General features: G+C 40.7%; 1 protein-coding gene and 1 pseudogene across 4 annotated transcripts; both read left to right on the forward strand.

Annotated features, from left to right (window-relative positions):
* Positions 1-1862: 1862 nt before the first annotated feature.
* On the forward strand, positions 1863-4242 carry LOC118527484 (polyadenylate-binding protein 1 pseudogene; annotated as a pseudogene).
* A 19480-nt stretch (positions 4243-23722) lies between these two features.
* On the forward strand, positions 23723-116575 carry WAPL (WAPL cohesin release factor). Of its 4 annotated transcripts, none has more exons than XM_036079319.2 (19): positions 23724-24145; positions 26875-27395; positions 50056-51099; positions 53251-53351; positions 87908-88003; positions 89091-89243; positions 89491-89627; positions 90354-90465; positions 93888-94115; positions 97224-97335; positions 97696-97793; positions 98775-98851; positions 102144-102319; positions 102655-102770; positions 103148-103312; positions 106169-106376; positions 109459-109547; positions 113839-113934; positions 114228-116575. In XM_036079319.2, the coding sequence occupies exons 2-19, from the start codon at positions 26897-26899 to the stop codon at positions 114291-114293; spliced, it is 3573 nt and encodes a 1190-aa protein (XP_035935212.1). In that variant the 5' UTR covers positions 23724-24145; positions 26875-26896; the 3' UTR covers positions 114294-116575. The 4 variants fall into 4 exon arrangements, with proteins under 4 accessions (XP_035935213.1, XP_035935212.1, XP_035935211.1 ...); XM_036079318.2 differs by having other exon boundaries at positions 23725-24145; positions 53233-53351; XM_078077488.1 differs by lacking the exon at positions 23724-24145 and adding an exon at positions 24556-24575 and having other exon boundaries at positions 53233-53351.
* Positions 116576-144179: the final 27604 nt, after the last annotated feature.

Genomic DNA, 144179 nt, shown 5'->3' on the forward strand with positions numbered 1-144179 from the left:
CCCGGGGAAGCCTTTGCTTGCAGAGCCCAGAGCAGTCTCCTTCATGACTTCTGTGGCGGTTTTTAAAATATGCCCACTGGGGCGCCTGGGTGGCTCAGTCGTTAAGCGTCTGCCTTCGGCTCAGGTCATGATCCCAAGGTCCTGGGTTTGAGCCCCACATCAGGCTCCCTGCTCAGCAGGGAGCCTGCTTCTCCCTCTCCCATTCCCCCTGCTTGTGTTCCCTCTCTCACTGCGTCTCTCTCTGTCAAATAAATAAACAAAATCTTTTAAAAAATAAAATAAAATAAAATAAAATAAAATAAAATAAAATATGCCCACAAATTCTTGGAGATTCTCTCCATCAGGGGTGGTGTCTAATTCCCCTTCTTTGAATATGGGTTGTCCCTAGTAATTTGTTTCGAACCAGCAGAATACAGAAGTGATGTGCCCTGACTTCTGACTGGGTCATAAATGCAGATCAGCTTCTGCCTGCCTCTCTCCTCTTGGGACATTAATTCATGAAATCCAGGCTGCCATGCTGGGAAGAAACCCAGACAACACGGGGAGGCCACGTACAGGTGAGCCCTAGCTGAGGTCCCAGCCATGAGAAAGACCCAGGCCCCAGCCATGGTTTGATTACAACTACATGAAAGATGCCATTGAGAACTGCCTGGCTGAGGCCAGTCAATGGGAAACGAGAGAGAGAATAATAATAAAATGGTTGCCATCGTTCTAAGTCACTAGGTTTTGAGATAATGTGTGACACAGCAGTAGAAAATTGATGAAGTCCCTTCTGCATAGAAGTGACAGAGCCATCAATATTGATTCTCTTTGGGGTGTCCAATGTATTCTGGGAGACTCCTCTCCTTTAATTTTCTTTAAAATTCTCCAAATTTGGGGTGCCTGGCTCACTCAGTTGGTGGAGGATGCAACTCTTGATCTCAGGGTCATGAGTTCAAGCCCCACGTTGGGTGTGGAGCCTACTTAAAAAAATAATAATAAAATAAAATAAAAATCTCCAAATTTCACAAATAAATAAATAGCTCTGAATTTCCAATTTTTATTGCATCATGAGCTTGTCCTGGATTTTGTTCCTGGATACTTGAAAAGTTGATAACGTCTTGGAATTAAATGTACCTGAATTTTTGTTCAGAACAGGTTCATGTTCTAGAATCTGCTCTTTTCACTTGATAATATATTGTTGACAACTTTCCAAATGAGTAAATATAGATATCCCGGATGCGTTTTAAACAATGGCTTCATAATATTAAGCCGCGGTTTTTATGAGTTCTCCCAAGCTGAATATGCCACCAAATAACACCCACCCACAGTAGGATAGTTTGTTAGTTCATTCGTTCTCTCACTCACTCATTCAAAACCCCATGAAATGCCCCTTCTCCCCGGCGGTTAGTGCTCAGAGCGTGGAGTGTGTGCTCCGGCCTCGGAACACACATTCATTATTAAAGAAATCTAAAAAAAAAAAAAATCTAAAAAAATCTTTTAAAAAACCCCAAAAAATTTACAAAAAATCCGCGTCTCCCCCGCCGGAGACTTTTTTTTTTTTTTTTTTTCTTCCTCTTTTATAAAATAACCCGATGAAGGAGCCGAGACCGACCCGCCCGCGGCCCCGCAGCAGCTCCAAGGAGGAACCAAGAGACCGAGGCCTTCCCGCGGCCCTGACCCGACAGCGCCACCCTCGCTTCCCAGCCGGCAGCCAACAGGCAGCAGCTGGCGGCAGCCCATCGACCCCGTTCTGCGGCCGTTGGGTAGTTCTCGATTCCGGGTGATTTTTGTCCCTCTGCGCTTGCCCCCGCTCCCCTCCCCCGGCTCCGGCCCCCGGCCCAGCACTCGCTCTCCTCCGCCCTGCGGGCAGCCGTGCCGAGATGAACCCCAGCGCCCGCAGCTACCCCATGGCCTCGCTCTACGTGGGGGACCTACACCCCGACGTGACCGAGGCGATGCTCTACGAGAAGTGCAGCCCGGCCGGGCCCATCCTCTCCCTCCGGGTCTGCAGGGACATGCTCAGCCGCCGCTCCTTGGGCTACGCGCATGTGAACTTCCAGCGGCCGGCGGACGCCGAGCGCGCTTTGGCCACCATGAATTTTGATGTTATAAAGGGCAAAGCCAGTACGCATCGTGTGGTCTCAGCGTGATCCATCACTTCGCAAAAGTGGAGTGGGCAACATATTCATTAAAAATTTGGGCAAATCCATTGATAATAAAGCACAGTATGGTACATTTTCTGCTTTTGGTAACATCCTTTCATGTAAGGTGGTTTGTGATGAAAATGGTTCCAAAGGTTATGGATTTGTACATTTTGAGACACAGGAAGCAGCTGAAAGAGCTATTGAAAAGATGAATGGGATGCTTCTAAATGATCGCAAAGTATTTGTTGGACGATTTAAGTCTCCTAAAGAACGAGAAGCAGAACTCGGAGCTAGGGCAAAAGAGTTCACCAATGTTTACATCAAGAATTTTGGAGAAGATACGGATGATGAGCGCCTTAAGGATCTCTTTGGCAAGTTTGGACCTGCCTTAAGTATGAAAGTAATGACTGATGAAAGTGGAAAATCCAAAGGTTTTGGATTTGTAAGCTTCGAAAGGCATGAAGATGCCCAGAAAGCTGTGGATGAGATGAATGGAAAGGAGCTCAATGGAAAACAAATTTACGTTGGTCGAGCTCAGAAAAAAGTGGAACGGCAGACGGAACTTAAGCGCAAATTTGAACAGATGAAGCAAGATAGGATCACCAGATACCAGGGTGTTAACCTTTATGTGAAAAATCTTGATGATGGTATTGATGATGAATGTCTCCAGAAAGAGTTTTCTCCTTTTGGTACAATCACTGGTGCCAAGGTTATGATGGAGGGTGGTTGCAGCAAAGGGTTTGGTTTTGTATGTTTCTCCTCCCCAGAAGAAGCCACAAAAGCAGTTACAGAAATGAATGGTAGAATTGTGGCCACCACGCCATTGTATGTAGCTTTAGCTCAGCGCAAAGAAGAGCGCCAGGCTCACCTCACTAACCAGTATATGCAGAGAATGGCAAGTGTAAGAGCTGTGCCCAGTCCTGTAATCAACCCCTACCAGCCAGCACCTTCAGATTACTTCATGGCAGCTATCCGACAGACTCAGAACCGTGCTGCATGCTATCCTCCTAGCCAAATTGCTCAACTAAGACCAAGTCCTCACTGGACTGCTCAGGGTGCCAGACCTCACCCATTCCAAAATATGCCCGGTGCTATCCGCCCAGCCGCTCCTAGACCACCATTTAGTACCATGAGACCAGCTTCTTCACAGGTTCCACGAGTCATGTTGACACAGCGTGTTGCTAACACATCAACACAGACGATGGGGCCACGTCCTGCGGCGGCACCTGCTCTCCGCACCGTTCCACAGTATAAGTACGCTGCGGGAGTTCGCAATCCTCAACAGGATCTTAATGCACAGCCACGAGTTACCGTGCAGCGGCCTGCTGTTCATGTACAAGGTCAGGAGCCTTTGACTGCTTTCACGTTGGCATCTGCCCCTCCTCAAGAGCAAAAGCAAATGTTGGGTGAACGGCTCTTTCCTCTAATTCAAGCCATGCACCCTACTCTTGCTGGTAAAATCACTGGCATGTTGTTGGAGATTGATAATTCAGAACTTCTTCATATGCTTGAGTCCCCAGAGTCTCTCCGTTCTCAAGCTGATGAAGCTGTAGCTGTACTACAAGCCCACCGAGCTAAAGAGGCTGCCCAGAAAGCAGCTAACAGTGCCACTGGTATTCCAACTGTTTAAAATTGATCAGGGACCCCGAAAAGAAACTCGTGCTTCACCGAAGAAAAATATCTAAACATCAAAAAACTTAAACATTATGGAAAAAAAATTGCAAAATATAAAATAAATAAAAAAAAGAAAGGAAACTTTGAACCTTATGTACCGAGCAAATGCCAGGTCTAGCAAACATAATGCTAGTCCTAGATTACTTATTGATTTAAAAACAACAAAAAACCCCACAAAAAAATAGTAAAATATAAAAACAAATTAATGTTTTATAGACCCTGGGAAAAAGAATTTTCAGCAAAGTACAAAAATTTAAAGTATTCCTTTCTTTAATTTTGTAATTCTTTACTGTGGAATAGCTCAAAATGTCACTTATGTTTTAAATAACAGAATTGATAACTGAGCAAGGAAACGTAATTTGGATTATAAAATTCTTGCTTTAATAAAAATTCCTTAAACAGTGAAAAACAAAAAAACAAAACAAACAAAAAAAACCCATGAAATGTTCACTACATGCCTAGTAGTGGTTTTGAGAATATCAAGAACTTTGTAGAACTCTAAACCTAATTTTCTAGAGATAATTTTTGCTTAAGTTAGGGGAAATGGTCATCTTCCCTGGACAGGGTTGAAGATAATTGTTACAGGCAGCCTTTAAGATGGTTCCCAAAGCTCCTCCCCTCCTGCTGTTCATACTATTGTGTGCTCTGGATCTGGTGACTTGCTTCTAACAAATAGGTGAAAAGTGATGGGATGATTAAGTTACAAAAGACTGTGACCTCCATCTTGCCCTATGACCTTCTATTTTTGCAGGCTTTAATGAAGCTGGTTGACATGTTAGAGAGGTCCAAATGGCAAGGAACTGATCCACAGTTAATAAGGAACTGAATCCTGTCAACAGCCACGTGAATGAGCTTGAACATGGATCCCTCCTGAGTCAACCTTCGGATAAGACCACAACTTTGACTGATACCTTGATTGCCGTCTTGGGAGAGACCCTGACATAGAAGATGCAGGTACACTGTGCCCCGACCCTGACTCACAGACACTGTGAGATAATAAGTATGTGTTGTTTCAATATCCTAAGTTGTAGAGTAATTTGTTATGCACCAATAGATAATGAACTGTCATTATTTAGGGACGAGAACTTGCAGGTTATGGCATGTGGTGACAAAATAAATGATTTAACTATTGTTTAGGGTTGCCTGGAATGAAACACACATTGAGGCAAGGCTCTGGGGGTCCTAGTGGCTGCCATCCGAAAACATCATAGAGGAAACAAGGAATTCAGGGACTATGGGTGAGGCCATTGCTTTGAACTCTGGGTACTTTGAGGAAGGAGATTGAGAAGCACAAGGTCCTAGTTTCTTATTCCTCTTCCACTTCTGTTTATTTTTACTCTTCTCTTTTCATCTCTTCCCTTATGTTCCTGGAAAGTTCAATCCTAAAGGCACTAGGCAGGACAGAGCAAGGAAGGCATTTGTCCCTGGAGTGGAAGGAGCACTGGAGGCACAGAGTGGGGTATTGGTGACTGACTTAGGTTCGGAGAGCGTTTGTATAGGGGAGTATGGCCTGGCCCAGTAAGTCAGAACCTGGGCTGCCCCAGGAGGGCATTACGTAGGACGTTGGCCTCGGGTAGGTGTCAGAGCCCGAGGAGGGTGAGGACAGCACTGCAGAGGGGTAGCTCAGTGAGGGCGTCACAACCTGAGCAGGGTAATGAAATTGTATTAGTTATCGGGCGCCTGGGTGGCTCAGTTGGTTGGGCGACTGCCTTCAGCTCAGGTCATGATCCTGGAGTCCCGGGATCGAGTCCCGCATCGGGCTCCCTGCTCAGTGGGGAGTCTGCTTCTCCCTCTCCCGCTCCCCCCTCTCGTGCTCACTCTCTCTCTCAAATAAATAAATAAAATCTTTAAAAAAAAAAAAAAAAAAAGAGAAATTCTATTAGTTATCTCTTGCTGCATTAGAAATTACCCCCAAACCTCGTGGGGTATAACAATAATCTTTTACTATCTCACCGTTTCTGTGAGTTGAGAATTCAGAGCATAGCAGGCTTGTCTCTGTTCTGTGATGTCTCAGGCCTAGCCTGGCGGACTTGATGGCTGAGGGCTGAAATAATCTGAAGTCTTGGCCGAAGCTGTAGTGGCTCACTTCATGCCTGAGAAGTCAGTGCTAACAAGTTGATTTCTTTCTCTGTGGGCCTAGCCACACATGACTCTGTCCATAGGACTGTTGAGTGTCCTTATAACATGGCAACTGGCTTCCCTGAGAGCCAGTGATCCCGGAGAGTGAGCCAGGAAGAAGTTATCTTTTCCTAATGAACTAGCTTAGAAAGTCCTATGGCATCATTTCTATCCTATTTGATTCATTAGAAGTGAGTCACTAAATCCAACCCATCATCAAGGAGAGGGGAATTAGGTGACACCTTTTGAAGGGAAGAGTATCAAGGAATTTGCAGATATATATATATTTTTTCAAAGATTTTATTTATTTATTTGACAGAGAAAGACACAGTGAGAGAGGGAACACAAGCAGGGGGAGTGGGAGAGGGAGAAGCAGGCTTCCCGTGGAGCAGGGAGCCCAATGCGGGGCCCGATCCCAGGACCCTGGGATCATGACCTGAGCCAAAGGCAGACGCTTAACGACTGAGTCACCCAGGCGCCCCTGCAGATATATTTTTAAACCACTACAGAAGACATGGAGGGGCAGCCTGGTTGGGGATGGGGGTGTCTCAGACCCCGAGCAGGGTGAGGAGGGCATATACATAGAGGGGAAGTGTGGCATGGGCTGGCAGAGCCTGAGCAGGATGAAGAAGGCATTCATGTGGGAGAGAAAGACTGGCTGGGGAGTTAGAGCCCAAGTGTGTTTGAGGAAAGCTTCTGTGCTTGTGTGGGGGTGGGAGTAGTGCTGGAAGATGGTTTGCATACAGGGGATTGATCACATAAGTAAATATATTAAGGACAATTAGAGCCAGAAGAGTAAGTTACAAATATGGAAAGAGAGAAAAATAACATAAATCCTGTGATGTTGGATTGGGAACTGTAGGTATGAGTGTGAACTTGTGGCTTTCAAGATGGAAAGGTGGTTAAATAAACAGGGTGTGTGTTTGTGTGTGCATTTCCTATCGTTGTCCAGGGGACCTGGAAGAGCAGAATCCTAATAGCAATGAGCACACATAGCACCGAGGAATACCATTTCTCCTAAAAGGAACCAATGTTCTTTAGAGAAATGGCAGATTCCAGACTTAGAGCAGGGAACAAACAAGATGAGCCCAGAACACCTTTTTAAACCAGAAAGCAAGGACTTGCTCAGGAATGTTTGGAACATTAGCCAGCATGAGGGAGCTCCCACTGACCAAATCTGGGACAATCTGAGCCAGCCAAAATAAAAAAAAATGACATTAATAAAATATATCCCGGGGTGCCTGGGTGGCTCAGTCGTTAAGCGTCTGCCTTTGGCTCAGGTCATGATCCCAGGGTCCTAGGGATGGAGCCCCGCATCGGGCACCCTGCTCAGTGGGAAGCCTGCTTCTGCTTCTCCCACTCCCCCTGCTTGTGTTCCTGCTCTCACTGTCTCTCTCTCTGTCAAATAAATGAATAAAATCTTTTAAAAAAGAAAAAAAAGAAAATATATCCCATTGAAATAAAATAGGAAAGCATGAGTCTGTACTAGTATTAATAAATGAGTAAATTGATGAGGAATGGGGTATTTACAGGGTTTCAAAATATCCACTGAATACTTAATAATTTCAAAGGGAAAACAGTGCTTTACAGTGGAGAAACAGGCACCATGAAGCAGTCAAAATGAACATCACCGGTAATGTGACAAATCAAAATCATATACCACCTGATTGGATGCAAATAGAAATGCACGGTATAACTTCTGTGATAACCTGCATCTCGTCATGAGGAAACAGCAGACAAACCAAAATTGGGGGCTACAGAATAACTGGACTGTGATCTTCCAAAGTATCAAGGATATGAAAGTTAAGGAAACACTGAAGAATTGTTCCAGAGTGAAGGGCATTAAAAAGACATGAAAACTAAAAGCAAATCGCCAGTGTGAAATGGATCGTAATGTTCTAAAGGACATTTGGCAAAACTTGAATGAGATCTGAGGATTAGATGGTAGTAATGCTAATTTCCTGATTCTGATGTAGGTTGATTCTTTGTAGGAAATACACACTTACTGTTCTATCAGAGAAGTAAGCCCTAATATCTGAAGGCACCCCAAATATAATAGGAATTAACTCTCTCCTTAGCATAATGCTGCTAATTATGTACCATCCATGGGAGAATTGGAATAAATAGTCCCTCAAATCATTTTCTTCTCTTCTGTCATTCACTTGAGGAACCCCAATTGAGAAGGCCTGCACTTTATTTTTTTTTTTTAAAGATTTTATTTGTTTGACAGAGAGAGAGAGCACACAAGTAGACAGAGCGGCGGCAGAGGGAGAGAGAAAAGCAGGCTCCCCGCCCAGCAGAGAGCCCAATGTGGGACTTGATCCCAGGACCCTGGGATCATGACCTAAGTCAAAGGCAGACGCTCAACCGCTCAAGTAAATGAGCCACCCAGGTGCCCCCTACACTTTAGTATTATAGGATGATCATGTCAGCAACTTACTCTCAAATGGTTCTGGGGTGGGGAGAAGAAGGAAGTCTGAGGTTGTTTCAAGGTTAAAAAGAAAGAAAGAGAAAGAAGGAAATGCTATAAATTCTTTTTTTTTTTTTTTTTAAGATTTTATTTATTTATTTGACAGAGAGAGACACAGCGAGAGAGGGAATACAAGCAGGGGGAGTGGAAGAGGGAGAAGCAGGCCTCCCGCCGAGCAGGGAGCCCGATGCGGGGCTCGATCCCAGGACCCTGGGATCATGACCTGAGCCGAAGGCAGACGCTTAACGACTGAGCCACCCAGGCGCCCCAGGAAATGCTATAAATTCTTAATCTAAGACACAGCCCAGGGACTTTCTATAATTATGCTAAAAGAATCGCTAACCTCTTGTAGCCACAGGGCTGAGGGAGCCAAAAACCAGACCCAAAGTTTGAGCAGTACTTTAATAAATTATGGTATCAGTTGGATTCATATCTTTTAAAGATTTTATTTACTTATTTGCCAGAGAGAGAGAGTACAAGCAGGGGGAGGGGCAGAGGGAGAGGGAGAAGCAGGCTCCCCGCTGAGCAGGGAGCCCAGTGAGGGACTCAATCCCAGGACCCCGGGACCACGACCCAAGCAGAAGGCAGGCGCCCAACCGACTGAGCCACCCAGGCGCCCTAGCCTCACCACTTCTTTAAAAAGATTTATTTATTTATTCATTCATTCATTCATTCATTCATTCATTGATTTGAGAAAGAGCACAAGAGAGTGCATGCACACACAGGCAAGCATAAGAGTTGGGGAAGGGGCAGAGGGAGGGAATCTTCAAGCAGAGACTGCAGAGTGTGAGCCCAATGCTGGGCTTGATCTCACTACCCATGAGGTCATGACCCGAGCCGAAACCAAGAGTTGGTCACTTAACCAACCAACTGAGCACGTGGGCACCACAGCCTCACCGTTTCTTAGGTGAAAGTTAAGGCAGTGATAAGGGAAGAACAGGCTTCTCACAAGTGCAGTGAGGTTTACAGTACTCCTAACCACACTCAGCCTCATGTGTCTGAGGAGTCAGCTTGTGCTTGAAGACCCCTTAGAGACTCTGGAGCCAGTCTCCTGCAAAAGGAAGCCAATCCCACTGGTGGTGGCTCTGGGCCCACTACTGGAACTGTGGCTCTCAACCTTAGCTGCCCACTGAAATCACCGAGGGAATCTTCAGGCTCACTGGATCTCTGGATTGCATGCCCAGAAATTTTGATGTAATTGGTCTGGGGTCCAATTTAATTTGGGCCTTAGCAGCTCCCGAAGAGATTCTAACTTGCAGCCAAGACTGAAAACTACATACTGAATTAGAGATAAAACCCAGGATGCCCAAAGGTCAGATTACAACATAAAACCCAGGAGCAGCCTCATATGCAAAAGGAATTGCAAGATTTAGTTAATTCACACCAGCAACATACATTATTTGGAATTCTTCTGCATGGGAGATTTGTTTCTTCTTTCCCATTTATTTATTTTTTCAATCACTTATATCAGTATGATTCATGGATATTTACTTTATATTTGGGGTTATAACCCGATACCACTCTTATTGCTCAGATTGCTCCAGTTTTAGCCATTAGGAGCTCTTTCAGTCGGCTTCTGTGTCTTTGACACCCCCAGCATTGAGGGGGTTTGTTTTTCAGTACTTCCTTAACTTACCAGCACTACGAGATGCTCCAGGCTTATTGTCACCAGCTAGACCCCAAGACCTGACCTTTACTGCCCACCTGCTTGTATTCACTGACCCGTGTCTCACATCTTCCCTCAAACTCTTCTTTCTAGCTTACCTCTTAACTCAGGCAAATGGAAAGCGAAACTGCCCCTCCAGCCACAGCAACTGCCTTGACAAGACCCCTAGACAACCCAGACCAATTTGAACTTAACCCCTGACTCACACTTGTGCAGATGGACCATGGAATGACCTGTAGAATGACCGACAACTACCTTTACGTCATTATAATACTAAACTCTCCACCCAAGGAGGAGCACAAGCCTCATTTGCATAACATACACCGTGTATAGAAGCATGTTTCCTTAAGACGCATGCACAACCTTATGTCTGTCTCTACATGAGATGACAAGGCTTCCCTATCTAAATATTCATCCTAACCCTAAATAAAAGGAATCCACTCACCCTTGCTCGGGAAGTCACGGCCTTGGAAGTCATTCTCTGTGATCTTCGGTTTTTTTTTTTTGAAGATTTTATTTATTTATTTGACAGAGAGAGACACAGCGAGAGAGGGAACACAAGCAGGGGGAGTGGGAGAGGGAGAAGCAGGCTTCCTGCGGAGCAGGGAGCCGGATGTGGGGCTCGATCCCAGGACCCTGGGATCATGACCTGAGCCGAAGGCAGATGCTTAACGACTGAGCCACCCAGGCACCCCATGTGATCTTATTTGCTGCAAATAAAAGGGTTTTTTGGTGTAACAACTCAACCTGGTGCAGTTTCTGACTCACCACGAGGCAAGCTCATGTTGGTTGGGTTACATTATCTTGCACATTTCTTGTCCCAGTCTTAGAATCACCCATTTCTCCAAGGGTCCCTCGTTCCTTTTATTGCAGAATGGTATTTGAAACCAAGATCTGAGAGCTAGGTGTAATTTTTATATCCTACTACACTACAAAAAAAAAAAAAAAGACCCAAATAAAAAAATCTGTTAGAGGGGCACCTGGGTGGCTAAGTCAGTTAAGCGGCAGCCTTAGGCTGGGGTCATGATCCCAGGGTCCTGGGATCGAGCCCTACATCGGGCTCCCTGCTCAGCAGGGAATCTGCTTCTCCCTCTCCCTCTGAGAAAACACAACAAGCCTTGAGAGCAGCTCAGGAAGTACTGCTTGAGAGCAGACGCCATGGCTGACATGCTCTTGGTACCCCTAACCAACCTGCTGCCTGGCCAACAGCAGTCCTCCATCAGCACCTGCTGGTGGTTCTACTGCACTGAGCTCAGAGCAGGCCACAGAATATTTGCAGAGCCCTCAGTTCGGAATGCTTGAAATAGTTCTCCAGCCCTGCTGCTTGTTCTAGGCAAAGGAATCCTGCAAAGTTTCTGATGCTTAAGAATTTACTCTGTGTGCCAGGGAGCCTGGCTGGTTCAGTTGGAAGAGCATGAGACTCTTGATCTCGGGGTGGTGAGTTCGAGCTCTACATTGGGTGTAGGGATTATTAAAAATAAATAAACTTTTTTAAAAAAGAATTTATTCTGTGTGCCTTCTGCGGGGTGTGGGGGGGATTTTTATACCATTCTTGGTAGCACTTAAACAGCATTTGAGAGATTATTTTGGAGGTGAAGTCGTCAAATGGGTCCTAAAGTCACCTATGCAACCTGATAAACTCTGGGAGTGAGCTGGACTAAAAGGATGGAGAGGGTACAGAAAAGAGCTAAGTCAAGGCCCTCAGTCATGGGGACTGAGACAAACCCAACCAAGACAAAATCTGGAGCAGCAGGCTCCAGGTCAGAAGGTTCAACCAGTTGCTGTAGCAGTTGGGAGGTGATGACCTCTGGCTGCGGTGGAGGGTGGAAGGTGTGGGGAAAGAACTTTAAGTTCTTCATAGGAGGCACTCCTGTAAGCAGCTGACCACTAACAAAAACACTAATGCTGCATAGCCCAGATACCTGCTGGGGAATAACAAGTAAGCCAGCTTGGCAGGAGAAAGGAGAATAAGCAGGTAACTGGAGCCTGGGAAGCTTCTGGAACAGGACTCTTGAACCTGGGCCTGGACAAATTTCATAGCCTGGAGCCTGAAACCGGGTGCAAAACTGGGAGATCGCGTGCATTTTTCAGGGCACAGAATTAACAGAGCATATCTTTTTCTCAAAGGTTGACCCTACTGTGGAGTCTCTGCAAAGTCAGGAGACCCACTGCAGCTTCTGGGCAGAGTGAGATAAAACTGAGAAGCTGCCTGGGATCAGACCTTGCAGTTTATCAAAAGAGCCCGAAGTGGCGTGGCCCCTAACTCACAGCTGCCTCCTAAAACCCTTTTGGGAGGGGGAGAGGGACTGGTATGAATTGCCCTCATTTTACCAAAACTGACACATAATTCCCTTTCCACAATCCCAGGGGTCCTCCGGGAGGTATCTCTGTGATTCCAGAGGAGAGGATGCACAGCCTGAGGTGAGTATGGGAGACTGCCTGCAAACATTCACTCTGTAGGGAAGACCCGGGACCCTGGACCATGGGCCGCGGGAAGCCACGGCCTGGGGAAGACAACGGCGCACAGCTAATTATAAGTGCGATTACTACTTCATCGTAGAGTGCTGTTAGGGGTAGCCAAGGAATCTGGGGGCGGGGAAGGGGTCCCGGGCTCAGAAGCCTCAGGTTTGTTGTGTATATCCGCTTCAGCGAGACGGAGAAAGCAAAGCAGAAGTGAGCGCGGGAGACGTGAGCGCAGCAAAGACGTGCAGGAAATCGTGCATCTGGCAGCAAAGGCCCGGGTAGCGCGATGCGTGACTGGGTGGGCACCGCAGCTCGGGACGCGCCACCAGGCGGCCTTGGGCGCCCAGAGCCCGCTCCTGACCGCGGGTTCGCGCCCACACTTACTTCCTGGAGCTTCACAGGCCGCACCCCGATGGACTCAGCGGGCGGGAGGCGTGGAGGCGCCAGGTGTCCACACCATTGGGGCAGGCGCAGTGCCGGCTAAGCCCTTTTGGACTCAGAAATCTCAGATAAAGAGATCAAAGCCCAGGCGGGGGTGGACGGGCCAATCCTGCCGCCGCTAGCGGGTCCCCAACGGCTCGAGAGCTAAGCGCGGGACAGCAGAGCCGGTGCGCTCAGGGGAAGGCAGCCCCCACGTACTCTTGGGCCGGGGCAGCTCCTGGACCGTCCTTTGCTCATCACCCCACATCCGCTCCCCGGGCCGCTGCCGGACAGCCCCGCTTGGCCCCCGGGCCATCGATCAGTCTTGGAAGTGCGGGCGAGGTCATCCGCACAACAAAGGCGGCCCAAGCGGCGCCTTCTGTCTTGTAAATATCAGGTCCCGCCCCCAGACAAAGTGGAGCCCCGGGTAGAAGCTGCCGGAGGCACCCGCCCCCGCTCTGCTCCCCACCCCAACTCCCGAGCTCTTTCATTTGAAATGTTAATGTTTCGAAGCTTCCTTCTAGGCCGGGATCTGTCTCATTGAAAGGCGGCTGAAACCTCTGGGATTAATAAACAAACCGGCATTTGGCTTGGGTGGGAACAGGGTAAACATTGGTCGGTCTAAAAGAGAGAGGCAGGTGTGCGTAGACAAACGCGGGTAAATTATTACACAGCCCCGGCTACTGGCTTTAAAAAGACTGCTTTGTGCACCAATTCCAGGATTTGGAGAAGTTTTCCCAACGAAGAGACCCTTATTTGCACCCTCCAGGCTGAGGGCCCCGGCTGCGCTGCCTTCCGCCCCCGCCTGGCACTGAGAAATCCAGGTCGCAGGTGGAGAGCCAGCGGGGCCGCGCTCGGGCGGAGCCAAGCCCAGGCCCCGCCCAGGTCCTCCTACGCTGTCGTCCTGCTGCGCTGGAGCCCCGCCCTCAGTTCCACCGCCAAGCGGCCGCTAGGGTTCCGGGTGTCCTCGGGTAGCCCTGACCACCGCGAGGTTGGGTGTCTCTGGCGGGTAGGCCTGAGTGTAACACGCTCGGCTACCGCGCCTGCGGAGGACCCAGAGGGGTGTCATAGCGGGTGCTTTTCAGAAGTCTTGGCGTGAGTTTCCCTGTCCACATTCGATAGTTCGTCAGGGCTATTGCCAAAATATTATCAAGTCGGATTCCTTGCCCAGCCCAGCTGCTAGCGATGATAATAGTACCCGAGGTCACTTCGGGAGCGCTGACACTCTGCCATGCACCACTGTTCCAAGCCCTTCACATGGAGTAAGCTGTGATGATACAAGCCATCGACTTGCTCCTTTCTAGAACGGGGACATCATGTACTCGCCACCCGTCCTCGCAGGGTGAGAGCAAATTGGAGCATGTGCCCCCACGGGATTTGGGGTCCCAATTGTGCAGGTCTGACTCCACGTGCCCCGGGAACCGTGGGTGCTGGGGAGGGGCTATGGAGGTGACTGAGGCAGAATTGTTGGCCTGGAACACAGCCAGGTCCCCACAATTCCCCAACTTCAGTATTCTTTAATCCACTAAATCCTCCCAGGCACAGCCTGGTCTTCCAAAAGCTTTTGCCTCAAGCTGGGAAAACCCAATAAAGGAATGATCATTTTTCAACCACGGGAGCCAGCAACACTCATACATAATGAAGCAAGTCACACAAAGGAAAGAATTCTTTCCCATTCTCCTGGGAGAGGCCCCTCAGCCCAGGGAATCTTAAGAGCTGCCCAATTGCCCAAACTATGGGCAGCCTGGGTGGGTATACAGAGGGGTGGGGGTTCACTGAGGAGCCCTCCTACCCACCCAAAGCCTGGAGTTGTCACCTGAAGAAATGCCAGCCCAGGTTATTCCTAAGCATTTCTTACAAATTCCAATTCCTGCATTTTCTCTGCCCTGAGTGCCAGTTGTGGATCCCCTGGGCCAGATGAGTGACACAGAGAAGGGAGGAGGAACAGCTTATAGTAGAGGACCACCCCTCTGGATAACACCTGGATGCTGTCAGAGGACCCAATGGACAGGGTGGGAAGAGATTGTACATCACCTGGTTAAGACAAGGTGCTTTGGCCTTGGATTGGTAAATAAGCCTGACGTTGTAAACACCCATCTGCCCCTCTACCCTCAGTGCTCAGAGATACATGATCTCCCAGGTTTGTTACACCTTCCCGCAGGTACTAGACCATTCTGACTCCAACCCGATCTCTTCCTCTAAACACCTCTGAGGTCTCAAACAGATCCTTACTCCTCCAGGCGGGCCTAGACCTTGGGCAGGAAAGGACAGCAAAAGAATAGGGTTCCTCTACCTGGTGTGATGTTAAAGACCCAGGGTAGCATATGCTTCATGCCTGTGACCTGTGGATAAAAACAGTTACCTGTTAAGTACCTGAGTGATCTTGGGCAAGTCATTTATGTTTGTTCAGTATTCCTTAAGTTTCCATTGGCAAAGTGATCAGAAGTAGAACATTCCTGGGATGCCTGGGTGGCACAGTTGTTTAAGCATCCGACTCTGGATCTCAGGGTTGTGAATTCAAGCCCTGTGTTGGACCCCGGTGTGGAGCTTACTTAAAAAACAATAATAATAAAATAAAGTAAAATAAAATAAAATGAAAGAAATAGAACATTCCTGGAAAGGAGACATGGGGAAATCTGCATTGTAAACTCAGCACCCGGAAGCCTTCTCACACGTTCTCCTGAGGCTCCACTGTATGACGGTAGAGAGGGAACTCTCCCTGCCACGCTGTCATCTGGCCTGGAAGTGAAATATCTGAAATTGAATCACCCTGGCATCCTGGCTTGGGTGAGCGGCAGTCAGAGGCAGATTGGCTTTCAGAGCAGGTGACAGCCCAGTGGCCTGTCTCCTATCACTGGAGGCAGGCAGTCAGCTAACACCACCTCACTGCTGGGATGGATCTTGCTCCCAGCATGGTATCCCACCACCTCTTGCCTGGGAGATGAGCCCAAGCAGATCTTCACTGACATTAAATAGCCTTGTTCTGCTCCCACTGTTTCCATCTCAAGGATATCAATCCCTAGCCTGCCTGTGGCTATCAGACTTCTTTTTCAACATTTCCATATCCATTTTCCAAACTTACTTAGAAAGAGGCACAAAGCTCCAGTATGACCAAACCTCCATATGCCCGGTTTTCTGTATCTACTTTTATTTATTTATTTATTTGTTTATTTAAGATTTTATTTATTTATTTGACAGAGAGAGAGAGACACAGTGAGAGAGGGAACACAAGCAGGGGGAGTGGGAGAGGGAGAAGCAGGCCTCCCGTGGAGCAGGGAGCCTGATGCGGGGCTCAATTCCAGGACCCTGGGATCCTGACCCGAGCCAAAGGCAGACGCTTAACGACTGAGCCACCCAGGCAGCCCTTACTTATTTTTTTAAAAGATTTTATTTATTTGAGAGAGAGAGAGAGAGAGTGCAGGCACGAGCTGGGGGGAGGGGCAGAGGCAGAGGGAGAAGCAGGCTCCTGGCTGAGCCGGGAGCCTGATATGGGGCTCCATCCCAGGACCCTGGAATCATGACCTGAGCTGAAGGCAGATGCTTGGCCAACTGAGCCACCCAGGAGCCCCTGTATCTACTTTTAATTTATAATTTATAGAAACAAGGAATAGAGGATGATTGACTACATGGGAGGGTGTATGACTTGCTGGGTTCCACAAGTGGAGAGGGAGAAGGACTTTCCAAGTCGAGGGGGCTACATGAGTCAGGCAGTGGAGGCCTAAGACCATTGGCTTGTCTGGTATAGCTGGAGAAGAAGTGAATTGGAAACAGGGGCGAGGTAAAGTGGCAGCGACTACAAACACCAAAGCCAATCCCAGTGGATGTGAACTTATACTGGTAGACAGTGGGGAGTCACGGAACTCGTTTTAAAAGAGGAAAGTGGTTTGTTAAATTTATGTTTTAAGTCATTTTGGTAGCTGTGCAAGGGTGAATTCATTTTTTTTTTTTAAAGATTTTATTTATTTATTCATGAGAGACAGAGAGAGAGAGAGGCAGAGGGAGAAGCAGGCTCCCAAGGAGCAGAGAGCCCGATGCGGGACTCGATCCCAGGACCCCGGGATCATGACCTGAGCCGAAGGCAGACGGTCAACCATCTGAGCCACCCAGGCGCCCTGAATTCATTTTTAAAAATAGATTTTTTTTTAAATCATAGTTTTAGGTTCACAGAAAAATTGAGCATGTAATAGAGAGAATTCTCATATACTTCCCTTCCCTTCCCAAGTTTATTATTATTGTCTTGAATTAGTGTGGTATATTTGCTACAGTCAATGAACCAGTATGATGCATTAACTAAAGTCCATAGTTTACGTTAGGCTTCACTCTTTGTACACTTCTATGGGTTTTGACAAATGTATAATATCATGTACCCACAATTATGGCATCAGACAGAATCATTTCTTTCTTTCTTTTTTTTTTTTAAAGATTTTATTTTATTTATTTGACACAGAGAGAGAGACAGCTAGAGAGGGAACACAAGCAGGGGGAGTGGGAGAGGGAGAAGCAGGCTCCTGGCCAAGCAGGGAGCCTGATGCGGGGCTCGATCCCAGGATCCTGGGATCATGACCTGAGCTGAAGGCAGATGCTTAACGACTGAGCCACCCAGGCGCCCCCAGACAGAATCATTTCATCTCCCTAAAAATTCCCCTGCACTTCACTATTCATTGTTCCCCCCTTGTTCCCTGTTAAGGTCCTTGGCAACCACCAACTGCTACAGTGTTGCCTTTTCCAGAACATCATATGGTACATGGACTTTTCAAACTGGCTCCTTTCTGTTAGTGTGGGATTCAATCCCAGGACCCTGGGATCATGACCTGAGCCAAAGGCAGATGCTTAACCAATTGAGCCACGCAAGCGTCCCTCAGTAAGCCTTTAAAAAATCTTTTCCTTTGATAAATATTTGCTGAAATTCTGTATCAGTATTGTCTGATAGAAATATAATCAAGGTCACAAACTTGCTTTTTCTAGTAGCCACTTTAAAAAAGGCAAAAAGAAACAGATAAAATTAATTTTAATAACATATTCTACTTAATATATTCAAAACATTATCATTTCAGCATTTAATCAGTGTAAAATTGAGATACTTTTATTCTTTTATTGTGTGTGTACTAAGCCTTTTAATACGAAATTCAGTGTGCATTTTATATTTTCAGCACATCTCCACTTGGACTAGCCACATTTCCAGCGCTCAGTGAACACACGGAGGACAGAGCAGTACTGTGCTGGGTGCTGAGGATACAGCAGGGAACAAAATGGACAAGGTTTCTGTCCTCACATAGTTGACAGTCTAGTATGGGAAACCCGTAACAAAGAAGTAAACAAATCATTTTAGAGAGTGGTTAGTTAGTCTGTGGTATTATAGACTGGGAAGCTGAGTTAGTTTGCCTGGGTAGTCAGGAAAGCTTTTCTGAGGCTGAGAACCAAAGGAGGAGGCATTAACCATCAATTATCTATTGCCACAATAATGCAGTATAACAAACCACTCCAAAAGGCCGAGGCTTAACATAATAACTATTTATTATTGCTCATGAGTCTAAAGTCATCTGGGCAGTTGGTCTGGCCCGAGGTGGGCTCACACATGCATCTATGGGCAGCTGCAGGTCAGGTAGGTGGGTATGCTAATCCTGGCTTGGCTTGCATGGTTTGGGGTCTGGTGGCTAGTGACTGGTGTAGGATGACCTCAGCTCTTTTCCATGTGGCTTCTCATCCTCCAGCAGGCTAGCCCAGGCCTGTTCTCCTGGTGGAGGCAGGGATCCAAGAGAGAATGTGGAAGCATTCAAGTTTTCATAAGACTCAAGCTCAGAACTGTATCACTTCTGCCACGTTCTTTGGGCCAACCCAAGTTATAAAGCCAGCCCAGATTCTGCGAGGAGCTGCAAAAGTCACATTACAAAAGGTGTGCATACAGGGAGGGATGGAAAATTCAGGCGATTTTGTGATTGATCTTCCATATTACTTAAAAAGCTTTCAATTCCACCAGGAAGCTATAAAAAAAATTCTAAATTTCTACGTGCCCCATAAAATATCCTCAAAATATAAAAATGAAAATAGAACTACAGGAGGAAATTGACACAATGACTTAGAGTGGGAGGCTTCAGCGTACCTTTTGCTATTATTGATAGGTCAAGTACACACAAAAAATTATTGAAGATATAGAAGAGTTGAACACATTTCTGAGGTATTTAGTCAACAGATGTTTACAGCATACTTTCTGTGTGTGAGGCCCTATTCTAGGTGTGCTGGGCATCTGGCAGTGAACAAGTCAACAGTCCCTCCCTTGGAGAGTTTATACTCTAGTGGAAGGAAACAAATAATAAACAAATAGGTAAAACAAACATGAAGACAACCATGAAGAAAAACAACAGGGAAAGGGGATATGGAGTGCTTGGCTGTTAGGGTGAGGGATTTAACTAAAATAGCACAGTCAGGGTAGGCGCTGCCGAGGAGACACCTGAGTGGAAGCCTAAGAGGTGAGTGAGTGAGTCAGGTGCTTATCTCCAGGACTAGTGGAGGGAACAGAGGCCCTAAAGCAGGAGCTGGTTTGGCAGGTTCTAGCAGTAGACCAGGCAGGCTTGGTAAGGTGGGAAGGGATAGGAATATCGGGGGCCCAATCACCCATGGCTTTATAGGCCACAAGATGGATTTTGGATTTTAGTCTTGGTGATGGGAAGCCCCAGGAGGGTTTTTGTTGGGGGGAGGAAGGATACCGGCGAGCATTAGGGGTGAGGACCCCAGGGGGAAAGATGGCTGCTTGGAGATGATGGTCAGGTAGCCAGACTTTTAGAGGTTGCTGGGTACCAGTCCTTGTTAGGCAACATGTCCCCAGGGAATTCTCCTTGCTTTGCCTTTCAACTACCTAGACAGCAGGTTATTCCCCAAAGGATGTCACAATCTCCAGAGAACATATTCCAATTATGCTGGAAAACAATGTAATTGTGATTAAAGTAGTATTCATCTTCTCCATTCTCAGAGTGAAAACCTATCCAAAGCAAGAACAAAAGGTAACTCCAGAAAGCACTCCTCCCCCCCCTTGGGAAAACCCAGTCAACTATTTATGGTGCTACAGGTTATGTGAAGTTATTGTCAGTTTCAAGTCTCTCTCAAGATACAATCTTACATGGAAGAGGGAAATAAATGGGGAGCAGTTAAACAAGTATTTGTTGAGCACCTACTATGTGCTACACACTCTTCTATGTGCTAAGGTTTTAGCAGGAAACAATGATCCCTCCCCTCATAGGGAAGATAAATATATAACATAAACACAAAAATATGTGATATATTAGATGAGATAAATGCCCTGAAGAAAAATTAAGTAGAAATAATGTGCATTTTTGGACTAGGGTGTTACAATTTATTTTTTATTTTTATCTTTTTAAAGACTTTTATTTATTTGAGAGCACAAGCAGGCAGAGGCGCAGAGGGAGAGGGAGAAGTATGCTCCTCACTGAGCAGGGAGTCCGGCGTGGGGGGCTCAATCCCAGGACTCCAAGATCATGACCAGAGCCCAAGGCAGCCACTTAGCCGACTGAGCCACCCAGGCGCCCTGATTATTACAATTTAAATAAAATAGGCTTGGGGGGGGGGGGTTGGAATAGACTAATTGAAAAGAGAAGGGTTGGGGAGTGTCAGGGAGGTAAGGGCAGGGCTTGGCTCTCATCTTGTAGGGGCCCTGTAACACAACCACTACAGTGTGCAAGTTTACGATTTATAATTTTACTCCCCATCCTAAGACAAGGAAAAATTTCCTGTAACCAATGTGGTAATTTCTGACTTCTAATTCTCTGAATTCTGTAAATTGGGATACATTTTACTACCCATTATCAGAAAAAGATTACACAGCTCCATTTAGCAACTCCAGTTGTGACAAGTCCCATGCCTGGGCTAGAACAAAGACCCAGTGATGGCAGGGCAGATTCTTCGATTAGTTTTCTTGGCAGGATTTTCTTTTTGCAGCTGAAGCGAAGTATTAGTCCACCCGAGGGGAGCTGCCTGAAGGCCCAGTCTGGACTTCCTCCAGGAGGGGGCCCTAGAATAGGCAGTCTTTAGTGTGAGGCTCAGGAGAGCAGAGAGCCCTGGCACAGCTCTGTTCGGGATTCATATACTAGCTTCCACAGATTAAACACACATGCACTATTTTCTCCTTTTCAAATCATGTACCATTTTCTATTAGATTCAACAGTGTCTATAAGTAATAATGGGTATCCAGTGTTTAAGAAAATGGGGATGTCTGGGTGGCTCATTTGGTTGAGCATCTGCTTTCAGCTCAGGTCATGATCCTGGGGTCCTGGGATTGAGTCCTGCATGGGGCTCCTTGCTCAGTGGGGAGCCTGTTTCTCCCTCGGCCTGCTGCTCTCCCTGCTTGTGTGCTCTCTCTCTCGCTGACCAATCTTAAAAAAAAAAAAAGAAAATGTTTGATTTCCTCATAAGTTACCATAACTTGAGCAAATGCCAACCCCTCAATTTCCTCACCTGTAAAACAGGGATAACAAGCAGGGATGCAAATGAAGAGCCTGGCATCATACCTGATGTATAATAGGTTCTTAATGTTCTCTCCCTCCCTTCCCCCATCTTAACAAAAAAGATTAGAGTTTAGGTATACTTATAGGTATCCTTTAAAAAATAGGGCTTGTCAACCTTTAATGTGTGGGCCAGTTACCTGGGGAATCTTGTTAAAAGTGCAGATTCTGATTCAGTGGAGTTGGGGACAGGCATTCTGTATTCCCAATAAGCTTCCAGATTATGCCATGCTGCGGACCTGGAATCACTCTTTGAGTAGCAAGAATTAACACTACACAAATTCCAATAACACAGCTACTGCACAAAAAGCCCCTAAACGGGCTGTGGATTGTCTCTTTCTATAAAAAATTAACTCTTCTATTTGAGCCTCATGTGGAGTCACTGACCCAGCCAAGTTACCAGGCCAGGTCATAAAGAATACATCCTTTGGTCCAGGAGGGTTCACAGCACCACTTCTGCAGGAAGATCCTGCAGTTGTCTCTCCTCCACTTTTGGCTTTTTGATCTTAGCCTTTGCCTCTGATGATAATTACCCCTTAATTAGCACCCACCACTCTGTCATCTAAATAATTATGGTAAGTGCGGCTTGCACCTCTGCTGGCAATCTCTAAACAAACTGATAAAATAAGATCCTATGCTGATTTTTTTAAAAAGACAAAACTGACCCAAATACAAGTCATGCACATACTGCCCACAGTGGAATACATAGACCTGTTATAACTTCCAGTCACATAAGCTATCAAAAGTTGATTTATTTAGAAACAATCAAGAGAAAGTACTGTTGTGATATCTGGGAAATTGTAAATGTCAGAATATAAATTTTGCAAGGAGTATTGCAAAAGTAATACAAGTCAGCCATGCTAAAATCCACCTTAAATTCCTATTGGGAAGGGCTGCATGATCTCTGAACTATTTTTTCTTTATTCGGAGTTTCCTGAATATATTGGAGAAATCTGGTTAACTTCTGGGTGCATTCAAAGCAAATTATCCTTTTGTGGAAGAAGGGGCGGGGTTTTCACTAGAAGCAATTAGTTTTCTAATTTCCCAGGTGTATCTCCATTAATCATGCACCGAACAGCAGGGCTGTCCAAGCCAGATGAATCATGCACCTCTCTTAGCACGAACTGATTGTACTACTTTTTAGAACGCTGTTTTCCCACTGCAGCTTTTAAAAAAAGACAGAAACTCCCAAATTTCCAACTTTCTGAATAGGTAATACATTGATCTGGAAGAAGAACCCAAACAGCACAAAGGAGTGTACAGTGTAAAATAACACTTTTCTCCCTTATCTCCCACCTCCCTGTCCTCCCCAGAGGCAATCACTGGTTCATTTCTCTAAACTTTTCATTATGGAAAATTTCAGAAACATTAGAGAGACTGGAATAATAAGCCCTTGTGTACGCATCACGCAACAGTGGAAAAACACCCCGCTGGTTTGTTTTATTCTCCCTCCCCCGGTATTTGTATGAGTTATTTTTCAAGTAAATCCCAGACTTGAAATCATTTTACCCGTCAAAACTTTAGTCTTTTTTTTTTAGTTCTTACATAACCACATTACCGTTATCACACCCAAGAAGGTTAACGATAATTCCTTAATACCATCCAGTATTCTCGGGGTCACTTTTAACCGGTGCGGGACAGACCCGAGAACTACGAACGTACGGGCCGAGGGGTCGGAAGGGGAGCATTTAAAGCTGGAACGGACGTCACTCGCCGCGTTAGGTGCCCAGCGCTCCGAGCTTCCCGGTTCCCGCAGTCGTTACCTGCGCCGGGCCAGCACCCGCCAGGCCGGGTTGGAGAGCGGTTCCGAGGCGCGAGCTCCCCGCCTCCCCGCTCTCGGGCCGTGGCCCGAGCAGGCCTGGCGCAGCTGCACAACCCACCGTCCCTAGACACCGGCCGGTCCCTGGGGGGGAAACGATTGACACAGCTGCCTGCACTGCGCCCCCCGGCCCTCCCCCGCGGCACCTGCGTCTCCCGGCGGGGCCGGGAGCTGGAATTGGCTCCCGAGCCCAGGCGAGTCAGGCCCGCCACGACCGCTCCTCCCGCCACCCGCTCCCGCGCCCGGTTCCGAGCAAAGCGACCTCGCGGACCCGGACTACAACTCCCGTCGGGCGCCGCGGCCGGGCCAATGGCGGGCGCCGGAGCATGCGGGGAGCGGCGCCTGCGCGGCGGTTTGAGTAAGCGGCCGCGCGATTGGCTGCGGGGTCGGACGGCCGCGCGGGGCCTGTGGGAAGCGGAGTGACGGAGCGAGCGGCTGTTGGAGGAAGGAGGTGGGGGCCGGGAGTGCAAATGGCGTTGAGATGGTTCAGGGCCCTGTTCAAACTCCAGCGCTGACCATTCACCGGCGGAAACGGCGGCGCAGGAGGCGGCGGCGGCCTAGCGGGGGCACGTAGCGGGCTCCGGTACCGGCTCCGGCGGCGGCGGCGGCCAGGGAGGCCTAGGCCCGGGCCCGGCCGGTGGCGCTCAAGGCGGGGAGGGAAGTTGCGGTGCCGCCGCTCCTCCCCCCCTCCTCCACCGGGTTTCCTATTTACCCAGAGCGGAGTCGCGGGTTCTGACGGTGGCGGAGCCCCTTGCCTCTCTTACCGCACAAGCCGGCCCTGTTCTCTCGCGCGGGGCTCCCGCGCCCGTCCGTGGGCCGTTGGGAGCAGGAGAGGCGGAGGCGGCCCGAGGCCAAAGCACCCGCCAGGCGCCGAGGGTAAGTGAGGTCTCGGGCGGCTGCCTAGGCCCGGAGGGAGGGTGGGGGGGAGGCAGGGGTCTGGAAGTCTTGCTGTCTCACCCACACAGCCTCTGGGGAAGTTGGGCAGGGGAACGACCTGAAGAACTCTCTTTTCCCTCTTTTATTTTTCCTTTTTCTGAGTTCCTCCGGGCGGCTGCTGATTTACTTCCCTCCCCAAGCGCCGTCAAGTGCGTTGGTTTCAGCCCTGAGTCCTTCGCCGTCTTTCCTCCGCCCCTGGCCTCCACCGAGGCCTTACACTGCCTTGGGGATTCAGTGGCAGAGGCTTCCGGGGCGTCGGAAGCTACATCCCGTTCCTGGCGGTGGGGGTGGGGAGGAGAAAAGTTGCGTGAGCTTCCAGTCGGAGGGGGCCGCCTCTCCCGCTACCTCCGGGTGCACCGACCGCCCCCAGGTGAGGATTTCTGGGTGGTTAGCTTCGCCCTTTCCGGCTTTCACTCCTTAGTGGAAGCCTCTAAGCCCTTGGGGATCCTAAAGACGTTGCACTTGGTTGAGGGTTAACTGTGAGGACTTTTTATCCCAGCGTACTTTCCTGAAAATTCAACCTGGCTTTAGGCAGAAGGAAGGGCCCCACGACCGAAAAAGACTTAGTTGTGAATCATTCTTTCCTTTTTCGTTAGGAAAGTCTTTGGAGTTTGAAGCCTGAGCAAGACAGCCTGTGTATTTGAGATATACTTAAAATATAATGTCAACTGTGTCTGCACACTTACTTGAATTTATACGTACTTTACACCCTAGGCTTAGATAATGCCATCACAATTGTCTGTCTAGTGACTTTTCCAAAAAGACATGGAAAACTTTAAAGGAAGTCAAAAGTAGGGGATATTACGTAATGAGCACCCATGTATTAATCGTTAAGATTCAACAGTTATTTATTCTTAACTAAGTGTTTCTCATCTACACACTTTCCGTTCCACACCCTTTAAAGCTAGAGAATTGCTTACGTTATTTCATTAGTATTTTAGTATATATTTATAAAAGATACGGACTCTTAACAAAAGCGTGATTTTCTTATCGCTTAATATATTTAACTCCTTTATATCAAGTGTTTGCAGACTTTCAACTTGCAACAGTGAATGCTTTGTGGTTCCAGGACCATTTTCCTCCTGGGTCCAAAGGAGCTCAAGTCTAGATTTTTGGTTTTTAGGTGATTACTACATTTTTAGGTGATTACTACCGTGAACTGTATACAAAACGTTCCAGCTTTGTTGGTGTATATGTAAATGTAGGTCTGTAGATCAGGCTTTACATTCTTGGAGGAATGAAATGACTTCATTCTGTTGTTCTTACAGATACCAAATATACTTAGTTTTGTTTAGACTGTATGTAACAGGAAAGACAAAGATTCTTTAGCGTAAATCGTAAATCGACAGTAGATCGGGAAATAGATCTCTCTCAGGAAAAGGTTTTGTGTCATGTTAAAAGGTCTTCACACTATTTTCTCTTAATGAAGATCTGTATGATAGTTAACTTTGTCAAATTAGAATTGGTTTCTAACCAAATATGAGAGAGAAAAATCCTCTACTGAATATATATAAAATTAAGTTTATAGTGATATAAGTTGCAAGAATTTAAGTTAGTAAAGGAAAAATGTGTTTAAAGAATAGACCAAAATGTATTCAAAAGTAGAAGTCAGTTGTATTTTAAATTTCAAGGTATGAAGATTTTCTTTTCAAAACCTAGACAATTGTTCTTTTTTTTAAAGGTGTATTTAATATAGCGATATTTAAACTTTAGAAGGTTGAAGTGTAGGAAATGGATAGGAATTGATAGTGTTTAAAAAGGACTGTAACTTGCTTTAAAAACGTTTTACTCTTGATTTACTGTCCTGAATTTTTTTGTCATGGTATTTATTATTATGTAGACACATCAGGTGAGTACATTTATCTCTTATAAAGCAAAGAGGAAAATAAAGTTACATGTTTCTGTTGCTTCGTTTAATAATCAGCAGACCAGTCTAATATGCTGGAGTTCACCAGCTTCAGAAAACGTAACTTCAGCAAATGAGCACAGCACTATAGGGACAAGGAAGATAGAATAAGGAGATGACAAACTAGGGAATATTTTTCAAGTCACAGTTCAAACTACATTAGACCAAGAATCAGAATCTTTAAGATTGTTTTAAAAGCTGTAGATTCTAATACATGAGAAAATAGTACCATTTTTCTGACTTTTTTCCCTTTTTTCCCTTCATTTGAATAAATGCTCTGAAGTTTCAAAGACCTGATTTAGTCAGTTATTTGATATTTCTGAGATCCTGAAAAATAACATTTCGTGTTTAAGATTTTATATTAGGAGTAATAACCCTATTCAGATTATTTTTTTAAGGTAACACTGATATTTATAAGAATAGTGCATAGATTCATTTGAAACTTAAAAAAACTGATGTTCCGCTCTTAAATTGGGTTTTGGGGATAAGTTGGTTAGTCATTATACTTGCTTACTTTGTAAGTAGTTTGTGAATATGTACTCATTGAAATAAGGAAATTGAGATCTGGAAATCTATAGAATAAAAAATGAGCCCCTTTCTTTATACACCCTCCCCATATTTATTTAACCATTTTTAAAGGTTTATATCTTGAATGTTGAAAAGCCCCATGGGGAGACTCCCTGTTTCTTTTTTTTATATTCAGTGTTAACATTTATTAAGTATTTGGTGATTATATATATTCTTACATTTTTTTTTTCCACAGAGAATATGAAACAGGTGTCAAAATGACATCCAGATTTGGGAAAACATACAGTAGGAAAGGAGGAAATGGCAGTTCAAAATTTGATGAAGTCTTTTCCAACAAACGGACCACCCTTAGCACAAAATGGGGAGAGACCACGTTTATGGCTAAATTAGGGCAGAAGAGGCCCAATTTCAAACCAGATATCCAAGAAATTCCGAAGAAACCTAAAGTGGAAGAAGAAAATACTGGAGATCCTTTTGGATTTGATAGTGATGATGAGTCTCTACCAGTTTCTTCAAAGAATTTAGCCCAGGGTAAGGGTTCCTCTTACTCAGAATCTAGTGAAGCTGCTCAGCTGGAAGAGGTCACTTCTGTACTTGAAGCTAATAGCAAAATTAGTCATGCAGTGGGTGAAGACAGTGTTGTATCTGATAAATGCTTACATTTGGAAGAAACTTTGGTTGGGAAAGAAAAGAGCACAAACCGTATCGTAGAAGATGATGCAAGCAAAAGTAGCTGTGCTAAATTAATGACTTCAGGTAAGGTTTTGAATTTTTTTATTCTGAGCCAGAAAAGCTTTGTGTAAGCCATTTAGTTACATGCTTTAAATTCTAAAATACCATGCTTCTTGGGTTTTCTTTCTGCATTTGTGATTAATGGGGACTATAGATAATTTTGTAGAAAAGACTTAAGAACTTTAAAGAAACTAATTGGGGGTTGAAATTTTACTTAAGCAACTTGGATATTAATGTTTCCAGGCTGTTACTCATGGTACATTTTGGGAATTGTTTTTCCAACATCCCTAACTCCATTTCCAGCAAGAAACATTTCTTTTTGTTGTCTTAGGATGACAGTATCTCATTTCTGTTACTGTGGAGGATTTGTATTGTTAATGATAATGGAAATGAGATGAGCATTTACAATGAGGATTAAGTTTAGGAGTGTTAGGCTTTCCTTCAAAACTAGTTTAGAAAGATTAAGGAGGTACTGTGGAAACCTTGAAGAATTGAACTTCATTGCCATCTGAGATTTGTTTGGAGTCTGGTGCTGGTAGCAACTTGTGTTAATAGATTTTAATCCACAAAACCAGTTGTATTTTTAAAGTGTTAATTTGTAAATCTGGCATCTAGAGTTCATTCAAAAAACAATATATTTTGTCCGTTTTACCCCTAGTCCTTTTGTAAAAGACTTGAGACTTACAGTAACTGGTAAAAGTGCAATTAATTAAAAGACCAAAGAACTGAGATTGGAGGTAGCAGGAAAGATAGCATGCTTGCTTTATTAGCAGTAGGACAAGGATGGCACTGTGGTTGAAAACAGACCTTAGATTTCAACTTCCTGGCAAGGTTTGGTGATACAAAAGGTTATATAGATCTCATATTTTGAAAGGAAGTAAAGACAAAACTTCCTAGTACTGAATTCTTTTTTTTTTAAGATTTTTTTTTTTTTTTTTTATTTGAGAGAGAGAATAGAGAGAGAGAGCACATGAGAAGGGGGAGGGTCAGAGGGAGAAGCAGACTCCCCGCTGAGCAGGGAGTCTGATGCGGGACTGATCCCGGTACTCCAGGATCATGACCTGAGCCGAAGGCAGTCGCTTAACCAACTGAGCCACCCAGGCGCCCCTAGTACTGAATTCTTAAGAGGAGTTTGTCCTTGCGGCTTAATATAAGTGCCTCAAACAGTATAATAAAAGACTTTGCCTTGCATAGTTTTACTAAAAATGCTGAACATTTTTCACTCTTTTTCTCACCCTTGGATGAGAGGATGAGCCAGCTGTTACTGTCATTCCCTTGATTCTCTCGGTTAATTCTGATTTGGCTGTCCTTATGCTTTGCCCACATTTTCTTCTGAAGCATTGTTCAAAACTTAAGGTTAGGATAAACTTTCATTAAAAAAATAGCTTAAAAACTGTTTCCCAGATCAGCTCCTAAAAACATAATCATAGGACTGTTAAACCAAAATAAACTAATTCAGGTCTCTTTACTTTATAGATGAGGCTCAAAGAGGTAAAGTGACTATCCAAGGGTGGCTAGTGGCACAATTAGAATGAGATTTATTTATCAATTTTTACCATGTTGAGCACATACTGTGTGCCCTGCACTGTGATAGGCTGTGGGAGTGCTGTTCCACTTCAGTTATCCAGTGTTCTTACTGCTGTGTCTTCACCTCCGATAGTTAATCCACAGTGTGGGGTACATAGCCTGGAGGAAGGAAGATGAGGCTGAGGAAATGGCGAAACTGGTCAAGGAAGGCAGACACAGCTTCCCCAAGTGCTGTCTTTTTGAGAACAGGGCATCACTGGCAGGCAGAGGGTAATGGGATGAATGTTTAGGTAGAGGGACAATACAAACTTAGAAATTAAATATACGTAGACAGCAGTTGCTTATATAGTTTTGCTGATGTTAACATCTGTATCTGTCCACACTGCCATATGAAGTTGTTAGGTGGGAACTGGAAGCAGTTTTCTGTAGAAATGAGATATTAGCTTCCCAGTCTGATACAGCTAAATTGTACTACTGCTGCTGCTAACTGTGGACTGACTGGGAACCCAGACTCCATTATAATAGTTTTGTGAGGAGAAAATGTGTACTAAAATACAGATAAATAGATGTTTGAGAACATTTTGTCCCTCTTCCTTCTTCATGAGGTATCCTTAGTGGAAAGGGCATGGGGCAGCACTATGAATATTTTTTTTTTCTCTCTTTTCCCTTGACCACCCAGAGCTGCAGCAACCCTGGCAGCCCCCTGTAGGATAAGAAGAGATCTTTGAAGGAGTGCTTTTAGTTCTCATGGTAGTCTTCTTCTAAGTTCTTAAAAACCATTTATAGGTCTGTATGTTTATAAGTTGATTATAGTTTTGGAAATACTTGTGTATGTTATAACCGTCCTTTTCTTTACCCCTATCCTCTTAACATTTGGGCATTTCCCTGTTTCTAGACTTCTCGCATTATGTCTGTCAGATTGTCATCGCCTTTACTCTCCTTGAGCAAGCCTTCTGGTTTTAGTTGAAGTTTAGAAACCCAAACTTAAATTTTTTATAAAGGGGGTCTTTATAAATCGAAAGTGGTTGCTAACCTTTTTTGAACTAAAGATCCTTTGAGAACGATAAAATTTTGGACTCAAGATAAAACTGTATGTGTTAATGTCTCAGAACTCCCTTGCAGGTCATTTTTACACACTCTATTCAAGAGCCTTTGAGAAATTTTGTGGTAAAGTTTGTTCAAAGTGCACTAGCTAAATTCCGTAGTATCCTTCCAGTGGAATTCAGACCGTTTTCACTGTAGAATTATATCACATCAGTGAAAAGGGCTTATCCAAGTTCAAATTTACTGTATCATTTCTCCTGGCATTAAGTTTAAGGTGCATCTCTTTCTCCAAAGGGGAATATGTAGTTAATTTTTAGCTACTATTAAAATTCTTTCATATATATAATATTTTATACCAGGTAGCACTTTTAAAAACTGTGGCTTATTTGGAGAGGAAATGCAGAATGAGGTCATGATAAAATGTATTATTGTTACCATTTTCCAAATAGATGTTTGATGGGAAAGAGAATTAGAAGCAAGATTACAAACTGTGAATGAGAACTGGAGGGAAGGGTTGAGTTGCTAAAATGTCCCTAACTTTTCATTTAAAAAACAAAACACTTAGGGGCACCTAGGTGGCTCAGTCGGTTAAGGGTCTGCCTTCGGCTCAGGTCATGATCGCAGGGTCCTGGGATTGAGCCTCCTGTCAGGCTCCCTGCTCAGTGGGGAGTCTACTTCTCCCTCTTCCTCTGCACCCCCGCCCCCATTTGCTCTACACTTTCTCCACCTCCCATCCTGGATGATGATGATTATTATTTTTAAAGATTTTATTTATTTATTTGAGAGAGACAGAGATAGCATGAGAGAGCATGAGCGGGAATGAGAGGGAGAAGCAGGCTCCCTGCGGGGCTCGATTCCAGGACGCTGGGATCATGACCTGAGCCAAAGGCAGACGCTTAACTGACGGAGCCACCCTAGTCCCTGGATTATTTTGAAGATTTATGTATTTATTTGGGAGGGTGGGCAGCGAGGGAAAGAGAGTGTGTGTGCATGGTGAGAGGGAGAGAAGCAGACTCCCTGCTGAGCACGGAGCCCAGATGTGGGACTTGGGGCCTTAATTTCATGACCCTGAGATTATAACTCAAGCTGAAATCAAGAGTCAGTTAACCAACCTAACCACCTGGGTACTCCTCCTTGGATTATTACTATGTTTTATTTTTTAAAGATTTTATTTATTAGGGAGAGAGAGCGAGCACACACGCAACAGAGGGAGAGAGGAAGAGGGAGAAGCAGATTCCCCGCTGAGCAGGGAGCCCGATGTGGGGCTCCATCTCAGGACCCTGAGATAACCCGAGCCAAAGTCAGATGCTTAACCAACTGAGCGCCCCAGGCACCCCTCCCTGGATTATTTTAATGTAGATTCAGGACTTGTATTTTATCTGCAAATACTTAAGTTGTAATTGCTGTTAAAGTGAGTTCTCAGACAGGTGTGCCACTTAAAATGGCCCTTAGGAGGACCTAAAGGTTTGCCCTTCTAAGAGGTCTTGGAATATTCTTTAAAGTGTTGAATCCAGGGCTGTGTGCATTAGGGGCAAAAGAAGGCTTCTCTTGCTTTTTGTATGAGGCTACTTCCATTTTCCATCTTTGTGCTTTCTGCTACAGGATTTTAACCTGGACTCTAGAATAAAGTATGTAAAGACTTATATTTCTACTTGGCACACTTTCCTTGCCAGCCAGCTGGGATTCAGTCTACACATCCTGCCAAATATTGAGATAACTACTGCATAGTCTCTTAATTTGCATGACTGGTTTTGTAGCCAGTACATTTTTTCCATTTGCTTAAAGCTGTACCGAGTGTTTGTGTGTTAGAGGGATGTTATTGTCAGGAATTTAAGAACTTTGATTTGGAACTGAAGCTGATTTTTAGAAAGGGATGCATTGTTCTATTCCTGAAAGCTTAAAGTAGGCCAGGAACTTGTGAAGTGAGATGAGATTTTCATCTGCTTACTGGATAAAGTATAGGTGATTAATGAGGATTATTAAAGAATTTTGAAAGTATAGTATCATCAAGAGTTTTTAGCTTTCATTTAGGTATTGAATGTATTTGTTTAGAATATATTTAAGTCATACCTAAAATTCTTTTAAGAGAAGTAGATAAGAGACCTGTTATTTATTTAGCTCCTACTTTATTTTGAGCCCTTAATATATCAGTCTGTCCTTAATCACAACTATATAAGCCAGGCTTTATTTCCATTTTATAGAGGGTAAAGCACAGGTCAGTGAATAATTTGAATTATTAGTAGAAGATCTGAAAAACAACCAAAATGTTATTTTCATGAATGAACATAATTTTATCATATTTAAAGACTTACATTTAAAATAACATGTCACTGGGGCACCTGGGTGGCTCTAGATTTTGGCTCAGAGCAAGCCCGGCATCTGGCTCCTTGCTCAGCGGGGAGTCTGCTGGAGATTCTCTCCCACCCCCCCCCCCCCAACTCGTGGATAAATCTTTAAAAAAATAAGTGTCACTGTACAATCAGTTTTATCTTGATGTTGCAAATGACTGATCGGAACATATTATGGATTCCCTCCTGTTGCTATTTAAATAATTTTCTTTTTAATAAGAATTGTGGTCTAAGTAATTATAATAGTGAATAAAACTGACCTTATTTTTATAAGTAATAAGTATCTTCTATTTTTAATTTTTTGTGTTATATACAAATGGAAATGCAATATGCAAATTCTGAAAGACATTGTAATTTTATTTTGTCCTAAAGTAGAACTTTTTTAAGTTTATTTATTTATTTCTCTTGAGAGAGATTTTATTTGTTTATTTGACAGACAGCGAGAGCAGGAACAAGCAGGGGGAGTGGGAGAGGGAGGAGCAGGCTTCCCGCCGAGCAGGGAGCCCGTTGCGGGGCTCCATCTGAGGACCCTGGGATCATGACCTGAGCTGAAGGCAGACGCTTAACGACTGAGCCACCCAGGCGCCCCTATTTATTTACTTTTCTAGTAATCTCTTTACCCAACATGGGGCTTGAACTCACAACTCTGATATTAAGAGTTGCATGCTCTTCCGACTGAGCCAGCCAGGTGCTCCAGAACTTTAATTTCTTGTAAAATATTTTCTTAGTAAAAGGAGGATTATTTTCAAGGTCTGAGCAATAACAAAAGTGTAGTTGACCACTAACAAGTTTCTTCTTGGATCCAGGTTGAATACCAGCCATAGGAGAGTAGTACATAGAACCTATAAGCATAGTCTCTGCCCTCTGGGAATGGAGGTATTGACTTCTGCTGGTAATAATAAGTAACTGCTTCTAAAACAGTGACGACACATTTTTATATAATACTTGGTGCTTTTCAGAGATTTTCCGTATGCCGTATTTTTAGAATTTAGAGCCAGACGATACATATATTTTTCTGGTCCAATCTCTGACTCCAGGAAGCAGTCCGCAACTTTCCCAGAGCCCTGATGGTAGAAGAGGATGAATTTGTTCATAGGAAGGTCTCGGGGATGCCTGCCTTCCAGCCATTCAGCTATTTCAGTGTCCTCTGTATGCTGAGTGCTCGTTTATGTCAGTGAACAAGATCTTATTCACATTCTAGTGGGCAAGACAGTGATTGAATAGAGAATAAGAAGTGTGCTGAAAATTACAGAAAAATAGAAGGGTCTGGGATGCCTGGCTCGCTCAGTCAGAAGAGCCATGTGACTCTTGATCTTGGAGCGCTGAGTTCAAGCCCACCCATGTTGGGTGTAGAGACTAATAAATTAAATAAGCTTTTTATTTTTAATTTTTTAAAAAAATTTATTCATTTGAGACAGAGAGACAGAGAGCATGAGCAGGGGAGGGAGAGGCAGAGGGAGAAGCAGACTCCCTGCTGAGCAGGGAGCCCCGTGCGGGGCTCCACTCCATGACCTGGAGATCATGACCTGAGCCAAAGGCAGACACTCAACCATCTGAGCCACCCAGGTGCCCCAATAAATAAACTTTTTAAAAACGAAAAGAAAAATATAAGGTCGTATGAGAGTGTATAATAGGCTGAATACCTGGTCTGAATGAGGGGTAGGGACAGGGCTGACATTTAACTTGGGACTGGCTGCTATACTGAGCAAGGATAAAAGTGGCAGAGCTTAGTGGCATGGGAAGTGAGGAAGATGGAGACATTAAGAATGATTCTCAGGTATTTAATGTGAGCACCTGAGCAAATGGTAATGTCATTCATTGAGATAAATGGACATTTTGAGGGCAAGTTCATCAGTTCAGGTTTGTGCACATTGGATTTGAGGTATTTGTGAGGGATAGGATATGCTGGTATGGAACTTAGATAAGAATTTTTGGTTGGAGATAATACATTTGAGATTCAGCATATAAATGTTATTTGAGGGGTGCCTGGGTGGCTTAGTTAAGGGTCTGACTCTTGGTCTCAGCTCAGGTCTTGATTTCAGGGTCGTGCGTTCAAGCCTTGTGTTGGGCTCCATGCTGAGTGTGGAACCTACTTAAAATAAATGAGTGAGTGAGTGAATGAATGAATAAATAAATGTTATTTGAAATTATAGGATTAGATGAAGTCATTGAGGAGAATATAAGAGGAAAAAGCACTGAGCTATGAAGAACTTGTAATACTTGATGGAGACAAGAAGAAGAGAAACTAGATAAGGAAATTGAATAAGAGTAGCTAGAGCATCAGTAGGAACATTGAGTCAGTGCTATTTTATAGAAGCCAGCAGAAAGGTGTTCATGAAGGATCAACTGAATTGGAATGCTATTGCAAAATCAACAAGAACGAGGACTGCAAAGCTGGCATTGGAGTGTGCAGCTTGGGTTGGAACAGTCTGAGTAGTGAGTACATAGTGAAGGTAGGGGTAGCAAGAGTGTACACAACTTGTTAAAGATGTTTGAAGGGGAGGAGAGAGGTTCTGAAAAGTTACAAGGTGATGAGGGGTTCCGGAAGGTTTGATTGCATGGGAGAGCCTTGCAGCATAAGCTTCAAAGCATAGCGGGGAGAGTGGTCTTGGGAGAAGGGATGCCGAATTTTCTGGAGAGGAGGAATGACGGATGACAATGTGAGCTTACTGAGAGGTGGAAGATGAGGTGGAAGATAAGGTAGTTTATGGAGGAAAGCATTTTTCCCCCATGAAATGATAGAAGAGGTTATCTCTGAAAGCGGGAAAGAAGGACAAGGAAATGTGAGGGCCAGAGTGAAGAAACAAAGGGTTCAAACTGGTGTTGCAGAAAATGGAAGGAAGGAGCTGTGTAGAGAGAATTTCTGGACATTAATGAGGCCTTAGTGAAGATTATATCATTAGAAACTCATGGTTTCTAACTCACCTCATTATGTTAGTGCCCCTCCCCCCACCTTTATTAGGTCCTGTTAGCCAGAACCTGCACAGAATATAGAATATTGGATAGGAAAATTAGATTTTCCTGGATTGTCATTTTTGTCTGACAAGATGTGGCATGACCAGATAGAGAAGAAAGGATTTAGGGTATTGTCCAGAGAGTGACTGAAATGATGGACTATAGAATTTAAAATATTTAGGAACTGGACAAGGCTGGTGGGTACGAGAAAGGAGAGAAGAGGGTCAGTATCCTGAGAGTCTTATTAAATAGAAGTCAAGAATGGGGTTACTGGAACAGGTTGGATAGTTGGTAGGTTGTGATTGAGAAGTGGGTTATCTGATTTTAATATTTAAGAGGTGAAGCGTTCTAGGACAGGACAAATTTCTGCATGAAACTGAGAATTGGTGTCTGAGCTGGAATGTAGAAGACTATGGATGGGAGAAGGTTAAAGAACCGTGAGGTCAGGAGATTGGGATTTGGTGGAATTCAGCATGATAGCAAGACTGGCATGAGGGGTAAGTTATAAATCCTGTGTAAAACCCTTAAATGAAGAATAAGAGGTTGTTAGATGACAGGTAAGGGGAAGATTAGAGGGTAACTAGCTAAGTGGCACAAGCTTCAAAAGAATAGGCCTTTATAAGAGGGTGGAGTAATAATAGTTTTATAAACAGGCTCTGGAGAGCCAGCATACCAGTGACCCCAAAGCATCCTACTCTCAGATACTTAAAGGGGTTGCAGGAGAACAGGCACGTGTAGTCAGGGTTCAGCTAGGGCATGGAAGTGGTAGAGGGAATTAATCCCCAGGTATATGTGAGTGTCCTGATCACCTGCGTGCTTTAGACTTAAGGGTTTGGGTGGTGGTGGTGCTCAGTTGTTGGATTATGAGATTGGAAAGAAGTACAGATACATTTTGAGTATTGAAGTTCAGGAGAAGGTAGATCACAAGATGTGTTTACATTTTGGATCCTGACCTAGAGAAACATGAGAAGCATGGTGGCTTTAAAACCAAATTTTCCTGTAGCAGTTTAAAACCATATATATGTGTAAAAGATTTATTGAGAGAGAGACAGCGCACATGCGTGTGCACATGGGGGGAGGGGCCCAGGGAAAGAACCTTCAAGCACAGACCCCCTGCTGAGCACAGAGACTGACTCTGGGCTCCATCCCAGGACCCATGAGATCATGACTGGAGCCAAAACCAAGAGCTGGATGCTTAACTGACTGAGCCACCCAGGCACCCCTCCCCGTATATTTTTTTTGTTCCAGTCTTGATTTATCAGTCAAGGTCCCAACTGGAAATAGGTGGCATGCCCCAATTAGGCTAATGCCAGGAAAGTATATTTATAAAGGAGCTGTTTACAAAGGTGTGGGGAGAATGTTAGGGGAAGCACAAAGGATGGTGTCGTAGGCTTGGTTAGCTGCAGTGAAGCTATTATCACCCATTTTCACAGGGACAAGAGATCATCTGAGCCATAGAGAGGAAGCCACCTTAAGAGGAGCAGTATCCTTCTTTTGAGGGGCTTAATAAGCAAAGTGCTGGAGGGGTAACGTACCCTGAACCTAAATTTCCTCTTTCCCTCCTTTGTACTGCTGGGGCTCCTCATGGGTAGAACCCAGTGGAAGAAGTAAGGAAACCTTGATATACAGATCAGCCGCCTGAGAGGGCTGAGATCAGGGTGGAGAGTGGATCTGGAAGGACAAGTGGAAAATACCTGTTGTAATATCTTAAAACTGTAAAGTTCTATGGAAACACACATGATTGTGTAATTATTATCAAGGTACAGAATATTTCTATTATCTCGAAAGTTTCTTCATGCTCCTTTTTGGTCAGTCCCTTCTCTCACTTCCAACCCCTGGGATCCACTGATCTGTTTTCTGTCTCTGTGGTTTTTATCTTTTCGAGAATGTCATATACATGGGATCATGTGGTATGTAGCCTTATCAGTCTGGCTTCTTTCAGTTAGCATAATGGTTTTAAAGAGTATTCCATGTAACAGTAGTTCATTCCTTTTTAATTGCTGAGTAGTAGTCTATTATATATGTACTGTAATTCATTCATTAGTTGAAGGACATTTGGATTGTTTTTAGTTTGGGGCAATTATGAATGAAGCTGCTATAAACATTCACATTTAGGTTTTTGTTAGACATATGTCCTCATTACTCTTGGGTAAGTACCTAGGAGTGGGATTGCTGGTCATGAAAACATTGATCTTAAATTTAAATGCTTTCAAAGGGTATAATTTCCTATAAAATAATTTTAAAATAACACATTTAACTTGAGTGTCAGTGATTTTTTTTTTAACCTTTTTATTGTAAAATAAAACATGGATACAGAAAACCAGACAATATAATGTATAAAAATGTTTAGTTCAATGAATTATTTATAAGAGCAACACCCTTATAACCAACACCCACATTAAGAAATAGAATTTTGGCAACCATTCTAGAATCTCTTCCATCTGTCCCTTCACCCCCACAATAACTGCTCTCCTGTCTTTTATCATAATCCCTTTCTTACTTGCAAGTGCCATAATTATTTACTGTTCACTTTCATACATTAAAAAAAAATAATAAAAGAACAAGTTCTTTAACAGCCAGAAGATTTTACAATACTCCTTTTTCTTTTTGAAATTGTATTTCTATTCCACTTCCCCTTCAGAATTTTATCCTAATGAACATATTTATGCTTAGCCTTTTAATGGCCATCCTTTTCATAATTCTTTGTACAAAAATGTGTATACCTATTTAAATTTAAACTTCTAAGAATTTTCTGTGATTATAATGCTCTAAGTATTTAAAAATTCTTCTAGATTATTATGAGCATGGTTATTAGTGCATAATTGATCAAATATGAATGCTATACGTTTCAAAGGCAAAATTTATTGGAAATGTACATCTTAATGACAGGTGGGGCTTTTTCCAATTCATGCGTATGACTACCATTGCTAGAATAAGAAAAAGCTTTGGCATCAATCTGTTCTTGTTTTTTAATACATGTAAGTGTTGAGAAACCATATTGACAAAAATAAGAATGGGAAGAGTTGTTACACCAGTTTCTATTTGGAAAGCAGTAATTGGAAACTACCTGACATACAAGGGATGTTGCCCAGACATTACAGTTACTCAGGTAGGAAGCACAGAAGCCAGTAATCTATCACGTTGTTTCTTTATAGGTTATGCCAGAATTGGAGCAGTGTATCACAGTAAGATTAGGGATGGTGAGCAATATGCCATTATTCATAATGTGGGAGAATGATTAAACCAGGTGGGTTGGCACATCAGTTTTTGGAGCAGAGTAGAATTGAGGATTTGGAAATGAATTTCATTAAACCTCAGTTGTGCCTATATATATTTTTTGAAAGGTTTTAGTGTAACTTCGGGGGTCTGTATATTTAGTTTGAAGAGTTAATTGCCACCTGGAAGGTTAGGACCACTGGTTGAAGAGTGACTGGGGTATGTAGTACATTTCCTGTCTCCTGGTGGACAGAGATGGGCAGCTTGAGCAGGAGCCACGGTAGCAAATAAGCTCCTTGACTTGCTGGTAGGTTGTCACAGTTAACACAGGTTTATTGATTGGGGAAGCGGGGAGGTTGAGTTGATTTGATGTATCTTTGTAGTGGGCCCAGCTGAGTAGTACTTTTGAAGTTATTTTATATTTACTGCCTTTTTTTTTTTTTTACTGTTTTAAAGTACATGTAAATTTGGTGTTTGATAGGTATGTTTATAAAATATTAAAAATGTCTTAAATGATCAGTTAAAATGCTCTTTATTTTTTTAAGTACGTTTTACCATTCAAATCTTGAGTAAAATCGATCCACTGAAGAAGTGCCATATTTTTCCTTTGGCTTCTTAGGTGTCTCTGATAAATAGCCACATATTCTTGTTGACAGTGAAAAAAAATCCATTCCCTTCCACAGAAGCAAATGCTGTTTACAATTTCTCTTTTTTTTTTTTTTAAAGATTTTATTTATTTATTTGACAGAGAGTTGGTGAGAGCAGGAACACAAGCGGGGGAGTGGGAGAGGGAGAAGCAGGCTTCCCTTGGAGCAGGGAGCCCGATGCGGGGCTCGATCCCAGGACCCTGGGATCATGACCTGAGCCAAAGGCAGACGTCTAACGACTGAGCCACCCAGGCGCCCCTGTTTACAATTTCTTATATAGCTTTTCAGTCTTCAATATGCACAGCATATAAATCTATGTATTCTTTTTTTTTTTTTTTAAGGATTTTATTTATTTATTTGACAGAGAGACACAGCGGGAGAGGAAACACAAGCAGGGAGAGTAGAAGAGGGAGAAGCAGGCTTCCCGCAGAGCAGGGAGCCTGATGCGGGGCTTGATCCCAGGATCCTGGGATCATGACCTGAGCTGAAGGCAGATGCTTAATGACTGAGCCACCTATGTATTCTTAAACACATACACACACACAAATGGGAACATGATACATGCATATATATAGCATATTGTGCCTTAAAAAACACTTAAAGATTTTCCCCTAAGATGTACACTTACCAGTATTTATAGATCTATTTGTTTTTTTGTAGCAGTTTCATGGTTTTCCATTGTATGAATGTACCATACTTTAAAATTAGTTTGTTGGGGATATTTTGAGTGTTTTAGTCCTTTGCTGTTACAAATAACTGCTATGTTGAACATCTCCCTACTTGTGTTTTTGAGCATCATGTCTCAGTATAGTGGTAAAAGATGTTTGTAGAAGTGGATTGAAAGGGCTTATACATGTAAATTTTCAGTTGATGTTGCCAAATTTCCCACTACCAGTGTGGCTTTTTTGCGGGGGGAGGCCTCATCCTCCTGTCAAACTTTGGACTTGGCTTAGCTGAAAGAATACTATTTGGGCGGGGAGGGGAGGAGGTTAAATCTTTTTCATTTTAGAATATGTACATCTTTTTTAAAAATTTAAATAAAAAAATCTTAATTGTGCATGGTAATGGTTGAAAGCTTCCCAGCTCTTTTCCCCAGTCACCCCAGTTCTCCCTGAAGTGACCATTTATTTTTTTGTTTCAGTCTTTCTGACATATACTATGCAGTCCTACACAGTCAACATACAGTCAACACAAGTAGTTACGCGCGTGCATGCGTGTATCTGTGTGATTTAAATCCACAAATGTTAATGTGCTGTTTTGTACCTTGCTCTTTCTCTTAATATATCTTGGGTGGTGATGGGGGGATAATTATATTGTAGTATATAAAAGTGTTCTTTCCGGCCTCCCTTCCTTTTTTATTTAAAATACTACTGCATGGTGGGGCGCCTGGTTGGCTCAGTTGGTCGAGCATCTGACTCCTGATCTCATCTCAGGTCTTGATCTCAGGGTCATCAGTTCAGGCCCCGCATTGGGCTCCGTGCTGGGCATGGAGCCTACTTAAAAAAAAAAAAAAATACTGCTGCATGGTTATGTCAATATCTTCGTGTTGTAAATTCCTTAAATGGTTCCTTGTTGATGTGAGACTTTTCGGTTGCTTTCAGTATTTTTGTTACCTTTTTAAGTTGCTTTATTTTTCAAATACCACTTAATAACTGTATGACTATCAGCCAATAACATACCTGTTTTACTTCATCTGCAAAATGGGGTACAGGTTCACGTTTCCTTATCTGAAACCTTTGGGGCCAGATTTGTCTTGGCATTTAGGATGATTTTGGAATATAGAAAGTGGATATATTTTACATTAATATCCCATCAGAGTCTGAGGCGGTATTCTAATCGAAGACAGTGTTCAGAAAAAGAAAATACATTCCTAAGTAGGATAAATAAATAGCCTCACTTAGGTGAAGTCAGGTTTTGCTTCAGAATGTGTTATGAGAAAATTTTTCATAATTTTTGAGAGCTTTTTGGGTGTTGGAATTGTGGATAAAGGCTTATGAACTTGTAATAGTACCTACCTCAGATGGTTGCTTTGAGATCAAATGAATTAAAAGGTAGAAAGTATTTAGAACAGTACTGGACACATACTGAGGACTTAGTAAGTCTAAATATAGTTCAACTTTGCTTTTTTCTCTGCTTTATTGAGATGTAATTAACATGTAACATTGTGTACTTTTTTTTTTTAGAGAGAGGTGGAGCAGGTGTGTGTGTGGGGGGAGGGGCAAAGGGAGAAGGAGGGAGAGAATCCCAAGCATGCTCCATGCCCAGCATGGAGCCGGATGCAGGGCTCTGTCTTAGAACCCTGAGATCATAACCTGAGCCAAAATCAAGAGTCGGACCCTTAAGCAACTGAGCCACCCAGGTGCCCCAAATACTTTATTTTTTAATTTTTTTGTTTTTTTTCTTTAAGATTTTATTTTTATTTTTTAAAGATTTTATTTATTTATTTGACAGAGACATAGCGAGAGAGGGAACACAAGCAGGGGGAGTGGGAGAGGGAGAAGCAGGCTTCTCGCCGAGCAGGGAGCCCAATGTGGGGCTGGATCCCAGGACCCCGGGATCATGACCTGAGCCAAAGGCAGACGCTTAATGACTGAGCCACCCAGGCACCCCTGTCTTCTCCCTTTTTATAATGGATTATTTTGAAGCAAATTCCACACATTGTATTTCATACATAAATATAATTCTTTATTTTTTTTTTTAAAGATTTATTTATTTGACAGAGACAGTGAGAGAGAGAACACAAGCAGGGGGAATGGGAGAGGGAGAAGCAGACTTCCTGCTGAGCAGGGAGCCCGATGCGCGGGGCTCGATCCCAGGACCCTGGGATCATGACTGGAGCCGAAGGCAGCTGCTTAACAACTGAGCCACCCAGGCGCCCCATAAATATAATTCTTTAAAAATTAAGGACTCCAGGGGCACCTGAGTGGCATAGTCGGTTGGGTGTCCGACTCTTGGTTTTGGCTCTGGTCACGATCTTGGGGTAGTGGGATCCAGCCCTGTGTCTGGCTCAGCATGCAGTCCACTTGAGTTTCTCTCTCCTTCTCCCTTTGCCCCCCCCCCCCCGCCCCTGCACTCTCTCTCTCTAAAATGAGTAAATAAATCTTTAAAAAAAAAATAAAAGATAAGGACTCCAAAAAAGGTAACTGCAGTACCATTGTTACTCTTTTTGTGGGAGGCAGGGGGGAGAGAGAATCTTAAGCAGTGGGCTCAATCTTAGGACCTTGAGATCCTGACCTGAGTGGAGATCAAAAGTCGGATGCTTAACTAACTGAGCCACCCAGGCACCCTGTACCGTTGTTATTCTTTAAGGTACTTAATACGTACCTTTGCTAGTTTTTATTATGTTTTAAGCTTTTGAACAGACTGTTTTTAGACAGTATATAATTAAAGAGATAGGAAAGTCTTTTCCATCATTCCCATCCCTCAGGGCAACCGTATCTGTACATAATGTAGAGCTGCCTCATTCTTTTTTTTTTTTTTTTTTTTTAAGATTTTACTTATTTGACAGAGACACAGTGAGAGAGGGAACACAAGCAGGAGGAGTGGGAGAGGCAGAAGCAGGCTTCCCTTGGAGCAGGGAGCCCGATGTGGGGCTCGATCCCAGGACCCTGGGATCATGACCTGAGCCGAAGGCAGTCGCTTAACGACTGAGCCACCCAGGCGCCCCTGCCTCATTCTTTTTTAAGAGTTACATATTATTTAGATATGTGGCTGTATGATAATTTAAGTAGTTCTTTATTGATGGGTGTTCGTATTGTTTATGAAGGCAAAAACCAGGAAAGTTGTAGTGAGTTTCTTATTACTTATTTTATTTTATAACTATTTATAGAGTAAATGGTTATAAATTAAAACTGCTTGTTCAAGGGTAAGTTCATTTCTTTGACATGTACATTTTTTTTTTTTTTTAAAGATTTTATTTATTTATTTGAGACAGAGAGAATGAGAGAGAGAGAGAGAGCACATGAGATGGGGGAGGGTCAGAGGGAGAAGCAGGCTCCCCGCCGAGCAGGGAGCCCGATGCGGGACTCGATCCAGGGACTCCAGGATCATGACCTGAGCCGAAGGCAGTCGCCCAACCAACTGAGCCACCCAGGCGCCCTGTACATTTTTAATTTTAAAAGATATTACCAAATTGTCCTTTGTAGTGGTTATACTAAGATATGCTTCTACAGAAATGTAGTTTTATTTTTGTTGCTTTTAAGTATTTCTTTGTATAAGCAGACTACTTTATTGACTGGCCTGTTAATGAATATTTATATTTCATTGTTTTGGAATGATGTTGGTACACATACATCTGTTTTGCTGAACCAGGTGGAATTGCTAATATTCGATTATTTTTATTCATTTATTTGAAAGATTGAGAGAGAGCGAGAGAGAGAGTGCGTGCACATGAACGGGAGGGGCAGAGGCAGTGGGAGAGGGAGAGAGAATCCCAAGCAGACTCCTCGCTGAGTGTGGAGGCTAGCTCAGGGCTCTGTCCCACAACTATGAGATGATGACCTGAGCCGAAAACAAGAGTTGGACACTCAACCCCTGAGCCACTCAGGTGCCCCTATCTATCTATTTATCTATTATCTATTTATTTAGAGAGTGTTCAAGTGGGCGTGGGGCAGAGGGAGAGAGAGAGACTCTTAAGTAGGCTCCACGCCCAGTGTGGAGCCCAATGCGCCAGGCTTGAACTCATGACCCTGAGATCAAGACCTGAGCTAATATCAAGAGCCACACAGGGCGCCTGAGTGGCTCAGTTGGTTAAGCGACTGCCTTCGGCTCAGGTCATGATCCTGGAGTCCCAGGATCGAGTCCCGCATCGGGCTCCGGGCTCAGCGGGGAGTCTGCTTCTCCCTCTGACCCTCCTACCTCTCATGCTATCTGTCTCTCATTCTTTCTCTCTCAAATAAATAAAATCTTTAAAAAAAAGGGCCACACAGTCTCCCTTGTTGAATATCCTTTTTTTTTTTTTCTTTTAAATATTTTATTTATTCATTTGAGACACAGAGACACAGAAAGAGAGAGCACAAGCAGGGGGAGAGGCAGACAGAGAGGGAGCAGCAGGCTCCTCGCTGAGCCAGGAGCCTGATGTGGGGCTTGATCCCAGGACCCTGGGATCACGACTCGAGCTGAAGGCAGACGCTTAACCATCTGAGCCACCCAGCTGCCCCTGAATATCCTTTCTTATTGAGTGACTGGTCAAGTTTCTTGATCATTTTTTTATTGGGCATCTTTTTATTAGTTATAGGCATTATGTATGTAGTGTCAATAACCTCCACTCTGGTTTGTTTGGTAGTTCTCTTAAATAGTGTTGTTTTATGGACAGATTTAATTTTGATGAAATTAAATTACTTTTCCCTTATGGTTAATGCTGTTTGTATCTTGTGAAGAAAACTTTCCCTGCCCGAGGTCATAAAGATACACTCCTGTATTCTAAAAAAAAACTTTGCTTTTTCTCCATATTTAGGTCTCTAATTCATCTGGATGTGTAGGAGTTCTTTTTTATTTATTTATTTATTATTTTTTATTTGAGAGAGAGAGAATGAGAGAGCGCACATATGAGAGGGGGGAGGGTCAGAGGGAGAAGCAGACTACCTGCTGAGAAGGGAGCCTAATGCGGGACTCAATTCCGGGACTCCAGGATCATGACCTGAGCCGAAGGCATTCGCTTAACCAACTGAGCCACCCAGGCGCCCCTTAATTTATCATTTAAAGATTTTTATTTATTTACTTGAGAGAGAGAGAGCGCGCGCGTGAGAGAGCATGAGCAGGGCAGAGGGAGAGGGACAAGCAGACTCCCTGCTGAGCAGAGAGCCTGACACGGGGCTTGATCCCAGGGGCTTGATCCCAGGACCGTGGGATTATGACCTGAGCAGAAGGTGTACTCGTAACCGACTGAGCCACCCAGGCACCTCTGTAGGAGTTCTTTTTAAATTAAGGAAATTGACCCCATTTTTGGTAATATTAGTTGCAATTATGTTTTTCACATTTTGTTGTTTCCTTTAACTTAACATGCTGAAATTTTATATTTTATGTAGATTAATATAGATTATGGGCTTAGAACTTCCCCATTCCAGGGTAATGTATTTTTTAAATTTTTCTTATATTTTATAATATGTGTTTAGTTTTATTTTCTATATTCAAGTCTTAATCTAGAATATATTTTAATATTTGAGGTAAAAAAAAATCAACTTTATTTCCCCCATATGTTCCAGTACCGTTTATTGAATAATCCATCTTTCCCGTAGATATTTGAAATTCCACAATCAACATACACTGATGTCCTGCATATTTTCCTCCTTCTCTTTGTCCTTTAAACCAATAAAAATATTTTTTAGTTTGAAAACTTGCTGGAACTATACATACGATAGTATGAAAATGTATGCACATTTTCTTTTTTTTTTTTTTTTTTTTTTTAAAGATTTTATTTATTTATTTGAGAGAGGATGAGAGGAGAGAGAGAGCACATGAGAGGGGGGAGGGTCAGAGGGAGAAGCAGACTCCCTGTCGAGCAGGGAGCCCGATGCGGGACTCGATCCCGGGACTCCAGGATCATGACCTGAGCCGAAGGCAGTCGCTTAACCAACTGAGCCACCCAGGCGCCCTGTATGCACATTTTCATACAGTTTCACAAAATATGAAGAACCTATGAAACCCATTCATGAATCTCTGGTCAAACTTACCTTCCCAACTTCTTAAATACTTCAAAGAGTATACTCACAGAAGCCTTAAATCATCCCACCTATTTATTCCTTTATAAAACTATGTATACTCCTAAGAGAGACACAGCGATAGAGGGAACACAAGCAGGTGGAGTGGGAGAGGGAGAAGCAGGCTTCCCATGCAGTAGGGAGCCCGATGCGGGGCTCCATGCGGGGCTCGATCCGAGGACCTTGGGATCATGACTTGAGCCGAAGGCAGATGCTTAACGACTGAGCCACCCATGCGCCTTTGTTTTTATTCTTAAGGGAATCGTCCATTTCCTTTCAAACGTAAGAATCCTGTAGGGAATAATGGGCATTTAATTAATCTTTTATGTGAGGTTGCTTACTGTGCTTTTAGATAAGCAGTATGAGGCCTAGGGAGAGAATATGGCTTGCCAAATTTTTACATATCTAGTTATTGGTTTGCTTTTCAAATTCCATGTAGTTTTCTTAAGATAATTCTCTCCCTTACCTACCTAACATATAAAAGATTGAGTAATTATCTAGCGATGCTAAAATCTAGTGATGTTGGGGCGCCTGACTGACTCAGTCGGAAGAGTGTATGACTCTTGATCTCGGGGTTATAAGTTCGAGCCCCACATTGGGTGTAGAGATTACTTAAATGAATGCATTTTATTTTTTTATTTTTTATTTTTTTTAGATTTTTTTTTTATTTATTTGAGAGAGAGAGACAGAGCGAGCATGAGAGGGGGGAATGCATTTTAAAAATAATACCTATTGATGTTAAAAGGCATTTATTAAGTATCTGATAGCAGATGGTGCTGGCTAAGTCTTGAATTGAGAACTTTCTACACATCCAGTCTTGACCCTCTAGCTTGAGCAACAGTAGGCCTTAGAATGTGGTTTTGGATTCCTTGCATGAAGCTGGTAGACACAGGACACACAAGGGAGTATTGATGAACTTACATATTAGAGCCCACTAAGAAAAGTCTTGCTAAAAAAGTTTATTAAAAAATATGTCCTGTGTTGTGGCAAAGTAGTAATAGCTATGATAATTTGCATTCATGTGATGCTGTATAACCTGTAAAATATCCTTAAATATATTACCTTCTTTTATCTGTTCAACTCACCCTTCAGAAAGATCTTATTAGTTCATTGTTTTGCTGAAGATATGGCCTGAACTTCTTAAGGCCTCATTTTAGCCAGAAAGTGGCAGAGTTGGCACACAATTCACTTAACTCCTAAACTTAGCTAAGAATACATTTCTGTTGATGTAAGTTGATTTAGATTAAAACAGAGTAATGCTCAGCTTCTCTGGAAGAAAATAACTATTTATCTCTTTTTCTTTACTACTTGATGTTTTAAGATACTAAATGGATTTATGTGACAGAGAAGCTGGGATATTTGAGGGAGGAGGGCAGTTGAAAGCAATTGTTCTGCATTTTAGGATAAGGTAACCTCGCTTTCTTTTCTGAAGGTATAGTTGTAAATATTTGTTGCAGAGCTTAAAAGTTGAAGGACTATGGAAAGTGTTTATTTTATATATTAGAATACTGTTGTAAAGAACTTGGACAGCATTTCTTAGGCAGAGCTCTGTTGGTTACATTGGCTTTTATTTATGTAATGTATTTCAGAAATTTAAAAATACATAATGTACTTTAATATTCATCTGTAGGATTGTTTTTGTTGTATAATTGAATAGATGAGTAGATTATACTTGCTAATGAAACTTATAGCTTTTATTTATTTTTAAAAAGGTTTTATTATTTGAGAGAGAGAGAGACAGAGAAAACACGAGCAGGGAGGGTGGGGGACAAGCAGACTCTGCCCTGAGTGCAGAGCTTGACACGTGGCTTGATCCCAGGACCTTGAGATCCTGACCTGAGGCAAAACCAAGAGTTGGGTGCTTAACCAACTGAGCCATCCAGGTGCCCCAATTTATAACTTTCAGTGAGAATATTTTCCATAGGGCTCTTTATTACTTTTTGCGCTTAAAATAGATTACGTGGTAAGCTCACAACAAAGTTAGGCATTTGAAAGATGGCTTATTTATGAGAATAGTAACAACATGTATTCTCTCTTATTGTAGGAGAAATGGGAGTTATTACTCCCATTCACTTTTATTAAAGTGAAACTTGAAGTAGTTTTTAAAAATAGGGATACTAACACTGTTCACATAAACTTTTTAAGTCAGAAAGATATTTATTATATAAAACAATTAGAAACAGCCTAAATAAATTTTGTGACATTAAGACAGCAGAATGCTCTGCAGTTATGAAAGTGATGTGTGGGGTGCAGGGGGGCTCGGTTGGTGAAGCATCAACTCTTAATTTCTGCTTAGGTCGCGATCTTGGTATTTTGAGGTGGAGGCCAGGGCTCCCGCTGGGTGTGGAGCCTGCTTAGGATTCTCTCTCTCCCTCTCTCTCTGTCCCACTTACCCCCCACCTCCCTCTCTTAAGAAAAAAAAAAGTCATGTAATACAACATATTTAATGACATCTCACAGACCTTTGTTGTAGCTAAGCATACTAAGTACTCCCATAAGCTATTTATTAGGAAATATTTCCTTCAGTAATGCTGTAAAGTAATCTAGGTCAGTGGCTTCCCTCTTTGAGGGATATGGAAGCCCTCAGGGAAACTCCCAAAGTTAGGGGTCTTGCCTGAGCTCTGAAGAGCTAGTTTAGCCAGGGCAGTCTCCAGACTCCGCTACCACTGCTCTTTCCACTTGTTAGTAAAAGTAGTGGTGGTATTTTTTCTGGTTTGGTTTTAGACTTGGTTTTGCTTCTATCCCTTTTAAGGTATCAGATGTCAGAGTTAGCTTTTAATTTTTAGCTTTTCAGTATTTTAGGATTAGCGATTGGTACTTCTGAGATAATGAAAACTGTAGTTCCTTGCCTTCTGTTGGGAAAAGTCTAAGAATAAAACAGGTATTAGATGCCTTCTAAAGGTAAGTAAATATAAATCTAACAAGTTAAATTATGTTTAAACCCATTGGGTAGCATTAAAAATTGTGCATTGAATTTATATAATCATCCCTTTGCCTATACTTAATGGCTTGTTAGTTGAGATCTGTTATTGGCTTTTCTTAAACGTAAGTGCACTTTTTAAGTACTTTTATTGTTTGGCATAAACATTTTGCCAGAGTTTTTCTACCACTAAGTGCTGGGAGAATTAATCATAATACCGATTTGAATCATATTTTCATCTCTCATTTAGAAAGGTTAACAAAAAATGTTTCTGATGATAAAAATTAAAGATAGTAAAAATGAATTCCCCAAGTACAAAATGGATAGGAAGTTTGAGGTTTGCTGCTCACTGATATGCTTATGCATAAGCCACTATAGCCACTTAGGCACCAGAGCCACTGTTAAAAAAGAAAAAAAAATCTTTGAAGTTATATGGTGTTTAGGATTAGGAGAAAGATTGGAAAGTAGAAATAGCAAAAGAAACCTGACCCTGAGACAGGTTTCTCGACCGAGCTGGCATGCCTTATGGGCAGCCTTACCCCAGAGAAATACATTGCCAGAATGTTGTCATTTATTGTGTTATACTCTTTATTTTTTTTTAAGGTTTTAATTTATTTGTTTGAGAGAGAGCGTGCATAAGCAGAGGGAGAGGGAGAAGCAGACTCCCCGCTGAGCAGGGAGCTGGTGGGGAGCATGATTCTAGGACCCTGGGATCATGATCTGAGCCGAAGGCAGACGCTTAACTGACTGAGCCACCCAGGCGCTCCCTGTGTTATACTGTTTCGATTCTACTAAATAAATTTCAATTTAAGGATTTTTATTTGCAGAACCAATAATATTTCTGAGAAGATTTGGCTGAGTCATTTAATTCTGAATTGATCTAGTTGCTTAACACTGTTGAAATCTCTTGAATTAATTTTAACAATTTTTAGGGACTTGAATGACTAGGGAGAGGTTACTAAAAGTCGAGGGAGCTCTATGTTAAAAAGCCTGGGTGGCTCAGTCAATTGAGCGTCTGACTCTTGATTTCGGCTCAGGTCACGATCCTCAGAGTTGTGAGATCGAGCCCAATGCAGGGTCCCGGGCTGGGTGTGGAGTGCCTGCTTAGGATTCTCTCCCTCTCCTCCCCACTTAAAAACAAAAAAGGTGGAAGGGGAAATAAATGTCAAATATGTAAACATTCATTAATTTATTTAACATTACTGTAGTTATTTTAAGATTTTAAGATTGATTCTATATTCTTAATTAGCCAGATGTTCCTGTTATTTGTTAACTTTTACATTGATGTCACTTATCTTTTTATCCTTGACTTATTTTTAATTTTTACAGATAAAATGGAGAATTTTAGTGAAGAATATGAAAAGAATAGTCACCATATTTACAAAAATGCTGAAGATAGTACTAAGAAACCCAATGCAGAAACAACTGTAGCTTCTGGATACAAAGCTGATGAAATCAAGGAAACAAATGATACTTGGAACTCCCAACTTGGAAAAAGGTCAGAATCTCCATCAGAAATATCTCCCATTAAGGGATCTGTAAGAACTGGTTTGTATGAATGGGATAATGATTTTGAAGATATCAGATCAGAAGATTGTATTTTAAGTTTGGATAGTGATCCTCTTTTGGAGATGAAGGATGAGGATTTTAAAAACCGGTTGGAAAATATAAATGAAGTCATTGAGGAAGACATCGTGCAAAGTGTTCTTAGGCCAAGCAACTGTAGGACGTACTGTAGGGCCAATAAAGCAAAATCCTCACAAGGAGCATCAAATTTTGATAAGCTAATGGACGGCACCAGTCAGGCCTTAGCCAAAGCAAACAGTGAATCAAATAAAGATGGCCTGAATCAGGCAAAGAAAGGCAGTGTAAGTTCTGGGACCAGTTTCAGAGGGACAGTTGGACGGACTAGAGATTACACTGTTTTACATCCATCTTGCTTGTCAGTTTGTAATGTTACCATACAGGATACTATGGAACGTAGCATGGATGAGTTCACTGCATCAACCCCTGCAGATTTGGGAGAAGCTGGCCGTCTAAGAAAAAAGGCAGATATTGCGACTTCTAAGACCACTACTAGATTTCGACCTAGTAATACTAAATCTAAAAAGGATGTTAAACTTGAATTTTTTGGTTTTGAAGATCATGATGAGACAGGAGGTGATGAAGGAGGTTCTGGGAGTTCTAATTACAAAATTAAGTATTTTGGCTTTGATGATCTCAGTGAAAGTGAAGATGATGATGAAGATGACTGTCAAGTGGAAAGAAAGACAAGCAAAAAAAGAACTAAAACAGCTCCATCCCCCTCCTTACAGCCTCCTCCTGAAAGCAATGATAATTCCCAGGACAGTCAGTCTAGTGCTAATAATGCAGGTAAGACTTTAAAAAAAATTGTAAGTAAATGCTTTTCAGGTTTAAATCAATGGATACTTAGTTTCTGCCTAGATACTTAATTTTAACTTGTTATGTTCAATTTTAATAGAAGTACTGTGTAGGACCATAGATTACATTATCCAGAGGTACAGCATTTTAAATGTTAATAATTAAGTTCCACATTGTAAGGATCAGTTTATAGATTGGAGTCTTTTCATATTTGTGTTTTAATTCTGCTGTTAGCACTTGAGAATTTTAAGTGTCTGTGTGTATAGGGGTACTAGACATCTTGATGTTTCAACTTTGAAAATCTAAATGCAGTGGAGACTTAGGGTAGATTTTGGATATTTAGGACTACACTGATAATAGATGGTTTGTAATGAGGGAAAAATTAGAAAATTAAAATTGATAAAAAGCCTTTGTAGTTGGCTCAAAACTGATCAACTAACAAATGTTTAAAGCATTCTCAAGAAATCTTAAGTTTAAGTCTTAATCTTAAAAATCATCTTTTTGAGTTGATTTAATAAAATTGAAAAGGGCTAGTTAAGTATTTATTCACTCTTAACGGTGAAATTTAATTTGTCTCTTAGATTGTAGGGCCAGTAATGACTAGAGGCTCTCAAGTCTCAAGTTGATAGTCTACTGTGAGAGACAAACAAAAGAAGTAGGTTAGCTTTGCTATAATTAAGTCATTACCTGACAAGGGCTTTGTGAAGTGGATTGATTGATGGGTGAGGAAGAGTAAGTGAAAGCCTCTGGGATAGAGGGGCTATGTTTATATATATTTAACCAAATACATAGTTTTTCTGTATCGGTTTACTTACTAAATAAAGCTTTTGTCCTATTAAGTCATACAAGATGTCATTATGGTGAATTAGAATTCTGGTAGTATTCTTACATATAGATTCCCTTGTACACTGTAAGTCATACTTGAGACTACCGACCATTTTATTATATTTGGCCTAAAAATAGTTTTGTTAGGTTAGAGTCACTCTTCAAAACTAGAATTATATGGGAATAGTCCCTAAGGGCTCACTCCTTACTCCCCACTGCAAAAATAAATAAAATAAGGGTATTGTCAGAATTCATCTAATGCTGTCTGGAATCTCTTCTGGAGAATTGAAGTTTGCAGCAGCCTTGCTAGTCACATGAGATCTGACTGGGCAGATAGCTTTACAGTTGCTTTCTCTGGAGGATAATAAGTAATGATGCACAAAACCTGAGCTCCTGTCTCCCTGAAATTTACTTAGCTCTTACTACTAACCTTGATATCAAGTTATCTTAATCAGCAATACAAAATCTGTGGCAGAAATTTACATTTTGAGGTAACATAACTTTTTAAGCACTGAAATGTGAAATCATTAGGCTCCCTTTCAAAAAATTCTTGTTGATACCAAATAAAATTTAAAAATTAGAGACCATTTGATTGATATAGCCAAAGTTGGAATTTGGGTCTTCATATGATGTATGAAATAGCAAATATTTTTAAGGGTTGGGCTAGCAAAAAGCCTTCCTGTTTTTCTTTTTTCATTTAGGCTAGAAAAAGTACAACCATTTAGCAGTTAATCTAATTCTTCGGTTATTTTTGTATGAAGACTCACAAATCATTGAGCTACATTGTACTAGGTCATTTTCTATCTTTTGCCATGAATAGCTGTCTTTTTTTTTCCTTTTTGTTTTGTTTTTTTTAATGTGGTTTTTGTAGATGTAAGCAGACATTCTTTGAAGGCCAGCATAATTCAGTATACTTAAGTTCTAGAAAAATGTTAAAGGTGGATACCACCTGATTGTGTGTGTGTGTGTGTGTTTAAACTAGACCATTCTAATATCAGTGTCCATAGATACCCAACAGTTGTTTTACTAAAGAATTGATTTTGCCATTTACACAAAATAAAACTGAAGCACATACACAGTAACTAGGTTTCTGATTCTCTCCTAGAGTAGGGAGCAAGCAGGAGGGTGAGAATGGCAAAATGAAACTTTATACTGTTAGGAATATTTTGTCAACTGAGTGGTGCTTTTATTCCTTTTAACCTTTTCCCCCACAATATGCCACACCCCCAAATGTTCATAGGTTGTTTCGTAGATAATTTGAAGTATTAGAAAGCTAGCTAGTTTTGATTACCATTTCAGAAAACTTGGATTTTACAGAGGACTTGCCTGGTGTGCCTGAAAGTGTGAAGAAGCCCCCAAATAAACAAGGAGATAAATCAAAAGAAAACACCAGAAAGATTTTTAGTGGTCCCAAACGGGTAAGTAAAGCATTATCAGTGCTTTGTATTACTTATTTTTATTGGAGGGTGCAACTCTAACTTTTTTATTTGAAAATTGCTAACAAATTTTTCTTTTAAAGGATGTAAGTCAATTTTTTAAGCATTGTAACCATTTTTTTGAAGTGTGCAAAAATATACCTAACATAATTTTTATTATATGTACAGTTCAGTAACATTAAATACATTCACAGTATTTTGTAACCATCCCATTATCTATATCCAAAACATTTAATCATTTTCAGCAAAAACTCTGCACCCTTTGAACAATAACTCCCCCTTTGTCCTCCCAGCCCCAACTCCAGGTAAACACTGTTCTATTTGTCTCTATGAATTTGCCTGTTCTGGTTACCTCATATAAGTGGAATCATACAATACTTACCTATCTGTGTCTGGCTTATTTCACTAAGAATAATATTGTCAGGCTCCATCTGTATTGTAGCACATACCCAAAATTTCATTCCTTTTTTATGGCCGAAAAACATTACATTGTGTGTATATACTATATTTGTTGTTGTTCAGGGGTATTTTATTGATGAGAAGACCAGACTCTGCCATCCACTGGTACAACTCCTCTATTAGGTGGTATAAATATATTGAAAGTTACTGTTTGTATTAGTTTAAGCCATAAACTGGCTGACTTAAAGCATACTTATTCTGTTACAGTTCTGCATTCCAGAAATCCAAGTCAAGATGTTGGGAAGGCTGTGCTTTCTCAAAGCCTCTAGGGGGAAATCTTTTCTTGCCTCTTCCAGTTTCTGGTGGCTCCAGGTGTTCTTTGGCTTGTGCTGCATAACTTGCAGTGTCTGCCTCTGTACATGGCCTTCTTTCTCTTTCCCTTTGTCTTCTTTTAGAAGGACACTTTGTGTATATCACATTTTGTTTATTCATCATTAGGGTTGTTTTCACCTTTTGGCTATTTGAGTCCCTGCTTTCAGTACTTTTGGATATCTACTAAGAGTAGAAGTTTTGAGACATAGGGTAGGTCTTTGTTTAACTGTCAAACTCTTTTCCACCTTAACTGAACCATTTTACATTTCCACCAGCAATGCACGAGGGTTCCATTTTCTCCGTGTCCTCACCGACACTTATTTTCTGCGGTTTGTCTTGTTTCGGTTCTTGTTTTTGTTTTGTTTTTAAAGATTTCTGTATTTATTTGAGAGAGACAGTAAGCACACACGTGTGTGCGGGAAGGAGCAGAAAGAGTAAGACAAGCGGACTCCCCACTGAGCGGCGAGCCTGATGCAGGGCTCCATTCCAGGACCCTGAGATTATGACCTGAGCCAAAACTAAGAGTCAGACTCTTAACTGACTGAACCACCCAGGTGCCCTGTTTTTGTTTTTTTTAAATAGCTCCCATGCCCTGTGTGGAGCCCAACGTAGGGCTTGAACTCATGACCCTGAGATCAAGACCTCAGCTGACATTAAGTTGGAGCTTAACAAGCTGAGCCACCCAGGCGCCCGTGTTTTTTTTTTTTTTTAATAGCTCTTCTAATGGGTATGCAATGGTATCTCATTGTGGTTTGATTTGCATTTCCCTGACTAGTGATGCCGAGCAACTTTTTCTGTACTTATTGGTCATTTGTGTATCTTTTTTAGAGAAATATCTATTCAAGTCCTTTGTGCATATTTGAGTTGAGTTGTTTATCTTTTGTTGAGTTATAGGAGTTCTTTACTTATTCTAGATATTAATTTCCTATTAGATAAATAATTTGCACATAGATCCCTCATTCTGTGACTTGTCTCTTCATTCTCTTGATAGTGTGCTTTGATTCACAAGTTTTTAATGTCAGTGAAGTCCTAATTTTTTTCTTTTGTTGCCAGAAAATCCATGCCAAGTCAGATGTCATATGGCTTTTCTCTTATGTTTTCTCCTAATGGTTTTATAGTTTTAGGTCTTACATTTAAGTCTTCCATCCATTTTGAGTTAATTTTTGTATATGGTATAAGTTAAAGGTCCAGCTTCGTATACGTTATGTAAGTCATTTTAATATGGTCCAGCAGGGTATTCAGAATAATTTGCTTGACTTTACCTGTTCATTAAAAAAAATTCTTCACGAGCACTGGGGTGGCTCAGTCAGTTAAGCGGCTTCCCTCTGCTCGGGTCGTGATCCCAGGGTCCTGGGATTGAGCCCCATATCAGGCTCCTTGCTCAGCAGGGAGCCTGCTTCTCCCTCTGCCCGCCGTTCCCCCTGCTTGTTCTTGTTCTCCCCCCACAACATGTCAGATAAAAAAAGAAATCTTTAAAAAAATTACTTATATAACTTGTTATGTGTTAAATAATTTTGTTATTAAAAGGTAGTTACAGGACGCTGGGTGGCTCAGTCGGTTAAGCATCTGCCTTCAGCTCAGGTCATGATCTCAGGGTCCTGGGATCGAGCTCCACGTCGGGCTCCTTGCTCAGCGGGGAGCCTGTTTCTCCCTCTGCCTGCTGCTCCCCCTGCTTGTGCTCTCTCTCTGACAAATAAATAAATATTAAAAAAATAAATAAATAAAAGGTAGTTACAAGTTGTCAACACCAAAGCAGATGGAACTACTTTTAAACAGCTAAAGAATAAGCATGTCCAAGAATGAATAAGGCCAAGTCTTACAGCCTCATTTTATTTTTATTCTTTTATCTAATTGGGACTCATTTCAAAGTAATTGTGCTGTACTTTTGTACCCCCATGTGCCCACCCCTCACCAAAAAAAAAAAAAGTGCTTAATGCTAATTTCAATGAACTTAAGATTGCCCTGGGGCGAGGAGCCAGGGCCGTGTGGAATATAGGTTGTATGGACTATATAACTGTAGTCATTAGTGCTTAGGTGAGGTTTTTGGTGTATATGAAATTGTGTATGGCATATATTGATTTCCAGAGCAATAGTTACCAATTTCTTTGGTCTCAGGATCACTTTACAATCTTTAAAAATTTACTGAGAATCACAAATAGCTTATTTATTTATTTATTTATTTAATTTTTAAGACTTTATTTATTTGACAGAGAGTGAGTCCACAAGCAGGGGGAGTGGGAGAGGGAGAAGCAGGCTCCCAGCTGCGCAAGGAGCCCAATGCAGGACTCAATCCCAGGACCCCGGGATCATGACCTGAGCCGAAGGCAGATACTTAACTGACTGAGCCACCCAGGCATCCCAAAAGTTGAAGTTTTTTCATTGGCAGAAAATACTTCAAGGAAAATGACTGGCAGTGATAGGCCCACTTTGTACATTTTTTGAGAAAATGTCTGCCTAAAACCCAAGTCTGTATGAGAAGCATAGTTTGTCAGTTAGTCTTTCAAGTAAAGATTGGTGTTCCAGACAAAAAGTGAGTAGTTCAGTTTGCAGCTTGAGCAGTTATATATTTTTCTTTGATATAACCACTGTACTTTGTATGCAAAAGAAGTGTTTTATGCATACTTTTTTGTCACACAGAATATTAGTGCATTTGATGGTTGTAACTTAATAAGATGAGTAATTTTTACTCCTTTTCAAGGGCTTTTTCTTATATGAAAGTGGCAGTTTATTTTTTGTCTGTGAAGTATATGGCAGTAAAAAATAGGACTACTTACACAGTTTGGACCTCCCTATCTTGATTCATGCTAAGTCACCAACAGCTTTATCCATTATTTTTTTTTTAATTAATTTTTTAAAATTATTATTAAGATAAAGTGTATTATTTGTTTCAGGGTATAGGTCTGTGATTCATCAGTCTTACACAATACACAGTGCTCACCACAACACATACCCTCCCCCGTGTCCATCACCCAGCCACCCCATCCCTCCCACCCCCCTCTGCTCCAGCAACCCTCTGTTTCCTGAGATTAGTAGTCTCTTACGGTTTGTCTCCCTCTCTGGTTTCATCTTGTTTCATTTTTTCCTCTCTTCCCCTATGATCCTCTGCCTTGTTTCTCAAATTCCACATATCAGTGAGACCATATGATAATTGTCTTTCTCTGATTGACTTACTTTGCTTAGCGTAATACCCTCCAGTTCCATCCACATCGTTGCAAATGGCAAGATTTCTTTTTTTTTTTTTTTTGATGGCTGCAAAATATTCCATTGTATATATATATACCATATCTTTATCCATTCATCTGTCGCAGTGGACATCTCGGCTCTTTCCATAGTTTGGCTGTTGTGGACATTGCTGCTATAAACATTGGGATGCAGGTGTCCCTTTGGATTACTACATTTGTATCTTTGGAGCTTTATCCATTATTGATTGCTTTTGCATCATCTGTACAAATGACAACACAGTGAAAAAGGCAAATAACATCTTATTATTGTGAAATGGTTGAAAGAGTTCATGGGTCCCTAGCACACACCTTGAGAACTGCTGATTTATAGCATTCTGCTTTATTTTCTTCCCTCTCAACTTTTTATTATGAAAAGTCAAAATATATAGAAGATGTGAAAGACAAGTACGATGAATACGCATATCCCTCTACCTAGATTGATTCCCAGTTAATATTTTGATTTAATGGCATATACATGATCTCTTCCCCCTACCGTTCATATAATTTTTTTCTGTCTTATTTGAAAGTTAGTTGGTCAGTTGTAGAGTTATGGATAACATTCTTTCTTTTTTTTAATATTTTATATTTAAGCAATCTCTACACCCAGTGTGGGACTTAAACTCATGACCTCGAGATCAGGAGTCCCATGCTCCACCTACTGAGCCAGCCCGGTTCCCCAAGATAGCATACATTTCTTAAGCATACATACCCAACTGTGGTTATATGCTTATAGTACTTAAAAACATCAGCAATTCTTTGATATTATCTGATGTCTAGTCCATACTCCATTTACCCCAACTATCTCTGAATTGCCTTTTAGTGTTTTTATTTTTCTTCCAAACCATAATCATTTAGTTGTTATATCTCAAGTCTTGAACAGTCCCCTTGTCTTTTAAAAATTCTTTTGGCACTGATTTTACTTTTTTTTTTTTTTTAAAGATTTTATTTATTTATTTGACAGAGAGAGATAGTGAGAGCAGGAACACAAGCAGGGGGAGTGGGAGAGGGAGAAGCAGGCTTCCTGCCGAGCAGGGAGCCCGATGTGGGGCTCGATCCCAGGACCCTGAGACCATGACCTGAGCTGAAGGCAGACGCTTAATGACTGAGCCACCCAGGTGCCCCCGCGCTGATTTTATTTTAAAGAGCCCATGATACTTGTAGAATATTCGATTTTTTCCTGATGATGTCCTTTAGGTAATTACTGTATTAAAGTAGTATAACGATGGGGCGCCTGGGTGGATAATTAGGTTAAGTGTCTGCCTTTGGCTCAGGTCATGATCCCAGGATATTGGGATCAAGCCCCAGTTCAGGGTACCAGCTTCTCCCTCTCGCCCTGCTTGCACTCACGAGCTCTCTCCCTCTCTCTGTCAAATAAATAAATAAAATCTTAAAAAAAAATTAGTATAGTGGCATAGAACACTGGAAATTAGGTCTGTAAGCTTGGTTAGGTTCAGGTTAAACATATTTTGGCAAGAATAAGTCAAAGTGATGATTGTGTCTGTTGCTTTACATTAGAAGCTACATAACACCTGGTTATTCTGCTCTTAATATTGTTTGACTACCAAGTGGAGGTTGTGATCACCAGCTCTCCAATAAGGGCATATTTTTCCTTTCATAATTCAGTAAGTAAGCTTCTCAGTGCTACTTTGGCACCATGTGAATATCCTGTTCCCTGTTACTGTTTCACTTCATCGTTTTAGCATCCATTGTTGATCTTTGCCTGCATCATTTATTACACTGACAGTTGCAGAAGGGTGAGTTTTCTAATTGCTATTTCTTCTACATTTAGTAACTGGAATTCTGTAAAGAGTTTTCTTTTGCCTTTCCCCACCACCTTGCACTCTCTCTCCCTCTCTCTCTTTCCTACAGTATAGACTCAATAATTTTTACTTTTTTTTTTTTTGAGATTTTTATTTATTTGACAGAGAGACAGTCAAAGAGGGAACACAAGCAAGGGGGAGTGGGAGAGGGAGAAGCAGGCTTCCTGCTGAGCAAGGAGCCCGAAGTGGGGCTCGATCCCAGGACCCTGGGATCATGACCTAAGCTGAAGGCAGATGCTTAACAACTGAGCCACCCAGGTGTCCCTAATTTTTTACTTTTTAAATGTATTTATAGGACCTCCTGTGTGGCTCAGTTGGGGGTCCGATTCTTGATTTCAGTTCTGGTCATGATCTCAGGGTCATGAGATGGAGCCCCGTGTCGGGCTCCATACTGGGTGTGGAAACTGTGTGGGATTCTCTCGCTCCCTCTGCCCCTCTTCCCAACCCCTGTGCATGCGTATGCATGTTCTCGTTCTCTCTCTCTCTCTCTCTCAAAAAAAGAAATGTACAATAGATTGGGCCATTGTGAGCTATTTCAAGGTATCTCTTGTGTCCTTTTGGTATAACTGCAGCATCTTTTTTTTCGTAAGATTTTATTTTTTTAAGTAATCTCTACACCTGGCATGAGGCTTAAACACAACCCTGAGATCAAGAGTTGCTTGCTCCACCATCTGAGCCAGCCAGGCGCCCCAACCCCATCAACTTTGAGTATTTCCCTTGCTTTCTGCACAAAAGATGACTTACCTGTTTCAGTCATGGAACCATTCATTTATGCAAGGATCCTTGGTTCTCTGGGTGGGAATAGTTTTTAGAAACCGAGATCTGCTAGGTGTGTTCGTTTCTTCTAGGCTCTTTTGTTGGACAGAGCTATGAAATGTCGAAAAATAAACTGTGCGTTCATATTGATAGTTCCATTTCAAATTTAAGATTACAGAATTTTGTACTAGTTTACTTTATCCTGTAGTACATATTACTTTTATAAAAGTGTAATACCAATATTATTATTTTAAAGATTTTATTTGTCAGAGAGATAGAGATTGAGAGCATAAGCAGGGGGAGTGGCAGGCAGAGGGAGAAGCCAGCTCCCCGCTGAGCAAGGAGTCCAGTGTGGGACTGGATCCCAGGACCCTGGGATCATGACCTGAGCTGAAGGCAGACGCTTTATTTTTTTTAAACTTTTTTTTTTTTTAATTTATTTATTTGAGAGAGTATGAGCAGGGGGAGCAGTAGAGGGAGAGGGAGAAGAAAGCTCCCCGCTGAGCAGGGAGCCCGATGTGGGGGCTCGATCCCAGGACCCTGAGATCATGACCCGAGCCGAAGGCAGACGCCCAACCGACTGAGCCACTCAGGTGTCCCCATACCAATATTATTATGGACAATAAGTACACTGAGTGAAGTTTAAGATTTTTCCAGTTCTTTTTGTCTTTAGATTATTTCATTGAGGATGAAGTCATAGTAATGTGTTCACAAATTTTTAAGTAATTTTATCTTATATGCTTATGTTAATTGATATTCATTTACATCCATTTGTATTCATTTGTGTTCAGTTTTTTTAACTTAGTTTTAAACTTAATATTGGAGTCATTTCTTTGCTACTAATGTGGTTTAGAAGGCAGCAGTGTATAGGTACTTGACCCGATTATGAAGCAATGTCTCTGGCCTAAAGTAAATCAGGTCATATAACTTAGTAGGTAGACCTATTTACTGTTGATGGATAATGTCTGAGAAAAATTAAGAAAATGATTGCTAATTTATAAAACCAAAAGAGCTGTGAAATTGAACTTATTTGAAAAATGTAATATGGGTAAAGACCTGCCTTAAAACAATAGTCCTAAATAATATTTTATTCCCTGAAGAGGTTGAACTTCAGTGTTTTAATTTCCTTTTTAACCTCCTACTGAAATATTTGCCAAAACCCTTTTTATTTTAAGTGGGATTGTGTCAGAATTTCTTTACATATCTTATTAATATTTAGGTGGGTTGGTAATTTTCAAAAATGAAACTTTGATCAAGTGTTACTGTACTTCAATAAAAATAATAAAAAATGCTTTAGATCTCATGGAAGATATGTACCCTTATAAAAATATCTAGGTAAAGAATTTAGAAGCCTACCTCAGGACGAGAGCGATAAGAACTTAAGCAGCATAAAATAGCTCATAGGAAATAGGTCAACCATTTGCCTTCAAGACACTAAAAGACTACTTCAGAGTTGTTAAAAAGGAGAATGCCATTGAGAAACAGAAAAAGAAATTTTACCTATTGAGTTTTGATGAGTGTAATGGAATAGAGGAAATAAATAGATCAAAATTTTAAGCATTTAAGTGGTATGTATAAATTAATATAATGGAAATGATGTTTTATATATAAGAAATTAGGATTTGTGTTATCTGTGTAAAAAAAGTAGATAACCTCAGTTCTCAAAGGAATTTTTATGTAGGTTACCCCCAAATCTCCAGAGAAAAAAGAAGGGGGGGTAAGTAGGTGGGTGTAGGAAATGTTCTCAGCAGTTGTTCCAGTTCTCCATTATAATAGAAACACCCTCATGTAAGCTGATAGGTCAGTGGGAGTATCTGGGTCTTCTCTAATCTGATTAGATTTAAAGACACTAATGACCTCATTTCCGCGTGGTGAAGAGATAGCCCATGGCTTGTGGTGGCAAGAGTTTCCCTCCCTACCTGTTAGACTTTCTTAGCCCCAATACTGTAGTTATTTTGGACTGAATAAATCTTTATTGTGGGGTTGGCCCTAGTAAATTGGAGGATATTTAGCAACACATGTGGCCTCTACCCATTAGATGCTAGTAGAACCTGCCCTCCGCCTCCCCGAAAACAAACAAACAAACAAAACAAAAAACCCACCACCAGTTGCTTCAACCAAAAATGTCTGCAGACGTTGTCAGATGTCTTGTGGGGGTCAAAGTGGACTTCCTCCCATTGGTGTGTGTGTGTCTTGAGAATAAGTTGCAGATTTGATGCCCGTTACTCCTAAATATCTTAGTCTGTACTTTCTAAACAGAAGAGCACTCTACTCTGTAGCTGCAGCATTCCCATCAAAACCAGGAAATTGGTTTGACATTGATAAAGTAATACAGTCTAGGCCCCAGATCCCATTCAGATTTTCCCAGTTGCCTCAATAATGGCTTTATGGCATAACAAATACCCTCCTCCCTCCCAAAGAGCCCATGATCGAGTCCAGAATCACATGTTGTTTTTAGTTGTGACAAGTCTCTACTCTCCTTCGATCTGGAACATCTCTGTCTTTCCTGGTCTTTCCATGGCTTTGACATCTTTGCAGAGTTAGGATCTACCGTTTTGTAGTTGTCTCTCAATATGTGTTGTGATTTAGATTATATGTGTTTGGTGGAAATACCACAGAAGAGATGCTATGTTCTCATTGCATAATATCAGGTGGCACACAGTTGCCACTTTGTACCATTACTGTTGATGTTAACTGATCCCTTGGTGTCTGTCAATTTCCTCAGCTCTCCTCATCAAAGTTTCACCCACTAGTTTTAACATTCATTCTTGCCCAAATCAGTTTTTTACTATGATGGTTGTTGAATGTTTTTTCCTAATTATATCATTCCTTCTACAGTTATTAGCAGTTGGCCTTCTACTTTAAGGTAGATCTTTTTCTCTAAGACTATGTGTATTTATGTATTTATATATTCATTTCTTTATGTCAGTATGAACATGGATTCCTGTTTTATTCAATTGTTTGTTACTGTTATTTAAATGATAATACTATCGTTCTTTCAATGCCTGGATTTTTAGGTTTGGCATTTGGATGTTTCTTCAAACTGCCTTTTGATGGGTCCAATTCTTGGATTTCTTTACTTAATGACATACTGAAATGTTCAGTACTCATCATATACCTTCTTAGCCCTGGAATCAACCATTTATCGAAGGACCCCTGTTTTCTTTTAGTGGAAAATGGTATTCAGAAATAAAGGTCTGGGGGCGCCTGGGTGGCTCAGTCGTTAAGCATCTGCCTTTGGCTCAGGTCATGATCCCAGGGTCCTGGGATCGAGCCCTGCAACGGGCTTCCTGCTCAGCCAGGAGCCTGCTTCTCCTCTCCTGGTGCTTGTGTTCCCTCTCTAGCTGTCTCTCTGTGTCAAATAAATAAATAAAATCTTAAAAAAAAAAAAAAAAAGAGAAAGAAAGGTCTGGTAGGGGTGCCTGGGTGGCTCAGTTGGTTAGGCATCCAACTTTTTTTTTTTAGGCATCCGACTCTTTTTTTTTTAAATTTTTTTATTGTTATGTTAATCCCCATACATTACATCATTAGTTTTAGATGTAGTGTTCCATGATTCATTGTTTGTGCATAACACCCAGTGCTCCATGCAGAACGTGCCCTCCTCAATACCCATCACCAGACTAACCCATCCTCCCACCCCCCTCCCCTCTAGAACCCTCAGTTTGTTTTTCAGAGTCCATCGTCTCTCATGGTTCGTCTACCCCTCCGATTTCCCCCCCTTCATTCTTCCCCTCCTGCTATCTTCTTTTTTTTTTTCCTTAACATATATTGCATTTTTTGTTTCAGAGGTACAGATCTGAGATTCAACAGTCTTGCACAATTCACAGCGCTTACCAGAGCACATACCCTCCCCAGTGTCTTATCACCCAGTCACCCCATCCTTCCCACCCCACCCCCCACTCCAGCAACCCTCAGTTTGTTTCCTGAGATTAAGAATTCCTCATATCAGTGAGGTCATATGATACATGTCTTTCTCTGTTTGACTTATTTCGCTCAGCATAATACCCTCCAGTTCCATCCACGTCATTGCAAATGGCAAGATCTCATTCCTTTTGATGGCTGCATAATATTCCATTGTATATATATACCACATCTTCTTTATCCATTCATCTGTCGATGGACATCTTGGCTCTTTCCACAGTTTGGCTGTTGTGGACATTGCTGCTATAAACATCGGGGTGCACATACCCTTTCGGATCCCTACTTTTGTATCTTTGGGGTAAGTACCCAGTAGTGCAATTGCTGGATCGTATGGTAGCTCTATTTTCAACTTTTTGAGGAACCTCCATACTGTTTTCCAGAGTGGCTGCACCAGCTTGCATTCCCACCAACAGTGTAGGAGGGTTCCCCTTTCTCCACATCCCCGCCAACATCTGTCATTTCCTAACTTGTTAATTTTAGCCATTCTGACTGGTGTGAGGTGGTATCTCATTGAGGTTTTGATTTGGATTTCCCTGATGCCGAGTGATATTGAGCACTTTTTCATGTGTCTGTAGGCCATTTAGATGTCTTCTTTGGAAAAATGTCTGTTCATGTCTTCTGCCCATTTCTTGATTGGATTCTTTGTTCTTTGGGTGTTGAGTTTGATAAGTTCTTTATAGATTTTGGATACTAGCCCTTTATCTGATATGTCATTTGCAAATATCTTCTCCCATTCTGTCGGTTGTCTTTTGGTTTTGTTGACTATTTCCTTTGCTTTGCAAAAGCTTTTTATCTTGATGAAGTCCCAATAGTTCATTTTTGCCCTTGCTTCCCTTGCCTTTGGCGATTGTTTCTAGGAAGAAGTTGCTGCGGCTGAGGTCGAAGAGGTTGCTGCCTGTGTTCTCCTTTAGGATTTTGATGGACTCCTGTCTCACATTGAGGTCTTTCAACCATTTTGAGTCTATTTTTGTGTGTGGTGTAAGGAAATGGTCCAGTTTCATTCTTCTGCATGTGGCTGTCCAATTTTCCCAACACCATTTGTTGAAGAGACTGTCTTTTTTCCATTGGACATTCTTTCCTGCTTTGTCAAAGATTAGTTGACCATAGAGTTGAGGGTCCATTTCTGGGCTCTCTTTTCTGTTCCATTGATCTATGTGTCTGTTTTTGTGCCAGTACCATACTGTCTTGATGATGACAGCTTTGTAATAGAGCTGGAAGTCCGGAATTGTGATGCCACCAGCTTTGCTTTTCTTTTTCAACATTCCTCTGGCTATTCGGGGTCTTTTCTGGTTCCATACAAATTTTAGGATTATTTGTTCCATTTCTTTGAAAAAAGTGGATGGTATTTTGATGGGGATTGCATTGAATGTGTAGGTTGCTCTAGGTAGCATTGGCATCTTCACAATATTTGTTCTTCCAATCCATGAGCATGGAACATTTTTCCATTTCTTTGTGTCTTCCTCAATTTCTTTCATGAGTATTTTATAGTTTTCTGAGTACAGATCCTTTGCCTCTTTGGTTAGATTTATGCCTAGGTATCTTATGGTTTTGGGTGCAATTATAAATGGGATCAACTCCTTAATTTCTCTTTCTTTTGTCTTGTTGTTGGTGTATAGGAATGCCACTGACTTCTGTGCATTGATTTTATATCCTGCCACTTTACTGAATTTCTATATGAGTTCTAGCAGTTTTGGGGTGGAGTCTTTTGGGTTTTCCACATAAAGTATCATATCATCTGCAAAGAGTGAGAGTTTGACTTCTTCTTTGCCGATTTGGATAGGCATCCGACTCTTAATCTTAGCTCAGGTCTTGATCCTAGGGTCCTGAGTTTGAGCCCCACGTTGGGCATAGAGATGACTTGAATAAATAAAACTTTAAATAATTTAAAAGCAAAGAAATGAAGGTCTGATGATGAGGTATGGTCCTTTATTCTGCATTGTCATTGCTTCTAGGCCTTGAGTTCACAGAGCTAGGAAGCATGTAAATATATGCATCTGTCTCTCTCACACACACCCTTATTTTGTATCTATATTTAGAACCATGAATTCACACTGATACCTCTAATTCAAGTTCAACACCATGTTTTATTCTAGCCTTTCCACATTTTCACTTTGCTGACAACGAGAGATCTGGTTTCCATTATCCTCAACATATTTATGTAGTTTTTCAATCCTCATGTATATAACCAGTTTACTGACCACGCAGGCCATGTCCTCAGTTCTAGTGCAACTAGCCAAGAGGTCCCTCTTGCCTCTCCCAATCTCTCCATGTTAGAAAATACTAACTTTTTTAAGCATGCTGCTCTAATAATCTTCCCCAGTATGTAACCAGGGATACAGAAAAGGGTTGTTCATAACAGGATTGGGGATTGGCTAGGGGAACACACGTGGCAGAACGATGAGAAGGGTGAAAAAAACTTCTGGTAAGAATGTAGTTGAGGGCATCATGGGTGGCTCAGTTGGTTAAGCATCCTGACTCTTGATTTTGGCTCTGGTCATCATCTCAGGGTCATGAGGTGGAGCTCCACGTTGGGCTGTACGCTCAGCCGAGAGTCTGCTTCTCCCTCTCCCTCTGCTGTTCCCCCTGCACTTTCTCTCTCACTCTCTCTCAAATAAATAAAATCTTTTTTTTAAAAAAATCTAATTGAAAGGATTAGAAAAGTTGTAACTTGCTAGGGAGAAAATTAGAGTTTGAGGGATTAGGTTGGAACATATCTGTATTTAAGTGCCTGTTTCTCTATATGGTTTTATTGGTCATTTGGCAATTTTGATGCCTTTCTCTTTTCTTTTCTTTTCTTTTCCTTTAAATTTTGATGCCTTTTTGGGGCGCCTGGGTGGCTCAGTCGTTAAGCGTCTGCCTTCGGCTCAGGTCATGGTCCCAGGGTCCTGGGATCGAGCCCCACATCGGGCTCCCCGCTCAGCGGGAAGCCTGCTTCTCTCTCTCCCACTCCCCCTGATTGTGTTCCCTCTCTCGCTGTGTCTCTATCAAATAAATAAATAAAATCTTTAAAAAAAAAAAAAAAAAAAAAATTTTGATGCCTTTTTAAAAAATGCCATCCTAGGGTACCTGGGTGGCTCAGTTCGTGTTAAGCATCTGCTTTCAGCTTGCGTCATGATCCCAGGGTCCTGGGATTGAGTCCCGCATCGGGCTCCCTGCTCCACAGAGTGACTGCTTCTCCGTCTGTCCCTCCTCCCACTCGTTCTCTCAATCTTTCTCTCTCTCTCTCAAATAAATAAAGTCTTTAAAAAAAAAAAAAAAGTAAAAAGTGCCATCCTATTTTTGATAGCTAGGTATCGTTTCCCTGCATTGTTATTTGTTGTTGTCATATATGTGCTGATGGACTTAGATCCATCTATTTTTTGCCTTCCCTGCTTTTTGTTTGATTTCTAGCTTTCCATTTAGCTGCTGCCTTTCTGCTCTTTCTTAATGTATTATCTATGTAATCATCTTAACTAACCTTCAGTGCTTGGAGGGTTATATCTTACCTGGGACTTTGGCCATCTTATTTTGCTGGTTAAGACTGCTGCTGGGTCACTGATGAAGCTAACCATATTTGTCAATCTCTGTTTCAATTCTCAAATACTTACATCTTCATTTTTATCATTTTCCTGTAGTTTAGTGTTGGGCCCATCTGGCACTATCTTTTGTCTGACTCTCAAAGGAAATTCTGGACTTTATTTTTTTTCTTCTTTTCTGTCATTCAGTAGGACACTGGCTAGTGGGCTCCTGGGTAATCGAATTAAAATTTGATTATCAGTGTAAATGATGGCTATATATTAGTTGTAATTTATTAAGATTACATAAAGCTGCAGTTTTAAAGTATAACTTTATAGTTTTATAAACTTTTTTTGTTTCATAAAATGAATTATATGGGTTGTCAACTTAAAAACAATCTTAAAATTGAAAAGATTTTAAAGGACAAGTAATCCCACCTCCTACCCAAGAGCAGATGTTCCTTCACAGTATCCTTCCTTAGCAGTTAACTCATTCTCATGAAGTAGCTTATTTTTTCATCAAATTGTTTTACCCACGATTACCTTTGTTCTGTGTCTGGGTATTCACTGACCATCCTGGGATCCAGTTATCAAGATGGCAGTGTGAAATTTACTGTATCTCTAGGACTAGAAACCTGAGATAAAGATGGATACGAAGCCTGAAAAAAAAAAAAAAAGAGGGAGAGACTCTAGCCATTGGTTTGCTATTGAGGGAAACTGCCCAAAGTGTACCAGTAAAAAGCCACAGCTACCCATTTATAGCTCCTCGGTTGCTGATCCAAAGAGTTGTTGAAGCTGAGCATGTCTGGCTGAGCCAGGGTTTGGAAGAGGCTCAGTTTTAGTTGGCTTTTCTTTGTGATTTTTTTTTTTTTTTTAAGATTTTATTTATTTGTCAGAGAGAGCACAAGCAAGGGGAGTGGGAGAGGGAGAAGCAGGCTCCTCATTGAGCAAGGAGCCCGATGCGGGCGGGACTCAATCCCAAGACCCTGGGATCATGACCTGAGCCGAAGGCAGATGCTTAACTGACTGAACCATCCAGGCATCCCTGTTTTTATGCAACATGAACTACTTGGTTTTCACTGTGCTAGGTGCTGGGAATTAAAAAAAGAATGTGTCTTTAAAATGCTGTCTGGTGAGGAAGAATGTTTTCCCCCCTATGGAAACTTTTGGGTAGTCTTACTATTTCCTCAAGTGTGTTTATTTCAAAGCAGAAGCATCTGTCATCTTTTGTTTTGTTTTTTAAAGATTTTATTTGAGAAGGAGAAAGAGAACACAAGTGGGGGGAGAGGGAGAGGGACAAGCCAGCTCCCGGCTGAGTACAGAGCCAGACGTAGGGCTCAGTCCCAGGACCCCGAGATCCTAACATGAGCCGAAGTCAGGTGCTCAACCAACTGAGCCATCCAGGAGCCCCTCGTCATCTTTTTATATAGATAGAATTTAACTGAAATAGTAAATCATGTACTTAAATTGTTGCTATGAATAACGTAAAGACTTAGGAAAATGTGAATTATTTTCTTGATTAATTTTTAGAAGGTATTTTCTTATATATTTTTTAAGATTTTTTAAAAGGATTTTTTTTTAAAGATTTATTTATTGGGGTTCCTGGGTGGCTCAGTCAGGTAAGCATCTGCCTTTGGCTCAGGTCATGATCTCGAGGTCCTGGGATCCAGCCCCCCATTGGGCTCCCTGCTCAGCAGGGAGTCTGCTTCTCCATCCCCCCATCCTCTGCTTGTACACGCTTGCTCTCTTTATCTCTCCCCCCCACAAAATAGTAAATAAAATCTTTTTTAAAAAAGATGGATTGATTTATTAGAGGGTGTGTGCATACAAGCTGTAGAGAGAGGCAAAGGGAGAGGGAGAGAGAGAATCTCAAGCAGACTCCCTGCTGAGCGCAGAGCCTGGCACAGGGCTCCAGCTCACAACCCTGAGATCATGACCTGAGCAGAAATCAAGACTCTAGAGGCTTAACCAACTGAGCCACCTAGGGACCCCTGGAAGGATTTTAATAAGGAATAAAAGTACTATTAATCTTTTTCATTTTCTTTCATTCAAGTGCCTTTAACGTTTGAAATTTCAAAATATTTTTCTCTAATTTATTTCTCAGAAAATGAAGTTTGAAATGAGGCAGTGAAGGCATAGGTTAATCAAGAGCTGAGAACTTTGACGTGTATTTGACACTTTGCCAAACAGTGTACCTGTGTATATTAGGGTGCTTATTTTTTGGAATTTGTTTTTCCATTTTTTAAAGTATATATTTAATTTATTTGTTTGAGAGGGAGAGAGATCATGAGCAGGGGGAAGGAGTAGAGGGAGACGCAGACTCCCCACTGAGCAAGGAGCCTGCTGCAAGGCTCAGTCCTAGGACCCCAGGATCATGACCTGAGCCAAAGGCTTAACCCACTGAGCCACGCAGGGGCCCCTGTTTTTCCATTTTGTAATACATTTTATTTAGAGTTGATCAGGATTCAGAAATCCAGAAAACTCACTAGACTTTCTTTTCAATTTTTTTTTTTTTAATGATTTATTTATTTTAGAGAGTTGAGCGTGCGTGCACGCATGTGAGTGTAGGGCGGGGGTGGCAAGCAGAGGGAGAGAGAATCTTTTTTTTTTTTTTTTAAGATTTTATTAATTTATTTGACAGAGAGAGACACAGCGAGAAAGGGAACACAAGCAGGGGGAGTGGGAAAGGGAGAAGCAGGCTTCCCGCCATGCAGGGAGCCTGATGTGGGGCTCGATCCCAGGATCCCGGGATCATGACCTGAGCCGAAGGCAGACGCTTAATGACTGAGCCACCCAGGCGCCCCGGGAGAGAGAATCTTAAGCAGACTCCCCACTGAGCATGGAGTCTGCTGCAGGTCTCCATCCCACGACCCTGAGATCATGACATGAGCTGAAGTCAAGAGTCAGATGCCTAACCAACTGAGCCCCCCAAGTGCCCCAGACTTTGTTTTCTTGATACTCTGATGACTTCATGCTAATGATGACCACAAATTAACATAAAATGTATAATTTTTTTTGAGGATGGTGACCTTTTTTTTTTTTTTTTTACCTTCACATTCTCAGTGTCTGAGATATAGAAGGCGTTCATAAATGTTTATTTTTGGGATTCTTGGAAGTATCTTTTAGCAAGGAATCTTTATTGAGTACTGAGTATATATTTAATATTTAATGATTGGTAAACCTATCAAATTTGGAAAAATTTCAGCCAATATTCTTCAGATACTTCTGTCTGTCTCCCTTTTGGTATTCCAATTACACTTGTCCTACCTCAGTCAGCCAAAAGTCAACTGGTAAAACCTATAGTCTTACAGAAACAGGCTTATTGACTTAAGTGCAATAAAGCATACTGCACACCAGAGGAGTGATGGGGCATCTTACCAAAGAAAAGTTTTTGTAGGATTTTGGGGGGATAAGGGAGTTTGGGTGAAATTTAAGTGGAACAGTCTTTGAGAGGCTCAGAGCAAAGCGGTGTTACGTGTAAAGGGATCAGTATCAAGGTTTGGGCTGCAAAGTGGACCCAGGGGTCCAATTTGCTTGAAACTATGAAGTTAAAGTAATTATGGGATGTTGTGTCAAGAAACTCTATTTGAAGCTTGTGTATCTCTTCAAAATAACTTAGATCCTCCAAGCAAGAATGGGATAGTTTCATGTTTGTTTATTTTTTTTATGAATCAAAAATCTGTGTTTTTTCCTTTTTTTTTAGTTTTAATTCCCTTATAGCTAACATAGAGTGTTATATTAATGTCAGGTGTACAGTACAGTGATTCAACAATTCTATACATTACTCAGTGCTTATTGAGATGAGTATACTCTTAATCCCCCTTGCCTATTTCACGCATTCCCCCACCACCTCTCCTCTGGTAGCCATAAGTTCTCCATAGTCTTGTCTGTCTGTTTTGTTTTTTTCTGTTTCATATTGGATTGTTTCTGTTATTACATTTTGAAGTTGTTTGACAATGTGTAGTCAGCTATTAATCCCAACCATTAAAATTTTCATCTCTGAAAGTTTAGGTCTGTTTTATATCTTTATTGTCTGCTTAACATATTCAGTGTTTCCTTTACCTTAAATATGTGGAATATAGTTACAGTTATTTTAATGTTCTTGTCTGATAATTCTATCATCTGTATTGTTTCTGGGTCTGTTTCTTATTATGGGTCATATTTTCCTGCTTCTTTGTATGCCTATTTTTTATTGAATCCTAGACTTATACTTTGTTGGGTTTTGGATATTTCCCTATAAGATTTGTTTTTGTTTTAACGATTTTCTTTATTTGAGAGCATGAGAGGGGGGAGGATCAGAGCGAGAAGCAGACTTCCCTCAGGGCAGGGAGCCCGAGGTGTGACTTGATCCCGGGTTGCCAGGATCATGACCTGAGCTGAAGGCAGTTGCCCAACCAACTGAGCCACCCAGGCGCCCTCCCTAAAAGATTTGACTTATTCTGAGATGCATTGAAGTTATATTTGATCCTTACAAGGCTTTTAAATTTTAGGTGGGTGAGAGCCTTTAGGGTCACCTGATTCCCCTGAATTACAAGGTTTTCCACTGTGGCTAATGGGAACATAAACTTTTTGCAGCTCTGGGAAAGAACGGTCTAGGGATTGTTTCCTTGCTCTTCTGGGGGAAGTTCATTCCCTTGCCTCAGGTACTTTTTCACACATTCGCTCATCATTACTCACTACATATTTGATGGGGACTCTCTGTATATCCAAAGTACTTTGAGCAGCTTTCTCCTCTGTACTGTGCTCTACAAACTGGCCACCTTCATCTTCCTGGTTCCATCTCAGTGAGAGAGACTGCTACTGGTTGAACTGTGAATTCTTCCTTCCTGTGTCATTGCCTGGAAACTCAGGCAATTGCAGGACTTCATATTTTTGCGTTCTCAGGGATCATTGTGCTGTGCTGTCTGATGTCCATTTTCTGAAAACTGTTTCATAGATTTTGTCCACAATTTGTTATTTTCAGATGGAAAAGTGAAATTGGTCCCTGTTACAACATCATATCCAGAAACGGAAACCCTAGATTCATATATGTGTTATGATAATCATTATGTTCTATACCCTTTTTTTTCCTTAATATAAGGATTGCCTCTGAAACTAATGATCCATTCTTGTTTCTGTCTCTTGTTTTCTTGCCTTACTTTTAACTTGACTTGATCTGGAATTTCCTATTAAATTGAAATACAATTGTATCTATTTATGCTTAGTTAGGATTTCTATGTTGCCCATATAAAAAACATTTGAGAAAGTGTACAGATAGAAATTTGGTAGACCCAGGATGAAAATAAATGAGGAAACTATGTTAAGAAACAGTAAGGAATAGAGCCAGGAGCCTGACGCGGAGCTCAATCCCGGGACCCTGGGGTCATGACCTGAGCCAAAGGCAGTTTCTTAACCAACTGAGCCACCCAGGCACCCTGGTTTCTTACTTTCTTTAATCTTGTCTGCATTTGATATAGTTGCTTCGTGGAAATTAAAATATTAACTGATAGAATGATAAAAGATTTCTACCTTTTCTGTTTTATAAGTTTTCTTTTAATTTTTTTTTTTTTTTTTTTAAGATTATTTGAGAGAGAGAATGAGAGACAGAGAGCATGAGAGGGGGGAGGGTCAGAGGGAGAAGCAGACTCCCTGCTGAGCAGGGAGCCTGATGTGGGACTCAATCCCAGGACTCCAGGATCATGACCTGAGCCGAAGGCAGTCGCCCAACCAACTGAGCCACCCAGGCGCCCTGTTTTATAAGTTTTCTAAAACAACTTAAATTTTCATCTTTATTTAATTATTTTTTAAATATTTTATTTATTTGAGAGAGAGTGAGAGAAAGGACGAGATGGGTAGGGTCAGAGGGAGGAGCAGACTCCCAGCTGAGCAGAGCCGGACTCGGGGCTCGATCCCAGGACTCAGGGATCATGACCTGAGCCAAAGGCAGACACCCAACTGACTGAGCCAGCCAGGCTCTCCAAGAACTTAAATTTTTAAAGATAGTTTTTATTTGGAAATATTTTCAAAATTACAGAAGGGTTGCAAAAATAAAATAGTACAAAGAACACTCCTTATCCTGATTATCTTTTTTCATTTATTCTCTTCTTGTGCGTGTATACCCATATACATGCATTCTTGATTTTTTTTTTCCTGAATATTTAAAGGTAAGTTATGTATATCATAGCCTTTTACCCTTAAATACAGTGTGTATTTCCTAGTCAATTACAGGTTCCCATCTGTGGTAATCAAACTGCAGTAAATTTTACATGGTTCCAATATTTTTACGTAATCTCTTGTTTCAGTTTTGTCACTTCACCCAGTAATGTCCTTTGTAGCATTTTCTCCTCTTCTGGTACAGGATCCAGTCTAGGGTGAGGTATTTTATTTAGCTGTTGTATCTCTTTAGTCTCCTCTACCTGGAATATTTCCATAATCCTTGTCTTTTATAACATTGACATCCCCTTACCTTTAAAAAAAAAGCACCTCATTTTGGTTTAGTCTCAGGTTTCTCTTGATTGTATTCAAGTTACTCGTTCTAGGGCGGATACTGCGTAAGTGATGATGTATTCTTCTCAGTGTATCACATCTGGAGGATGTTCATTATGATCATCCAGTCAAGGGCTTGTCTATTCCTCTACAGTGTAATAACTGTTTTTTTCCTTGCAACTAAAAAGCAGTCTTTGAAGAGATACTTTAAAACTATTCAAATACCCTATTTTTCATTACATTATACTCTTAGATTTAGTATACAGGATGATTCTTTCATGATCCAGTGTTTACTGTGCTGGTTGCAAAATAATCATTTTCCATCTCTCCTACTCCCTCCACATTCACCAGTTAGTTCTCAACACTGCTATAGGCATGAGCCCACCCTTTTCCCCATTTTTAATTTTCCTTTTATCAGTATGGACTGATGAATCTCTTTTTTTTAAGATTTTATTTATTTGACAGAGAGAGACAGCGAGAGAGGGAACACAAGCAGGGGGAGTGGGAGAGGGAGAACCAGACTTCCCGCTGAGCAGTGAGCCCAACGCGGGGCTCGATCCCAGGACCCTGGGATTGCAACCTGAGCCGAAGGCAGACGCTTAATGACTGAGCTACCCAGGTGCCCCCTCTCTCTCTTTTAAAGATTTTATTTTTTTATTGGAGAGAGAGCATGCACAAGTGGGGAGAGGGGCAGAGGGAGGAGAGAATCTCAAGCAGACTCTGCGCTGAGCGCGGAGCCCAATGCAGGGCTCTATCCCACAACCCCGAGATCATGACCTGAGCCAAAATCAAGAGTCAGATGCTTAACTGACTAAACCACTTAGGTGTCCCTCTCACTCTTTTTTAGTGGTTCATAATTCATTACTTATTTTGGAGCTAATTTGTCCTCATTTGGCCTCTTAATGCTGGCTCTCTTGTACCTATGACATGCCGCTTTCTGTGAGCACTTCCGTATTTCTGGCAGAACACAGTGTTCCAGGTTCATCTTGTACCTCTGCTCTAGCCCTGGAATCGGGCCCGTTCTCTGATGAGTCCCCATTCTCTGTGGGGTATGGTATTTAGAGACCAGGATCTGGGTACTAGATGTGCTAATTGCTTCTTGACCCTTTTAGCAGATAGCAGTAGGAAACATGCATGTATATGCATATGAATCACATACACGTATAGGTTTCTGCATATGCACATACCACATACCTGTTCTAGAAATCATGAGTTCACACTATCTCTAATGCTAAACTATCTCTGCAGGGTTCTTTCTTGCCTTATCTCTTAACCTTGACTTTAGCAACATCAACACATTTACTCAAACCTATAATACACCTAAAATAGAAAATTGCTTTGTCCATTCTATTATAATTAATGTGTTCAGGATTTTGTTTAATTTTTTTTGTTTTTGCAATCCTGCACTTGCTCCACCCTATGCTGCTACCCACTGAGGGTATCAGGTGCAATACTGTGTTCGTAAGTTGCTTAGATTGGTTCTGTCTGCCTGCCTCTTAGTCTGTCTTTCTGTCTTGTCTTCAGTGTTTGCTGTTCATTTGAATTATGAATGGGTTTATTTGTTCTGACTTGCTTTCAGTTTTAGGTTTTTTTCCCCTTCATTCTTACTGATTTGTTTTTTGCATATTTACAACATTAATATGCTTCCAAAAGTCACAAATATACATAAAGTTCAGTGAAGAGTCACTTCATTGAGATATGTTCCAGCCTATCACCCACCCTTTGTGGGGAACCAACTTCACTCTTTTCTGCTTTATCCTGCTTGTTTTTCCTTTTTATTTTATGTATGTATGTACGTGTGGGGTTTTTTTAAAGATTTTATTTATTCACTTGTCAGAGAGTGTGAGCACAAGCAGGTGGAGTGGCAGACAAAGGGAGAAGCAGGCTCCCTGCAAGGAGCCTGATGTGGGACTCGATCCCAGGGCCCTGGGAACATGACCTGAGCCGAAGGCAGACACTTAACCGACTTGAGCCACTCAGGCATCCCTGTATATATGTATTTTTTAAAAGTAGGCTCCATACCCATTGTGGGGCTTGAACTCACAACCCTGAGATCAAGAGTTGCATGCTCTATTGACTGAGCCAGCCAGGCACCGATATTTCCTTTTTAAAAATAAGCACAAATTTTCTTACTTTTGTTCCTTCTTATATAAAAGGTAGCATCTGTATGCTTTTTTGTACTTTGCTTTTTTCATTTGGTAATAATCCTTGGAAATCACTCTGTGGGTTTATCCTCATAATGTAATTTTTTTTTAAGTTGAGTTTAGATTGTATTTTTTCCTTAGTTTCTTTCTTCCTCCATTCTCTTACATGTTTTGTACGTCCCTCAAATTGTAGTTACGTATGTGTAGGTTATATAAATATACAAATACAGTGTTGGGAAAATTTTGTATATTCACATCTCTGTAATTATTGGGTCCTAATTTCAGTTGCAGATTATTCACATGTTTTTGTTTTAGGATTTGGCTTAGCTAATATAAAAGAAATTCCAAGTAAGTTTCTAAATAGGTAGCTTCTTTTTCTCGGGCTTACCAGTCCTTGTCTGTTTATCTCTGGACTGATTTCAAGTTGCTGTATTGTCAGAGTCCAGCTTCCTCTGTGGTAGTGTTCTCTCATGTCTGCACTATTAAAGAGTATAGAATGAACGGGAAGATGAGGTAGCGACCCATCCCTAGAAGGCCAGGACCCACGAGGTATATTGTGCTTCTCTTCACACATCATTGACTAGGACTTAGTCCAGCTACGTATTCTTAATAGAAGAAGAAGGGGAAAATGAATATTCTCTAGCCACGGGTATCAAGATATTTACAGCTTTTCTTTCTTTCTTTTTTTTTACAACAACCTTCCATGTTGGTGTAGCAAAGGTTCTTTCACTTTTATGGCTGCCTTACTTCATTAGAGGACTATACCACAACTTACTTATAATTCTTTTTTTTTTTTAAGATTTTATTTATTTTATTTGACAGAGAGAGACACAGCAAGAGAGGGAACACAAGCAGGGGGAGTGGGAGAGGGAGAGGCAGGCTTCCCGCAGAGCAGGGAGCCCAATGCGCGGCTCGATCCCAGGACCCTGGGATCATGACCTGAGCCGAAGGCAGATGCTTAACGACTGAGCCACCCAGGCGCCCCTATATTCTAGTATTTTTAATAGTTGAATTGTAGGCAAAGTTGTATTAGTTTTCATAAAGTGCCAAGTGTTGAATTTATACTTTATCATCTGGATATTTTACAGTTTATACTCAAATTATGTTATTTCAAATTCTGATGTGGCAATGGCCTTCTATAAAATTGTTGCTACCAATTATACTTTTGAAGTTATACTCACAAACAGCTGAATGGTAGTATGCATTGTTCTTCATGTAGGAAGGAGTTAACAATATTTTCATAAAAATAGCAGCCCATTTCTTTAAAAGGTTTTTTGTGGAGTTTAATTAAAGCAGGCAGAAAAGATTTTCAGCTCTTTCTCTCTTGTACCTGTGGATTACATTCTCTGTGTAGTGCTCTGTATTAACCTATTCTGTATTAACCTATTCTAAATGTCTTGTTCTTAGCAGTAAATTCTTGATTTTAGTTTAGGGATGTCTGCATTTTTCCCTTAAATAATTTAATAATTTGAATATTTAACAAATTATGAAAATTTATTTAAGGGTTTTTTTGTCAGAGGATGGGACAATTTGAGATTATATAGATAATTAAAAGAAAGTTCTAAAGAGCCAAAAGTTACCCTCATCTTGGTAAAACTTTTTCCCTCAAACTCCCTCTACTTCTACTACCCATCTTTTTAAAAACTCTTTGTAACCTTTTTTTTTTTTTTTTTAAAGATTTTATTTATTTATTTGTCAGAGACACAGCGAGAAAGGGAACACGAGCAGGGGGAGTGGGAGAGGGAAAGGCAGGCCTCCCGCAGAGCAGGGAGCCCGATGCAGGGCTTGATCCCAGGACCCCGGGATCATGACCTGAGCCGAAGGCAGATGCTTAACGACTGAGCCACTCAGGCACCCCTCTTCGTAACTTTTTTTTAAGTCAATAAATTTTTAAGGAATTTTACATGTGATTCCTTCCACTGCTTATCACCATAGTTCCTTCAAAGTTAGAATCATAATCTTCAAAATAGCCCTTTTAAAAAGAACTTTAGTTCAATCCAGTTGTCACTGTCAGTCCAGAGTTCTTTTGGTTGGGCTTCTTTGATCTCTACTTGAATATGGACATACTTAAAAACTCTCCACCTGTACTCTTTGGGAACCAGTTTCTTTAGCGCCCTAGAAATCAAATTGTACACTGATTGCTATTTGGCAAGTGATCTAAAAGTATTATCCTTAATTGTTTCTAATACTGAAAAGTCTTGTTACTTCCACTCTACTCCATGAGCCAAACAGAAAATGTTACAGGTCTCATTGTCATCACTGCAATAACCTGTGTCTCAGTGTAGCCACATTAACAATTTCTTTAAGAACTCATTTAGTTGTAGAACATGCTGATTGAATTACTGGTAAGAGTGCTATTCTGCTCTCATGATATCCTTGTGTGGGTAAGGCTAGATGAATTCTAATCAGCTTACTATATTTATCCTCATTTAGTACATAGTCTTCTTTAAAACTCAGAAATAAATTTGGTACTGTTAAAAAAATTCGTATGGCTTGAAAGCAGTTATTCCAATTTTTTTTCCCTTTTAGGAGCCAGCTCAATGAAAGATAGCATAATATTGTCATTTCTTCTTAGCTTTTGGTGAAGGAATTCTTCTTTCCTCTGTTTTATAATTGTGATTCAATAAGCCAATCTGTTAAGCATGGCCTTGGCATTAAAATTGTAAAAACCCAATTTTTATTCATTGTTCTCATAGAAACTGGGTTCTCTCTCATGGATAAATGCTCCATATGTCTGTTACTGGCATGTAATAGAGTGTTGTACTTGGGGTTTTTCTTGTTTGTCATGCCCCTGGAGAATTGAATAGAAGAGAATAATAGGTTTAAGATTACTAGGACTGAAATATGCTAAAATAATTCCAAATCTTTAGAATGTTGTTATAAGGGGCTTTCTTACTTATTTTATTCTAAATACTCTTCTCATTAGATTACATTAGAGCAAACAGAATACACAAATATTTTAGCACTGAGAAAAATTAAGGGATTTGGTTAATGTGATATGTCTCCTTTTTAAACCAGAATAAAATTAACAAGATTAAAGGTAAGCCTAGTGTAATGGTGCAATCAGAATGACCTGGTTAAAACTTAGCTAGGTTGCTGAATGATAAGGATGATTTTCATCTTCCATGGAAAGTTGATTACTAGATGGTGTATTTGCAGATACTGTACACAGTCACTTTCACTAAGTGACCTTAGCATGTGACACAGTATTTTTTATATAGTCTTCATACACAATTCACTTAGAAGCATGTGGAATTTGGAATGATGTTTATAAAGAGCTCAAGAGTCAGTCATTGTCATTCTTCTTACCCAGCCCCGCCCCTTGTGTATCTGCGTGCACACCACATCCAGATGTTACTTTTCATTTTCTTTCTTTTTTTTTTTTTTAAAGATTTTATTTATTTGACAGAGTGAGAGATAGCGAGAGCAGGAACACAAGCAGGGGGAGTGGGAGAGGGAGAAGCAGGCTTCCTGCCGAGCAGGGAGCCCGATGTGGGACTCGATCCCAGGACCCTGGGATCATGACCTGAGCCGAAGGCAGACGCTTAACGACTGAGCCACCCAGGCGCCCCTCATTTTCATTTTTATTATTTATTTACTTTTAAAGATTTTATTTATTTATTTGACAGAGAGAGACACAGCGAGAGAGGGAACACAAGCAGGGGGAGTGGGAGAGGGAGAAGCAGGCTTCCCGCAGAGCAGGGAGCCTGATGTGGGGCTTGATTTCAGGACCCTGGGATCAGGACCTGAGCCGAAGGCAGACGCTTAACACCTGAGCCACCCAGGTGCCCCTCATTTTAATTTTTTTTTTTTTTAAAGATTTTATTTATTTTTATGTCAGAGAGAGAGCACAAGCAGGGGGAGCGGCAGGCAGAGCAGGTTGAGGGAGAAGCAGGCTCTCTGCCAAGCAAGGAGCCCGATGTGGGACTCGATCTCAGGACTCTGGGATCATGACCTGAGCCGAAGGCAGACGCTTAACCTACTGAGCCACCCAGGCGTCCCCCTCATTTTAATTTTTAGATAGTAGGATGTATGTTCATCTCCTCCCTTCCTTATAATAAACCATATATTAACCATGTAGAATTTGAAGTAATAATCAAGGAAAAGTTCTAATTGGATCCACTTTTTTAGATAAGCATTAAAATAGTAAAACATCAAAACCTTTTAAAATAACAGTATTACTAAATTGCTTTGTTCAGCTGAGTAAACAGAGTTCATTGAATATGTCCTTTTAACATAAGTTATTCGGTTATTCTGTATACTGTTAGGCTTTACGGGCTTTTTGAAAAAATTTAATGTGGTAAAAAACAAAACATGGAATCTCCCCTCTTAGGAAATTTCTAAGTGTACAGTACAGTATTGTTAACTGTAAGCACAATGTTGTACAACGCATCTCTAGAACTTTTTCCTGTTGTATGATTTTTTGTATGCATTGAATAGCAGCAGCCCCCTATTACCCCCTCCCCCAAGCCCCTGACAACTACCCTGCTTTCTCTTTTTGAGTTTCTCCTATAAGTGGAATCATGCTATATTAGTCCTGTGATTAGTTTACTTCATTTAGCATAACATTCTAAAGGTTTATACATGTTGTAGCATATGATAGGATTTCCTTATATTTTATGGCAGAATAATAGTTTATTGTATGGATATATCATACGTTCTTTTATGGATTTATCCATTCATCTTTCTTAATGATTTTTTTTTTAAAGATTTTATTTATTTGACAGAGACACAGTGAGAGCAGGAACACAAACGGGGAGTGGGAGAGGGAGAAGTGGGCCTCCCGCTGAGCAGGGAGCCTGATGCGGGGCTCAATCCCAGGACCCTGAGACCATGACCTGAGCCGAAGGCAGATGCTTAATGACTGAGCCACCCAGGCGCCCCTTTCTGAATGATTTTTAAAACAGATTTTATTTATTTATTTGAGAAATAGCGTGAGCACAAGCTGGGTTGGGGGGCAGAGGGAGAAGCAGACTCCTTTTTTTTTTTTTAATTTTTTTATTCTGTTAATCCCCATACTTTACATCATTAGTTTTAGATGTAGTGTTCCATGATTCATTGTTTGTGCATAACACCCAGTGCTCCATGCAGAACGTGCCCTCTTTAATACCCATCACCAGGCTAACCCATCCTCCCACCCCCCTCCCCTCTAGAGCCCTCAGTTTGTTTTTCAGAGTCCATCGTCTCTCATGGTTCGTCTACCCCTCCGATTTCCCCCCCTTCATTCTTCCCCTCCTGCTATCTTCTTCTTCTTTTTTTTCTTAACATATATTGCATTATTTGTTTCAGAGGTACAGATCTGAGATTCAACAGTCTTGCACAATTCACAGCGCTTACCAGAGCACATACCCTCCCCAGTGTCTATCACCCAGTCACCCCATCCCTCCCACCCCCCCCCTCCACTCCAGCAACCCTCAGTTTGTTTCCTGAGATTAAGAATTCCTCATATCAGTGAGGTCATATGATACATGGAAGCAGACTCCTTCTTGAGCAGGGAGCCGGATGGGGGCCTTGATCCCAGGACCCCGAGATCATGACCTGAGCCAAAGTCAGACGTTTAACCCACTGAGCCAGGTGCCCGTTTTTGTTTTGTTTTGTTTTGTTTTTAAGTAATCTCTGCACCCAGTGGGGGGCTTGAACTTAGAGTCCTGAGATCAAGAGTCACATGCTTTACTGACAGAGCCAGCCAAGTGCCCCTGTCCATTCATCTTTTGATAGTTACGTTTGTTTCCATCTTTTGGCTGTTGTGAATAATACTGCAGTGACCATGAGAGTGCAAATTTCTTCAGGATCCTGATTTCTTTTTTTTTTTTTTTTTTTGATGAATACCCGGAAGTAGAATTGCTGGGTCATAGGATAGTTCTTTTTTGAGGAACCTCTATACTGTTTTCCATAGTGGCTGCACCATTTGAATTCCCACCAGCAGTGTAACATGAGTTCCACTTTTTCTGTATCCTTGCCAACACTTGTTATTTTCTGTTCTTTTTGATAGTGGTCATTCTAATGGGTGTGAAGTAATATTTCATTATGATTTTGACTTAGTTTCCCTTTTTTTTTTTTTGTAAGATTTTATTTATTTGACAGAGCACAAGCAGGGGGAGCAGTAGGCAGAGGGAGAAGCAGGCTCCCCGTTGAACAGAGAGCCCGACGTGGGGCTCGATCCCAGGACCCTGGGATTGTGACCTGAGCCGAAGGCAGAGGCTTAACCTACTGAGCCATCCAGGCACCCCATCACTTTTTTTTGCTTGTTTTTTTAAAGATTTTATTTATTTATTTGAGAGAGAGAATGAGATAGAGAGCATGACGGGGGGAGGGTCAGAGGGAGAAGCAGACTCCCCGCTGAGCAGGGAGCCCAATGCAGGACTCGATCCTGGGACTCCAGCATCATGACCCGAGCTGAAGGCAGTCGCTTAACCAACTGAGCCACCCAGACGCCCTTGCTTGTTTTTTTAAGATTTTTTATTTATTCATTTGAGAGAGAGAGAGAGCACAAGCAGGGGCGAGAGTCAGAGGAAGAGGGAGAAGCAGACTTTCTGCTGAACAGGGCGCCAGACGCGGAGCTGATCCCAGGACCCTGGGATCACGACCTGCACTGAAAGACGCTTAACCTGCTGACCCACCCAGGGGCTCCTTGACTTATATTTCACTTACAATTACTGATGTCAGGCATCTTTTCATATACCTGTGACTCTTTGTATGTCTTCTTTGGAGAAATTTCTATTCAAGTCCTTTGCCTATTAATCATTTTTTGTTTTGTTTTGCTATTGAATTGTAGGTGTTCCTTATATACTTTGGGTAGTGACCCCTTATTAAGTATATGGCTTGCAAATATTTCTCCCATTTGTAGTTTGCCTTTTTACTCTTGTTTCCTCTACTGTGCAGAAGGAAACTTTTTAGTTTGATGTCCTACTTGTCTATGTATGCATTTATTGCTTGTGCTTTTGGTGTCATATGCAAGAAGTCATTTCTAAGACTACCGTTAACATAACTTTTCTCTCATGGTTTCTTCAAGGAATTTTACATTTTCAGGTCTTATGTTTAAATCTTTAATCCATTTTGAGTTGATTTTTGTGTATGGTGTAAGATAATGGTCCAATTTCATTCTTTTGCATGTGATACCTGGTTTTCCCAGCACCATGTGTTGAAGAGACTATCCCCATTTTGTAGTTTTGGCACTCTTGGTGATGATCATTTGACCATATATGTGTGGATTTATTTCTGGGCTCTCTGTTTTGTTCCATTGGTTTCTATATCTTTTATGCCCCAGTTCCCTACTGTTTTGATTACTGTTGCTTTATAATGTGTTTTGAAACCAGGAAGTGTGAGGCCTCTAGTTTTTTTGTTTTTTTGTGAAGATTGTTTTGGCAATTCAATGTCTTTTGTGATTCCATATGAATTTTAGGTTCATTTTTTCTTTTTCTGTAAAGAATACAATTCAGCGGGCGCCTGGGTGGCTCAGTCGTTAAAGAGTCTGCCTTCGGCTCAGGTCATGATCCCAGGATCCTGGGATCGGGCTCTGTGCTCCAAGGGAGGCCTACTTCTCCCTCTCCCACTCCCCTGCTTGTGTTCCCTCTCTCATTGTGTCTCTCTCTGTCAAATAAATAAATAAAATCTTTAAAAAAAAAAAGAATACGATTGGGATTTTGATAGGAATTGCATTGAACCTGTAAATCCTGTTGGGTAATATGGCCATTTTAACAGTATTAAGCCTTAAAATCCATGAACACAAGATGTCTTTCCATTTATTTGTATCTAATTTTTTTTAGCAGTGTTTTGTACCTGTCAGTGTACAGTCTTTTGCTTCCTTAGTTAAGTTTATTCTTAAGGTTTCTTTTTTGTTTTTTTTTTGATGCTACTGTAAATGGGATTTTCTTCATTTTCTTTTTGGATTGTTGTTAGTTGTATAGAAATGCAATTGACTTTTGTATGTTGATTTTTGTATCATACAACTTCAGTGAATATATTTATTCCAATGGGGTTTTTTTGGTGGAATCTTCTGAGTTTTCTGTATACACGATCATGTCATCTGTGAACTGATAAAATTTTAACTTCTTTTCCATTTTGGATACCTTTTATTTCTTATTCTTGATTAATTGCTTTTGTTGGTATGTCTAGTACTATGTTAAATAGAAGTTGTGAGAGCGGCCATCATTGCCTTATTACTGATCTTAAAGGAAAAGCTTTCAGTTTTTCACTGTTGAGGATATTAGTTCTGGGCTTTTAATATGTGACCTTTATTATGTTTAGGTAATCTCCTTATATTCCTAGTTTGTTGAGTATTTTTATTATGAAAGGGTGTTGAATTTTGTCAAATGCTTTTTCTGCACCAGTTGTCTTGATGGACAGAATTTTATCCATTCTGTTAATGTGATGTATCACATTGGTTGGTTTTCATATTGAATTATCCTTGCATCCCAGTGATAAATCCCACTTGGTCATGGTGTATATCCTTTCAGTGTGCTATTGAATTCAGTTTTCTAGTATTGAGGATTTTTCCATCTGTAGTCATCAATGATATTATTTTGTTCAAAGACTTTTGAGATGAGTTAGAACAGTGTATCCTAGTCTGATTTTTATAATAATAATACTTGCTAATAGTGTGTTTTCATGTCAGTTATTTCATTTGTTTATTGCAGTTCTCTGTTAGATAGGTAGACCACATACTCTAGTTTTCTTATGAAGATGCTAGACTCAGAATTACACATCAACACATAACTATTATTAGTAGTATTACCCATAATAATTAATACTTGTAGAGCACATACTCTTTCAGGCACTCTTCTGTGTTTTACATATATTTATTTAATCCTCACAACAACCCTTTGTAGTAGGTACTATTATTAACCCCATTTTACAGATGAATAAAATGTTGAGTAGCAAGTAGTAGAGCTCACTGTTTATCTGCATTTTAATACAGACCATCTGGTTTGTAAGTCTGCTTTGTTAATTGTTAGTTATATTGCCACTCACAGTTAACTGGAAGGGGGTCTATTTAATTTAGACCCTTGACTTGCTCTGCTATTTTGTTACCCGTGGAATCAGATAACCTTATTATTATCCAGAAGATTATTACTGGACATCAGCTTTGTGTGTGTGTGTGTGTGTGTGTGTTCCCCCCAATCAGTGCTTTTTTATTTTTTTATTCATTTTTTTAAAAGATTTTTATTTGAGAGAGAGAACGAGTGGGGAAGAGGGAGAGAGAGAGAGGGAGAAGCAGACTCCCCACTGAGCAGGGAGCCTTACCTGGGACTCATTCCCAGGACCCTGGGATCATGACCTGAGCTGAAGGCAGATGCTTAACTGACTGAGCCACCCAGGCACCCTGTATCAATGCTTTTTAAAAATAAATAAAGCACTTGAGCTTTGAGGCACCTTTCCAAATGTCCTTGATCTTCCTGGGCTCATGAGTGTGCTTTGGGTATTAGAAGTTGCTTAAATGAGGGGCGTCTGGGTGGCTCAGTCGTTAAGCGTCTGCCTTCGGCTCAGGTCATGATCCCAGGGTCCTGGGATCGAGCCCCGCATCGGGCTCCCTGCTCTGCGGGGGGCCTGCTTCTCCCTCTCCCATTCCCCCTGCTTGTGTTCCCTCTCTCGCCGTGTCTCTCTCTGTCAAATAAATAAATAAAATCTTTAAAAAAAAAAAAAAAAAAAAAAAAGAAGTTGCTTAAATGAGATATCTAACAGCTAGCAGGCATATGGATTATATAGCTGATGTTAGAGAGAGAAAAGCAGAAGGGAATAGGGAGCTAGGTTTTAAAATTTATGTTGATTCTGCTTTATGTTGTTGTGCCTTAAGAGGCCTGATCAAGTCATTTCCTGGGTGTATAAATTGCTTTAGATTACCAATGTATCCTCACTTTATGCAAACCTGGTATATAAGAATAATGGATTTATATACGTAATACAGGTGAGAGACCTTATGCTCCTACTTTCACAGTAGGATTCCTTTTAGTATTAAGATTTTTCTAACACATTTACTATGCAAATCCATTTAAACTTTATCTTTTCTTAAACCAGTTCTTTTGGAGCTTAGACTGTGTTCTTGATGTCACAACATGGTTATTTTAAAGATAGTACTTGAAAAAAGATAACTTTGATGTTTAATTGCAGTTATGTTAGTTCACTGCAGCTAGTAAGGGAGGATGGTTACTTTTTTGGTGTAGACTTTTGGCCTATCTTGAAGTATGTTTCCCCACTTGTACTCTTAATCTTACTTTTTGCATGTAGTACTGAAAGTGTGAAGTTTATTATAGTCTTATAAACAGAAAATCTCTAAGGAGATCAAACCATTTATATGAAGCTTAAAGGACAAAATTTAACATGACTTTTGTAAAGGATGGAAAATGTTCTCAGTCTCAATCTCCTTTTGAAAGTGAGGGTTTGGGGGCGCCTGGGTGGCTCAGTCGGTTAAGCGGCTGCCTTCGCCTCAGGTCATGATCCTGAGGTCCTGGGATCGAGCCCCACGTCCGGCTCCCTGCTTGGCAGAGAGCCTGCTTCTCCCTCTCCCTCTACCTGCCACTCTGCTTACTTGTGCTCTCTCTCTCTCTCTCTGTCAAATAAGTAAATAAAATCTTTTTTTAAAAAAAAAGTGAAGGTTTTCGGGGGTGCCTGGGTGGCTCAGTTGGTTAAGCAACTGCCTTCAGCTCAGGTCATGATCCCGGGGTCCTGGGATCAAGTCCCTCTGCCTCTGCCTACTTCTCCCTCTGCCTCTGCCTTCCAGTCCCCCTGCTTGTGTGCTCTCTCTCTCTCTCTCTCTGTCAAATTAAAAAGAAAAAGAAAATCTTTTAAAAAAAGAAAGTGAGGGTTTTTGTGCTTTTTATACAGATTTTTTTTAAAAGATTTTATTTATTTGACAAGAGACACAGCCAGAGAGGGAACACAAGCAGGGGGAGTGAGAGAGGGAGAAGCAGGCTTCCCGCGGAGCAGGGAGCCCGATGTGGGGCTCGATCCCAGGACCATGGGATCGTGACCTGAGCCGAAGGCAGACACTTAATGACTGAGCCACCCAGGTGCCCCCTTTTTATACAGATTCAATTTTTTGGATTTGATTATAGGGGCTTATGGGTCTTTATTCTCAATTCTGAAATTCAGAGTGTTAAAACTGAAAATTATTTTTTTAAGTCATCTCTCCATACATCTTTTTATCTTTTTAAAAATATATTTATTTATTTATTAGAACAAGTGGGGAGGAGAGGGAGAAGCTGAGGGAGAGGGAGATCAGGGAGCCCAACGTGGGACTCCATCTCAGGATCTGGGATCATGACCTGAGCTGAAGGCAGACGCTTAACCGACTGAGCCACCGAGGCACCCAAAACTGAAAATTATTTTCATTACATTTATATTAAGTTGATTTGTCAGCAGACTGACCTGACTGAGGTGGAGCACTTTACATCTTTATCCCAGTTCATGTGAATATGAATACATTTTGCTGCAGGAATCATATATGTTATTACATAGTACTGCTTTAGATTCCCCTGTGTTGTGTAATATATGGTATATATTCCATAACTATTTTTTTAAAAACTTTGAAAATTTCTTAGTAATGGTGTCATCTGGCCCCAACAGTTTCACTTAAAATTGAATATATATGGCCCTTTATTGCTTTTCATAAGCTGCCTTATTTCCATTGTTGGAAGAATATGCAGCTTGAATCAGTAGTATGAGGAATAAAGTATATGTTGAATTAACTGTATTGATTACTAAGTTAGTACAGATTGGTAATAGTTGCCCAGAGCACTAATTTTTGATTCTGTGGCAGAACACCACGGTGACTCCACAGGCATGGGAGCACAGTGGGAATACTAGCCAGGTATTCTCTCTCCTGCTCTGTCTAGGACACATGTTTATGTATTTAAGTTATTCTTTGTGATTTTTATTTTATTAAATGAGACAATTTTATAAGGATGGAAAATAAGAAGGAAACAATTGATCTTTTTCTCATTTCTTTAGTCTCCTACAAAAGCTGTATATAATGCCAGACATTGGAACCATCCAGACTCAGAAGAGCTACCTGGGCCACCAGTAGTAAAACCTCAGAGTGCCACAGTAAGTGAACTGTACTTTTTAATTTCATTTTTGTTTAAGCCATTGCTATCTTTATTCAGAATTTGAAAATCTTTAACAGTTTATTTTGGTCTTCCTCACTAAAATGAGAGGCTTTAGTTTAATTCATTGGAAAAGTGAGGATTGTGGACAGGATTATCAAAATTCTGGTGCTCTACTAGTTTATAGATAAAAGCCTTAAAAAATATTGGATCACTTTTTACTCCTGACCCACATCTTAATGGAATTATTGTACTTAGTGTTTTAAGGGTAAATTATTTTATATTTGAAGTTTGTATTAGCTATTAAGAGCTATATTATAAATTATATCCTGCATAGATCTTAGAGTAGCTTTGAGTGGTTAATTTGAAATTAATTTGAGTAATTAATTCAGAGAACTTTTTCCTGCATTCCAGTAATAGCTTTCAATTCAAAACACATTTGAAAAAGATTATCAAATTATTTTCTTCAGAATAACTGGGAGGACCATAGATTAATCCTTCTAAGTTAATGGTAACACCTCAGTCATCTGGCGCTGTCAAGGAATGAATGCTTTATAACAACAAAAAAATTAGGGATAGAGATCTTTCTAAAATATTTTAATAATGTACAGTTCCCTGTGTTCTTAATTAAGTTGAATATATTAAACTCCATTTACTAGTATAAGATCATCATTGTGTGTATTAGTAATTATATACCAGACTTTTATTATGGCTATTTATTTATACCCTAAATTACAGATTCTTTACTTTAAAAGTTCTCTTGTGTATCTGTGTGGTTTTCTTGTCCCGTTCTAGCTTTTTATTGATAAGTGCTATTTATGTGTGTAATTGTGGTTCTTTATTCCTTCTAATGGTCTTGGAGACAAATAACAAGTTGTGTGTGAAATGTGAGGTTAAAAAAGACCAGAAGGAATTCCTGAGTGGTTCTTTTGTGAGTCTTACCTAGTAGTGCATAGAGTTTTAAAGTAGCCCTTTCAGAGGCCTCTTCCCACCTTTTTTTTTTTTTTTAAGCCAAATTTGCTAGGTAGATGAGCTGTTACTATTTTTATATATTTATTTAGAACAATAATTTAATCCTTTATTAATAGGTGAGGCTGTCTTCAAAGGAACCAAATCAAAAAGATGATGGAGTTTTTAAGGCTCCTGCACCACCACCCAAAGTGATAAAAACTGTGACAATACCTACTCAGCCCTACCAAGATATAGTTACTGCACTGAAATGCAGAAAAGAAGACAAAGAAGTAAGCAGCCATATACAGTTTTACTGCACGTGGATAGATTTTTGTATGTAACATTTAGCCTTTTAATGTCTTAAACAGATATCCACGAACTTACCTTTCCTAGTATTACCAGTGTTTTTAAAACTTTTCTTCTAGTTGCCATATAATGAACTCTTTTATACACTTCTAAATGAAGTACAGCAAGCCCGTAGATTTAAATATGCTAGTTCATGGTTACAAAAGAAGTGGACTTATTTTTTCTTGGCAGTTGTATACTGTTGTTCAGCATGTGAAGCACTTCAATGATGTGGTGGAATTTGGTGAAAATCAAGAGTTCACTGATGACATTGAATACCTGTTAAGTGGCTTAAAGAGCACTCAGCCTCTAAACACACGTTGCCTTAGGTGAGATCTTATTTTTATATTTGATAAATGTATGCATGCTCTATCTTACTAAAATTTTCCAGCCAAATAGAGCCAAACATTTTCTTACCTTGATTTTGTTATCATGAATATAGTTTATAGCCAGTGTAAATAAGTTAAAATATGGTTGATTTATTATAAGGGATTTGATTCTACATTAACAAAGGAAAGTTGGATGATTGTAGCTTGTTAGAATAGTATAGGCTTCACTTTACAGATGCTTAAAAGAAGTATTATACTAACAAATCTTTTAAGTTCTTTTTCAGCCCCAAATTTCAGACAAGTGATAAATGTTTGATTTAAGCATGTTTTGATTTGGATCATCTTTTGCATACTATAGTGGATTGAATTATCTTAATTTGATTGAATTATCCAGTCATTTGGAATATATCCAATCAAATATTATCTGTAGTCTTCATGTATCAGAAGCATTATGAAAGGTAGCTGAGACTTTTTGCTTTTAATCGTAGTAGTAGTGTAAGGAACACACCAAAGACGATCGTGTGTTATTTATATTTATACTAATCAATATGCATCAATGTATTTTTAGTAATTCGGTTTGCCCATGTGTTTTATATTGTGATCCATATGGGCAGTGGGTTGACACCCTCCCACCCCTCCCCATTTCCTTGTTTTGGTATTGTGCAAACAAAAAACTAATGCACAAGCTATTTTCAGTCCCCCCTAACCTAGTCTATTTTCTCCTAGTGTTATTAGCTTGGCTACTAAATGTGCCATGCCCAGTTTTCGAATGCACCTGAGAGCACACGGAATGGTAGCAATGGTCTTTAAAACCTTGGATGATTCTCAGCACCATCAGGTATTCTTAAATTTCTGGGATTAGGAACATTATTTAAAAATTAACAGTCTATTTGGGGGCACCTGGGTGACTCAGTCGGTTAAGTGCCTGACTCTTGATTTCGGCTCAGATCATGATCTTAGGGTCGTGGGATCCAGCCCCATGTGGGGCTTGCACTCAGCAGAGAGTTTGCTTGAGGTTCTTCCCCACCCCCCCCTTCACATGCTTGTGCTCTCTCTCAAATAAATAAATCTTTTTAAAAAGATTTATCTAGGGGTGCCTGGGTGGCTCAGTCGTTGAGCATCTGTCTTCGGCTCAGGTCATGATCCCAGGATCCTGGGATCGAGCCCCGCATCGGGCTCCCTGCTCAGCGGGAAGCCTGCTTTGCTTCTCCCTCTCCCACTCCCCTTGCTTCTGTTCCCTCTCTCGCTGTGTCTCTCTCTGTCAAATAAATAAATAAAATCTTTAAAAAAAAAAGATTTATCTACATTGGATATTTATATATGAATATTTCCCAATTATGGGTTGAATTTTATTTGCTATATATAGAGAGGTTAATATCAGAAGTTTTTGCTTAATATATTATTTAAGGTTATTTTCTCATGACACTTTTTTCTCTTAATATTATTGTCAGTTTATAGTATTAAAACATCAGCTCCAGGAAAAATGAAGGGGGGGAAATCGGAGGGGGAGATGAACCATGAGAGACTATGGACTCTGAGAAAACTGAGGGTTTTAGAGGGGTGGGGGGTGGGGGGATGGGTTAGCCCGGTGATGGGTATTAAGGAGGGCACATATTGCATGTAGCACTGGGTGTTATACGCAAACAATGAATCATGGAACGCTATATCAAAAAACTAATGATGTAATGTATGGTAACTAACAAAATAAAATTAAAAAAACAAAACAAAATAAAAACAGTTTAAAACAGTTTGAAAACAAAATAGTATAGAAAGGTATATAATGAACACCTCAGTGTACATTTAATAAAAGGCAATAATTTCTTCTGTATTCTTCCCCCCCAATTTTTTATGCATATACCATCAATAAAATCTTTTACAGGAAAGAAAAAATAAATAAAACATCAGCTCCACACCTAACATACCATACCATACTGGATGTTTAATTATGTGAGCATTGATTTCCTCTAATCATAAAGTGCTGAAAAAAATCTTTTAGGGGCATCTGGGTGCTCAGTTGGTTAAGTAACTGACTCTTGATCTCAGCTCAGGTCTTGATTTCAGGGTTGTGAGTTCAAGCCCCAAGTTGAGCTCCATGCTGGGCATGGAGCCTACTTTTAAAAAAACAAAACAAAACGTTTTTTACTCTTTGATATTAATAGCATGAGAAAAACAGTTTGAAATTAAGATTTTTTTTTTTAAAGATTTTGTTTGGATAATGAATCTAGTTCTAGCCATTGTGAAAAGAAAGAAATTCTCATTTTCATTATGACTGACGCTAATCTTTTAAAAATCTTGTATCTATAATAAAAGGTTTAACATTTTTGAAGTTAGAAAAAAAGTCATTACTAACCATTATCAATAGTGGTATTTTCAGGTGACGTTATTATATTTTTGTTCAAGGAAATTATGTTCCAAATGCAGATTAGGTGACACAGTCTAATACTGAATCTTTTTTTTTTTTTAAGATTTTTTTTTTAACTTATTTGAGAGAGAGCATGAGTGGGGTGAGGGGCAGAGGGAGAAACAGACTCCCCACTGAGCAGGCAGCCCGATGTGGGGCTCGATCCCAGGACTCCGGGATCATGACCCAAGCTGAAGGCAGATGCTTAACCAACTGAGATACCCAGGCACCCCTAATAGTGAATCTTACGAAACTGAAAGCAGTGTACTTAACCCTGAGTGAGGATAATTCCATTGCCAAGTCGTATCAGATACAGAACAAGGAGGGGGAAGAGAAGAGACTTAAGAATTAATTTGCTTTGTTACACAGTTATCAGAGGACCAAGGCATTAGTGTGTGCTCTTGGGGGCAGTGGATCTCCCAAGGTCTGTACTGTCACATCCTAATTTCCAAAAATAATTTGCTTTGTAAGCATTTAATTAGGCATGTAGTCTAAAATTTTTCTACGTTGGGGGATTCAGAGTTTAAATCTTTAAGGGCACCTGGGTGGTACAGTCAGTTAACCATCCAACTCTTGGTTTTTGCTCTGCACTCAGCGCGGAGTCCACTTGAGATTCTTTCTCCTTCTCCTCCCGCTAGTTCTCTCTCTCTTTCTCTCTCAAATAAATAAATCTTGTAAAAAAAAAAAAAAGATCTTTAGATGTTATTTATATTTCTGTGCATTGAAGTGTGTTAAGTACAAAATATTCCAAATGTTGGATTATCCCAACATAGACCATTTTGTTATATAATGCTTACCTAAAATATATCACCTCAGTACTCTGGATTTTAGTACTGTAAGCGGAGTATGCTAACTATCTTATCTTAGTGGTTTTTTTTTTTTTTTTAAGGTTTATTTATTTGAGCGAGAGAGATATGAGCAGGGGCAGGGAAGGGTAGAGGGAGAAGCAAGACTTCCCATTGAGCAGGGAGCCCGATGTGGGACTCCATCCTAGGAATGTGGGATCAGACGCTTAACCAACGGAGCCACTCAGGCGCCCCATCTAAATGATTTTAAGAGCACACTGTATTAATGGTTTTTTAAAAATTGGTTCAATCAGACCTGATTGATTAAGGAAATGAATCTAAATATGTTTATTTGAGCATCCCAGCTTTATATTTTTGACACAAACTCAGCCGTGTTTATTTTATAGAAAAAAATAGCTGTGTTTGATGCAGATTTTAAGACACATTTACATTATTGATTTAAAATTGAAATTCAACTTTTATCAACTATCATAAAGAATAAAGTGAAGATTTAAAAAAAATTTTTTTTTTTAAAGATTTTATGTATTTATTTGACAGAGAGACACAGCGAGAGAGGGAACACAAGCAGGGGGAGTGGGAGAGGGAGAAGCAGACCTCCCGCCGAGCAGGGAGCCCGATGTGGGGCTCGATCCCAGGACCCTGGGATCATGACCTGAGCCGAAGGCAGACGCTTAACGACTGAGCCACCCAGGCACCCAAGAATAAAGTGAAGTTTAGTGTAAAATATGATTTTATATATATGTGTGTGTGTATATGCATAGCTGGAAAAAATGTTCTTTAAACTCTTAGCACAGAATAACTAAAGAAATACGTAATTCCGCTCACATTCATCTAGGTTGGGAGCATTGATATGGGGAACATCTCTAGAAAAGAAAAATTTTAAGTAACAGAGCTTTATTTAATGCATATTTTCCTAGAGTATTCGAAGGGGGGCAGTTTTCACTGAATAAAACATTATCAAGGCTTCCAACATGTGAACAAATGTCAAAACAGTCTTATTAACTGGAATTGTCACCAATTGCTCACATTAACTTTTATTTTTGTCTTTTGAAGAATCTGTCCCTTTGTACAGCTGCCCTCATGTACATACTGAGTAGAGATCGTTTGAACATGGATCTTGATAGAGCTAGCCTAGATCTAATGATTCGACTTTTAGAACTGGAACAAGATGCTTCTTCAGCTAAGCTACTGAATGAAAAAGACATGAACAAAATCAAAGAAAAAATTCGAAGGCTCTGTGAAACTGTACACAACAAGCATCTTGATCTAGAAAATATAACGGTGGGTTCCTTCCTTCCTTCCAGTGTAAAATGAAAATTGATTTCAGAAAGTTTTACATTAGTCACAGCAGGTGTGTGACTTTGGAGAAATCATTTAACCTCTTGGTCAACAATTGGGCAGGTTCTTCTAAGGTTCAGCACTGAGCATAATTCTGTTCCCTGCCTGAAATTCCTAGACTAGTCCATCTATTAAACATTTTGTTTGGATAATTTGTTTGCTAGTAAATTTTCTATTGCATTTTGTATGTCCTTTTTTCTTGTGGGGGGTGTGTGTGTGTAATAACTATATTTAGGCTATTAGGAATTTGAATTGTTATTCTCTGTGGGTTTCAGGAATAAAGATTTAGAGGATTTGCAAGGGCCATTTAAATGAGTATTCACTTACTCTAGAGTATCTCAAGGTGTCTGATTAACTCTTCAAGGGCCCAAGACTCAAGTTTCTTAGGCACCTGCCTTCCTTGGAGCAATGGCCGTCGTAATATTGGGGTCATGGCCAGTAGTAACTCTGAGGTTCAGCACAACTCCTGAAGTTTTAGATGACTGTGTTGCTTCTGGTTGATTCCAGTTTTCCTTTCCTTTGGCTTTTTTACTTAAAGAATCAGTAATATCCCCACCGGGTTACTAGGCCAGTAGAATATAATTAATTGGCCTTGTCATTTTGAAAAAATACGATTGTTTATATATAATCTGACTTTCAGATATTTTCAACATCAAAACAGTATAAACGTTGTTTCTACTGCCTACTAAACTGAAGACTGCAGCATTTGCCTCAAAAATTACAGAATGCTTTGTGCTGGCCAACTATGACTTAGGGGTATTGCTCTGTTTAATTAAGGTAGAATAGGATATTTGTGTAAAGTGGGGCTTCAGGGGAAAGCAGGTTAACATTAAAAGGCAAGATACAGAATTGAATATATTCAGTACTTATTAAAGTTGGAAAAATAGCTGGTATGCTCAGGTGGTAGATAAAGATCCCTGTACCTCACCAGACTATTTGTATACTATGTTTAAAATATATTTGTAATTTTTATTTTCTTTTAACACTTTTGCAGCATATACAGATTTTTTAATGATATGAAAGAATAAATTTGAGATAATTTTTATTTGCTGCATCATTGAATAAATATATCTTTTTTGCAGGGGTTTCCCATGTTGTTCAACATTTATAGATTCTTTCCAGGCATTTGCTATTAAATAACATGATACACTTGTTCATTGAATTTTCTCCATGGTTTGTTAAATTTATTAGGATGGTAAATAACAGTATAGTAACTTTCTTAAATCGTGTTAAGTAATTTACTTACATGATTAAAACCAGAACACAGTTGCTAATTTTGGGATGCCTCTTTTTCCTCCCAAGTTCAGCTAGTCTTGAATATTATATTTGTTTTAAATCTTACACATTGTTTTGTAAAGTGATTGTCCCTCTACACATTAGTTTTGGGTTTTTATTAATTACTTAACTTCTTCCTTGAAATACATTGCTATTCCTGATGTGCTATGGGAAGATAATTTAAAATATTATAGTGTTTTCATATAGAATTCATGTAACTGAGAGCTAACAATTGCTCATTAGTATTCTGACTAATGATTAATTGCTAGCTTATGTGAGTAGGCTTTATGAATATAGCCTAAAACATCAGACAGTCCTTTTTATGCCAATAAGAGACAAATTAAAGTCCCTTTTTAGCATACAAACTTAGGATTTTTTGCTATATTAACATCAAATTACTATCCCCTTTCTTCTTTAACAAGGAAAGCTTCATTAGGCTTCAGCTTTATTACTACTGTGAGTCTTGAGCTAATATACCTGAATTGATCTCATTAAATTACTTTTTCAGGGACTTAGAATAAGAATTGGGCAAAATGGAATCTTTCTGTAGTGATGATTTCTAGTTCTTTATTTGTCCAGCTTGGACATCAACTTTTTTTTTTTTTTTTAAGGAATAGACAAAAATAGTCTAGATCTCTTCTAAATCTGTAATACTATAAGATTTTTGCTAGTAAACTCTGTTTTTTCCACTTCTCAGTATCTAATCCATCTTCAGTTCTAAATAGGCCAGGAGGACTTAATGTAAACTTTTATCTTTGAAAGGAAAAAAGCTTTGGAAAGAAAACCAGGTCTTAACCAGCTTTGCTAATTTTGTTATGCTGATGTTCCTTATTGCAACAGGAACCAGATTGTTCTTTGTTGGAGGGTGTCCGTGTGCTTTTAAAAGGAAACACAGTAAGAAAGAAAAATAATAAAGGCAAATCAAGAGAAAGAAAAACTCTAGTCCAGTTGTACCTATGACCTTCACTGCTCTGTGCTTTCTCTAGTGGTGGTAGTCCTCAGTCATTATTTACATATAATTTTGTCATGATAGTCCCATGCTGTGGACCCCAAGTTGCCAGCCTTGCATATAAAGTTCAATACTGGTGAATCTGAAACCCTAAAAGTAACAGGGTTTTTATTCAGAATAGATAAGAAAATATACAGAATAATAAGAAAAAAACAAGGAACTTTGCAAGGAAAATAAAGAATAATTGACAGGGAACTCGCTTTTAGAGAAATACAGTTAGCTTATAAATATGTGCAAAAATGTACAAGTTTACTATAGTTAGAAAAATTCAAACCAAAGGAATAAGGTATCTTTTTTTTACCCTTTGGCAAAAATGTAAAGTGATAACTAGTGCTTTTAAGAATTCGGGGCCACTGACATACCCATACTTTGCTCCTGGAGTTAAGTGTTTCAGCCTTTGTGGTCAGTTAATCCAGTATAGTGATTTGTAGTTCATATATATGCACTTTGATTCAACAGTCCTTTCTTTGTGCCTCTGTATCAAAGAAATAACAGTACCGCCATACCACCATTTATTTTATTGACTTGACAAATGATAGACTACTTTTAATAAGGGATTTTCTCTGTGAAAACAAGCTGGTGGTAAAAAATGTTTCTTCAACTTAGACTAAAAGTTCAGTTTTGTTTATAAAAGCACCTACTGTATTATAAAGAATACTATGGGCTGGTAGCATGCAGTGAACTTTTCTAGAAAACAGTCTCTAGAAGTGTTGCCTCAGAATTATTGCTAAGAGTCAATATTTATTAATGGTGCCTCTCATTTTTAGACTGGGCATTTAGCTATGGAGACCTTGCTGTCCCTTACTTCTAAACGAGCAGGAGACTGGTTTAAAGAAGAACTCCGGCTTTTGGGTGGTCTGGATCATATTGTAGATAAAGGTATGACATAAACACGGGCAGTATTTTATGTGTTATTTTTAACCTGAAGAAAATATTCTGTGTACATACTTTAAAAAATTATTGCATCAATTTAAAAAGATCTATTTTAGTAGCATCTTGGAAATCTTGAACTTTTAAAGGAAAGGCCATTAGCACTTTGATATTGGGGAATTATGGAAATAATCACAGTAAGAGGCTCATATATTTCAACACCGCAGAGTTTTATAAAACTTAGAATAAATAATATTCAGAGAGGTTCAGCATACTCATGTGTGTACACATGGCTTTTACTGTTAGTTAAGGGGATAAATATTGAGGTGATGAGACCTACTAATTTTATATCCATTTCGTTTCTCCTAGTGAAAGAATGTGTGGATCATTTAAGTAGAGATGAAGATGAAGAGAAACTGGTAGCCTCATTATGGGGAGCAGAGAGATGTTTACGAGTTTTAGAAAGTGTAAGTATGGACAACTTTGTTGGGAAAGTTATTTAATTATGACTGTGTGTGAGAGACTGTCAGATATTTTATATTAAATATCCCCAAAGTTTTACTTTTGTTAATCCAAATTGAAATTGTTACGCATTCTTTGAGCAGCCAATGTTAATGAACAAGTTAAATAACCAGTTTAAGAATATGTATATTGTCACTCTTTGGGAAACCTTGCATGTCAAGTTTGTTTTTATTTCAAAATGTTATTGTTCTTTCCTTAACGTGGAATTCTTAAATGTATTAACTTGTTTGTGGAAAATGATAGTTAAGAGCTGTCATGTTTTTGTTTTTTAATTAATAAGGATTTCCTTGATTTAGCTATTTGGGTCACATGGTTTGTAATCACAGCTTATAGTAGTAATTGGCTTTGAAGAAGGATACTCTTGAACTGTGTATGCCCTGAGTATATTTGTTCTTTAACCTAGTTCAGTGTAGGTTACAATTTATGTTGCCAGTGTATTTCAGAATGAGTAGATTGTGTGTTGACCAGATTGGATTAGTGAGGTACTTTTTGAAACCTCTTTGGGGAAATGTGAATGAGAAGTTCCTGAAACAGACGAAATTGTTCTTTCTAGCTTTTAGAGTGCTTCAGGTGCACTAGATTAAACAGATAGCATTTTTTTATTCTAAATGAATCCACTTAGGACTTTATTAGTTTATAAGTTAGAGACCGCTCTTTTCTGACATTCAGAGTGATTGGTAATTCGTAACAGTGAATATGTAGTGCGGAATATGTTACTTATGAGCAAGCAATTATAACAGTGTTTTAATTTTGTAATAAAGGAATAGCTCTAGTATTTTAAATCTGGAACGTGTTGGTTATTCCCTTAGATGACAAGGGCTGATTCTTCCATATCTTTGTCTTTAATAGTACAAGGGATATATGTTGTATGTGGATGAATGAAAGCTATGGATTGCCACAGTTATTTCGAATTTTTCCCTTTTTAGGTAACAGTGCATAATCCAGAGAATCAAAGCTACTTGATAGCATATAAAGATTCACAACTCATTGTTTCTTCAGCTAAGTAAGTTCTTCTTAAATATCATGCTATTTATTGGGGTGCATGGGCGGCGCAGGTGGTTAAGCATCCAACTCTTGGTTTCGGCTCAAGGTCATGAGATAGAGCACCATTGTTGGGCTCCACACGCAGTAGGAAGTCTGCTTGAGATTTTCTCTCTCCCTCTCTCTCTGCCCCTCCTGCTGTGTGCTTGCTCTCTCGCTGTCTTTCTAAAATATATATTTTTTAAAGATTTATTTATTTATCATGCTATTTATTTAAAGCATTTGAGTTGACCATAAATGAAATATGATTGTATCACCTTCCTTCATAAAATACTTCTGTCAAGTTCTGTGAACCAGAAGCAGTACAGTATAGTACAAAAGTTAGGAGTACACATTTTGGAGCCAGAATGACTAAATGTGGATCCCAGCCTCTTGTTCAGCCCTGTCACCTTGGGCAAATCATTTACTTGCTACAAGTTCTTCAGAAGGGGAGTAGTAATTGCATTTACCTACCTGAGGTTGTTGTCACACAAAGAGTTTATATATATGCTAATATGTGTTAAATTATATACATTTTCAAAAATATGTTTGTTAAATATTACTTGTATATGTAAAATACGTATTTTAAAATATTTTTTTAATGACTTTTTTTTAAAGATTTTATTTATTTTTTTGACAGAGACACAGCAAGAGAGGGAACACAAGCAGGGGGAGTGGGAGAGGGAGAGAGAGAAGCAGGCTTCCCGCTGAGCAGGGAGCCCGATGTGGGGCTCGATCCCAGGACACTGGGATCACGACCTGAGCCAAAGGCAGACGCTTAACAGCTGAGCCACCCAGGCGCCCCTGTATTTTAAAATATTTTAAATGATGTTTAAATGTCTCATATGTATTATGTACAGTACCTATTAAGGTGTTCATATATATAAAGGCCTAAACAATTCTTAGCATATGGTAAAAACTAAGTATTAGTCCTTATTTTTATTGTAAATGATCTTTTTCTAATCCTCTTCTGTCCTTCATACCTATTTTTCCAGATCTCCACGCAGCTCCCCCTATTTCACACTCTCTGCCCAACTTGGATGACATCAGGCTAATGCTTTCACCTTAGTTCATGTAAAATTTCCAGTTCTGTCTCCAGTCTTGGTTCAAGCTTAGTACAATAGGTTCTTTCTGGTATCTCCATCCTAGTTCTTGATATTTCTGCCCTAGTTCTCTGGCCTCCAGCCTGTTCAACACAATACCACAGGGGCTTAACTTTTTAAAAATAATCCCAAATGCCAAATCTCTTGATTCCTTATTGTCTTTGAATGTATGTCCAAAGTCCTTGGAATAATATCAGAAGCACACTGTAGCCTGACTCAAGTTCATCTGTTTTTTTAATCTCTTATTTTGGTACATTTCAAACATAGACAAAAATAGACAAAATAGTATGATAAATCATGATGTACATGCTATTCAGCTTGAATAATCATCACCCATGGCCAGTCTCGTTTCCATCTGTAACCCTGTTCATAACCCTTCTATATTATTTTGAAGCAAATTACAGATTTCATATAATTTAATCCATTAAATACTTGAGTATATATAATCTCTTAAAATGGGCTCTTAAAAAGATGTAACCACAGTACTATTTTCATACCCTATAAATTATTAATTGCTTAATATTATATGTCCATCAGTATTCAGATTTCCAATAGTCTCAAATTTCTGGTCGTCTTTAGTTTCCAATAGATCCGTAGGTTTCCTCTCTCTTTTTTTGCCTTATATTTGTAAATTTTCTATCACACTTAGTGCCCTTAGGGCATGTATTCTAGTTGTTACCAAAGTTTTATCCTCCCTTACCAAAGAGTATTCTTGCAAGTTAAATCTACTTATTTCTTTAAAATAAATATGTCTTTGGGGCGCCTGGGTGGCTCAGTCATTAAGCATCTGCCTTCGGCTCAGGTCATGATCCCAGGGTCCTGGGATTGAGCCCCGCATCAGGCTCCCTACTTGGCGGGAAGCCTCCTTCTCCCTCCTACTCCCTCTGCTTGTGTTCCCTCTCTTGCTGTGTCTCTCTCTGTCAAATAAATAAAATCTTAAAAAATAAATAATAAAATAAATATGTCTCTTATATACTTCATGACCCCTGACAAGTGTCTTCCAAAAGGAGGTATTTAATATGACAGTTTTCATTTCTTTCATCGTGAATAGGAATTTTCCATCAGACGTTTTAGAAGTGGCAGTAGAGGTCAGAATTGGATGTTTGTGAAATATCACTCCTCTGGCTTTTTGAACTTTTCAGTTATCATGTCTGATAAAAGCAGAGAGAGTATATTGAAAGATTAAAATGATACACCCCTGCTGTTCTTCCCTCGTTTACCAACCCAAACCATGATTTAGCTCAGCACTACTGAAGGCAGTTAACAATAACAGCATGGTTGTTCTGGCTAACATCTTCAAACATCTAAACAACAAATTATTTTAGATTAGACATGAGGAACACCTTCCTAACCATATGGTATGTTTTAAGGAGAGGCTAGAGAGGGATTAGATATAGTGCAGTTTTCTTCAAGGGTTTTGTATGGTGTATATAGTACATGAGGAATCAACTGACAGCTTACTTTGTCTCTCATAGACTTTTTTTAAATTAATGGACCTGGTGATTTAAAGAGAGGCTTCAGAAATACTAGACTCACTTAAGGATTACATTTCCTTGTTATTTTGGATAGCATCTTGAGAATCTTTGGGATGCAGCTGATACCCTTATATGGCTGCCAGGATACATGTCACTTAAATGACCTCATGTTAAAAAATATGGTTTGCTCTAATGTTTATGAAGTATTTAATACCATCTATATAAGGTTATTTATTATGCATTGCTAACATAAATAATATTCTGTAGCTGCTGAGAGCTTGCAACCTAAATGAAGAACATCTGAATGAAATTCAGAAATGTCCAGTGTTAGCTCTTAAAGGTTTTACCTTGTTTGGGGAGGGATGGTGGTAGGTCTGTTGTATTGGAGAGATTGGTAAAATGGAGACAACTTTAAGTAGTATAGATGTAAACTCCTGCATTGAGTTTATAATTTTAACTTTCCTTAGAAAAATCAAAATTAACTAAGTTTTCTCAAAATAAAATTTAGCACTTAGTGTGGTATTAGACACACTTGGTATATGATTAAATAGTTAATACATTATAACTTCTGGAGTAGAAAGAGAAATTAATTAGGCAGCATTTATGACATTTAAAATATTAAGGTCCAAGGAAGTAGAAATTCTTAGTATAATTAATTTTGTTTAGCATAATAGTCTACATTTTGTTTTCTCTTAAGAGCATTACAGCATTGTGAAGGATTGATTCAGCAGTATAATCGTGCTGAGAACAGCATATGCTTACCTGACAGTAAGCCTCTGCCTCACCAGAATGTAACCAACCACGTGGGCAAAGCAGTAGAAGACTGCATGAGGGCCATCATTGGGGTATTGCTCAATTTAACTAATGATAATGGTAAGTAATATTTTCTACATGTATTCTCACTGAAAGCCTGTATATTACATGCAAAAACAAGTTAATTCCCCTTGTTTCTTTTCTAATGTAGTGATTTTTTCATTGCCATCATGTAATTCACTTACTCACATATAGATGTAAACTACTTTTAGGGGTAGTATTTTTAGGACCAGCCTGGTAGCTTGGTTTGGAAATAGTACAGTCAAAAATATATTTCAATAAAGAAATAGCTATACATTTCTAACTTTTAATATCAATGTTAATGAATATTGGTTATTAGTGTTACATAGAAGAATCAATAACAATTTTCACATTGTTAACATTCCTTATTTCAGAGTGGGGCAGTACCAAAACGGGAGAACAGGATGGCTTGATTGGCACAGCAATGAACTGTGTGCTTCAGGTTCCAAAGTACCTACCTCAGGAGCAGAGATTTGATATTCGAGTGCTGGTGAGTTGGAGTGACTGTTTCATGAAGGAGTATTTGATCTATTGAGATGAAAAAAATTTCATCTTAGTTTTGGGTTTAAGAACCAACTATTTGATATATTGTGGATTTCACTGGATTCCTTGTGAACATACCTTATTGTACAAAAGAGAGCTATGAAGGGTTCTGTGTAAAAATTAAAAGTGTAAGAACTAAAAGTAGTGATTTTTAAAAAGTGGTGAAATCATTGGGAAGACCATTATCTTACATACTGGTTTTTAACCATTTAGTGGGTGGTAGAACACTGATTAGGTTTCTAGCTGCCAACAGAAGTTATGTATATTGTGTTGATGTGCTTTTAATTCCCACCTGTGGTAATAAGCATGTTTTAATTTTTGTAGGGCTTAGGTCTACTGATAAATCTAGTGGAGTATAGTGCTCGGAATCGGCACTGTCTTGTCAACATGGAAACATCATGTTCTTTTGATTCTTCCCTCTGTAGTGGAGAAGGAGATGATAGTTTAAGGATAGCTGGACAAATTCATGCCGTTCAGGCTTTAGTGCAGGTAAGGAACAACTTCAAAACAAGCTAACACCTTCAGTTTTTTGCATTGTCCAACTTCTTCATCAGTTGCACCTTCCTCCTCTCTCCCTCCCTCCTCCCTTTGTGTGTGTGTGTGTGTATGTGTCTGTCTGTCTGTCTCTCACCCTTATCAGTTCACTGAGAGGTACATTGGGTTAGAATTTATACCTTTCTGTACTTTACTCCATTGACAGTTCAACTGTAATAATCACTCGTTAGGCATTGATAGTGAAAAGGAGAAACAGGCATATTTGTTGATAAATCAAAAGATTATTGGTAACAAATTGGGAATCAAGTCCCATCCCCAATCCCGTGCAGTTCAGGTCCTTCAAGCATTTACTTCCTGGTCTGATCTGTGTCTAGTACTTTGTGTTCCTAAGTATTGGGCCATACTTTTCCCCTTTTTGGGGGTGAGGGAATACTTTTCATAGTATGTTTGTGGAGTAATTTCCTGGCTTAAGAATTGTGTCGGGGTGCCTGCATGGCTCAGTCAGTAAAGCATCTGCCTTTGGCTCAGGTCATGATCCCGGAGCCTTGGGATCGACCCCAGCATCAGGCTCCCTGCCCAGTGGGGAGTCTGCTTCTCCTTCTCCCTCTGCTCCCCCCACTTCGTGCTCTCTCTCAAATACATGAATAAAATCTTAAAAAAAAAACAAAAGAATTGTATCAGAGTATGTATATTTAAAATTTGATGTGTCGGATGTTATAAGAAACTGATAAATTATTGGACACTAAAAAAAAAAAAAATTTAAAAAATAAAAATTGAGGGACACCTAGGTGGCTCAGTTGGTTGAGTGTCTGCCTTCAGCTCAGGTCATGATCCCAGGGTCCTGGGATCAAGTCCGCATCGGGCTCCTTGCTCAGTGGGGAGCCTGGTTCTCCCTCTGCCTGCTGTTCCCCCTGCTGCTCCCCCTGCTTGTGCGTTCTCTCTCTGACAAATAAATAAAATAGAAATCTTTAAAAAAACTAAAGATAAAATTGATATCTCTGTGGGGTACCTGGCTGGCTCAGTTGGAGGAGCATGTGCTCTTGATCTCAGAGTTACGAGCTCAAACCCCACATTGAGTGTAGAGATTAAATAATCTTTTAAAAAATGAAAATAAAAATTGATGTCACCTGATCCCAGCCAGTAAACATAGTCTCTCTCCTCAGTTTACACTTCTCCCAAAAAACTGCATGTGAGTTTTTGTTTCTTGACAATGGTGGGCATTGCAGTTTTTTAACTTTTTTTTCCAATCTAATAGGTTCCTAACTACCTTTGTTATTTCTTTCCTTAAATGACAATTTGCATATGTTCAGAATTGGTAATGAACTGTCCATTTTATTGTTTCTGAAACCTTTGCTACCCTGTTAATCCTTTTGGCCTTTTTGAAACTAGTAATCCTTGAAAGAAGTAACCCACAACAGCTTGATCTTTTCCTGAGTCTTAACTAGGACCCCATCATTCTCTTCTCAAATACTTTGAACTCAGGAGTTCTTTTACACTATTAAAAATTATTAGGGACTCCAGAGAATTTTTGTTTATGTGTGTTCAATCTATTGATATTTACTGAATTTGAAATCAAAACTGAGAAAATTATAAAACAAAGACACTCCTTCCATTAGCCATCAGAGCAGTAACATAATCCCATAGTATGTAGATCCTGGAAAACACTATACACTCAAGAGAGAATGAAAGAAGTCAATATTATTATGAATATGATTTTGACCTCACAGATTCTACAAAGGGGTTTTGGGAATCCCGAAATTTTAAGAAATTTTAATACCACTTTTATATAAAGCTCAAATTTTATTTTCTTAAGGATATTAAAGTTTATATACCACTCTTCGCTATGCTCAGCAAACTTTTGAGGTCTGCTTGGCATTTGATTTTCAGGTAGTTGTTTTTAGTAACTTGGAGTTTTTCCCAAATCCTATCAATAAATGCTTTCCATACATTCAGCTCTGTACCAGCACAAGGAAAATTAAGTACATGAAAGCAAGGAATCCAGTGGTTCCCTTTTGACTTAGTTTTCACTGTGTTCTTCCATTGTTAATAATATTAGTTGAGGTCCAGTTCTGAGTCCTCTTGAGACCTTTTGCTTTTTATTTTTACTGGTGCTTGTTTATCTCTTTATTTTTTTAATATCTACCTATCTATGAGAGAGAGAGAGCAAGCCGACAGGGTGGGTGGCGGGGAGGGGCAGAGGGAGAGAGAGAATTTTTTTTTTTTTTAAGATTTTATTTACTTACTTGTCAGAGAGAGAGCACAAGCAGGGGGAGTGGCAGGCAGAGGGAGAAGCAGGCTCCCTGATGAGCAAGGAGCCTGATGTGGGAGTCAATCCCAGGACCTTGGGATCATGACCCAAGCCGAAGGCAGCCCCTTAACCGACTGAGCCACTCAGGCATCCCTTGTTTATCTCTTTAAATTTCTTTTTAAAGAGGCCATGTTGCTTTTCCCCAATTTATGTAGTTTTATTTAGTGTCTTTTCTTTCTTAATTTATTTAGTTTGCTCAGGCTTTAAAAATTTTTTTTACATCAAGTTTGTAATTTTTGCTTGAAATATCCTGTCATTATCCAATTTAAGGGCAAGTGTTAAGATTTGCATTCTTACAAACAGAATGCCTGTATCATTAGTAGATACACTTAGTTTACTTGATTGAATCCCATCAGCATTTATACTTTCCTTTTTGCCTTCAGTTGGTTGTAGAGCAAACGCTTTTCTTGTTAACTTACCCCTTTTAACCAGATAGCATGCTTCTTAGGGTTAGTGATTTTAAAAGCAAACATACCTTATATTTGGGTACATACATGTTGCTTGGTGTTCTTTTAATAATCTTCAAAAATAATTTTTATCAGCTTTTCCTTGAGCGAGAACGAGCAGCCCAATTGGCAGAAAGTAAAACAGATGAATTGATCAAAGATGCTCCCACCACTCAGCATGATAAGAGTGGAGAGTGGCAAGAGACAAGTGGAGAAATACAGTGGGTATCAACTGAAAAGACCGATGGTACAGAAGAGAAACATAAGAAGGAGGAGGACGATGAAGAACTTGACCTCAATAAAGGTACATTTATTTTAAGTCATGTATTCAAATTGAAAATGTTTTCTCCCTCTGAAACTTTAATTCATGTGTTGTCATAATCTTGCTATTCTTTTTTTTTTAATGATTTTACTTATTTATTTGACAGAGAGCGAGAGTAAGCACACAAGCAAGGGGGAGCAGCAGAGGGAAAGGGAGAAGCAGGCTTCCCACTGAGCAGGGAGCCCGATGCAGGGCTCGATCCCAGGACCCTGAGATCGTGACCCGAGCCAAAGGCAGTCGCTTAACCGACTGAGCCACTCAGGCGCCCCTTGCTATTCTTTTATGGCCTCTTGAGTTCAGTGCAGACAAGCTTTAGTATTTTTTTTTTTTTTTAAGATTTTATTTATTTGACAGAGACACCGCGAGAAAGAGGGAACGCAAGCAGAGAGAGTGGGAGGGAGAAGCAGGTTTCCTGCTAAGCAAGGATCCTGATGCAGGGCTCGATCCCAGGATCCCGGGATCATGACCTGAGCCGAAGGCAGACGCTTAACAACTGAGCTACCCAGGCGCCCCCAAGCTTTAGTATTTCAGTGCTCATAGATAGGGGTTCTTTGCTGGCTTCCTAGCAGTGAGGAAGGCGCATGTGCAGTGCCGGAAAAGTCTCCCTTTCCTTCCTGCTCTGGCCTTTCATTACTCACCTGAAAAGAGAGTGGTTGAACAATAGGACTCCTAAAGGTTTTTACAGTTTTGAAATTTTGAGATTCCTGTATGAGCCTCACTTTATAAATTGAGATCTGTTTTTTTTTTTCCTTTTAAGATTTTATTTGTTTGAGAGAGAGCATGAGTGGGGGAGCTGGGTTGGGCAGAGGCAGAGGGAGAGGGAGAAGCAGATTCCTCGCTGATCAGGGAGCCTGATGGTGGGACTCGATCCCAGGATCCTGGGATCATGACCTGAACCGAAGGCAGATGCTTAACCAACTAAGCCACCCAGGCACCCTAAATTGAGATCTATTATCATATGATCATAAATTACAGTAATAGTTCCTTTTTTTAAAGATTGATTTAATGTTGTTAGTCTCCATACAGTACATCATTAGTTTTTGATGTAGTGTTCCATGATTCATTGTTTGCATATAACACCCAGTGCTCCATGCAATACGTGCCCTCCTTAATACCCATCACTGGGCTAACCAATCCCCCCACCCCCCTCCCCTCTAAAACCCTCAGTTTGATTCCCGGAGTCCATAGTCTCTCATGGTTCATTACGGTAGTAGTTCTCAAATGGTATGTAGTAGCTTGCAAGCACAGTAAGGAATACCCTGAAGGAGACATTACATTTATTATCTGTTGTCAGCAACTGGTATTGGATTACTGTTTATGCAAGTACTACAGGATTGCCATTTGTCACTCAAGTTACGAAATTATATGTTTAGCCTCACGAAGCTAGGAAGCAAGTCCCAGCAAATGTCTTTTTCTGAGCCTAGTCTCTTTCTCTTATGCCCACTTTTCCACTAATGCCATTAGTTCTAATATTGTAAGAAATTGCTGTTCTTTTTTCTAAGTGTTCATGTTCCCTTTGGCATAGTATTTTTGGTTGCTTAGCAGTCTTTTTTAATAACCGCTCTGTTGGGGTATGTGTTAGCTTATGAGGACTGCTGTAACAAAGTCCTGTAGACTGAGTGGCTTAAACAACAGTTCTGGAGGATCAGCGTGTCAGGGTTGGTCTCAGGCTTGTCTCTCCAAGCTTGGATTGTAGGTGGCCATCTTTTGCCTATCTTTTTAGATAGTCTTCCCTCTATGTATATCTTTGTTCTGATCTCCTGTTATGAGGATGGCAGACAGATTAGGACCCCACCCCAGTGACCTCATTTAAACTACCTCTTTAATTAAACACCCAGTCTAAGTGTAGACATACCCTGAGGTACTGGGGGTTAGGAGTTCAGCATATGCAGGGGGTGGGGCCATAGTTCAGTCCATAACAAGGTAAAATTCACCCTTTAAAAGTGAACAATTGAGTAGTTTTCAGTACATTCACAAGCTTGTGCAACCATCACCACTGTGTAATTTCAGAACATTTTCATCACCCCCAAAAGAAACCCCAAACCCATTTAGCAGCCATTACCCCCTGTTCTCCCCTCCCTAGCCAGTGGCAGCCACTAATTCTGCCTCTGGATTTGCCTTATTCTGGACATTTCATGTAAATGGAATAATATGTAGCCCTTTGTGACTGGCTTCTTTCACTTAGCCTAATGTTTTCCAGGTTCATTCCTGTTGTAACATGTTACTAGTACTTAATTCCTTTTTATAGCCAAATATTCCATTGTAGGTATGTACCACACTTTGTTTATCTAGTTATCAGTTGATGGATGTTTGGGTTGTGTCCACCTGTGGCTCTTATGAATGATGCTGCTGTGACATAGCATTCATGTACAAGTTTTTATGTGAACATATATTTTCACTTCTCTTGGGTGAAAGTGATGGATTATTTAACTCAGTGTTTAACATTTTAAGGAACTACCATACTCTTTTCCAAAATGACTGCTTCATTTTACATTCCTACTGGCCATGTTTAAGGGTTCTGGTTTCTCCAAATCCTTACAAATAGTTATTTGTCTTTTTTATTTTAGCCATCCTAGTGGGTGTGAAGGTATATGTCACTTGATTGGCGGTTCCCCGTTGAATAAATGGTGTCAAGCATGTTTTCACGTGCTTCGTGCTTATTGCTCATTTACATATCTCCGTTGCCTCTTCACTTTCTTGATGGTGTCTTTTGAAACACAAAAGTTTGTTTGATGTTCGGTTTATCTATTTTGTCACTTTTGGTTTTGGTGTGGTATCTAAGAAGCCATTTCATAACCCGAGGTCATAAAGATTTAGTCCTTTATTTTTGTTTAAGAGTAGTTTTATGGTTTTTGTGCTTATATTAAGGTCCCTCGTTCATTTGCATAATTTTTTGTTCATTTGTGTGGATATCCCATTTTCCTAGCACCATCTATCAATGTTTAAGGAGTTCTGAAGAAAAGATAACTAACAGAATTGTTGGTGTTCTGGGTGGGGTTGTTTTTTTGTTGTTATTTTGGTTTTGGTAATACACTGTAACAGTTTTGTGTTTAAATATTCTCAGCCCTTCAGCATGCTGGCAAACACATGGAGGATTGCATTGTGGCCTCATACACAGCGCTACTTCTTGGGTGTCTCTGCCAGGAGAGTCCAGTAAGTAAGAGTTCGGTATTGTTTCATGTGTCTTAAAAAGATTGCATTGTGACAACTTTGTACCATTACCTAATTAACTTGTGTATTACTTTATTTTCCCCCTCATGTTCAAACTTTCAAATATTTGGTAAACTTTTTTATAATTTATTTTTTTTTATTCGGTAAACTTTTAAAGGTACATTCTAAAATTAGGAGTTAATTGGGTTTAATGAGAAAGTTTTTGATTGATGGATGAATTGATTTACATGGCTTTGGTTGAAGTAAAAGCATAATACAAAACCTGTGCTCAGCTGGCTTAAGATGGAAAAGCGTAGTCTCAGTGATACTGTCAAGGACTCAGAAAATTTATCTTTAGACCCTACTGTCCTCTGCATGTTGTCTTGTACTAGGTCTCCTCCTGGCCCCATGCTGTCTGTGGCTGCATGTCTCATCTAGTTAAATAGTGTCCAACAGAAGAAGGTGGCTTCTTGTCTGTTTCTTTTTAAGAGCAGTGCTCTTTCCCCCTAGGATCCCTCCACACTCACTGCGCCAAGTAGACTTCCCCTTATCTTGGCCAGCATTGGCTCACATGGCTTTTGTTTGAACCACTTGCTGGCAAGGAAAATGGGATTACTATGTGAAGATTTAGATTATGATGATGTAAGTAGAAGTATTAGTGTCCAGTTGGTGGAGCTGAGTCAGCACGGAAGTGGACAGTTCTGGCTATTGGGACGGTCATTGGGAGGACTTTCTTAGAGAAAGGTTTAGTGGAAGAGCCAGATTTTAAAATGAAAACTTTAAAGTTCTTTTCCTTAGGAACCAAGGGCATTCAGGAGGCAAGAATGGAAGTCTATTCTATAGTGAAAGGGTTAGCTTCACTACAGTAGCCTGCTCCACTGGGGCCCTTACTGGCACCGCGGCTTTCAGGAACAAGACCAGAGTTCTCATCATGGCTGTGCAGGCCCTGCAGGATCTTTATCCCCTTTCCTGGAATCTTTTCAGCTCAGTCCTTTTCCTTATTTCCTTAAATTCAGAGATTTTAAGGGCAAAGGGGAAAGAATGGGCATACTATTTAAATTTAATGATTTTTAGGTATTCTATTTTGCACACACCCTAGTTTCGGTATGTTCTTAAATAATGGGTCTAGACATTAACATATGATACTAGCACATGTGATTTATCTTTGGCCATTTTTCTCATGTAAATAAATTCCTATTCATATGTCTCTCTTCTCTAAAGATTTTATTTATTTAATTGACAGAGAGAGAGAGACAGCATGAGAGGGAACACAAGCAGGGGGAGTGGGAGAGGAAGAAGCAGGCTTTCGGCTGAGCAGGGACCCCGACGCGGGGCTCGATCCCAGGACCCTGGGATCATGACCTGAGCCGAAGGCAGTCACTTAACCAACTGAGCCACCCAGGTGCCCCTGTCTCTCTTCTCTAAAGAGATCATAAGGTCCTTAAGTTCTGGGCAGTGTTGTGAATTTGTAGAACTCTAGATGTCTTTATTGTCTTGGGGTGGGGGGTCATTATTAACCCCAAAAAACTGGTTGATACATAAATTGTAAAGGAAATTGGTTTGCTGAATAGTGTAAGTGGAAGAGAGACGAGAAAGCAGGTGGTTGTACCAAATGCTGCTTTATGGTAAAGGGCTGCATGCTTAGGAAGCCCAGGGGATTGGGTCTTCTTCCATTGCACACCATGCATCTGGTGCATTGCGGTGGTCAGTCTCCTCACTGGTCTTTGTCTTTCCTGCTCTCTTGAATCCATTCCTGAAATCTTGGACACGACCACCACAGCTAACTTCGCAAAGAGCACATCTGATCACTACTCTTACCAGTCTTCTTGGCTTTCCATCATTTAGGGAATCACCACTTTGTTTACTGCTACAAGTAAAACTTGTTAAAACTGCTTCTACTTTTTCTAAATCTGTCATACCCGTTGGGTATTTTCTAAATTGCCCAAATAAGCCATGCCATTTCTCATTTTCTCTCTTTTTTTTAAGTAATCTCTATACCCAGTGTGGGGCTCGAACTCACAAATCTGAGATTGAGTTGCATGCTTTTCCGAAAGAGCTCCTCTCATTTTTTCTTTTTGTATCTGCTGTTCTCTGTTTAAAAACACGTGCTATGACTGTCCTTCCCATGCCCCAGGCACTATATGTTGCATTCTGTAGAGTATTGATAGAAAAGGGTTTGATTATTGAGGGTTTCACTGAAAACCGAGGGTCTAATCGTTGATTTTGTATCATAGCAATGCACTTTTCTACCGAGCAGCCTTCATAGCCACCATATTCCTACCATCGTGCTGTCATGCTGCCTTCCTGGAAATTGTTTTTTAAAGACTTTTTTTTTTTTTTTTTTAAGATTTTATTTATTTGACAGAGAGACAGTGAGAGGGAACACAAGCAGGGGGAGTGGGAGAGGGAGAAGCAGGCTCCCCTGCTGAGCTGGGAGCCCGATGCGGGGCTCGATCCCAGGACCCTGGGATCATGACCTGAGCCGAAGGCAGACGCTCAGCGACTGAGCCACCCAGGCGCCCCTAAAGACATTCTTAAATCCAGCTTTCCTTTAGCTCTGTAGTTTCCATCAGGATTGCCCTTATAACATTCACCACTTCAGTATATTTTTTAAGCATTTTGTAAAATCTCTGTGTTTTAGCTGCAGTGTTAACTCAATAGGAGTAAATTTGCACTCCACCTCACAGCTGGGGATGGGTAGTGGCTTTTGGTGGGAACGTGGCTCACTTAGAATATGGGTGATTGATATTGCATAATTACTTTAGTAACGTTTATTAGATCTTTTCTGAAACTGTATTCATACTATTTTGTTTCTTTATAATTGCATATTTATTTATTTGACAGAGAGAGAGACAGCAAGAGAGGGAACACAAGCTAGGGGGAGTGGGAGAGGGAGAAGCAGGCTTCCCGCTGAGCAGGGAGCCCGATACAGGACTCGATCCCAGGACCTTGGGATCATGACCTGAGCCGAAGGCAGACGCTCAGCGACTGAGCCACCAGGCGCCCCTAAAGACATTCTTAAATCCAGCTTTCCTTTAGCTCTGTAGTTTCCATCAGGATTGCCCTTATAACATTCACCACTTCAGTATATTTTTTAAGCATTTTGTAAAATCTCTGTGTTTTAGCTGCAGTGTTAACTCAATAGGAGTAAATTTGCACTCCACCTCACAGCTGGGGATGGGTAGTGGCTTTTGGTGGGAACGTGGCTCACTTAGAATATGGGTGATTGATATTGCATAATTACTTTAGTAACATTTATTAGATCTTTTCTGAAACTGTATTCATACTATTTTGTTTCTTTATAATTGCAAAAGTACGCTGACAAGAATTTTAAAAAAAGGGAGAGGGAAGGGTGCTTGGGTGGCTTAGTCAGTTGAGCCTTCTACTCTTGATTTTGGCTCAGGTCATGATCTTGATCCAGATCAAAGCCCCCACCCCCCACCCCCTCCACTCACCCCCACCCCCGGTCAGGCTCCACGCTGGGCATGGAGCCTGATTAAGATTTTCTCTCTCTCTCTCTCCCCCACCTCAAAAAAATAAATAAAAAGGGAGAGAGGGGACCAGTGGCAAATTTCTTAAAAGCATAATATGTAGTCTTTTCCCCTGCCCCCAGCAACAAAAATCAGAAACTCCTCCCGCCTTGTGGCCTAAAACTCAGGACAGATTTTCTTTTGTGCTTTTTTGATGTAGGTGAACATACTTAAAAGAGCCTTTCCTTTTATTATTATCTTTAAAACATTGAAAAAATACATTGAAATAGAAAAGGGTTTTAAGCAAGTTATATATTTTCCATGTGGCAGATTGGTTATATATATACATAGTAATGCTCTCTCCTGGCATTGCTGACATTCTCTCATGAAACTAGATTATCTTTGGAAAGATCTAGTTAATTCCCGGCCTACATAGGAACATGAGGATTTTTGTTACTCCATAAGCACCTTGGGTACATTCTCAGTTTCCCCCTCCTTTTCTTGACACTGCTTCCCACCCCAACGCACACACATTCAACAGTGCATTTTGTTCTTTCAGGCATTTTTCTGTATATTTACAAAAGTAAATATGGATACAAGTGTAGCTTTTGCCAGTTTTACCTTTCTGAGGATGGGATGGGATAGGGAATGGACAGACACACAGAGTTTAGGAGGGTGGAAAAGGAAATGGCATGTTAAACAAGGAGTTCAAAGACCTCGTAGAAGTTTGGAAGAAGATATGTGCCAAAACCAGCAACACAGTGCAGGGTGCAAACTCCGGTTTTCTGCCACCTGACCAGTATTTCTTTGATCTCTTTTCTCAGATCAATGTGACCACTGTGCGAGAATATCTGCCAGAAGGGGACTTTTCAATAATGACAGAGATGCTCAAAAAATTCCTGAGCTTCATGAATCTTACTGTAAGTAGCTTCTGTTGCAACTTCTGTGGTCATAAATATGATACATTAATGACCGTAGAAATGAAAATACTATGTGGCCCTCGTGACTAGAAGCAAAAAGGGATTCTCTTGTGTTCTTTTTAAGATAATTATTATGGCCAAATATATTGATATTCTGTTATCAAAGCTACAATTTAATATTAGTGTGTTTTGATTCATAGTGTTCAGTTTAGTGAAGCTAAAAAATTTAAGCTTTGATTTGATGCTTGTTAAAACAGTATTAACTGTTACTTCCTCTCTCCGCCTCCCTTCAGTGTGCTGTTGGAACCACAGGCCAGAAATCTATCTCCAGAGTGATTGAGTACTTGGAACATTGCTAGCTGCTTTACCTTTGCTTCAGGTGCTCGGTAATGCTGGAGCTATTCTTAGACAGAGAAAAGTCATGAAAGAAGTCCTTGAAGATATACCAAGAACATTCATCAGTATCATTCATGTTTGGATTTTTAAGGCCACCTGATTTCTTCGTCATGCATTCTGCATTTGCTAAATGACAGTTACTACATCAATCTGCAACTATCAAAAATGAGGGAAAAGGTTCAGGCTGTTAACAATTCCGTGCAGTATTTCAATACACTTACTTTGGCAGAGTTTATAGTCTCCCCTGTTCTCTTGCTTTATTCCGGGCAAGTTGTGAGGGGAGAATCTGTGCTGCTGTTAGTGCAACTGCTGTGTGTGTTGAGCCACTGTTGTCATGCCAGCCAGGTGCAGAGGCAGCTTAGCTACTGAGGTATCGAATGTTTTGAGGACATTCTAGACAACAGCTTAGTTCCTTTTTCAGGCTCATTTGCTTTTGCTTTTTTGTTGAATGATTCCAATCGTAAATAAAGCTTTTAATAATTTTGTGAATTTTTTTTCGTTGTTGTTCCCTGAACTACTGTCTATATTTAAAATTAGATGGAATCCAAAGACACAAGGGATTGATAGTATATTTTTTTATTTTTGATTTGGTTTGGGTTGTTGAACTATTTTTCACTTTTGAGACCATGACCATATTATCATACCATGATGAATCATAGCTGTAGACACAAGAAAACCAACAACAGTTTGAGGGAATATTATGTAAGATGATGTGCCCTGTTAAAGGATGAAGCAAAATAGACAAACCCAGGGTAGTTTCAGCTTAATGCTAGAGGCGGCTCTTGAAACATTAAGTTTTGAGGGGGGACTCTCTAGATATATTTTCTAATGTTCAGTACAGTAAATATAAGGAAGCTAAAACACCAATGTGGAATTCATGTTTCCAGATAATGTGTATATTCTTCTATAGAGTGACAGGATCAAATGCATAAACGCAAAGCCTTAAATTGCTGGTTCAGAGAAGATCCTTTTTTTCATTCAGATTCTTAGTTCATAGACCAGTGTGTTTGGAAAACAGTCATGGAACACACAAAACACATTTTATATATTTAATTTCACAACATTGCAAATCTTTCTTGTGTTAATTATTGTTCAGACCACTGGTTAAACTTTTTTTTGGTGATTGGGCCTGAATCCAGGCTTTCCAGAGATCTCTTTCATTAATACTTTTAAATACCTTTCAGGTAGTTATATCATGTTTCTTCATTGGATTTGTAAAACTTGAAGCCATAAAAATATTAGTTTGGTGTGTATTGAGGAAAATAGCTGAAAGTCTAATTGTTACTCATTTAGACTTTGTTATTTCCTTGTATAAAGTGACAAATCGGGGCTCTTGTATTAGTGCCAGCTGTAATGTTTTTTAAATGCAGTGGCTGCCTTCTATTGTCTTCCTATTTTTGATAATGCAGATTGTTGGGATATCTATAAGGAAGTAACTGATTCCAGGCAAATTGTTTTCTTCCTCCTACCCACCCAACCCCCACCCATCACCTTTTAACAGCATAGTTATGCCAGTGTAACTTGGGAAAGATTGAGGTTTTATTTGCCCTGAGTATAAAAGCTAGCTTAGCAAACTGTTTTAAAAGTATATCAATAAATGATATTCATAAAACTGAATTAGGTATATTTTGTTTAATAATTTTAAAGTGCATTGATATTTATTAATCATTGGATTTAGGAAAAGGAACAGATTTTTGGTAAAACTGACTTGTGGCAGATGGTAAAGAATATTACAAAATGTTTGGATGAGAACAATCAGGGCGAACTACATTTTTCTGTTACACTGGTAATCATTTGAGAATTGATTTACCTCAGTGTTTAACAGTTTTTTGTTTTGTTTTGTTTTTTAAATAATAACTAATTGTCAAGCACTGATAGAAATGCAGACTTTGGTGGGGGGTGGTGGGGGAGAAATCACCTCACCAGCTGCAGTGCATTTGTGTGTTTTTAACCCTCGGAGAACTCTGCATTTTAGGGTACTTGAGGCTGACTTGCAAATTAAAGTTTTAAAGTAACCTTTTTTTCCATTGTAAATATTTCTGTAAATACTACCAATTGGAAATTAGAACAGTAGAGTACTTTTCTGAATCCAATCCTATTTTTATTTTATACAGTATTTCTCAGCTGTGATCTTTGGAGCAAAAGCCAACGGCAGGAAAAAAATAGTTTGTACCAGTTTCATGAAGTATGTCTTTGGGTTTTTGTAAATAATTTTAACTCAAATAAAATTGCTACTTTCAATACACATGTTGTCTTTAACATAAATCTATTGAACTGTTTTGGAGGAAGAAATCTCATGAACTTGATATAGCTGACTAAGGGGAAACAAGGTGTTATGTGGATTTCCCTTCAACATACACATAAAAACCAATTTTCATTAAACATTATGTACTTCTCCATGTTTTTAATACTCCTCTGAATGTAATGTCAGCTCTCAGAAACTCAGGTTCATTAATGATGGTGGTTTTCTGCTTGTATAGTTATGCCCTTGATGTGTATTTTAAGTTAGTTGCCTTAGTCTTTTTGCCCCTCTGAGTATGACACAAAACTTTATTTTTTTACAGTTGCTTTTTAGTTTTTCAGTTTTCTTATCAGACTTTTAGGTTTCCTGAATGGAATACAAGTGATTTCCTTAACCTCTCCTCATTGCTTTTAATTACAAAACTAGATTGAAGGGTGTTCCTGTGAGTTCCCATTCCGGCCATAAACAGTGTATGACCATGTTTAAGAGTGCAGACTGTGGCTCTAGAAAGACCTAAACCACACACATACCTTTGGAAAACAAGTGCTGATGTATGTTCGAGCAATTTCCCAGACAATTATCCTGCTTACTCGGCTAGAAGATGGGGCTCTTGCTTGCTTCAGGGTTGTGAAGACTCAGTGAAACCATGCATGTGAAGCAGTAGCACGTAGGTCCAAGTAAATGGTAGCTTTCACCAGTCTGTTTGCACTCTGTCAGGAAATTAAACTAAACAACAGAGTAGAGTACTGTGACTATTTCAGACACCTGGGATAATGGCTTTTATATTGCTGAGGTCATTGGGTTTGGGTCCCTTTAACTGCAAGTCTCTAAAATTATTTCCAGAATTGTTAATATCTTGGTAGTGACTAAAGCAGCGAGAAAATGGAACAAACTTCAGTGATTATTAAAATGTTTCAAACATGTCCCTCCGGTTTCTTCTTACATTAGAAGGAAGGACCAGAAGAGGTTTGCACAATTCACTGTCAGTTAATGGTCTCCTGATATTGGATGCATAGATTAATGACAAGTTTATTTTTTAGTAATCTCTACACCCAACTCGAACTCATGGGGCTCGAACTCATGACCTCGAGGGTTGCATGCTCTTCCATCTGAGCCAGCCAGGCACCCCTAGAATCTCTGAACAAAAAATTTGAATAATAAGTGTTTTGGTAAAACTTCTATTTCCTTGGTTTCTGTGCAATTTGAATACTCCAAAGGCTATGTACTGGCTTAAGGAGCGAAAATAGAAAACCATATCAGTATACTACCTAGTTTTCAGTTACCTAAAAGGGCCTGTTTGTTATCTAGAGTTGTATTACAGAGGATGTGGCTAAATGAAACTATACTGTTGGGAGGTTCATAAATCTTAAAAGTAGTTTAATACTTAGATTATATTAGAGATGGATGTTATAATCCCTACAATATCCAGTAAAAAACAATGCAAAGACATATAGGTAGAGATGCTTACAAGAATAAATATGGAACACTGAAATATTTGGTTAACCAAAGTTGGGAAAAGAGTAACAAAAAAAAGAAAAATAGGAAACAAATAGCAAGAGCAAATAGATTTAAGTAAAAGTGCAAAAAAAAACCAAAAAAGACAGGAACAACATCCACTAAATCTAAGAATACCAATAATTATATGTAAGTATACCAAATACTCCAATTATAAGACATCATCAAACTGAAAAAGAGACCTGCTAAATACAAATAGTTTGAAAGAAGATGGGAAAAGATAGACACTAAACATGAAGTGATTAAGACAAAAGATGAATATTAAGCTTAAGCATTTCATGATGATTAGGGGAAGGGGGAAATACATCAGTAAGGAATAATAATTGTGTCTATATACCTAGCAGAACTTTAAAAATACAGCAAAAACTAAAAGGTAGAAATAGACAAGGTCACAACCAGTTTGATATTTTAACACCCTTCAGGAATTGATAGGATATATTTTTTTAAATCAGTAGGAAAAGTGATCTGAATGATCAACTACTACCTTGACTTAACTGAAATTTATGGGACACTACTCAACAGTTCTTCAGATGTACATGAAGCTTTCACCAAGACAGACTACAAGGTGGGTCATAAAACAAGTCTCACAGATGACTGGAGCCTTGACCAAAAGGAATTACATCAGATATAAGTCAATATAGTACAATATGTAGAAAATAACATTTAAAAATCAACTATACTTTTTTTTTTAAGATTTATTTATTTATTTATTTGACAGAGAGCTCAAGCAGGGGGAGCTAAAGGCAGAGGGAGAGGGAGAAGCAGGCTCCCCGAGGAGCGGGGAGCCCGACACGGGGCTCAATCCCAGGACCCTGGGATTGTGACCTGAGCCAAAGGCAGTTGCTTAACCAACTGAGCCACCCAGGTGCCCCGAAAAATCAACCATACTTTTAACCTACGACTCAGTCACATAGGAAATTAGAAAATAGTTTGAGTTGAATGATAAAGTTCAAATTAAAAACATGGGATGTAGGTAAAACAGTGCTTAGAGGAAAATTAGCTTTAAATGCTTAGGAAGAAGGCTTAAAATCTAAATTTCTACCTGAAAAACTAGGGGGAAAAATGAGCAATTAAACCCAAGTAAGCTGGGGACACCTGGGTGGCTCAGTCGGTTAAGCATCTGCCTTCAGCTCAGGTCATTATCTTGGGGTCCTGGGGGTCCCCCTGCATTGGCTCCCTGCTCAGCGGGGAATCTGCTTCTCCCCTCTCCCTCTGCCCCTCCACCCTGCTTAGGCTCTATCATTCTCTCGCTCAAATAAATAAAATCTTAAAAAAACCCAGAAATTTTACCAAAGCCAAAATTTGGTTCTTTGAAAACTTAACTAAATTGATAAACACTTAGGACCAATCAAGAAAGAAAAGTCACAAATTACCAGGGTCTGGAATGAAAGATGGAATATCAATATAAACTATAGACATTTTTTTTAAAGATTTTATTTAGGGGTGCCTGGGTGGCTCAGTCAGTTAAATGTCTGCCTTGGCTCAGGTCATGATCCCAGGGTTCTGGGATCGAGACCCCCGTAGGGCTCCCTGCTCAGTGGGGAGCCTAATTCTCCCTCTCCCTCTGCCTGCTACTCCCCCTGCTTGTGTGCTCGCTCTCGCGCTCTCTCAAATAAATAAAATATTTTTTAAAAAAGATTTTATTTTAGAGAGGGAGAGCATGAGCAGGGGGTGGTGGGGAGGGGCAGAGGGAGAGGGAAAAAAAATCTCAAGCACCCTCCCCACTGAGTGCAGAGCCCGTCTAGGGGCTAGATCTGAGATCATGACCTGAGCTGAAATCAAGAGTCAGATGCTCAGCTGACTGAGCCACCCAGGTGCCCCAACTCTACAGACATTTGAAAAGATATTATGACTGAGTTAAACAATTAAGTTTTACAACTTAGGTGAAATGAACAAATTCCTTGAAAAACAGAATTTACCAAGACTGACTCAAGAAACTTTGGGCGCCTGGGTGGCTCAGGCAGTTGAGCAACTGGCTCTTGGTTTTGACTCCGGTCATGATCTCGTGGGTCGTGGTATCAAGCCCACCTGGGGCTCTGCACTTAGCAGGGAATCTGCTTCATATTCTTGCCCTCTCCGCAACCCCCAACTCGTGATGCACTCTCTCTGTAAGTGAATAAATCTTTTTTTTTTTTTTAAAGATTTTATTTATTTGACAGAGACACAGCGAGAGAGGGAACACAAGCAGGGTGAGTGGGAGAGGGAGAAGCAGGCATCCCATGGAGCAGGGAGCCCGATGCAGGGCTCGATCCCAGGATCCCGGGATCATGACCTGAGCCGAAGGCAGACGCCTAACAACTGAGCCACCCAGGTGCCCCCTGTAAGTGAATAAATCTTAAAAAAAAAAAATAGGAAGCCTGATCTGCCTTATATATTAAAAAAGCAATTTATATTTAAAATATTCCTACAAATAAATAAAAGTTCTGTCCCAGAGATCAGTGACACATTATAAAACATTTAAGAAAAAATTATCAATCTTAAATAGACTTATTGAGAAAGCATAGAAGGGAATACTTCTCAAATCATGGTATGAGGCTCACCCATAATACCCCTAACATTAAAAGAAAAAGGAAAAAAAGAACATACGGGCCAACATTTCATGACTACAGATACAAAATCTTTAACAAAATATTAGAAAATAAAATCCATTAGTGTATATAAAAAACATAATACATCACAACCAAGTGGGGTTTATCAAAGGAGTACAAAGTTGGTTTTACATTTGGAATCAACATATCAACGAAGTACTACAATCGTGATCATCTATACATAGAGAAAAAGTATTTGGCAATGCAATACACATTTATGATCTTAAAACTTCAGCAAACTAGTATACCGAAATTAAGATAAACTTTTAAAAACCTCAGCAAACTAGAAATACATGAGAACTACTTTAATCACATAAAGAACATCTATAAAAAGTGCTATTATATAGTGTATAATTCTTTACTCCTAAGATCAAGAACAAGGCAGAGATGTTCAAGCTCAACACTTCTATTCTTTGTTTTTCTTAAACTAGAATTGAGAAACTGACCTAAAATTCACACGGAAATGCAAAGGGCCTAAAGTAGTCAAAATAAGCTTTAAGAATAAAGCTGGAGGATAGACACTATTGAGCTTAGTTTCACTACAAAACTACAGTAGTCGAAACTATGTGATACTAGCATAAGGAGAAAAAAAATCAGTAAAACAAAGAGCCTAGATGTATACCTACACACACGTATATGGTCAATTGATTTTTGGCAGAGATACCGAAGCAATTTAATGTAGAAAGTATTTTTAGGGGCACCTGGGTGGCTCAGTTGGGTAAGCGTCTGCCGTCGGCTCAGGTTATGATCCCAGGGTCCTGGGGATGGAGCCCTGCTTAGAGGGGAGCCGGCTTCTCCCTCTTCCCCCCACATGTGCTGTCACTCTCTTTGTCTCTCTCTCTCTCTCAAATGAATAATTAAAATCTTTTAAAAAAACAAACAAGCAATTGAAACTTTGTTAACGTTGTTGGTGGGAATGTAAAATAACACCATTTTGGAAAAATTTTGGCAATTCCTTGTAAATTAAAGATAGACTATCCCTCAATCCAGCATTTCCATGTTGTCCAGGAGAAATTAAAACATTCGGTGGAAAAACTTGTAAAAAAAAATGTTGATAGCTATTATATTAACAATAGCTTACACTAGAGGGGCACCCTGCTGGCTCAGTCAGTAGAGCATGTGACTCTTGATCTCAGGGTCATGAGTTTGAGCCCCATGTTGGGCATAGAGATTGCTTAAAAAAATGGATAACAATGGGAAAAAACCCACAAATATCCATCAACAGTCAATGTATAAACAAATTGTATTATATTCATGCACTAGAACACTACTTAGCAATAAAAAAGAATGAACTCCTCTTTCAATCAACAGCATGGATAAATATACATGTATTCATAATGCTGAAGGGAAGATGAATAAGAAAGTGTACAAATGTAGAAACTGAATTAATTGACACAAATTTGTAGAAGAGGCAAAACTAGTGTAACATGAAAACATTCACAACAGTTTATCTAGCAGATAAAAAGTTAGATGGAAAATGCTACGTGTTTAGGAATTTTAAAACACACCTCTTAATAATTCATAGGATAATGAAATTTTTAAAAACTTAGAACTCAATAACAACAAAAATAAAAAGTATCAAAAGTTACAGGATGCAGCAAAACAACCTAACGAGAGCAAATGGAATCCAATATTACATTTAAAAAATCATTCACCATGATCAAGTAGGATTTATTCCAGGGATGCAAGGGTAGTTCAATATTTATAATCCACATGATACACCGCATTAACAAGAGAAAGGATAAAAACCATATGATCATCCTAATAGATGTATAAGACAGCATTTGACAAAATACAACATCCATTCATGATAAAAACTCTCAGCAGAATAGGTTTAGAGGGAACATATCTCAACATAATCAAGGACATATATGAAAAACCCACAGCTAACATCATACTTAATGGTGATCAGGAACAAGATAGGGACGTACACTCTCAACACTTTTATTTAACATAATCCTGGAAGTCCTAGCTGCAGCAAACAGACAAGGAAAAGAAATAAAAGGCACTCATTTTTTCAGAAAGAGGTGAAAGTGTCACTATTTGCAGATGACATACTTTATAATAGAAAACCCCAAAGACCACCAAAAAACTACCAGAACTGATGAATTCAGTAAATTTGTGGGATGCAAAATTAATATAAAGAAATCTGTTGCATTTCTATACACTAATAATAGAGTAGCAGAAAGAGAAATTAAGAAAGCAATCCCATTTACAATTGTGCCAAAATTAATAAAATACCTAGGAATAAAGTTAACCAAGGCGGTGAAAGACCTGTACTCTGAAAGCTAAAAGATACCGATGAACGAAATTGAAGATGACACAAGCAAACGGAGAGATGTTCCATGATCATGAATTGGAAGAATTAATATTGTTAAAAAGTCCATACTACTCAAAGCAATCTACAGATTCAATGCAACTGCCATCAAAATACCAACAGCATTTTTCATGTGACCCCGAATAGCCAAAGCAATCTTGAGAAAAAACAACAAAGCTGGAGGCATCACAATCCCAGATTTTGATCACTTCTTGGCCGTACACTTGCGAAGACCAAGTGTACAAGTGTATTTGAGATATACTACAAAGCTGCAATAATCAAGACAGTATGGTACTGGCACACAAACAGACACATGGATCAATGGAACAGAATAGAGAGCCCAGAAATACAGCCACATTTTCATAGTCTACAGCAAAGGAGGCAAGAACATACAATGAGAAAAAGACAGTCTCTTCAATAAATGGTGCTGGAAAAACTGGACAGCTACATGCAAAAAAATGAAACTGGACCACTTTCTTACACCACACACACACAAATAAACTCAAAATGGATTAAACACATGAACTTGAGAGCTGAAACCATAAAACTCCTAGAAGAAAACACAGGCAGTAATTTCTCTGACTTTGGCTTTAGCAACATTTTTCTAGACATGTCTCCTTGGGCAAAGGAAACAAAAGCAAAAATAAACTATTGAGGCTACAGTTAAACAAAAAGCCTTTGCACTGAGAAGGAAACCATTAACATAATGAAAAGGCAACCTACTGAATGGGAAAAGATATTTGCAAATGTTATTTCCGATAAGGGGTTAATATCCAAAATATATAAAGAACTTACACAAATCAACACCAAAGAAACAAAGAATTTGATTTAAAAATGGGCAAAGGACCTGAATAGTCATTTTTCCAGAGAAGACATACAGGTGGCCAACAGACACATGACAATATTCTCAACATCACTGATCATCAGAGAAATGCAAATCAAAATCACAAGGAGGTATCACCTGTCAGAATAGCTAGAATCAAAAAGACAAGAAATAACAAGTGTTGGTGAAGATATGCACTGCTGGTGGGAATGTCAACTTGTGTAGCCATTGCAGAAAACAGTGTGGAGGTTCCTCAAAAAAAGTAAAAAATAGGGGTGTCTGGGTGGCTCAGTTGGTTAAGTGTCTGCCTTCGGCTCAGGCCCTGATCTCAGGGTCCTGGGATCGAGTCCCACATCAGGCTCCCTGCTCAGTGGGAAGCCTGCTTCTTTCTCTCCCTCTGCCCCTCCTCCTGTTTGTGCTCTTTCTTTCTCTCTCAAATAAATAAATGAAATCTTTAAAAAAAAATTAAAAATAGAACTACCAAAGGTTCCAATAATTCTACTACTGGGTATCTACCCAAAGAAAATGAAAACACAAAATCAAAAAGATACATGGACTTCTATATTGATTGCAGCACTATTTACAGTAGCCATCACATGGAAGCAACCCCAGTGTCCACTGATAGATGAATGTCTAAATAGATAGTGGTAAATACATACGATGGAATATTACGTGGCCATAAAAAGAATGGGATCTTGCCATTTGTGACAACATGGATGGACCTTTAAGGGTATTATGCTAAGTTAAATAAATCAGAGAAAGTCAAATGCCATATGATCTCACTTATGTGTAGAATCTAAAAAACAAAACAAACAAAACCAGACTCTTAAATACAAAGAACAAACTGATGGTTGCCAGAGGGGAGGTGGGTGGGTCGGGGATGAATAAAATAGATAAAGGGGATTGAGCGGTATAAACTTCCAGTTATAAAATAAATAAGCCATGGAGATAAAAAGTACAGCACAGGGAATATAGTCAATAATATTGTACTAACGTTGCTCAGTGTCACATGGAGACTGCACTTATGGTGAGTAATGAGTAATATACAGAACTGTTGAATCATGTTGCACATCTGAAACTAATATAGCATTGTATGTTAATTATACGTCAGTAAAATAAACCAATAATATAAAATCACTGAGTCATATTTGGGTAGACTCTGGAAATAAAGGGGCAATGAAGAAATCATAGGGGTTCCAGCTTATACTCCTAAGTCTTTTCCAACTTTCACTGGCAATACTGCTTTCCTGGTAAGACTGTTTAAACTACAACCATCTCTTTAATCGTTAAAACAAAACCAATATTTCCTTTGCAACAGCTGAGTTATACAAATTTTTTTGAAGCACTTTCTGGAGCTATTCATTGCTCCAGATATTCGCCAGATACTGCAGATATTGGCCAGAAACTGTGGAAAAGGACTTTGGTAAAATTTGGTAAAAATTTGGTAGAATTTGGTAAAAAAAAATCAATAAATCAAATGCATATATATATGCATATATATATACACTTTAAGTTTTTATTTTAATTGTAGTTAACATAGTGTTGCATCAGTTTCAGGTGTACACTATAGTAACTTAACACTTCATACATCACCTGGTGCTCATCACATCAAGCACACTCCTTAATCCCCATTATCTATTTAACTTATCCCCCCAAACCCCCAAAAGCAAAGATATTTTTAAAAAATTTTTTATTTATTTATTTGAGGAAGAGAGAGAGAGAAGGCGTAGGGTAGAGAGGCAGAGGGAGAGGGAGAAGCAAGCTCCCTGCTGCAGGACTCAATCCCAGGACCCTGGGATCAGGACCTGAGCCAAAGGAAGATGCTTAACTGACTGAGCCACCCAGGCATCCCTAAAGATCTTGAAGTAGTTAAAGAGAAGCTTGTTTATTAGCTGTGATGTTATTCTCCTTTCAGGGCTGCCTTTTCTTACCACATTAATCTTGAGTGTGCTGCTAATGTCTTTTCTGCATTGAAGTCAACAGCGGGGAGCCTGCTTCTCTCTCTCCCTCTGCCCCTCCCCTCCTGGATAGTGCTCTCTTTCTCGAATAAATAAATAAAATCTTAAAAAGAAAAGAAAAGAAAAGAAAATCCAAATATCCATGGATGATTTTTTAGAAATAAAAAGAGGGGCGCCTGGGTGGCTCAGTTGGTTGAGTGTCAGACTCGATTTCGGCTCAGATCATGATCTCAGGGTCATGAGATCGAGCCCCATATCAGGCTCCTTGATGGGCGTGAAGCCTGCTTAAGATTCTCTCTCTCCCTCTCCCATTGCCCCTCCCTCTCACTGCTTGTGAACATGCTCGCTCGCTTTCTCTCAAAAAAAAATCTTTTTACAAAAGAATTGAAGAGGTGACAGGATAAGACATTTGACTTGAGCAAAGGTGAGGAGGAAGAAGCCAGCACTCACAATCACTTTTGCCCCGAGGGATTTGCTTGTCCAGAAGAAATAACAGTGAAATTTCAAAGCAAAAAATACTACGTCAGGGGCGCCTGGGTGGCTCAGTGGTTAAGCATCTGCCTTCGGCTTAGGTCATGATCCCAGGGTCCTGGGATCGAGCCCCACATAGGGCTCCCTACTCAGCAGGAAGCCTGCTTCTCCCTCTCCCCCTCCTTGTGTTCCCTCTCTTGCCGTGTCTGTCTGTCAAATAAATAAATAAAATCTTCAAAAAAAAAAAAACTACATCATAAGTATTAGATTGTCATTTCCTAATGATAAAATGGTCAATTTACAAGGAAGATACAAAAATTACAAAATTGGTTTTACCTAATAATATGACCTCAAAATATATGAGCATTAATTTCCATAATTCTAACGATAAATTGATAAGCTAGGCTTTATCAAAACTAAGAACTTCTGTTCTTAAAGTTTATTTATTCTTTCTTAGTAATCTCTACACACAATGTGGGTTTCAAACTCACAACCCCGTGATCAAGAGTCTCACACTCACAACTCCAACTAAGTCAGCCAGGTGCCCCAAGAACTTCTGTTCTTAGAAAGGCACTGCTCAGAGAACCAACACACAAACCACAGACTGGGAGAAAATATTTGCAAATCTCCTATCAGATAAAAGATTTGTATCCAGAACGTATAAAGAACTCTCAAAACTCAGTAAGAAAACAAACAACTCAAGAACAAATGGGCAAGAGATTTCAATAGAACTTTAAGGAACTAGAATACACATATCAGTGGTTGTCTGGATTTGTAAGGGAGAACAGCATGAGGGAGGGATTCCCAGGGAGCATGAGAAAACTTCTGGGGGTGATATGTATACTCATTATTTTGATTGTGGTGGTGGTTTCATGGGTTATACCTATGTTAAAACTTATCAAATTGTACACCTTAAATAAATGTAGTTTATTATTTATAGAATTATAGATTATAGTATATCAATTATACCTTAATGAATCTATTAAAAATAATAAATCTTCCCAAAATAAAATATTAGGCCCATTTACCTTTGCTGGTGACTTTTCACCATTTTAAGAAAAAAATAAAAAGTCTTACACAAATGCTTTAAGGGAATAGAAAAAAAAAAAGGAAACACTTCCCAACCGACCCATTTTATAGGATTAGTTTGTCCATGATATCAAAACCTGACAAGGACGTTTTTTTTTAAGAAAAATTATCTCATGTTTATTGGATATGAAATGGTAAATAAAATATTAGTGAGTTGATTCTAGCAAAATATAAAAATGGTAATACTTCACAAACAAGTTGAATTTGTATTAGGACAAACACCAATTGGGGTGCCTGTATAGAAGCTTCCCGAGTCCTTGGCCCTCTATTCTCCCTCACTCTTGGGGGGTCTTATCCAAATTCATGGCTTTGAGTATCATCTATGTGTTGATGACTCCCAAATGGATACCTTCGATCCTAACCTTTCCCTGAACTTATATATCCAGGTACCTATTCACCCCTCCCATTTCGTACCTAATAGGCATCTCACACCTAATGTCTACAGTGAACTCTGGGTCCTTCCTCACCCCCAAGCTGTACTTACCCCATCCAACTTTCATATCTCATTTCCTTTCACTGAGCTCTTATGCTCCAAACTTGGAATACTTTTGACCTCCCACCGGCTTTACACTGAATTTATCCATTATCCTCTCATCTCCATCTCCAAAGGTCCCTGGAATCCAACTATTTCTCACCACCTTTTCTTATTGCCAGATATATTTTTATTACGTATCTGTTTATCATCTCTCTCCCCTACTAGCATGCAAGCTTCATGAGGGTGGGGCCTTGTCTCTTTCATTACTACAAAATTCCAGTGCCCAGAACAGTGACTGACACTTAGTAGGCACTTAATCAGTATTTTTTCAATTAATGACCTACAGTTATTTCTCACATATCACAAACACTTAACAGATTGGTATCACCAATTTTGTAAGGATGTAGGGCCACAGGTTCAACATTCATATACTGTGGGTGTGAGGATAAAACTTTTAGAGGTCAATTTAATGGTGTCTATTGAAATTTTAAAGATGTATATCTTGGACGCAGAAATTTTATTTCTAGCAATCCACTGGAGAAAACACTTGCACCGTACACAAAGAGTGAATTTGTCCTCTACAACACCGGAATAGTGAAAGATCAAAACTGCCTGAATGTCCCCTAGTAGGGGAATTGCTGAAACATCATACATTGTTCTTGTGCTGACAAGGATTCAACGTCATACTGTAGGGAGGGAATCTAAGTTGCATAGTAATATGGACTGTGCATGATAATCAGTTAAAGTGTATGTTTGCGTAATATCTATATATGCTTGTGAGCACATAGACAGAAAAGTTCTGGGTGCCTACAGGGCCAACTGATAACAATGATTATTTCTGGGGGAAGATGAGATGAGGGAGATGTCAAGGTGAACTTTGTGTCATCTGTATTGATTTGATTTCTTTCTAATGAGAATATATTCATTTCATATGTATTGAAAATTAAATTTAGAAGGACAAAAAATCAAATGAACAGACAAAAAGTTGGTATTATTGGCATTGCTATTTAGTAGCTCTCCGCAGAGAGCTGCTAAATATTGAGCAGTGCCTAAATGATCTGGTTATATTCAAGAGTATCCCAGCAAACCACATTTAACTTAGTTAAAACTGTCCTAATAGCTCACAGTGGAAACCTGATCTTTGCAGATCATCATTTATTGCCAGGTGCAGGCGGTAAATACTAACATGTTTTCTGCAACTAAGGGTTCTTGAGGGGCTAACATCTAATGCATGTTTCAATAAGCATAATATTAATAGATAAATGCAACACTGGGAATGGTTCTTGTTCTTTTTATAAATGTCTTGATCCTTTAAAATTCTCCTGGAAAAGAGCAAATACTATTGAAAACAGAGTACACTTCTGTATAGTTTAACGTATTTAAAGTGCTCGAAAGCATGAGGAACAGGGATGTAACTCAAAGTAACTCTATGCGAGGATATGATAAGAACATGACCACTATTTGCTGAAAAACGACCAAGACTTTGGGAGGAAAAGCGGGAGCGCGAGCAGCCCGAGCCTGCCCCTCGGATAGAGAGCCACACTAAGGGAGGTGCTATAGGGTCGTCACACTTTTAAAACTGCCCTTCTAGTTTCAAGTAATATTAACTGATGGTTGATTGAAAGTGTTTACTTCTCAGGGCACCTGGCTGGCTGGGTCAGTAGAGCATGCACCTCTCGATCTCGGGGCTGTGGGTTCAAGCCCCACGTCGGGTGTAGAGATTACTTAAAAATAAAAAATCTTTAAAAAGAAGTGTATACTTCTCTTAGAATATGAAACATCAAATTATTTTTTTACTGGGGGGATTTTTCTCACAACCACTGCAAGGAATTTCTGACCCACAAAACTTGAATCGGGCTCTGAAATGGGCATAAATTGAAATGAAGTCATTACCTTCCAGTAAAATTCAGCTTTCCCCCCACCCTAGTTAAAAAACTGTAAAAGTGAAAAAAATGTTACTTGATTTCTGGGAGGATGATTGCAGTATGCAATTAATATTAACATAAATCCTAAGGTATGTAAGTAACCCCTGGATTCTATTTGGTGGGTTTTTCTGTGACTGCTGAGGTTGAAGGGCCATTTCAAGGGTCCAGTGTGGTGCTGGGTGCTTTTATGTGTCTCTTCTCTGACATCATCTCTGCAACATCCTGGTGGTGGGGGGAGGTGGCATCTATTTCACAGAGAAATAAATCGAGGCTCTGGGAGGTTAGGTGGTTAACTGAGGTCCCAGAGGAGGTAGAATCAGGATTTAAACCCAGATCTGCCTGATTCCAAAGGCAGGGGCCTCACTACCCCATGCTGTCCTCCGTGGGGTGCCCTCTCACTCTATTCCCTGTGTCTGTAAGTGTCCCTGTATCTTTCCGTTTCATGGCTTTCCTGGTCCAGACTGAATGTGTTGAGAGCAGGAAGCAAGACTTATTCATGTTTGAATGCTCAGGGTCCTGATGAAACTAGCTTAAAATAACTTCTTTATTTTTATCTTGACCAATTTCTAAAATAAATTCTGGTTTCTTTCCTTTTTTTTTTTTTTTAAAGATTTTATTTATTTATTTGACAGAGAGAGAGACAGCAAGAGAGGGAACACAAGCTAGGGGGAGTGGGAGAGGGAGAAGCAGGCTTCCCGCTGAGCAGGGAGCCCGATACAGGACTCGATCCCAGGACCTTGGGATCATGACCTGAGCCAAAGGCAGACGCTTAACCGACTGAGCCACCCCGGTGCCCCTAAATTCTGATTTCTTACAGCAGGGAAGCAACCCCTTAAAGTTCAAAGGATAAGAGTAATTAGAAGCAGGAGGACTCCAGGAAGGACACAGTTAAGAAAGAAAAATTTGGCTGATAGGACACCTCATTGGTTTGAATGGTTTGAGAAGCGATTTACATGTCTGTTGGCAATGTGGGACGAATCCGAGATACTCAGCAAACAAAGTAAATTATTAATTTAGAGGTAAGAAAAAGCTGCACAGGAAAAGAAGTGCAATCGTGGTATAGTATATATGGCTCGTCTGGGAGTAATATTTACACGGCTGTAGTAATGAATATTGGACACTGAATACTGATTTCCCTCAAACTTGTGATCTAGCTATGTTGGGAGGATAAGTTTGTGGAGGGGAAGGCACAGGAGAGAAATCCTAGCCTTCTAGGGCAGCCAGTCAATGGGAAAAATCAAGAAACAGTAGTATAAACACATCACCCAGAAATACGGAGGGAACGGGCACAAGAAACAGCTAGAAGAGCTGGAAGGGGGTGCTTCTGGGGACCAGGCTCAGAGTGCAGTGGAAGAGAACCAAGGGAACTATTATTTTTCATTGTAAGCTTTTTCACTACAAAACTTTTTTTCTTAAAGATTTTATTTTTAAGCAATCTCTACACCCACGGTGGGGCTTGAACCCACCTCCCCAAGATGAAGAGTCGCTCGCTCCACCAACTGAGCCAGCTGGGTGTCCCTCATTGTAAAACTCTTGACTTTTTAAGGTACATACACGTCTTACTTTGGGAGGGAGGAAACCTAAATTATGAAAGTAAAGTGAGTGGCAGCTGAGCCTGGCTTCAGGGTGGAAACCACATCCTGAGTCGAACCTTTAGACCATGGAACAGTTTCTAAAGTACTCGAGCATGAATTCTTGCATGATTGGCCGCGGGAAGCATCAAATAATTTTTGGTGACTAAACTGAAAAAAAAAAAAAGGGTCAGGGTTTCAGTACTATCGTTGTCAGTACTCTAGCTATACAGCATATCACAGAAAATAAAATCCTACAAAGTGAACAATACTTAAGCACGTGTTGCTACTCCAAGTTTTTCTGTTTTCTGTTGCTGTCATCCAACGGGAAAATGTAAGCATGTCGTCATAAATACAGCCCACCTGCACTGAACTGTCACTATATGTGTATGTCAGACCCCGTATAAACCACATCCTGCCTTTAACCTTTGGATCACTCAACAGCTTCTGAATTCATGAGTGTGAGTTACAGCACAATCTACCATGTCCAGCCAGAAACAGTTTCAGTGGACTAATATTAAATATAACATTTATTTTTAGGGTTTTAGGAGTAAATGACATAGCAAAATCACATAGAAGAGAAACTAAAATAGAATAAAGTAAACCATCTATTTAAAGCACCTGCTATTTTTCCAAGTACTACCTCATCTTCCCTTCCAACCTAGGATGCTATTTTGGAGGATAATTTTTTTACAAAGAGATTTATTTATTTATTTTAGAGGGGGGGAGGGGCAGAGGGAGAGGGGAAGAAAGTCTCAAGTAGACTCTGCACTGAGCGCAGAGCCCGATGTGGGACTCGATCTCATGACCCTGAGATCATGACCTGAGCCGAAACTATGAGTTGGACACTTAACCGACTGAGCCAGCCAGACACCCCTGGAGGATAGTTTTTAATACAAACTGCTAATGTTTACTGAGCATCTGGGATGTGCCTGGCACAGCTTTCAATTTTTAGATATTTCCAGAAGAGCTGATGTGTCAATTCTGGGGTTCTGGGCCTATGCTTGAAGAGGCCATAAAGTGTAAATAAGCTATCTTTTAACTAATTTTCAAGGCAATGTGAAGTTAAAAGAAAAAAGGAGGAGGCAGGGAGGGGGCGCGCGCCAGTTGGCTCAGTCAGTAGAGCATGCAACTCTTGATCTCTGGGTTGGGAGTTCAAGCCCCACGTGAGGCATAGAGCTTACATTAAAAAAAAAAAACAAAAAACGGGCACCTGGGTGGCTCAGTCTTTAGGCATCTGCCTTTGGCTCAGGTCATGATCCCAGGGTCCTGGGATCGAGCCCTGCATCCCGCTCCCTGCTCTCTGCTCTGCGGGAAGCCTGCTTCTCCCTCTCCCGCTCCCCCTGCTTGTGTTGTGTCTCTGTCAAGTAAATAAATAAAATCTTTTAAAAAAAAGGAAGAAAGAAGAAGAAGAAGAGATCTACTTTGGGCCTTGCCTGGAAGCCGAAGAGTTATTTATGATGTAGCATGCCCATCTCTTCTACACATCAAATTAATGCAATATTGTTTTAATCAAATCTTTTACCTGGTAAAATGACTTGACAGTGATGTACATATGGGCTGGGGTGTGGAGGGGGTGGTACAGCCTTGTGTAGTAGGACAATGAACCACTCCTTTGCAAAAGGTGGTGCCGACTGGAGACAGCCCAGGGCCTGGTTCCATGATGGCTGATAAGGTGGGTAGAAAGAGCCAGCTACCAATTGTCCCGGTAGCAGCCAAAGTTTGCTGGACACCTAGGAGATGCTATGTAGGGTGCTGGGGGCTTTAATGGTCACACGGACAATGTGGAAACTCTGGCTTCTTCGAGAAGGGCTCACTCAGGGCTGTGACCCAGTTCTCCAAACCCGTCCTGTAACAGCGGGTGCTGCCTGGGTCTGCGCGTTCTGCAGGGCACAGGCACTTCCTGTCTGAGCTCCGTGGGGGTTTCCTGAAATAATCTGCTGGATCAGAAGGCTGATGGATGTGTTTTATCTGTGTAGCTTTGACATTTAGTTCTGTTTTGCTCCACCTACATTTGTACTGATGCTTTGATTTTTATGAAGATCTAACCTGAAGAGAAATTGAGGAAGAAGCTGGGGCAGGGGTGGGGGTGTGTGTTTTGGTGGGGGGCGGGGGGGGGAGAGTGTCAAGGGAAGGGACTGACTTAATTATTCAATCTGGGGTTTACCCGAGATAAAGTTTCTTCTCTTTCTTAAAAGAAAGAAAAGAAAATATTTTTAGACCAGTCTTCGTCTCCTAATTGTAGAATGGACAAAATCTCTGCGCTTCCTCAGGCCTGGTTGCTTAGAAACCCCGAGGACGTGTGCTGCCCGCGCAGAGCCGGGGGCCCTGGGTAGCGATCGTCTGTGTCCGCGTTAGGCAGCGCGGCGGCCCTTCTCGGCGAGTCCTCCCAGCGCTCAGCGGGCAAGGGGCCGAGGTGTTAAAGTAGTTCCTAATGAGTCCGCCTTGTCGGGACGGGGGAAGCCTGGCGGGAGCTGCTCAGAGGACACCCTGCGAAGGAGAAGCCGTGCGCGCCGAGCCCGCCTCGGGGTCCGGGCGGACACAGGGACTGTCGGTGGGACCGACGGAGCCCTGGTGTGCCTTGTCGCCCGGCCGGAGCTCAGCCGCACACTTACGGGGAAGAGCCCAAGCTGGAAAGTCGGCCGAGGCCGGATCCCCGCAAGCTAAGCTCCGGCCGCGTACGCGGCGCGCAGAGTGAGCCTGAGCGCGTAGACGCGGCACCCGGCGAGCGGCGCGCCGTGAGGGGGCAGCTCAAGTCGGCTCGGTGGCTGAGGCCTGATCCCGAGGGGACAACTTGGAACCGTGTGTGCCCATGGCAGAAGCTCAGAAAGTCTTTGTTGAATAAACAAATGAATTCAGGAGGCAGGCAGCTCTCCCGCTCCGCTTATCTCCGTTCCATCAGCAAAATGCGGTCCTCTCAGGGGTGCCAGCGGGTTTCTTATTTATCTGGCGAGCCTTTTGGTGCCCCTAATCATGCTCAGTGTCCTTGCTGTGCTTGGTGACCACCACTCAGATCAAATCTAGGACATTCCCATCATCCCCCAAGGGGCCCTCATGTACTTCCCGAGACACCACCACGTAACCACCCTTCTGACTTCTATCCTCAGAGCTTAACTAACCTGGTCCTGAACTTCATATATATATGGAATTACACAGTACGTATGTGTTGGACTTCTTTTGCTCAACATAATGTCAGAGATTCATCCATGCCCTTGTATCAGTCATTTCTTTTGTCTTGTATGAATAGGCCACAACTTATTCCCTTGTTAGTGAACATGCAGGCTGTTTGCAGTGTGGGACTATTACGAATAAAGCTGTCATGAACACTCTCGTGCGGGTCTTCTGTGGACATGTGCGTTCAGTTCCCTTGGGTAAATATCTAGGAGTGAAACTGCTGGGTCATTCGGTTGGGCATTAGTTTCACTTTAGTAGATAATGTCCAACGGTTTTCCGACGTGGGTAAACCAATTTACTCTCCCTCTCTCAATTAAAGACGATTCCCGGGTGCTGCATATCCTTGTCAGAACTTAATATTGTCAGTCTTTAAATGTTAGCTGCCTGGTCTGGTCCGGAGCGGCAGCTCCCTGAGGTTTTAATTTGCACTTCCCCCATGAGGGATGAGGTTGAGCACATTTTCATGTGCTTATTTGCCACCTGGATATCTGCTTTATGAAGCGCCTCAGGTCCTTTGCCCATTTTCCAATTGAGTTGTTTGTCCTCTTCTTGTTGATCTGTAGGTGCTCTTCTGTCAGATAAATGCATGTGAATCTATTCTCCCAGTTGCTGGCTTGCCGATTAGGGAGGGTTTTTTTAATAGTTTTTTTTTTTTTTAAGATTTTATTTATTTATTTGAGAGAGAGAGAGCACAAGAGGGGGGAGGTTCAGAGGGAGAAGCAGACTCCTTGCTTTGCGGGACTCGATCCTGGGACTCCAGGATCATGACCTGAGCCAAAGGCAGTCACCCAACCAACTGAGCCACCCAGGCACCCTAGGGAGGTCTTTTGCTTAACACAGCACCTAATTTTAATGACCCAGGACTTTAAAAACTATATCATGTCTATGTACGTTATAGAACATGAGCCCTGCTTTAGGGCAGCATGCCCTTCCTTATGGGAACTGCTCCCTCAGAGAGAACTACTGTTACCATTTTCATGCTTTAAAAAACAGTGCTACCCAGTAGGAATCCATCTCTAAACAACATGTTGCTCAGTTTTGCTTGTTTTTGAGATTTACAAAAATAGTGTCTTACAGTATTTTTTTTCGTTTTTGCCTTCTGACACTTTCTTTTTTTACTCAATTTTTGCTTCTAGGATTCATCTTTATTGCTGCAGATAGGTGTAGGTCCATTCCCACAGCTGGATAATATGCTATTACATGGATTTTTTCACGTGTGCATTAGCACATCCATGGAAATAGGGTTGTCCTCAGTATTCCTTCTTAATTTCAAAGAATGCTGTTGTGACCCATCTTGCAAATATCTCCTTATTCACCCTTGCAAGAGTTTCTCTAAAGTATATCCCTAGGAGTGGAAAACCCTGCTGATGGAATGTGTACATACTGGGTTTTAAAAAATACTGAATTTTCCAGATTGGTTTTCCAAATGTCTCTGAAAGTTTTCCAAAATGGTTGTACCAATTTATACTTCCCACTGCAGTTAAATTTGCTCCCACTGCCCCATGTTTCCCCCAACACTTTGAACCATCAGATTTTACATTTTTTTCTAATTTTGTGGGTATACAATGCCATCTCATCATCTTTTAAAGAAATATTCTCTGGTTTTATTTACTTTATTTTTAATAATATAATAAATAGTAATAATAAAATAAATAAAAAATAATAAAACCCCATTAGGCTGAGCACGGAGCCTAATTGCAGGGCTCGAACCCACAACCCCAAGATCAAGACCCGAGCTGAGATCGAGTCAGCTGCTTAGTGACGAGCCACCCAGGTGCCCCTTATTTATTTAAAAAAAAAAAACCTGTCTTTAGTGAGCTCTACACCCAGCATGGGGCTTGAACTCATGACCCCAAGATCAAGAGTCACATGCTCTACCAACTGAGGCAACCAGGCACCCTGACTTCTTGTCATCTTAACCTCCATTTTCCTCATGACTCAAGAGCTGGAGTATATTTATGGACCATTGGTCTCATGTCAATATTTCTGTTGGGCTGTTTATCTTTTCCTTACTGGCATTATAGTAATTTATTTGTCTTCAGTACTATTCCTTTGTTAGTTATGTATGTGGTGAATATCTTCTTCCAGTTTGGGGGTGGACTTTTCGCTTTCTTTACAGTTATCTTCTAACAAACAGAAGTTCTTCATTTTAATGTAGTTACATTTATTAATCTTTTCTTTTATGATTATAACTTTTTTATATTATTTAATACAGGCATACTTCAGAGATATTGTGGGTTCAGATCTAGACCACCACAATAAAGTGAGTCAAATGAATCTTTTGGGTTCCCAGCACATATAAAAGATATGTTCATACTATAGTCTATTAGGTGTGTAATAGCGTTAGGTCTAAAAAATGTACATACCTGAATTAAGAAATACTTTATACTTGCATTCAGGAAATCATAATCTTTTTGCCTGTAGAGGGTCTTAGCTCAACACTGATGGCTGCTGACTGACCCGGGTGGTGGTTGCTGAAGGCTGGGGCAGCTGTGGCAATTTCTTAAAATAAGACAACAATGAAATTTGCTGCACTGATTGACTCCTTTCACAATTTCTCTGTGGCATGCGGTGCTGTTTGAGAGCATCTGACCCACTGTAGGACTCCTTTCAAAATTAGAGCCAATCCTCCCAAACCCTGCTGCTGCCTTATCAACTAAGTTTATGGAATATTCTAAGTCTTTTGTTGTCATTTCAACAGTCTTCACAGCATCTTCCCCAGGAGTGGATTCCATCTCCAGAAACCACGTGCTTGGCTCATCCATGGGAAGCAGCTCCTCATCTGTTCAAGTTCGATCATGAGGTTGCAGTGATTCAGGCTCATCTTCAGGCTCCACTTCTGATTCTAGTTTCTCTTGCTGTTTCCACCACATCTGTGGATACTTCCTCCACTGAAGTCTTGACTCCCTCAAAGTCATCGATGAGGGTTGGAATCCACTTCTTCCAAAGTCCTATGAATGTTGATATTTTGACCTCTTCCCATGAATCATGAATTTTTCTAAAAATTTTATTTATTTGAGAGAGAGAGAGAGAGATAGTGAGAGAGAGCATGAGTAGGGGGCAGAGGGAGCAGACTCCCTGCTGAGCAGGGAGCCTGACATAGGGCTTGATCCCAGGACCCCAGGATGATGACCTGAGCCGAAGGCAGATGTTTAACCCACTGAGCCACCCAGGTGCCCCTAATCACGAATATTTTTATTTTTTTTAGATTTTTTTTTTAATTTATTTATTTGAGAGAGAGAGAATGAGAGAGAGCACATGAGAAGGGGGAGGGTCAGAGGGAGAAGCAGACTCCCTGCTGAGCAGGGAGCCCGATGCGGGACTCGATCCAGGGACTCCAGGATCATGACCTGAGCCGAAGGCAGTCGCTTAACCAACTAAGCCACCCAGGTGCCCACGAATATTTTTAATGGCTTCTAGAATGGTGAATCTTTTGTAGAAGGTTTTCAATGTACTTTTCCCAAAGCCATCGGAAGAATCACTATCCGTGGCAGCTACAGCTTTATGAAATATATTTCTTAAATAATAAGACCTGAAAGTTGAAATGACTCCTTTGTCCTCGGGCTGCAGAACGGATGTTGTGTTAGTGACATGAAAACAACATTCATCTCACTGTCCATCATCAGAGCTCTTGGGTGACCAGGTGAATTGTTAGCAGTAACACTTTGAAAGGAATCTTTTTTCTGAGCAGTAGGTCTCAACAATGGGCTTAAAACATTCAGTAAAGCCTGTTGTAAACAGATGTGCTGTTACCAGGCTTTGTTCTTCCATTTATAGAGCACAGGCAGAGGGGATTTAACATAATCCTTAAGAGCCCTAGGATTTTCAGGATGGCAAATGAGCATTGGCTTCAACTCAAAGTCAGCAGCTGTATTAGTCCCTATGAAGAGAGTCAGCCTGTCCTTTGAAGCCAGGCATTGACTTCTCTCTAACTCTGAAAGTCCTAGAAGGTCTCTTCTTCCACTATAAGGCTGTTTCCTCTACATTGGAAATCTATCATTGAGTGTAGCCACCTTTATTAATTATCTTAGCTAGATCTTCTGGAGAACTTGCTACTTCACCTTGTACTTTTATGTTATGCAGATGGCCTCTTTCCTTAAACCTCGTGAGCCAACCTCTGCTAGCTTCCAGCTTTCTTCGGCAGCCTCCTCACCTCTCCCAGCCCTCCTAGAAATGAAGAGAGTTAGGGCCCCGCTCTGGATTAGGCTTTGGCTTAAGGGATTGTTGTGGCTGGCTGGATCTTCTATGCAGACCACTCAAACTTTCTCCCCATCAGCAATAAGGCTGTTTCACTTTCTTATCATTTGTGTGCTCACTAGAGTAGCACTTTTAATTTAATTTAATTTGGTGCAAGAGGCCTAAACTTTGGCTGATCTCAGCTTTCGACACGCCTTCCCCACTAAGCTAAATCACTTCCAGCTTTTGATTTAAAGTGAGAGACATGCGACTCTTCCTTTCCCTTGACACTTAGAGGTCATCGTAGCGTTATTAACTGACCTAATTTCAATATTGCTGTGTCTCAGGGAATAGGGAAGCCCGGGGAGAGGGAGAGAGATGGGCCGGGGCGGGGCGGGGGGGGGGGGGAGGTCAGTAAGTGGAGCCGTCAGAACACACACAGCATTTATCAATGAGGTTTACTGCCTCGGATGGACGCAGCTGTGGCACCCCAGCACAATTACAGGAACAGCAAAGATCACCGATCACAGACCATCACAACATAATAGTGAAAAAATGTGAAATATTGTAAGGATTACCAAAATGTGACGCAGAGACACAAAGTGAGCAAATGCTCTTGGGAAAATCACACCCATAGACTTGCTGGATGCAGGGTTGCCACAAACCTTCAATTTGTAAAAAATGCAATTTCTGCAAAGCACAATAAAGCAAGGCACACGATAGGATGAGGTATGTCTGTAAATCCTTCTCTACCCAAGTTGATAAAGACGTTCTTCTATATTATCTTCTAAAAGTATTAAACTTTACTTTTCACATTAAAAAAAAGAGATTTTAGAGAGAGCGCATGCACGCACATGTAAGGGGAGGGCAGAGGCAGAGAGTCTTCAAGGAGACGCCCCGTTACGTGCAGAGCCTCATGCGTGGCTTGATCTCCCAACCCATGAGATCATGATCTGAGCCGAAACCAAGAGTCTGCTGCATTCAACCGACTGAGCCACCCAGGTGCCCCCCTTTACACATTTACGTGTGTGATCTATTTGGGGTTGATTTTGTGTTACAAATACCAATTTCATTTTTCCCATATGAATAACCAATGATCTCAGTGCTATTTCTGTCCCGGCTCTGTCCGTCTGTGTGATAGGCTGAATAATGATTCCCCAAAGCTGTCCACTTCTTAATCCTTGAAACCTTCGGATATGTTATCTTCTATGGCAGAAGGAACTTGGCAGGTATGATGAAGGATTGTGAGAAGGGGAGATTATCTTGGATTATGTGGGTGAGCCTGATGTAGTCAGGAGGGTCCTCGTAAGAGGGAGGAGTTTGGACTGATGTACTTTGAAGAAAGAAGAAGGGGTCAGGAGCCAGGGGACGTGGCAGCCTCTAGAAGCTAGAAAAGATGTAACAACACATTCTGCCCTAGAGCCTCCAAAAGGAACACAGCCTTGTGGACACATTGAGAATTCAGACCTCCAGAGCCGCCTGACAATAAATTAGTGTTGCTTTAAGCCTCAAAATGTGTGACAATTTGTTGCAGGAGCAACAGGAAACTAATGCAGTCTTCACTCTCCTCTGTGTCATATGCTAAAGTTTCATACCCTTCTGAAGCTGTTTCTGGGCTCTTTATCTGTCCCATTAGCCGTTCTTGATCCTCTGCCCTCACCACACTGTTTTAGTTATGGTAGCTCTATAATAAATATTGATACCTGGTAGAGCAGATCCTTCATCTGCCTCCTCCCTATGTCTTGACTACTTGACTCTTCTTAGGCCTTTGCATTTCCAGATAAATTTCAGAATCTGCTTGTCTAGGTCCTCAGAAAGACCCTATTGGGGTTCTGTTTAGAAATACATTGATTCTATAGTCAATTTGGGGGAAATGGACCTCTTTAAATATTGAGTTTTCCTAAGAACATGGTATATTCTTATATTTAGGTCTTTTATAGAGGCCTTAAATTTTTTTCCATACTGATGTTGCATGTCTTTTGTAAGATTTTCCCATAATTATCTTGCATTTTTTTGTCCTAATGGAAATAGTGTTATTTTTAAGATTATGTTTTCTAACTGCTGTGAGTATATAGAAATGTGATTTTTTTATATAAGCTCTTACAGCAATAATTTGTCTTTGGAATTTTTTTTTTTTTTTTTTGGTTTTCTACTAGACAGTAATATCACCTGTGTAACGAAAGTTTGATTTCACCCCTTTTAAATACATTTTTCTTTTTCTTCTCTTACTGCCCTGGCTAGGATCATCAATATAACATTGAAGAGAAGTGGTGATTGATTAAGGTCATCCTTTCTATATTTCTAGTTTTATTTCTTATTTTATCTTTTTTAAAGATTTGAGACAGAGAGAGAGAGAGAGCATGAGCAGGAGGAGGGGAGGCAGAGAGAGAAGGAGAAACAGACTCCCCACTGAGCAGGGAGCCCGATGCAGGGCTCAGTCCCAGGACCCTGGGATCATGACCTGAGCCGAAAGCAGATGCTTAACTGAGCCACCCAGGCGCCCCTATATTTCCAGTTTTAAAATAATTTTAACATTTTCTCATGACGATAATATCTAATGTCAATTCTTTTTAAACTATGGTCTGGTGTTGGGGCGCCTGGGTGGCTCAGTTGTTAAGCAAGCAGGTAGCTCTCTGCTCAGTGGGGAGCCTGCTTCTCCCTCTGCGCCTCCCCCTGCTTGTGTTCCCTCTCTCTCTGTGGCTTTCTCTGTCAAATAAATAAATGAAATCTTAAAAAACAACAACTATGGTCTGGTGTTGAACTTCATCAAATGGTCCTCCTTATGCTTTCCTTTCAGTGAAATACAGCAACATTCCCCAGTAACAATGGATTGCCCTGCTGTTGTCTTTGACTGCTTGTCTCTGTCATCTCTATGAGACATGTCATTCAGCTTCTGACCTAATCTGCTTTGGCAAAGCTCAGGAAGGGGCAGCCCTGGGTAACCTCAGCCAAGAGTAGACATATGACCTAATGCACATGTGGCTCAATGCTGGCCAACTATTCCGATGTCAAGACCCCAACCTGTGTTCAAAAGTTTGGAGCATGGGAGCTTCCAAACCACAGAGATGAGAAGTCAGAATTGGTCATGGCAACCCTGGATCACTGCAGGATGAAGTCACAGGGAGCGAAACCTGGAACCATGGCACACAGGGTAGAGTCACAGAAAGGAGATATGTAGACCCCACACACATGCAAGGAGTTTCCTCCTCGGATCTTAAGGATTCCCAGATCCCAGGATCGTGCCCATGAGGCCTGGCTCTGCTTCATTTCTGCCCTACAGAAAATTCCCCTTCCTCCTTACTGGTAGTCCGAGTGGGCTTCTCTGCTTGGTTAAACAAGCCTGACCCAGATCTCCTCCCAGATCATTCCACAGCATCTGTCACACTGACCCCTGCTTTCCCATGCCCTGCACCTCACTCAGCTCCTTCTCATGTCCCCCTCGGGCTCTCCTGCTGGTGGCAAACCAGTCTCTAGGCTCGCCCTTAGGCCACCAACTTCCCTGGCTTCCAGATGCTTCCATCTGCAGCCTCGTTCTGAAACTGCCCCTCCCCTACCTAACAACTGGCCATGGCTGCCCAGCCGGTCTGGAAGTCTGAACACCTTAGCTTGGGCTTCAAGGAGCCACACAATTTGCTCTCATTGCCTCTCAAATGTATTCCACCTCTCAGCTACGACTGACCCCCATTGTGACAAAACCCTATTTGCTTTGGGCCCCAGTGTGCTCACATTCCGCTCCCCAGGAGCCCTTGCTCCTGCCCTTCACTTCACCTGTGGGTCCATGCTCCTTAGGCTCTCTTAGGCTGCAAAGAACCACCACCCTCTTAGGTCCCTTAGGGATGGAGACACCGGGAAGTCAGGACACATCTCAGCAGCGGTGACCAGCCCTCAGCAACACACGTACATCCTACGTCGGTCCCCTGCCAGCAGTCCTGCTATTCCCACTACTCCTGTGCTCTGCTATGGCTCCCGTGCTCCATCTGCGGGCCCCTCTGCTGCTACTTCAGAAGCTACTGGGAACACCTGCCTCTCCACCAGTCAGTGAAGCTGCCACTCACCAGGAAGGTTCTGTCCGCACCCTTTCCTCCGAAGCACCTGTGGGCCTGACATGCCCATGGTCCTCAGGGAGTCTTCTTCAGGATAAATGCCTTTCTTTTTTCCCCTTCAGGTTTCCCTACTGGATATATATACTTACTGAATTTTTTTTAAAGATTTATTTATTTATTTATTTATTGAAAGCATGAGTGGGGGGAGGGCAGAGAGGGAGAATCTCAAGCAGACTCCCCACTCAATGCGAGCCCAACACAGGGTCTGATCTCACAACCCTGAGATCTTACCTGAGCCAAAATCAAGAACCAATGCTTAACCACTGAGCCACCCAGGCGCCCCTATACTTGCTGTATTTTTTGAAATTTTTTAAATTTTAACTTTTTAATTAAAAAACCAAAACACAGTGATAATGCTGGAGTCCCACTGACTCCCTCTCCTAACCTGGTTCTTCTCCTCAGAGTAATCATGATACCCATTTGGGCTGTCTCCTGGCCTTGAATAAAGGTTTTATAAAGAAATTGTTTATAATTTTTTTAAACATAAATTTTATCCTATTTTATGTATTGATGATGCCCCTCCCCCTCAATCTTATTTATTGTTGCTTATTTTGAACTATTTCCTCCTCACATGTTTGGAAAAGAAAGAGATGAACTAGGCCAACATTCACAAGGTAGAAAAGGATGAGCAGTGGAGAGCCCTGTGGCTTGGCAGAGACCTTCTCCACCTGAGTCGCCTCTCCCCTTCCCTCTCGCCCCAGTTAACTTGTTTTCAAGGCGCTTGTGGCCCGCTCGCACAGAAGTAGATGTGCCAGTTTCTGGTCTCCAGCACTGACTGGAGGCCACAGCAGAGAAGGGACCGGGTCTGTCTCGCCCAGGGCCTCTTCCCTGCTCTTAGAACAGCGCCCCACGCCCAGTCGAAGGCGGATTCAGGAGCCAGAAGGGGATCTGGGGGTCTAGGCAGTGGCGAGGGAGGCACAGTCCTGGGGCTGGAGAGCTGTCCTTTGAGCAAGGGCACGGAAGAGAGTTGAGGACAGAGGTTCAAGTGGAAGAAGAAGAAGGTTGAAGGACGACCAGGGGTAGGGTGGGAAGAACCCTGGGTACCGGGTCGGGCTGATTCTTTTTCTAGGGCACTTCGCTGCCCAGGACACACACACTGATGTGTCCTCCCCTCCATCGGCCCATCCCGAGCTATCCCGAGTTGCAACCTCTTCGGAGACCAGCCGAGCTGGGCCGTCTTCTGTCCCCAAACCCAGCTCAAACCTGTCAAGGAGCAGAGGCGAGGGTTGGGAGACTGCCGTAGGTGGGCTCCGAGTCCAGCGCCCGTCCCCGGGCACGGCTCTGCTGGCGGGCTGGCGAGGGACTGCACGGCCGGCCCGGACGCCCCCGCTTGGCTCGCGTCCCCGCGGTGCCATCGGAGGCCCCGGGGGGGGGAGGGGGGCGGAGAGGAGGCTGGCGCTGGCGGGGGCGGACCAAGGCCTT

This window comes from Halichoerus grypus, chromosome 7, assembly GCF_964656455.1.
Source record: "Halichoerus grypus chromosome 7, mHalGry1.hap1.1, whole genome shotgun sequence".
NCBI classification, from domain to species: domain Eukaryota; kingdom Metazoa; phylum Chordata; class Mammalia; order Carnivora; family Phocidae; genus Halichoerus; species Halichoerus grypus.

Bases quoted from the DNA above. Each gene is read 5' to 3' on its own strand.
- WAPL (XM_036079318.2), top strand. From the start codon at position 26,897: ATGACATCCAGATTTGGGAAAACATACAGTAGGAAAGGAGGAAATGGC. The intron at 89,244-89,490 runs GTAAGCAGCCAT...TTTTCTTGGCAG, and splicing joins GCAGAAAAGAAGACAAAGAA to TTGTATACTGTTGTTCAGCA. The intron at 90,466-93,887 runs GTATTCTTAAAT...TGTCTTTTGAAG, and splicing joins ATGATTCTCAGCACCATCAG to AATCTGTCCCTTTGTACAGC.